Genomic DNA, 144,179 nt, shown 5'->3' on the forward strand with positions numbered 1-144,179 from the left:
GTAGAAATACTCAGAAGGGTTACATCAAAACGTGAACGGTAGCATTTTCCAGTGTTGCGACTATAAGTAATGTTTGCTTTTTAATTGGTGTCTTTCTGCACTATCTAAATATTTTACGGTTGTCTTATAATCAGAAATAAAAAAAGTATGTTCATTAAAAAAAATAAGACAACATCTTAAAAAGAAGAACATCACACCACCAATAACAAATAAACAAAAGTAAGGTAAAAACCGGTCTATGATCCTACCATCTAGGTATAACCACTTTAACGTTTTGGTGTATATATATCCCTTAAAGCTAGTTATAATAAAATATGTGATGTGTGAATATATACAGATACAAACATTACATGTAATTTTACAACGTATTTATACTTTATATATATATAAAATATATATAAATATAAATATATATAATATATATATATATATTGTGTTCCCTTTGTTTTAAGCTTACTTTATTCCTATTAACATTTCTCATGTTGTTAAAATCCTTTGAAAGCATCATTTAAAAAAATGTTGCATAATATTCTATCCTAGGAAACCCGCTCACTTACTGAATTTTTTCCACATTTTGATGTTATAAACCACATTGCGGTGAACAACATTTTATAAAGAGCTGGTATTACATCCTTGAAAAATAATTTTCAGGGCCAAAGATATTTCAAAGGTGATTCACGACATCACTTCAAATAAGTGGTAAACCAGGCAACTAAGCCCTTGAGATTGGAAGGGATATTAAGAAACTATTTAATCCCATCCCTGCTTGCATGGAAACATTGCATCCAACCAGTTTAGAGTCAAGTTTTCTTTCTGTCCTTAAACATTTCCAAATGTACATGAAGCCTTTATGAAAAAAGTCCTAAAATAGAAATTTGAACTTCTGGACATTCGAAGTGGTTGTTCAATTTACAAAAGATGTGATACACAGTTCAGTCAAGGTACCAAACATCTTTAGAATGATTGCACTTCACTTTTGGGGGATGGGGGAGGAGCACGAGTGGAACTAAAGATCCTTTGGAAAATCTTATGAAAACTATTGTTCCTCCACTTAAAAAAAATGTCCATGTGTGGGTACGCCCGTGTTTTTGCATACTTTGCTGGATGCCATGATGGTCCATCTGTGAACCTCATGTTGAGGCCCCTACTATAGCATTTGAACATGACTTAGGACTTTGGTTTACTCATGCATTTTAAGCAAAATCACCTTCTATTTATATAGTATTTTGTGAAATCTTTTCCATACAGTTTTCATTCAAGCGCCCCAATCGACTGAAATAAATAAAGGATACAATGTTCATTTCAATTTTAATAGCTAAGAAAATTAACAGTTCAGAGAGGTTAAATGACTTACTCGAGGCCCCTCTGTCACAGAGGGTTTGTACCAGGACTCAAGTCTTTTTTTTTTTTTTTTTTTTTTTTTACTTTAAATCTGATCTTTTTCTCCTTCGTTCTGCTGGACCACTCTACAGGCTTTGGACTACCTACAGTTTAGAAGAATAATATTTAGCTGGGCCTTCATGGTCTTAGATGTTGATATCACTGTAGCACAGTATTTTAGTCTCTACAGAGTAGGTAATCAATGTTGATAATATTTAAGCCTTGTTTAGCAGCAAATTCTGGTTAAATGCTTCCATTACTTTACTTAGCTACATAAAGTCAGGGGTTTGGTAATCAATTGGTTATTTTGACCAAGATAGGTACCTGGTAATTGATGTTTAATGCATTGATTTTTCTCACTAAATTATTGGACACAGTGAAATCATGGAAAATTAAGCAGCAATGAACATAAGGTGTACATTTCTGATGATAAGATTTTTAAAAATAGTTTTACTATTGAGGCTTTTTTGGGTCAAATATTTATGAAGAATGTTAAAAGCTACTGGAGAGGAAAGATGTCACAGAGAACAATTCCCCTAGAGTCTAGGAGATTCATGCTATATATAAGTTGCCTCTTATCAGAGAGTTACCAATGACACCATTTCCTCTTTCAGTAAAGTAAGTAAGTGTTTGTTTGTTTGTTTTTAATATTTGACCTGTTTGACTTACTTACTGACATCAGAGGGGGCAACCCTAATGTATTAATAAATTTCCAAAGTACATGAAGCCCTCTCTTACCAAAGGAATTGTTCCACAGAAACCCAAGGCTCGAGGGTATTCCTTTTTAATGATATTTTATTGACCATTGTGGATCAGAGATGAACTGAGTCTATACCCAGAGATTAATTTGGAGGAAGTGATGAGGGGAATGGTATACGAATGGAGTGGAGGGAGAGCAGGGAGTGTTGGGCTATAAGGGTTTGTGAGCCACTTGAGGGATGTGCGTACTGCTCTGAGGCTCCCCCTTTTTCCCAGGCTTGGTGCTAAGTTTTCTACATATATCTTCTCGTTATTCTCCTTAACAAGCCTGTGGGGTGGCAAAATTATGATCCACACTTGAAAAAATGAGGAAACTGACTCAGAGAAGTTTAAGTAAATGACCCAAGTTCTCACAGCAAGTAAATAGCACAGTCGGAATTTAAACTCAAGAATGTTTGGACCCCAAGCCTACCTACATGCTTCACCATGATGCATAGCTCCATCTAAGCAATGCCGATGTTATGTAATCTTTTCCAATTTAGTTTTTGGTTAACTGCCCATAACTTAAAAAAATACAAATGGCACATGCTCCAGTTTATTTTTATTCAAAGGTGGGAGGGAGTGATGTCACCAAGATGGCAATATAGGCCATTCCTGACTTCACTCCCCATCATAAGAAGAACAACTCACAACTATTCAGAAACAAGACACCACTGAGAGAATCCCAGAATACGAGGACAAGGCTGAAACACCACCTTGTACTTCAGAGACCAAGACGGATTGTATTAGAAGGATGAGTGAAGTGGATACAGGTTGACTGCATTTCTCAACAGGAACTTTTCAGGCCAGGATAGAATAAGATGAGTATTGAAAATAACTGTCAACCAAGAATTCTATACCTCAGGAAGCTGTCCTTCAGAAACAAAGGAGGGATAAAGATTTTCCTGAACAAACAAAAGCTGAAGGAGTTCATCTTTATAGGAGCATTATTTACAACAGCCAAAACGTGGAAGCAACCTAAGTGTTCATAGATGGATAAATGGATAAAGAAGATGTGATATATATATATGTGTGTATACACACACACACACAATGCAATATTATTTAGACATTAAAAAAGAGGAAAGCCTACCATTTGCAACAACATGTATGAACCTTGAAAGCATTACGCTAAGTGAAATAAGTCAGACAGAGAAAGACAAATATCGTATGATCTGATTTATATATGGACTCTGAAAAAACCATACACACACAACAACAAAACTCAAAACTCCTAGAAAAAGAGATCCACCTGAGGTGGAGCTTAGGGGGAGGGGGAATGGAAGGAAGGTTGTCAAAGGTACAAACTTCCAGTTATAAGATAAATAAATACTAGGAATGGAATGTACAACATGATGACTATAGCTAACGCCACTGTATGACACAGAGATATATGTCAATTATTTCTCAATAAAACTGGGGAAAAAAACTGGGAAAAAGACTATATAGACAGATGTAGGCCCTTTCATAGTTTGTCGGAGATTATTCTGCATTTAGTCATTACTTAGCTACATAAAATCAGGAATTTGGTAATCATTTGGTTATTTTGACCAAGACAGGTACCTGGTTAGTCCTGGACCACATATTTGTTGAGGGCAAGTTCACACATCTCCCCTACAGTTTGTAAGACACAGAGCCTGGCACCTAACAGACATCAGACAGGTATGTGGTGAGCAAATAGGAGGGGAGACCCGATATCCACTCCACACCTGCTCTGTGCCCAACACCATGTGAGGCCTTTAGTTACATGGTCTCAGGCTACCTGCATCACAACCCCCTGAGGTAGGATTTAATAGTCCAATTTGCAGGCAAGAATACAAATTATCATCAAATGAAGTTCAGTCAAAGACTGACTATAGGCAGGAATGTGAAAAAGTGAGAATTTATTCCCTTCTTTTGTCGTGCATCAGAATGACCTTACTAGTTGAAAATTGACTCCTTAATTCTCGTGTAGGATTGCATACATGTACTCTGTATCTCTGATTTTTCCTTTTCCTGGAGTGTGGTAATTTGCATTTTCCTCTATTTCCGTGCTTTTGGCAGAACCTGAAGCTTCAAGTATTAAACATCAGTGAATGACTGCATATGTGTATTGCGTAGGAGCAAAATAAAGTGAATCTGAGGGACAGATCCTGGTAATGGGAGGTTCTGGCTGGAGAAACTCGCAAAAGTTTGCAGATTCATAAGATGGCCCTCTGCCTATACCAGTTTACTTGGCACTATCTGGCGAAAAGCACAGGGAGAACACAATGGCAGGATCGAGTGGTTTCTTTTCTGCAGGAGAATACAATTTCACAAAATTGGGAATTTTAAGAAAAGTATCCCCACTGTCTGGTAATCATTTATTCATCAAATATTTTTCTGGTAGTGGATGCTGGAATACAATGATGAATTAGTCATTGTTCTTAAAGGGCCATAATCACAGGGCCTTAAGAATGCACCTAGGAGAGGTGCTTGGCTTTATTGAAGGGGACACAGAGAAATTGTTCCAGGGGAGGGAACATCTATTCTGAGCAGGACTGGCTATGTGATTTGCGGAGCCCAGTGCAAAACAAAAATGCAGATCAGTTTGTTCAAAAATATTAAGAATTTCAATATGGAGACAACAGGATTAAATCAAGCATAGGTACTTCCAATTGAATTTCCCTTCAGTTAGACTTCAACACCCAAAATGGGAAAATTGCAAACCATTGTTTAACAAAATGCACCCAGTCTGGGCACTCATGCCATTTGTTTCTTTTAAAGCCTCATTATTACACAACTAACATCTGTGGATCCAAGAGCATATATTTAAATCAGTTAGGTGTCGCTATCATTTTTGAAAGAATCATAGAATATTAAAACAGGTCCTGATTGTTTATTATTTATTGCATTTCCCTCAGAAAAGGACAGGAACCTTCTGGGAACTTCAGGGGCTATTTAAATACTTTTAACAGTGGCGTGCCCCTCTGAAAGAAATAATTTATGTAAATGATAAAAAGTGTCAATATGTTTATCGGAAACAAACAAAAAAATTTGTACCTGTTGATTACCAAAAGCAGAGAACATGGTATCTGTGGAATATGGCGTTATTGTTGATATTTTACTGTACCTTTTAATAGTTTATACACGTCTGTGGATAGCCATATAATTGACAGTGCTTCTCTGTGGGAGGAGTCTACCTCTGGGTCCCATTGGTATCATGCTGAGCCATGTGATTTGCTTTTGGCCAATGGAGTGAGAGAAGTCAGTATGCCACGTCTGAGCAGAAGTTTCTGGCAAACGCTGAGGGCCGTTGCAGTTCGGCATCTCTTTTCCCTCCCCTGCCACTGTCCAGCGTGTCCTGTAGAGAAGCCGCTCCTTCAGCTGGATCGCGCGTGAAGTCACGTGGAGCAGAGCCATAGCCAACATACGAAATGGGAATGAGAAAAAAATCTTTGTTGTTGAAAAGCAACTGAGATTTTGGGGTTATTAATGACCCTAATCTAGTGAAGACTGGCTAATCTGGTATCTTATTCATAATAGGGCAATGATTCACAAATAGAACATTTGCCTGCGAGATGTTCAGTGGGGAGTGACATTGCTCTAATAATGGCGTATGGAGGTTTTTCCAGAGGCGGATCCACTGGGAATTCTGCTGATGGTAGTCTGATCAGCTGGGAAATCAAGCGGAGTCCTGGAGGCAGGAGCAGGGCCTGGTGTCTGACACCCTCTGTCTTCAATTCCCCACCTGGCCTGGCTGCTTGCTGCCTACTGGACTTTGAACGCATTGCTTGGCCTCAGCTTCCCCATCTGTAAACTTGGGAGGAGGATCATTTATTTCAACAAGTTGTCAGGGAAGAGTCAGTTTCTGCTTATTTCTTTTGTATCAGTGCCTCTTTCCCATTCAGTTTTCTTATTCCATTAGCTTTTTGTCTTTTTTACTTTGTCTTTCATTTTTAATATAAAAGAAAGAGGACATTTATGGATTAATGTTGAGCTTCTCTTTGCTGCTCTCCAAGTACCTATTCCTTTACTTCTTCCCAGTGGCAAGCAGTATCTCCTATTTAGTGTATAATACATTATACACTATAATATAATATATTATTAATACAATAATTAATGTAATAATTATAATATATTATTACACATATGATATATTACATGTATAATGTACATATATACACACATCACATATACTTATTAGTATACATTATTAAATTATATATAATATTTTACATCATTTATTAGTATACACATTATAACTATATTAGTATATACTATGTTGGATACACATGTTTGTGTGTGTGTATGTGTATATATATTTGTATACACATAATATTACATACATTAAATACATACATTAAATTACATACATTAAATACATAAATTAAAACATACATATAACCGAGGCGCTTGGGTGGCTCAGTCAGTTAAGTGTCTGACTTTGGTTTTGGCTCAGGTCATGGTCTCACGGTTTGTGAGTTCGAGCCCCGCATCAGGCTCTGTGCTGACAGCCTGCTTGGCATTCTCTGTCTCTCCCTGTCTCTCTCCCCCTTCCTTGCTCATGCTGTCTCTCTTTCTCAAAATAAATAAATAAACTTAAAATGTTTTTAAAAAATATATGCATATAACCGTAGTGTTTACATAGGACACACTTAACAATAAAAGAATTAATAAAGGGGTGCCTGGGTGGTTCAGTGGGTTGGACATCAGACTCTTGATTTTGGCTCAGGTCATGATCTCACGGTTTGTGAGTTTGAGCCCCGTGTTGAGCTCTGCACTGTCGTGGAGGCTGCTTGGGTTTCTCTGTCCCCACCACCTCAAAATAAATAAATAAACTTAAAAAATGAATATTTAGTAAAATATTAGTAAAATTAGTAAAAATTAGTAAAATATTGCCTTTTCCTAAAAAAATACAATGGTGAGGAGAAGTAGTTTCATTTCTCCCTGTGAAGTTTTAAATTCTTTTATGTCATTTGCCAGTTTTTTCTGATTGTCACTATAGGTCAAGCCCTGTGCTAGGAATTGGGGATAAAAAGGAGATCAGGACAGATATGGATTTGTCCTCTTTGAGCTTACCTCTTAGTGGGAGGAGGCAGAAAATAAACAATTGAGCAAATAAGTAAACACAATGACAGGCAAGAAAAAATTTAGGGTCATTGGGAGGACACTTTAATGACCAGAGAAGAATAATGGTTGACCTATAGGTGTTTTGAGGAAAGGAAGTGATATTTATTGAGCACCTAAGTTTTAATTAATCTGTATTATTTCATTTAAATCTATAATAGCCTTGTGGGTAAGTCCCTTTTATGGATGAAGAAACTTGAAGTTTGCATCAGTCAACTAACTTTCCTCAGATTACCCCGCTGGCAAAATGAAGAGAAGACTTTCAATTCTTGCCTATGACTTCTTCCTGCCTAACAATCTCTTTTTCAGTAGGAAAAGCATATATCTTCCTGTCTTCCCTCATTCTCTCTACATCCTCAGTTATACTATTTTCTAGATGGTAAATTATTTCATCTCAGAATAAAGTTAAATTTTGTCTTTCCCGGTGCGCCTGGGTGGCTCAGTTGGTTAAGTGTCTGATTTCGGCTCAGGTCACGATCTCATGGTTCGTGAGTTCAAGCCCCCCCCATCAGGCTCTGTGCTGCCAGCTCGGAGCCTGGAGCCTGCTTCGGATTCTGTGTCTCCCTCTCTCTCTGCCCCTCTCCCATTTGTGTTCTGTCTCTGTCTCTCAAGAATAAACAATAAAAATGAAAAAAAAATTCATCTTTTCCTTCACCTTAAGGGCAGTACTCTTTTATAAACAGAGAAGCACTGGACTCAAATTCTAGAGGACAACTTTCAAACCACAGTTATGCTACTTGATAGCTGTGTAATTTCTGGCAAGCCACTTAGCCTCTCTGAGCCTCTGTGTCCTCATCTGTACAAGCAAAGAGTGCCAGCTTTAAGGTTTTATGGCCTCAAATTTTAAGTGAGTAGGATCTGGTTTAGTGAATTTTACTACACTGTTTTTTTTTAATGTTTATTTTTGAGAGAGAGAGAGAGAGAAAGAGAGCCAGCGGGGGAGGGAAAGAGAGAGATAGAGAGAGAGAGACAGAATCCGAAGCAGGCTCCAGGCTCTGAGCTGTCAGCACAGAGCCCGACTCGGGGCTTGAACCCATGAATCTTGAGATCATGACCTGAGCCGAAGTCGAACGCTCAACCGACTGAGCCACCCAGGCACCGCCCCACCTCCCCCCCCCCCTTTTTTTTTGAATTTTACTACACTTTGCACACCGATATTGCACACGGATGCAGATTCTCTCTCTGGTGATGTGCACAAGGGTTTGTATAACTCACGTCACTTCCTCAGGGTAGTGGCTCAGAGGCCTGAGAGAACTAAAAACTTGAATTCCTGAGGCTGTGGAAAACCCTCCCCTTCCTCTACATCTCATTCTCAATAATTTTTCAGGCTGGGGAAAAGTTTGCCTGTGGTACACTCTGCCCTTGAGGACAAAGGAGGCTCAGGGTGACTTTACACCTCCTCAGTGAAGGTGGAAGCACTAAGGAATGATTTCTTTTCTTTTCTTTTTTTCTTTCTTTCTTTCTTTCTTTCTTTCTTTCTTTCTTTCTTTCTTTCTTTCTTTCCTTTCTGTTGTCTGGGTAAGTGTAGCTGTAATAAAGTATGGTTCAGGAGGGCAAAAACCATTTTGGAAGAAGCTTTAAAAGTGATTTAGTTTCAAGTCACAAGATCAATTATGCAAGGTTCTAGAACAACTGATACTATTACAGCAGATGCATGGCACAGGTTCAGAAGGTGATTCAGGATGTCTCCTTCCTTGGACATTAAAGCTCATTACCTGAAAATTACTCAGCCTTGGCCCTTAGGGAAATCTTAAGTACCCAGCCCAAATGGCATAACCCTATTTGAAATACCAAGATCTCACGATAATGAACAATGTAGAAGGAGAGAGGGCACTGGTCCGGGTTAGACCTCATCAGTTTGATCATTTCCAACCAAGAGGACACATCTCTAGATAACTGTATGTCTGTCATATGAGGGATCTGTAGACTTTTAGCTGTGTGCTTAAATTATCTCAAGAAAACTAGGCAGCAGGAAGAAAGAGGGGAATAAATTCTCACTTTTTTACGTTCCTGCCTTTTTTACGTTAGACAGTCTGACTGAACTTCATTTGATGATAATTTGTATTCTTGCCTGCAAATTGGACTATTAAATCCTACCTCAGGGGGTTGTGATGCAGGTAGCCTGAGACCATGTAACTAAAGGCCTCACATGGTGTTGGGCACAGAGCAGGTGTGGAGTGGATATCGGGTCTCCCCTCCTATTTGCTCACCACATACCTGTCTGATGTCTGTTAGGTGCCAGGCTCTGTGTCTTACAAACTGTAGGGGAGATGTGTGAACTTGCCCTCAACAAATATGTGGTCCAGGAAGGAAGAGAAGATGTGTAAACAGACAACTTACTGGTGGAGTTTGAGGGAGACCAAGAAATAGCACCCCTTTTCCCGGCTGAGTTGGGAACTAGGAGTCTCAGAGAGGGACCCAGGCACTGGGTGGACTGTGGGCAATGTGGCATGGATCTGTTTGCCCAGGAGACTCACTAGGTCTTCAGTCAGGCACTGCAATGGCCCCAGTTGCAAACCGCTGGCAACCAAAAGAAGCCCAGGCCTCCCGTGGGAGAACAGAATGTGCAGGAGGCTGATCGGCACGGGTGGGCGGAGGGGCTTCAGGAAGCTGGCTCAGAGAGAGGGGACTATTGCTTCTGGCGGAGCCCTTCCACATGGGAGCCTGAGACAGGGTGGGGGGGAAGGTCTAACGAAAGAAAACCCTAATAGAGTTTGTTTTCCACTCAAGTGGGAGGACTAAGGACAACTGACATTAATACTAATACCTCATTACTGGTTGATTTATTTGGTTCCCAAATCCTGGCTCTGTCACAGTCACCTGTGCAGATTTAAAAAGTTATAAATACCTGGCTCTACCTGTGGGTATTCTAAATTAGAGGATTTGGGATGGGGCATTTAAAAACCTCTCTACAGGTCATGTGGATGGGCATCCAGGGGTTTGACCCACAGTGTCAGCAATGTTGGTTTGGTTAATCTTTCTTTTTTTTTAAGTTTATTTTTATTTATTTTGAGAGAGAGAGAGAGAGCAAGCAGGGAAAGGGCAGAGAGAGAGAGGGAGACAGAATCTCAAGCAGGCTCTGCGCTGTCAGCACAGAGCCCAATGTGGGACTCGAACTCATGAACCCTGAGATCATGACATGAGCTAAAATCAAGAGTTGGACGCTTAACCGACTGAGCCACTCAGACGCACTGGTTTGGTTAATCTTAACAACAACAACAACAACAACAACAACAACAAAACTCTTTAGAAGAGGACCAACAATGATGGCGTCATGCTTCTCTGTGAACAACTCCTTCAGATCTATCTGTCTGCCAGAACAGATAAGAGAAGCCCAAGAGAGCAGATAAATCAAAACGTTAAGTCCTTCCTCTTCATGTAGTTTTTTGTAGAAATGGCCCCGCAGATACATTTTTGATTATCTTTGTTCCATACTTTGAATGCTCAAAGCCAGCATTTCAAAAGGCGGTTTCCCCTAGAAACCTGGATGGGATCGTAGCGGATTCAGCTGCAGAGTTACCTAACCTTTAGTGAGTACCTACTCTATGCTAGCAGTGGGGCTGGGCAAACTCTTATGTGTTTCCTCCAGGAAGAGAGTCAGGCTAAAAATGTAGTGGGACTAATGAAGACACTGTGAACTGGTGAGAAGGTTTAGGGACCAGGACTTAATGGAAAGTTCGCCTCAATGCTGATGACAACACGGTGATGCTGTGGCATGAGAACATTACTGGAGGCACTGAAAGTTGGTACAACTTCTGAACACACCTTTGGTTACGTATTTGGAGAAGTAGGTAAATGTTCTTACCGTTTCGCTCATGAATCCAATTTCTGAGAATTGTATTAGGGAAAAACTTTTTAAGAAGTAACATGCTATGGGTAAGAAGAGAATAATTACCATATTTAAAAATTATGGCCACACCTACAAATTGCATAAATAATAATCATTAAGGATATAAGTAAATTATTTCATAGTGACTAAACGACTTGGTCAAATGTTATATAGACACTTAAAAGTGATCGTTATAAAGTCTCTGTAGCAATTGGTAAAATGCTTGTGGCAAAATGTCAAATGAAAAAATGAGCCAGGATATTGTATAAGAGTTATGCACTAGCACTGGAAGGGAATGTGAAGATGGATAGTGGTTTGTTTGTTGGAGGAGTAGAATTCAGAGTGGGTTTTTTTTTTTTTTCCATTGTGGTTGTGGTAGATAAATATTGTTTGGGTTACCCTGCATTCCTTTCTACCCTATATGGACTCAGGAGGAAAAAGAAACTTTCCACTCTTGGCCAGGGAACTGGGGTGATGTATGCCTGAAGTTTTGGTGGCTTTGCCCTTTTTCCTCTGCCAAATGAAGAAAACTTGCCTCCAGTAAGAGATAATTGAAAGCTAGAGAGACAGATCAGGAGTCAGAGAGATGGATGGATGGATGTACAGATAAAGGGGTGGGTAGACTGAAGGATCCACCTAATAACAGTTTATAAGTTCCTGCAACAGCCCCCTGAAATTGTCACTTATATGAACCCACTGAATTCCTTTTTTGTACTAGTGAATCTCCCCTTAGTTATTTGTAATTCAAAGAATTCTGACAATAGAATTGATTTAATCGCAAATGTTTTTATTCCGTGTTAGAATTTGCCAAGGTTGTTATGTGTTTTTAAATAAACCTTTCCTACTTTCTGAAGTCACTGGAACAAGTTGTACTCGTGTGTAAATACTGCTTTTGTGAATCATTTCCCATTAAATTACTGATTGACTTTTGGTTTCTATTGAACTGTAATTTCCTCTCCTGTCTTTCTTAGCTTTTCCTGCAACATCAACCACATTAACTGTTTCCCCACATCCTGCTTCTGACAATAGATACCCTGAGAATGCTTTCAAAAGGGTGATCTGAAACACAGTGTGAACCCAAATCTCTACAAGGCAGGGATATATGGGGAATTTTGAGATAAACCAGCAAACATTAGTTGAGCACCTACAATATGCCAGGCATTGTAACCACAACAACGAAAATAAAAATGGACAGAGCCTTACCCTTCAGGTGCTTCTACGTGCAAACGCATGTGTGTATTCACTGGAGGTACAGGGCAGGTCTGGTCTGGGAGGGAGTGCGTTTAGCACTTATTAGTTATTTGCTTTATGTCTCTGCCAGGGGCAACAGGATAATAACCAGTGTTTATTGAACTTTTACTCTGTACCACACCTATATGCAATTATTATTATGATTATGATTATTATGATTATTATTATTATTATTTTATTTCGCTTCACTGTTTCCCCTCGATCCACGGTTGACGGAGGGCTCCAAGCAGCTGAAAAACTGCCTCGCGGCCGCCCAGAGAGGCTCGGACAGAAGCCCCGGACCCAGGCGGAGGCCTGAAGGGCCCCCAAAGGCTGCCGGGCTCCTCGTCGTGCTTGGGGGGCGCCTGGGGCAGGGCCCCGCGCCCAGGCCCGCGGTCGTGCGGGCAGCGAGGAGCCGGGCGCGTGCGCGGGCGGCCCCGGGCCTGCACGAGCCGCACGAGGGCCTCCGCGGGCGCTACTCCGGGGCCGCGGGCGCTACTCCGGGGCCGCAGGCGCTCCCACGGCGTCCAGGCTTCGGGCCCTCGCGGCTCGGGGAGCAGGGGGCTTCCGCACGCCCTCCGGGTCTGCACGCTGAGAGGCCGCGGGCGCCGTCGGGTTTCTCCCGGGCCACTCGGGGGACGAGGCGCCCGCCGTCCGGAGCCCGGGCCTGGCGGCGGACGGGGTCCGCAGACAGGTGAGTAGGAGGCCGCGGTGCGCGTGCAACGGGTGGTTGTCCCGGGGAACGATTCCGGCGAGTCTGGGAGCTCAGGGGTGACCGGCAGTCCGGAGCCCGGCTGAAAACAGGGTGCTAGCTGGTCCCCGGGGCCGAGGGTGGCTGAGAACATGGTGGCGTGGGTTGTGACCGGAAAGGAGGTTGGAGGGTGGCGGGAGGCTGGATGAAGGGGCGTCCCTGGGTCCGTTCCGTCCCAATACTGTTGCAAGAGACAGATCCGGGACCCCCAGGCCACTGCTTATATGCGTTAGTTATTATTTTCCCATTTACCGGATGAGGAAGCCGAGGTGCATGAGGATATTTCATGTGCCCAAGTGGCCAAGGTGGATGACACCTGAGGTAGTCTGGCTTCTTACCACCCAACACCGCTGCTTACACAATATTGTGAGAAATGTAGTCGGAATTGCTGGATCTGAAGCTTACATCCAGTTTGGAAATTTTTTGAAAAAAAATTATTAAGTCTTGGTTGTTAGATAGCCAGATATCTGGCCAGGATGAGATGAAGGGGGAGTCTCTTCTCAACTTGTTATAGTTTGAGTCATAGAGAACAAGGATCTGAAAAAAGTGAATCCGTCCTTCCATTCATGTCTTCAGCAGATGTTTATCGACTGTCTGCTACTGAGCAAATTTTGTCGGAAGCCCTCAGTTTAGTAAGGGTAGATGAAAAATAAGCAAATCCAGAGGCGCCTGGGAGGCTCAGAAGGTTGAGCGTCTGAGTTGGGCTCAGGTAATGATCTCAGGGTTGGTGAGTTCCAGCCCCGTGTCCGGCTCTGTGCTGACAGCTCAGAGCCTGGAGCCTGCTTTGGATTCTGTGTCTCCCTCTCTCTGCCCCTCTCTTTCTTTCAAAAACAAACAAACAAACAAAAAGAAAAATAAGCAAATCTTTAAAATACGTCACAGGTGGTAAGTCCTATAATAAAAAAAAGTATGACAGAGGCATAGCGAGGGTATTGAGAGGAGGAGGGAGGGTGGTTGAGTGTAAGCTGAGCATAGAAGTACTTCTTCCTGCTAAAGTAGACGTGGGGGATGGGAGAGGAGCAGTGTGGAGGTGGTGTTGGAAGAAGGGCCTTCTAGTGGGAGGGTCTGCTTTTTTTTTTTTTTCTTCCATTTTCCTTTTTAAAGTAGGTTTTGTGCTCAGGGTAGAGCCCAAGGCAGGGCTTGAACTCGTGACGCTGAGATTAAGACCTGAGCTGGGATCAAGAGTCCTGGTGCTCAACCCACTGAGCTACACAGGGGCCCTGGGAGTGTCTGCTTTTAAGCTCACCCTTGAGAATTCCAAGTGGCTCCAAGTGCAAGACTGGAAGGAGAGGTGGAAGGACTACACACTAAAGGAAAGCATTTGGACTTAACTTTGAGGTCAGGGGCATATAGACGTTTTCAGTTGCATATACCTAATGGTAGAAACAGCTTGAGTGTGAATCTTAAAATATGTAGTTATGTAATACTTTATATGGATATTTATTTATGTAAGCACTCTCATACTAGTCTGTTGTACCTCTTACAAAATACATAGAGATAAGATTACATAGACAATATTTAACGGTAATCTTTATTTTTGCTCCCATTTAAAATATTCAAAATTAGAATGAGCATTGTGTGAACATTTGAAAACTTTGGCTTAATACTTTGTGATAGGGTAATTTAAAGGACTGCTTTTAAACTCAGTTTGTTTTGATTTCTGGGTTTAATCAAAACAAGATATTTCAAAAAGGGGTAGAATTCTGGGGTGCCTGGGTGGCTCAGTCGGTTAAGTGTCCGACTTCGGCTCAGGTCATGATCTTGTGGTTCACGAGTTCGAGCCCCGCGTCGGGCTCTGTGCTGACAGTTCGGAGCCTGGAGCCTGCTTCCAATTCTGTGTCTCCCTCTCTCTCTGACCCTCCCCCCATTCATGCTCTGTCTCTCTCTGTCTCAAAAATAAATAAACGTTAAAAAAGAAAATTAAAAAAGGGGTAGAATTCCAATCAAAGAAGTATTTATTGGCAGGATTATCTAAATCATGCTGGTATTTTTTTTTTTTTCCAAATCTCAAGCACTATGTTCAGATTTTTCTTGAAATTTAATTACTGACTTCCTGTCATCCCTGATATTGCAAGTCATTCTTGCAAAGTCTTTGGAAGGTGTTGCAGTTTGCATTTTTAGCAATTAGTTCAAACCCATGCATAGTCTTTATCTGGGAAAATTTAAATAGCCTCGGGAATTCTCTTTCTAGTTTTTACAAATATGTAGATAGGAGAGTTTTTTTGTTTTTAAAGTGAAACATATTCACATTATTTTCAGCCATTGACTCGTTAATGATGGGGAAATATTTCCCCAATTGTATGAGTTATCTCTTGCTGTATAACAGACTGTCCCCAAAATTAGTGGCTTAAGACAGCAGACCTTTATCATCATATCATTTCTCTGGGTCAGGAATCCAAGAGTGGCTTAACTATGTTCTTTTGTCCCAGGGCTATAATTGAGGCATTGGTCTGTCCTCCAGTCAAGGCTGGATTGGAGGAGAAGCTGCTTTTAAGTTCGTTTCCATGCCTATTGGCAGGCCTTAGGTCCTCACTGGCTATTGGCCAGAGATAGTATTTCCTTGCCGGGGGGGGGGGGGGGGAGTTCTCCATAAAGTGAGGATGAGAGAGGTCAAATAAGATGGAGATCAGCTTTTTTGTGACATAATCTCAAGTAACTTTTTAAATACTCCGTTTGTTAGAAGTGAGTGCCTACATCCAGCCTACACTCAAATGGATAAGAACATGGATACCAGGAGGAAAGGATGAAAGGGGGGTGGGAGTTGGGGTAGTGAGGGGATGCGGGTGAGGAGGGCATCTCAGAGATTCCCTATTACACCCATTTTCAAGATAGCAGATTTATTTAGAAAAACAGTTGCTTATTTATGATGAATATGTCATCCTTACCTTGAAGAGATATATTAAGCCTATCTGTTTTTCTGAAAATATCTGCATAATCCTGGTCGCCACTAGTCATCACAGGAAAGGTCAGACAACCTGGGAGCGAGCCTCTTCTTTTGCAAATAAAATATGGTTAAGTATTGACACAGCATGACTAGCAAACCGGTATGGGTGTAAGCTTTTTAAATCTCAATTAAAAGAATTGTTGGCTCGGTCAGTTGAGCACCCAACACTTGGCTTCGGCTCAGGTCATGATCTCATGGTTCCTGGGATCGAGCCCCGCTTTGGGCTCTACCCAAATGTATGGGGCTGTGGTCTGTTAATTATTAAATAATTAATAATAATTATTATTTATTAAATAATTAATAATTATCACAAAGCCTGCTTGGGATTCTCTCTCTCCCTCTCTCTTGCTGCCCCTCTCCCACTTGTGTACCCCCTCTCCCTCTCAAGTAAATTAAAATAACTTTAAAAGTATTGCAAAGAATCTACTTCATAAATGACTTAATTTTATAAAATTAACCATGGATGGCACCATATCATACATAGAATGCACTTCATTTCTTCCTTTTAGAGAACCTTAGGTATGTTATGAGTGATTCACTTTCAAGGAATGAAAAACAGTAACCGAAGCTCTAATCAGGTATCCACAAAACATTTAGAACCTCTGCTGTAGGTAATGGGTAGCCATTGAAAAATGGTCAGAAGGAGAACATGAACTGATTTAAAAGTTAGAATGCTGCTTGGGTAGCAAAGTGGTGGGTGGCTTGGAGAGTGTGAGCCTGGAGGCAGGGAAGGCAGTAGCTGTTAGCTCCCCAGTGAGACAAAGAGTAGCAAGGGATGGAACCGTGAAACCACTGCTGAGCGTATGTTCATAAAGGCAGTGTAGAAAGAAATCATGTCCTCCAGAGGAAATCAGAATTCTGATCTAAAGACATTTGAGGCACTCTTCCTGTTTTTAAAAAATCATCCTCTCCTTTATATTATTATTATTTTAAATGTTTGTTTACTTTATTTTATCTTTTTACGTTTATTTATTTATTTAGAGAGAGAGCACACGCAGGGGAGGGGCAGATGGAGACAGAGAGAATCTGCACTGTCAGCGTGGAGCCCAATGCAGGTCTCAACCCGAAGCCAAGAGCCTGAAGAGCCTGATACTTAACCGACTGAGCCACCAGGTGCCCCATTGTATATATATATATATATATATGTATATATATATATATTATATATATTATATGTATATACATGTGTCATCTCCGTGGCATTGTTGCCACAGTGGCTTCCCGAGGTGGTGGCTGTCGTCCTCCTGAGGTTCACGGAAGAAGGTGAGGGGGCCGCAGGAGCCCTGGGGAGTCATGTGGGGAGAGAGGAGAGGCAGTTCCCTCTCAACAAGAGCCTCTTTCAGCCTTTGCCTCAGGTTTCCCGCGGCCCAGACTTGCTAAACCGATCCAGAAACAACAATGTGAACACGCGGGCCTTTCCCTGCTGCCTGTGTAGAGGCTGTTGTTATTCCTGCGCGCCGGCCAGGGCGCCCTCCCGAGGAGCGCGGGGCCAGCGTGCCCTGGGAGCCCAGGCTGGTGTTGAAGTTGGCGGCCGCTCTCCACCCACCGGCACTTCCCACCGCAAGCAGGGCGGGGGCCGAAGGGTGGGGCAGGGGGTGCCAGCGCGAGATCCACCTTTCTGAGTGGCAGGTGTCCGCAGGACGTTGTGGATTGTTCCCTGTGAGATTACCTTGACAAGTAAGAGCTATTTTGGCTGTCAGTGGCGATGAGGTGAGCCCTCATCCTGCAATGGTTTTCGCCTTGGCTGGTGTTAGGCTTCCACAGCAGAGCTCCTGGCAGGTGGAGGAAGGTGTTTGGGAGCTGAAGAAATCTGACCTCCTGTCCAGAGCTGTGTCTTATGAAAAGAGCTCTTCCTTGGCTCAAGGGTCTGGTTTCAATCTTGTGTTGGAGCTTATGCACTGGGTGTTTCATTTAATTTTCTATTTGAAGATGATGGGTCTACAAGGACAGTGGTTTTTGTTTTTTTGTTATTTTGACATATAGGCATGAGAGGTTCTCTCCATAATCTGTCTCATTCTTGAGCAAGACCCCACAACTGCAGTGTGGAGTTAGGTAGAGCTGCACTGTAGTCTCCTTCGGTGACATTAATTGTGTGACGTAGGACCGTTGCTTCTCTTCTCTAGGCCGTTTTCTCATCTGTAATGACAGCTGCTTTATCATAGGATGGGATTCCTTAATCATCAAGGACTGGAAGGGATGAGTAAGGTACTAGAATAGTGCCTGTCATGTCAAATGCACTTGTTAAAGGAGAAATGTTATTTTACTCTGGAAATTGTCACCCATGGGGCCTGTAGGGCCTTCGTGGAGGAATGAATCAAAGTTTCTTGAAAGGGATATGTGTGTGTCTTATGACCTGGGTAAGGAGTGTGACCAGCTTAGTCAACAAGTATTTATAACAGTGTCCACTGACAACAATGTGCTGCTGTATTAGGTATCGTTGTCCAAAAAGCAAAAAACATAAACTTGTGATCTTAGGTGGCAAGACTTGTTAAGAAAAACATTTATAAAAATGTAATTTTTTTATGGGGCACCTGGGTAGCTCAGTCGGTTGAGCCTCCAATTCTTGATTTTGGCTCAGATCATGATCCTAGGGTCGTATGGATCTAGTGTTGTGTTGGGCTCCGTGCTGAGCGTGAGGCCTGCTTAAGATTCTTTCTCTCTCTCCCCCTCTGCTGCTCTCCCCCCTCGCTCTCTCTCTCCCTAAAGTAAAAATTTTAAAAATATAGTTTCTTAAAACCATACGTAGGTTTGTAGTTCTCTAGCTCTTCTTATGGTATTTAGTAGTAAAAAAAAAAAAAAAATCTGCCATTGCTCCTGGATGTCGGTACCTTTCAGTGATCTAGATGAGGCCAATAATTTACTTCTAGGGTTTTGAAGTTTGGGGTTTGGGGCATTCACATTCCCAATTATCATAAAGGTAAATAGAAAGCTGACTCATTACCTGATTAATCCAGATAAACATGTGAGGTGGCAAAGTGTGCAACATAATTGACGTCTGCCTTCTAATCTGATTCAGCTCCCGGTGCTTGTTGACTATGTGAGTGCTAAGGTATTCTGGAGAAGTTTGCAAATTCCCTCACGTTCGCCCTCAGTTACCAAGGGGTCACTTTTTCTGCTGCCCCCTACAGTCTTGGTTTACTGTCTCTTGTCAACTCTGAAGTCTGCCTATCACCGCACTGCCCTTTAGAACTCTTTTCCTTGAAGCCTTTCCAAACAGGTGCCTATCTTTATATAGCCATGACTGCCTTTGTGTCTCCATATCCGTCACTGGGTGTTTACCAGTATTTATCTGATCTCCTCCAAGAGACCTCATGAGGATAGGGATCCTGTGTTGCTTTTCATGGAATGCTCCACATTGTCATGGATTAAATGAATTACAGAAACAATAGATAAAGGGCAAGTTGGGGAAAGCTTGCAATACACTTCTTTTCTTTTTTTAGTTTAGTTCTTTTTTAGTTGTTCTCATCTTTGTCTGATATCTTCCTGTTAACTAAATACTTATTAGGCAAGGTTCTGAATTTTTCTTGCAGGAATGTGTACAAGTTTAGACTGGTGGACGATTCATAGACTGTAAGGAATTTAAATGTTATGATTTACTGAGAAAGTCAGAGACAGAGAGTTAGGAAGTCCTGCAGCAGAACCAGGACCCCCACAGGAGGCCTTGCCAGGCCCCTTGTGAGTTCCAGTGGCTCTCCCCATTGATGTGGTCCAAGTGGCAGGAGGTGAGCGCTCTGCGGCCTGGGGATGGAAGAATGGAGAAAAAGGGGCTCTGAGTACTTATTCCACTCCCAGCCTGATGTGATTGGTAGTGGTGATAATTATTACCACTTATTGAGCCCCTTACTTTGTCCGCACACTGTGCTATTTAAATACACACACACACACACACACACACACACACACACACACACACACCACTATCTTATTTAATCCCCACAAAACACCTCTGAGGAATTAACACAGAATTTTACACGAGAGGACAGAGAGAGAAGCCCAAGGTCACATAATTACTGAACAGTAAGTTCAGGCTGTGCATCTAAGTCTGTCTAATCATTAAAGACTGTGCCAAGGCTCATTGTCACCTATTTATCTGTTCATTTTTTACTTTTGAGCTCCCCCCGGGAGGGAGGGTAACCTAACATGTTTTAGCTGATGAGAACTTGCCTTATACCCAGGGCCTAGCATGCTAGGTGGGTTCTCAGGACATTCTTGCTGAGTGAATGAGGGGGTGGAAGTTGGAACTGGATAGTGCGGTGTCCGAGAAATAGCTGTGTTGAGGGGTCAGAAGGAGGCTTCTCTGACTAAGCTGTATGATCTTGGGCAAGTTGCCTAAACTCTGTGGGCTTCAGAGTATTACCTGTAAAGCATAAGGGGGCTGAGGGACAGTGTAACTTCTCCAGGTTATGGGGAGGCATATGGGGAAAAAGCTATATCCCTTTGGGCATGTGTATCCCAGTCAAAGAGGGGAGAGAGAGTTATCCATCCATGCCTAGGATTCTGCTCTCTCTTTTTGTTTCAGAACCTATATTTGTGATTTATGGTAAACTTGTCTATTTTCCTGTGTCATTTCTCTCATCTCAAAAGGAGCTATAGCAATATTTGCATATTTCCTTGCTTAATACATTTGTTACACTCCTCAAAGTTTCATAGAAGATAAACATTTAGTAATAATGTGATGAGGCTTAATGATTATAAAAAGTGCCTAACTATCATCTAGTGAAAAACCTTTCTTTTTTTTTTAAGTTTATTTATTTTTGAGAGAGAGAGAGAGAGAGAGAGAGGGAGAGGGAAAGAGTGCATGGTGCAGGGTAGGGGCAGAGAGAGGAGAGAGAGAATCCCAAGCAGGCTCCACCCTCAGCACAGAGCCCACTGCGGGGCTGGAACTCACAAACCGTGAGATCATGACCCGAGCCGAGATCAAGAGTTGGAAGCTTAACTGACTGAGTCACCCAGGCGTCCCTGGTGAAAACCTTTCTTAACTGGGAAATGCTGAACTATGATGGCATTGACCGTTGTGGTTTAACTACAGATGTTTCAATATCCTGAAAATATCAGTACTTGTATAGTGGAAGAAAGGCATCAAGAAAATCACAGATTATTCAGACACAATACACAATTACCCCAAGTCCACATTTAATTGAATTCACTGACAATTCCTAAATTGAAATAATCTTTCATTATGACATTATTCTTGCTCTATAAAGTACATTGTTTTGGTGAGAAACTAGATATCAGAGAGAGGTGAATATTAATAACATCATATAACCATATATAAAGGGCTGACTTTGTGGTCTTTTTTTCGGGGATTCTGATGATCAGAATATACATGTTCCAGAAACAAGTGTCCTTAGGGAGTGACATGAAACCATTAGCATGAATGACCAGGTACAGGAGAAAGAAAGACAGTGTGTTGAGTGCTGGATTCTAGATTGTATCAAGAGGCAGACATGAGCAGATTTGAGGAGGAAGAAGGCAGACACAGAGCGGTTGAGTTACTAACACAAGGCTACACAGATAATAAGCGGTAAAATGGAAATAAACCCCCAGATCTTTTGAGCTTCTCTTTAAGTAGTTGTTTACCACACCCTGACGTTGGTCTCTGTTTCTGTGAGAGCTGACAGCCCTTACTTGGATTTGCAAGATTTAGATAGAAGAGAACTTCATTGCTTAAACAGTTAGGAATTAATCACTTCATCTACTCATGAGAGACTGCTGGAAAGGGCCAGTGCTTTTGAGAAGTTGGGTGGGGTGAAAAGCTTTGCTGGGAGAAATCTGTTCCTGGCATTGTATCCTGGAATGTACCAGTTAACTTACAGAATGGGTGAAGGTGGGGTTTGCATGGAGGGCAAGGATGAGGAGTACTTCAAGATGGCAGAGAAGGATTTTGTCTCTTGTCTTCTCTCGAAGGTGCCTCATTTAGCAGAGGCCTGTTTCCTTCTAGAGAATTCTAGCATTAGGCGGGCTTGTGATGGATCTTGCTTCCAGGTGTTTCCTTTCGAGACCTATGTAGTCCAGGTTTTGTCCTCCCTTGTTAGTTTCATGTGTTCAGAGGTATTTTCATATGGTCTCCCCTGCATTCTTGCCGCTGGAATTTGAGCTCACTCCCTCTCCTGCTACTGTTGAACTGCTCCCCCACCCAACACTGGTTAATCCCAGGAAAGAGCTTTATTTAGACTAAGCTACCTATTGGAACACACTGTTTTGGCCTAGTGGCCTTCATAGGCCCATTTGTAAGGGGATAGGTTATCTTGGTTTCTCCCACAGTTGGTCTGGAAGACTGCTCAGCTGCCCATGTCCCTCAACTCTCAAGGGTCACTTTTGTCATCCACCAAATATTGAAACAGGTGGAACTTGCCGCCAGGAACAAGACCCACAGTGAAAGAAGATGACTCAGTCCTGGCAGCCCAATTCAGATTTGAGAGAGGTGACCGTGGGAGTCCAAATGCCTCCTGTGACTTTTGTAGCAGAGGGCCTTTGAATGGCTTCACTCTCAGAGGATGTGCCATTCCAGTGTCATAGATGTGAGCGGTTCAGAGCAACTGGGCATGCCTGTCTACGGTCTCCTCCACTGGGCCCAAGTCGGCTGCTGGAGAACTGGATCTCCCAGCTCCTGCCGGAGCAACAGGAGAGCTCAGCTTCGGGCTGACATTTAGGCACAGATAACAGAATTCAGGGCTGGAGTGGGAGTTTCAGATGAGGCCAGCGAGGAAGGGAGTGTGTTAGGAAGCACTCCTGTTTCTCGCCTTTTCTGACACAGCTTCATGTTGCCGATCTGTTCCCAGTAGTTTCCATGTGGCTCACTGACTGCCAGGCAACATGCTCAACTCTCTCTGGCTCCCGCCCTTTCTCGCCAGTCTCAGGGCCCCTGCTGGGTCAGGTTAACCCAACCTCCAACAGTCTTCTTGGAAGTTGCCCAGAGAGTCTGTCCTGCCCAGCTGTGCGCTGTGGCTGCTTAAATTTATGTAGAGGAAGAATAATCTAGTGGGATAACACCCTATTGTAAGAAAAGACATGAGTTCTCAGCCAAGTTTCATAAGGTAATAGTTATGTGACTCTGTCTCCTCCGGACAAGGCACTTCATTTCATAGTACCTCCAATTTTAATCTTGTGTGATAAAGATAAGATACCAGTCACATGCCAATGTGCAGGGATGCTATGAAAATGAATAAACAGATGCATGCCAATCTAAGAACTCCTTTGAAATAAATCCTACGTCAGGTCAGTAAATCGAGGCTATTGTCATAAATGATGTAAGTGAATGCCCGTGCTCAGCAAGTCTTAACTACATAAACACAGGGAAGTGGAAGAGATATGTTTTTTTTTTTTTTTGGTGACAAAACAATAAATGGCTACCCTCCCCCCACCTTTTATTCTTATTTTCAGGGTGTGTGTGCATTAACATTTTTTTAATTGCCTAATTCCTGCTTGTGAAGCTTTTGCTAAAACCAGTAAGTTTAGACTATCTGGTGAAAAGCCATATCCTCTTGTTATTGATGTTTTAAAACATTTAAGTATTTTGACCTAAAATGCTGAAGAACAAAGTCAATTGTTAAACTAAAAAGGCAGAATGTAAATATTTAGTGTAGGTATCTGGAGTATCTATTTTCACAATCTCAATACTTCCTTGCAAATGTTTGAGAAAGAGTTGGAATAAGACTCTTTGAAAAGCGTGGGAAATTAAGGATGAAATAAAAACCTGACCAAGACTTCCTTCCTCAATTTTGAGTGAGATCTCACTGAGGTTCTCCTATAATTGGATGTGGGTTTCATTAGCTTTTTTTAAAAAATGTTTATTTACTTTGAGAGAGAGCAAGAGCACAAGTAGGGGAGGGGGCAGAGAGAGAGGGAGAGAGAGAATCCCAAGCAGGCTCGGTGGTCTCAGCACAGAGCCTGACACAGGGCTCAAACCTATGAACCACAAGATCATGACCTGAGCCAAAATCAAGAGTCAGACTCTTAACTGACTGAGTCACCCAGGGGTCTTGGACTTCATTAGCTTTTAATGTGACTTCATACTACTTATTTTTGGAAACTATTAATTGCATTTTAATTTGGACATTGTTTACAGTGAAATATAGTTCTTGGAAAATTAAAAAAAAATGTGCCTTACATTTTATTCCCAGGTTCTGCAGATCAGTTTAAACTTCACAATTTTGTTTATTAGTCATTCCCTTTCTTGTTTGAGCTTTTGATCATTTATTCCTTTATTAGGCCATCCATTCATTTATTTATACATTTGTCATCAAAAGTATGTACCTGTCACAGATTAAGGTGCATTTATGTTTTATAAAAGCATGGATTTTTATTTAGGCAAATTTATTTTATGTTTGGCAAACCAATTTGTTTTAAAGCACATCCTGAACACTGGAGAGACATATGAATATGCCTTAGTATGGTAGTAAGTGCGTGTCTGCATATGATCTCTTAACCATGTGGGAGAAGGTGGGCCATAGGCCAGAGCAACAATGATAATAAGCTGACACCAAGAGAACCCTGCCATGGGCACTTGGCGCTTAATTGCAGGTGTTTTCCACGAATAAACTAGTTTAATCCTAACAATAACTCTTCACGTTCTCATTTTAGAGAGGAGGAAATGGAGGCAGAAAGCTTCAGTTTTAGTAATGTTCTGAAAGTTACAGAGCTTATTAAATGCTGGATTCAGAAGAAGAATATAACAAATCTCAAGTGTTTTTTGTGAAAATTAAAGTAGAAAAGTCATGTACAGTGATTACAGCTCAAAAACCATTCTAAAAAGATTACAGAATAATTGTTTTTGTAACTGCACCAAGTGACTAATTCAAGATGTGGCCTCTAGGGTGCATTTGAATCTGCCATCTATTAGCTATGTGACCTCAGGCAAATTGTTTCTCTCCTCTGTGCCTCAGTTTCTGCATCTGTAAATTGAGGAGAGGGATTATGAGGACGAAATGAAATAATAGATGTAAATAATTTATCATGTGCCTAGCACATGATAAACAATAAATATCAGCCATTTATTGTTATTATTATTTTGCTGTCACTGTATTTTCCCTCTTGCCCACCAGAGAGGCATAGGCTGGTAAAACAGCAGATAAAAATTTTTGGTTAAAGCAGTCAGCAACTTGAACGTCATGCAACTGAAACATCACGTTTTATGAAATTGATAAACTTCCTACAATATATCATGCAAATTGTTGTAGTGCCCAAATTATATAATCCCAAGCAGCAATTTATCATGAAATAATAGAATGCTTAGAGAGTAAGTGATCCTTTGCAATTCAGCTTGTATCTAGTGAGCATCTTCTGTGCATCAAGCATGGCGGTTGCATTGCAGGGGTCAGGCAGGAGGCTCACGAAAGGAAACCTGTGTATGGTTCCTCCACCTGCAAGCATACGGTTTTATGGGTATGATAAGTTGTATACAAAGCAAAGATTACATAGCAAAACCTGACGGATGGGGAAAGTGGTGTAACCATTGCTTTAGAACCAAAAGGGAGAGGCTATGGTTGCAGAGTCTTTGGGAAAGCTCCATGTAGGTAATGGGACCACTTTCAGCAGCAAAGAAGTGAGAAGTGCATCAGAAGAGGTGAGAAAAGCTATGGTAACTAAGAGTTGAGGTGATTTGGGAGACAGGTTTGACAGCAAGTCAAGAAAGTTGAAATCATTTCACTTTTTGAACATCTTTGAGCTCAGAATTTATTTTTTTAGATATACATGGCCTAGGGGAAAAAAAAGCATGCACTTTGGATTGAAAGAGAGTTCTTACGTCAGTCCTGCATTTATTAGCTGCGTGACCATATCAATATGTTTAACCTTCATGAGCCTCAGTTTCCACCTCTGTAAAATGAGAGCGTATTTCTTATTCTACCTGGGTAGCTAATTATGAGGCTCCAGGGAGATGAGGGATTGATTAGGCCTCAGGGTTAGGCCATACAGAATTCCGTAAGTGTAGGGATTTTGCAGCAGCATCTGTTTTTAAAGGTCGTACTTCTTACTAGCACTCCCCGACTTGCAAACATGTATAGCCTAAATGGTGTACAGAGTAAAATTTATTTTGTACAGCAGGGTTTTTTTTTCCCCATTAACTACTTCTGAGTTCTTGGTAATTCTTTTGTAAACCACTTCCTTTCTGTTGAAATCTTGAACTAGTCCTGATGTAGAAACTGGCAGTTGGGGCAATGGTGAATGAGCCAGTTTGTTAAAATTATTGCCTGATCTTTGGAGAACGGTGTTCTCTTCTCATTCTTTGTCATAGATGACAACTCCCTCTCAGGCCCACAGACTCGTCCTTAAGTAGTTTTAATTGACCACATCTTACTCTTCTGTAATCCTAGCCTGCAAAATAAGCCCTCCTAAATATATCATCTGATGACTACTCCGGCTTGTGATGCTTTCAGTTTCTTACATCTTGGGTTATTTGAAGATGTTTATATTTACAAAATCCCTCCAGCAGCCCCAAGGGAAAGCAGGCTGCCACCAGGCTCCATGCATGCTGTCTGCACTCATTGGCCAGAAGGGACAAGGTTCACTTCCCTTTGTTTGTCACACAGGCCACTACATTTTTGACTCAGCTACACATCCCTCCCTTTGTTATACTCTAACTTGAATCATTGCTGCTCTCGATGCCCAAATGCTGGGTTAGTTTTATTTGCCTCTGTGTTCTTTTCTTTTTTCTACTCATTGGAAAGTCTTAACACCTTGCCCCTTCTCTATCCCCCAAAAGGAGTTGAAAACTAATATAGACTGATCTTCAGGTTATAGGACTGTAGATTTAATTAGTACAATTGGTATTATTCCACATGGCTAGGGGATTGGAGGCAAGAGGAAAGAAGCTGTTATAAAATTGCAATATATGTTTAGAAACAAAGTTGTAATTTTCATCTTTTCCTTGTTCTTTGATGCAATATATCTTGTACTTCTGGGTTAAAATGTACCTTCCTCTCCTGGAATCTTGGATATAAGCCCTTGCTTCATAGTCTTTTTTTACAGGATACCTGGCAGCCAAAGGAGAGGTTGCATTGATCAGCATAGGTTGGGTACCCTTTGCTGTTGAAGGAAGATCTTGTTGGAAGTTTTGAAGCTTTAATTGTGGTGTACTGTCTGATCCGTCCTCCTTCTTTCCCTCCCTTGCCCTCCTCTTCTTCTTCCTTCCCACTTTGCTTTCAGCCCTCTTCAAACACCTTCTCCCCGACCCAGTAGGATCTAGAACTCCGAGATGGTGCCCTTCTACCTTACAATGCTCAGGGAAGTGCTCCTATCAGCCTCAGATGGCGTGGTCTGCAGCCAGAGGGTTCTCTCTAAGCAGTCAGGCCGCTGTGAGCGTGATGTTTTGGTCTGTTTGCACCCGCTTCCTGTTGCAGAATTTGGGAAGTGAATCTGGTAACCGCCTGAACTGAAATACTTCTCTGTACTCTCCACAACAAAGAGAAGCTACCTGAAATTGATGCCAACTTTTAGGAGTAAGGACAAAGCGCTGTGTTTTAAGGAGGCCACCATGAACATGGCAAGAACTTCAGCGTCAGCAGCTGGACTTGGCTACACAGCTTAATTTAGCCTGAGTTTCCTCTTATATCAGATGGACAGATACGATCTTCCTTGCATAGTTGTTATGAGAAAGCAATGATGTAGTTAAACAATGATGTAGTAAATGTGCCATGTACTTGGGAGGCCCTCAATGAGTGGTAGCCATTTCTCTTATGGAAAGTATATGCTGTTTTGTATACATGTTGTGGACTCTGCCGCCTGAAGTTGGTTTTTTGAGTTGCATTATTGTGACCCATACTTCTAGTATAGCCCCTGAGCTCTGGGTAGGGGTTGGTGTTCACCTTCACCAGTAGCATGAAAACTCCTGGAAGGAAGAAAGTCTTGGTGTGCTCCTAACTGTGTCGAAGTAGAGAAGCGTAGGGCACAGTGCCTAAAAGCTCAGGCCAGAGCTGGGCTGGCTGGGTTCCAGCGTACTCCTCAGCTACTAAGTTGTGTGATCTTGGACAAGTTACTGTGCCTCTCTGAGCTTTAGTTTCCTCATCTGTAGAATAGGGATAATAGTGTACACTACCTCATAGAGAGTTTGTAAGAATTAAAAGAAAAAAATTCACGAGTATAGGCCAGAGGCTTAGGACAGTGCCTGGCGCAGGGTTATCTGTTACTAGTCACAACAGACATCAGACTGCCCTACCACGTGGTGAGTGTTCTCCAAATGCAAGCTTGTGGATGAGAGGGCAGTAGAACTTCCCTCTGTCCCTGTGCTCTACAGGGACCCCAAATAAAAGTGAACTACACATGTTGGTAAGAGGTAAAGAGTAATGAGTAGAATTTAGGCTCCTGTCCGTGGGGGTGCATTGTTGGGAGGTGGGACATTGATTGGGACCCTGCTTGCAGAGTCTCGCTCAGCACGGTGTGCCTCAGAGCATTTACTATCCCCGTCATCAATATTTTGGCAAAGACTGTCAACCTGCAAAAGGTTGCTGCATGTAGATTTGTCAGGATGCAATCCCTTTTTTCTGGTGTCTACCTAATTTGGTAATTTGAGTGTCAAAAAAGTTACTTTAGATCAAAAGAGGAAAATGGCAACAGTGACTGATCAACAGAGACTTCTGGAGCCCAGAGACTTAGAGTTCAGATGTAGCTCAGGAAACTGAGGCTGAGAGGGGTGAATATCAGTTTGGACTTACACGTGGGCACACAGTGCTCCTGACTCCCCTTCTTTTGCCGCCAGACTGGGCATTCTGGTCTCTGTCAGAAATAGCTTATTTCTCCTGTTTTGGCCCTCCTCACACATTGTACAGCCCCTGCCCCTGCTCTTTCCTAACTTGGTGAATTCCTACTTGCCCTTCAAGTCTCAGCGCATATGGAATCTCTTCTAGGAAGCCTTTACTGGCCTTCAATGAGCTTCTGCCCGACCCTCTATTTCCCTCCCATTGGGTACCCCACGGTTCCTGGCTGTATCCATGTTGGCAGTCAGTTCTGTGGGGGCAGGACTGTTTCCAACTTGCTGTGCTATATTTGTAACTCCTGGCCTCTAGCATAATAGATTCTAAAAATATGTTTCACAAATGATACATGGAACACTAGAAAGTGCTATGGGACGTAAGCAGTTTGTAAGAGACATTATCCTTGCACTCAGTAAGGTCACCATGGCAGGGAGGCAGGAGGGGTACATGAGAACACAGTTTTAATGGGAACATATCCATACATTTACAACTGCAGAAAAAACCAAGCAGCAGGCTCATAACACCTGATTTAGAAAATAGTCCTGTTATATGGTAGTATTAACCCCAAACCTCAGTGTTCGGTTTTAGGGTAGAATTTGGGTTTAAAAATTGAATGGGAGCTTCAGTACAGATAAACCACGAATAAGGACTGATTAAATGTTGTACATTTTTTCTCAAAGCTATCTTGTAATAGCTGTTCCTTGCCTATTTATTGATGGTCCATCATCTAAAGGAAACAAACCTGGGAAGTTTATACCATCATATTTTTAGAAGTATTTAAGTGAACTCTTAACAACTCCTTGAGAGTTATGGCAACATCCATAATGTTTTGCGTCTTTGCTGGACACATGATATATTACTGCCTACCAGGCCCAATGTCTTTTAAGGAATTCTACAGATTAAGTGCCAGAACATGACGAGAGACTTATTTTAAGACAATTATCAGCCAGCTTGAAACAACAATTAAAAATGTTTCTAAGTTTGCTGAGAGTGTTGTTGTTCACAATGCCTCCTGTGTATCCTAGAGGTGTTTCCACGGAGGACACGCTCATATCATACATGACACCTGATAGGGGCACCATACCAGGTTGAATGGTCTACCTGTAAGCCTTTCTGCTTTAGCCAGAAAACTAAAGAGAAAAAAGAAAATCCTTGTTGATCTTTGACTCTGTGCTCATAATGCCTTTTATACCCCAGAGAATTTATATCTTCCAGATAAAATGTGAACTGCAGTACAAAGACATGTATATCAAGTATTAAAACATGTTTGGACTTTGGAACCATTGTGAGACCACACACAACTGTATATAGTTTTATCATGTTAACAAATTACATGGTATTTTATTCTTATAGATGAAACTTCCAACTCTTGTTTTTCTTTGTCAGTTGGAGGAAACTAGAAAGAGAAGGACTATTTTTGCTTTGGGATTGGATTGATTTTTGGCTTATTTGTTGATTTGGGGGTATGTTACAAGCCCATGTAGGGAGAGGAAGGTCCTGAAATGTGCAGGACCAGGCTTTCCATTCTGCCTCTGGCACCAGTCAGACACACACACTGGGGTGAGTCACCTGCCACCTATGGGCAGTTTCCTCACCTGAAATCAGGGACAGTGTATCTGCTTGCATGGTTGATGTCAGTGTCCAGCACATAACTGGGGAACAAGAATTTTAAAATCTGACTTTAGGTTGCTTTCTTACATACATAACTGTAGAAAGGAAATTGAACTTGAGCCATAAGCCCAGAGTTTTGGTTTTTCTACTTCTCAGGTTTGAACAGGTTAACTCAGAAATAGAAGCTTGACCCAGAAGGATTTTGGAGGATCATTCATTCCAACTCCTTTGACTTACAAATGACAAAACTGAGGTCCAAAAAGAAGATGGGCTTTGTCTAAGGCCATGCAGCAAGCTAGTGATTGGGCGTTGGTCATAAACCAGGAGTTGGGGAATGCCTGGTGCCAGGGTTTCCCAGTCATGCTGTACTGCCTTTGGTAAAGAGCTATGTAGATTTGTCAGGATACAATCCTTTTTTTCTGGTGTCTACCTAATTTGGTAATTTGAGTGTCAAAAAAGTTACTTTAGGTCAAAAGAGAGAAATGGCAACAGTGACTGATCAAGAGAGACTTCCAGAGCTGAGAGCCTTAGAGTTCAGATGTAGTTCAGGAAACTGAGGCTGAGAGGGGTGAATATCAGTTTGGACCTATACATGGGCACACAGTGCTAGAGCTCCTGACTCCCAGTCTTTTTCCTCCCTCACATCACAGCTGCCTTAGTTTGAAGGGAAATGGAAAGGCACATATACCCTGTGTTGTTGAAAACCGTCACAGTGGCTGGTACAACACTAGGACCCCATTAAGTTTCTCTAGGTCCTTCTAAATAATATAAACAGTGAAACACTGCTACCGAGAATTTTCAGTATATTGTCAAGTGGCACTTATAAACGGATTGCCCCTGTGTAATCAGCACCCTGATCCAGAAACGGAACATTATTAGCATTCCAGAAGCATCCTGTATGCCCCCCAAAGTACTACCTCTATCCTCGCTTCTGACAACCTGCATTAGTTTCCCCCCACTCTGTTTTTGTAGTGTAAGTATACATGGAATAAAGCAATACATATTCATTTGTGTCTGGCTTCTTTAAGGGAACATTTGATGTTGGCTCAGATCCACAAGAAGTAGGATTCCAAATTGGGGGGGCCCACAGTGGAGAGAGAAAGTCTTTTGTGTGCTGCAGTTTCATTTTCATGATGGAAAGCTGGTATCAACATAGCAGTTGATTAGTAAGAGCGCGTAGGTGTAATTGAGTTGAAACTTGTCCTTATTGCCAAGATTTTTGTACCTTAAATGATTCATTTTACACTAAACTGTAATTTTTAGTTAGGCCGACTGATGTAAGTAGTAAAAAATTGAGGAAAGTGAAAAATAAAACTCTTTCTCTTATGTGTTTACCTTGAATTTGTTACTTTTAAACAAATTTTTGGTTATTGTATATTCAGAAGAGAATAATGAATTTTCTAAGTAGACGGACTCTTAAGTAAGGACTCCAGATGATTCTGTCTTAGTTATCTTTGTATTCTGTCTAACTAAATGTCTGGCACACGGTAGGTATTCAATAAATGATGGCTGCTGGAATACATGAATAAGGGGATGATTAAATCAGTGAAAACAAGATAAGGAACAAAGCATCACAACTTTCTTATTCTGGAGAGTACATATCATCAAAGAGAAGAGTAGCAATAGGAGCCTTTAATATTCTTTATAAATATCGGAAGTCAGTTTTGGAAGTAGTTTTGCCTTTGGTGTCTGGAGTCAAACAGTTGTTATACCCTAGTCCCCATGGTGGCAGAGACTGATAATAATCTACGGTCCCTTTGCCTCTGATTGTCTTAGTAATGGGATTCCTGAGTATTAACAAGGCACACAGATACTCAGCTAGACGCAGTATTTCACAGCATCCTTCGTAGCTACAAAACTAAGTTCTTGCCAGCGGATGTCATCAGAGGTGATGTGGCACCTTCCACGGATATTACTTTTAAAAAACGTTTTTTCTGGCTGGGAAATGATAATAGGATAGCTAAAGGGAGCCCAGAGAGGAAAGTCACATATTGGTAGCAGTCTCCTTGCTTGCCTCTGCATGGTTAGGTGAGAAAGAAACAGACTTCTGTGTTATGAAGACACTGTATTTTAGGGGATCTTTTTAAGAGACTTTAGCATGTATCCTAATTAATATATAAATTGGTACGAAATGTTGGTGTTACCATAATAAAAATCTAAATTTTGTGGCATTGGGTAGCAACAGGCAGAAGGTGACATGGGCACAATATTTTAGCTAGGAATACTGGTAGCCCTTGTTATTCTGTGGTGTATCATTTGCCAAAATAGTTACCTACCATAATTTAGAAGATTAGGCATGTGCCTAATGACCTTTAGCTCAAGGAGAATAGCTTAGAATATAGTAGGTATATGTTGGCCAGCCCTCACTACTGTTAATAGTGTAGTATAAGAGGAAAGGGAAGTTGTGTAATTATTAGCCAGTTAGCAGAGCGATAAAGGAATATAGCTCTGAAAATAGAAGTTTTCTCACTTATGGTTTGTAATCTAATATGACTCAGAACTTAAAAGTTTGTGCCATGCATGGTTGGAAAATCTGTTTGTGTCCCCAAATAGCTGCAGGTAAATTTGATGATGGAGGTCTTTTTCATGAGCTTTCTGTTAAGTGTTCTGCTTGCCCAGACAGTGGAAGTCAGCCCAGAGCAAAGACTGAATTAAAGACATTGCCTTCCTAACTGTTTGAAATGGCTGCCACCAAAGGTAGCCAACATTAAGTTGGAGAAGAGAGGAAAAGGCTGAGCACAGAGGCCAGTAAATAAAAGAAGAGGCTTGGCTCAAGAGCTGTGACCAGAGAGATCTTTGGCTATTGTTGTTTTCACATGGAAGCCAACAGATTAGAATCCTACTTTGGGATGAGGGTGAGTGCGGTCTATCTGCAGAAAGAAGAGTGTGCCTGGTTACTGGGTAGAGTGGTAAACATGGCAGACAGAGACTGGTAAGTTACCCTTATAACCATTTTTCTTTCTTTCTTTTTCTAACACAATATCTTCACCACCACCCCACCCCAAGTATTAGCAGGGTACATGTTTGCCTACCTACTGACTATATTCCTTCAGCCTTCTTTGTGGTTGGGTATTACTTGTGACTCATTTGTAGCCAATGGCATGCGAAAGGAAGTTTTGTATGTGGTCAGAAATCACTGGGAATGTACTGTTTCTCAAACCTCCTGGTTTTCCTATTGGCTGAGAAGTAGTCAAAAACTGGAAGCTTCCCTGGGCCACAGAGAAAAGCTGAATATTGATGGCAACAGAGCCATTCACCCTGTGTGATATCGCCCACTTCTGGACTGCTAGATGGAAGAAAAGGAAATTGGTTTCATTTAAGCCACTCTATTTTGGATGGGGGGGGGGGGGCTTTGTTTTAACAGCTTCACACATAGGCTTTTGCATGTTGTCATGTTCAATACAAGAAAAGAGAAACAACTTTATTCTAAACAGGGAGGGATTTAACACAAGGGACTAGGCACTTACAAAAGCATTAGAAGGGTTGAAGAAGCAGGTTCCAGGTTGTTCCAAAGTTGTCCAGGAATGGCTACAAAACTTGACCAAACTGACCCACTGGGGGAGCTCCTACTGCTGAAGTCAGCCATGGAACTCTGCCAGGATCAAGAACTTGCTGTTGCCACTACGGTTTCTGGACACCAAGGTGCCAAGGTGGCTGTGGAATGGACCCTGCAGCATGGTGCTATGAGCCTTAGTGTCCTTGCCCATAGAAGTAGTCAAGAAGGAGAAGGAAGGGGGTGTCTGCCTCACTCTGCTTTGTGTATCTCCATGTCTTACTTGTGTGTAATCACCTTTTGGGACCCAGTTTACTCCCACAACCCTAGCTGCAAGGAGATCTTGGAAATGTAGTTTTTGTCTTCGTAAGCTCCAGTGAGAATGAATGAAAATTGAGTGAACAAATCCCCAGTCCTAGCACTTAGTCATCTCATCTGTGAAATGGAGGTGGTCTGTTACCCACTTCAGAGATCCATTAGGAGAATTAGATGAGATTTTCTCTATGTGAAGCATGCATATATGTCTGGCACATATTAAAAACTCAAAGAACCTGTAGCTATTCTATTATATTGGCTAGGGATTGATAAGGATGACTTTTCTGTATAATAACATACAAGCAGCCACCACTCTATTATTACAAAAGCTAGCTTCTTCCCGAACATATATTTTCTTTTTATTTTAAGTTTATTTATATATTTTTGAGTGACACAGGGATAGTGGGAGTGGGGAAGGGCCAGAGAGAAAGAAGGGGAGGAAGAGAATCCCAAGCAGGCTCCACGTTGCCAGCACAGAGCCCGATGCAGAGCTCACAAAACAGAGAGACCGTGACCTGAACCAAAACCAAGAGTCAGACGCTCAACTGACTGAGCCACCCAGGCACACACACCATTCCCCCCCACCCCGAACATACATTTTCTTTAGTGGGTGCTCCTGAAAGTTAGAATATTCATGCTTTGACAATAGGGTGAGGAATAAGGTTGGAGCAGGCAGTAGGGGTCCTATAATTTTTATACCATCTTCATTATCAAACATTCTATTTTAGAGCAGTGAGAATCTATCAAAGGATTTTAAGTTGGGAGAGGCATCATCAGACTCACCGTTCAGGAAGCTCTCTCTGGTGGAACAGAGAATGTATTAGAGGAGGTGAGATGGACAGTGGGCAGTTGCAGTAATGTAGGTGAATTATGGTAGCAGCTTGGGCCACTACATTGGTGCCACTGGAAAGGGAGAGGAGCAGTTTGGGAGGTGTCCTCAGCAGGACTTGGTGATTACTACCCTGGAATTCTGCCAGGGGGATTTTAGGGTAATAGAATAAATTTATACTCTTCAGTTAATATATGCAAAATGACTGTAGATGCTGTTGTGTACTTATTACCTGGTGTGATTTAAAAACCTGATTCTGATTCATATAATGAAATAAGAGGAAAGGAAGATGCTATCATCTTCTGTTGTTTACAACAATGAAGGAAGTAAGTGTTATATAAGATTTTCTATGAATTGGGTGCAAAGTTATCCAGCAGTTATTTCAAGTTTGAGTGTGAAAGATGTTCAAAGCATAATTATGCTGCACTATTACGTATTAGTGACCAAAACGCTGGTAAATTGCTTTATGTTACGTGACCAGACATTGGAATGGTTTAGACATTTTACTCAGGCTATCCTTACAAGATAGCAATGTGATACCTCAGGCAGGGAGGCCTTGCACAGATGAATGGCCTAGCTGTATATGCTGAGGATAATCTTGCTAGACTGCCATTTCAGTAATCTGTTTGGATCTTGTGTCAAAGATAACAAAACCACAGTACATTCTTACGATTTGTTTAAAAAGGAGTAGATTATAAAGTGTGGCATGCCATGTTTTTAAATCAGTGTTGTCTTGGGGCACCTGGGTGGCTCAGCTGGTTAAGTGTCAGACTCTTGATCTTGGCCTAGGTCATGATCTTACGGTTCGTGAGTTTGAGCCCCTCACTGGGCTCTATGCTGACAGCATGGAGCCTGCTTGGGGTTCTGTCTCTCCCTCTCTCTGCCTTCCTTCTTCTCATCGTTCAAAATACATAAATAAACTTAGAAAAAATAAAATCAGTGATGTCTGGTGTAATTATAGGACATTGCAAAACTGAAGGGATAGACATCAGGTCAATTGAAAAGAAGCTGTTCAATTGTCTAGCAAAGAGTTCTCGTCAGCTCTGTTCTCACATCGCTGGTGGCACATGCCCTTGTGGCTGCTATCATTCCAGGTAAAAGGTCAGTCACATTCCAGCTCCCTTGCTCTGGAGTGTTTCCTGTGCAGTCTAAAAATACAATGGGAGAAAGTGGCCTCAGTTCACGGGGAGAGAACAGTTTATTTCATTCTGAGGAGAGGGCACACTTTCTTCATTCACTATCTAAGTGTGGAATATTCAAATTGTCATTTAAACAACCTCCAAACGGATTCCATTAAAAAAGTAGCTGTAGAATTTGGTGCCTGTTAAATTGTTCTTGCTTCTTTTTCTTCTACTTCTGATCATGTTAGTTAGTTTCCATCTTCCTGATCCTTCTTGAATCCAGTGAAAAAATGTAATTCAGAATTACTATAGATTTCTAGTATCTTTGAACTATAGCACTTTTTACAAGTTCAGTTTCTAAAGATGTCAGACATCTGGGTGTTTGGTCAATAATTTTACCAATTTGATTCGTTTACTGAATACTTACTGAATGCCTGTTACATGTTGGGCTCTCTTGAACAGTTGAAGTTTTTCAAGTATATACTCTACTCAGGACAAGTTTTCCTGAACCTTGACAGTCCCCACGTTATACATATGGAAACTCTTGCCCAGCTAGGAGAAAAGAGTTCCCTGTGGTGACAGAGAGGGTCATCAGACTGGCATTCCATGGATGAGCCAGATGAATTGTTTACCAACCCACCAATCTTCCTTGGGTTATTTTCATGTCATGCTTACATGACTTAGAATAATGGAAAGTTGCTACAAGACCTAAAATATTATTTTATTGAAAAAATTTTTTTAACATCTATTTTTGAGACAGAGAGAGACAGAGCATGAACAGGGGAGGGTCAGAGAGAGAGGGAGACACAGAATCTGAAACAGGTTCCAGGCTCTGAGCTGTCAGCACCGAGCCCGATGCGGGGCTTGAACCCATGGACCGTGAGATCATGACCTGAGCTGAAGTCGGACGCTTAACCGACTGAGCCACCCAGGTGCCCCTAAAATATTATTTTAAATAAGTATTCTTAAAAACCATGGTAGCCTTATGTTTTATAGTCTCTTAAAAAGATGCAAGCTTATGATTGATTGATTGATTAAAGACTTTCTTTGTAAGTAGTCTCTGTACTGAGCGTGGGGCTTGAACTTATAACCTCGTGATGAAGAGTAGCATGCTCCACCAACTGAGCCAGCCAGGCCACCCCTAAGGATGCAGGTTTAGATTAGATTGTTTAAAAGAATGCAGCAGGAAACAGGAAATACGATGGAAACAAAAATGAGACAAGCTATTTACAAAACTTTTCAGTTTTTTATTAATAATTAAGTTTACTAAAATTCTTAAGGAATCTATTTCCAGCTTTAAAATCATGCAAAGAAGATAAAATGGGAAGACAAGGAGGAAAATTCAGGAGTCACAGTGTTCCTTAAACAATGTGCCAAAAAAGAGGCAACTTTTTTTTCCTGTAGCCTTGCTATTCACAACAGACGTAAAGGAATAAATGTCCCTTGTCATAATACAAAATCTCATAAATTATATAGACCAGGAAACACCAGATTATGCCCCCACTACTCATGCACACCTCTTTCCACCAGTTCCACCTGGGAACTAACTGCTGTTCATAGTTTGGTGAGTATCTTTCTCTGAATTTATAAGTAATTCTATTTCTAAAATACTGTTGCATTCTGAGAAGAGAATACGGTATATTTTCATCCTGTTTTAGTGAGAAAGACCCTGCAAATGAATGAAAGAATAGAAAGTAAAAGTAAATTTATATTGGATTCCATGAAATCTGTTCTGAGATTAGCTTTAGAGTTTTCTCTTAGTTTATTACGGACTGAATTGTATTTCTCTGCCCCCCCCCCCCCCCCCCCCCGTCACATCCCTCACCCCCTGCCTAATTCATATGCTGAAGCCCTAACTCCTAAGGTTACTGTATTTGGAGAAGGGCCTATAAAGAGGTAATTAAGATTAAACGAAGTCATATAGGCCCTGATATGATAGGATTAGGGTCCTTGTGGGAAGAGACACCAGAGTGCTCTGCCTCTCTCTGCACAAGCACACAGAATAGATCATGTGGGCAGCTGCTGATAAGCCAGGAAGAGAGGAACTCACCAGGAACTGACCTTGCTGGTGCCCTGATCTTGGTCTGTTGTTTAAGCCACCCAGTCTATTGTTTAAGTCTGTGCTTTTTTATAGTAGCCTGAGCTGACTAATGCATAGCCCAGTGTTGTTTCTGCCCAATGACAATGCTTTAGGACAGAGCCTCCACCAGCAGGTAGTGTAGGAAAGTGATACACAGGAGCTGAGTAGACGAGATCAAACAGTGTGTGAAAGGAGGAAGAGGATTGGTCCTAAGGGGGTACACCAAGATTGAGAGGCATGTCAGGAGAAACAGACGCTGTTCGGAAAGAGGCATCTGATGATTTCCACCAAAGAGACTTCCCTCTCTCTGAAGGACTGTTGACAAGGTGATCAGAATTCTCCTTCTTCTTGACTTGTCATGGCAAAGATAGTGGATTATTCTAGAACGAAACGACCCCACTCATCTCTAATAATAAATGTTAAGAACAAAAAATACCCGTACTCAAGCCCTCTGCTTACTCAATCCCCAGAGTCTTGGTCTCCACTGGAAAAGGACTTGAACATCTTCTAAGTCACTCACTTTCTGTGGAGCCTCTACCCAGCCATGATGCAGGGAGCGAGTGGGGTGAGGTACATCTACACAGCATAATTGAAATGGGTTATCAGAAGAATGGGACTGCCTTATATTTTAAGTTAGTCTTTTGATATTTTTCCATTTAAAAATTAAAGAAAATATTTCTATGGACAATTAAAATTCCATTTCTCAGTTTAAAAAGTGCTATGAAGCAAAAATGACAACACATAATGATAATCTTGTTCAGGCATGAAGGAACTCCAATTAATTTCCAAAAGAAATAAGTTTCTTCCTATGTTCTTTTTAAGATGAAAAATTATCATCTGAATGAAGTTTGTAAGTAAATTAACATGCTTACTTTTGATGTTCACTTTTATTAAAAAATCTATTATATTCGCTTGTCATATTATATGTAAGCTCATCTTTTGTTTATTAATTTGCAAAATGTTTTTGTATTTTTAACTTATTAAAAAGCTAAGTTTTAGTTGTTCTAGAATTTTAATGTTTTCCAATGTGTTTATTTCCATTTCTATTAATGTTTTTTCATTTTTCTTTTCCTTTGGATGATTCTTTTGTTATTTCCCTTAAATGAAATTTTAATGGATGTTTAATTTAATTCTTGTCTCACTTTCATTCCTAATAACAAAGAAACCATATTTTTTTGAAAAAAAAACTAACAGAAATAAAATGTCTCATTAGGGTAATGTTTTAACTCTTCTAAATGCCTTCCTGTCTGTCTTCTCATTTGATCCTCAGATCAACCCCTGAAGTTGGAGTTTATAATTATTATTTATCTCCACATGTCAGCTGAAGAAACCAAGAAGCCAATAAGTTAATGAAATGACTTATTTAAGGTAGAATAGCTAATTAGTGACAGAGTAAATCTCAAATTTCAAAATGAAAATACTGTAATAATAATGTAAAAAGTCTACCTTGGGAAGGCTAGCCAAAATTATGATGATATATTTTTCCAATCTAGAGGTGTTCTCATCCAGTTGCAAGCCTTCACTATCCAAATGCTGACAATTCCTGCATTTCTATTTCTGCCCTTGACATCCATGCTCATATATCCAAATGCTCACTGAAGCTCCTCTTGGGTGCCTCATAGACATCACAATAGGAACAGTACCAAACTGTGAGTCCCATCCACACCCCCAATGTGTTCTTCCTGCAGAATTACCCATGATAGTAGATGGCCGCTTGGCTTTTCCAATTGCTTAAGATATAAATCTTGGTGTTATTGTCTCCCCTCTTTCTCACATACCCTACATCACATCCATCAGCACATTTTGTTGGTTCTACCTTCAAGACATGTCCAGAATATGACCAGTTCTGTTATACATTGGGATCCTGGGAAGCTGATGCATAAAACCACTAGCATGCAGGAAGTTATTAGGGAGTGCCCACAGGGTTGCCCGTCTGTGGATGGGAGGGGAAGGGAGCAGGATTGGATAGAGGAGAAGTTCTGCAACTCAGGGAAGGTCTCGGTCAACTCCAAAGGAAGGTCTGAGACTGGGATGAGTTTCAGAGACGCCCTTATTGTGGAGAATGGTTCTCCTTTCTACTGTTGCATAGACCAATTGGTGGATACAGACTGACCACAGGAAGGGGGTATAACCTTGCTGAAGCTGCTGTCTCCAGCTAAGGATGGTCAAAAGAATGGCCATTATGGGGGAAATGATCAGAGTGATGTGATAGTTTGGGATTGGGAGGCTACTTTAGAAAGAATGGTTAAGAGATGCTCTTTTAAGGATGCTGACATTGACTTGAGACCTGGAAAAGTGAATGACGGGCTGGATCCAGCTCCTCCAAGAGCTGGGCAAAAGAGAAGAGGGTGCAAATGAGCTTGGTGGGTAGAAGGGTCGATTGAAAACCCAAGTGGCTGGAAGGTACTAGGCCAGGGAAGGTGATAGAAGATGGAGTTGGAGATCTAGACATGGGCATGATTGTGAAGGGCTGGATAAGGGAGTCTGGATTTTATCTAAAGTGTGAAGGAAAACCATGGAAGCTTTGAGGTACTGAATGTCTCTCTCTCTGGCTGCTATTGGAGAACGGCTTTGAGGAGGATAGGAAAGAAAGCAGAGAAACACATATTGGCAGCTTTTGCAGCAGTCCAGGAGAGAGGTGATTTTTGGCTCAGGCTAGAGTGGTGCGCAGGGAACTGGGGAGAGATAGAAAGATATAGAGTATGTTTTGTGTTAGGGCTAATGGTGGATTGGGTGTGGGATTGAGGGAAAGCCAGGAACCTAAGAGACTAAGTTTTGGGTTTGAGCAACAGGATGAAGGGAGATCTGATGGAAGGGTTAGAGACTGTGCATGTAAATGTATGTTAATAGTATATTATAGATAATATTTATTTTAATAAAAATAAGAATTAGTATATATTTGTTGTAGTTCCAGATATTGACATCTCTTATGGAATTTAAAGAGTTGGTGGACATTAGTTTACATTAGATCTATCTTTCCAGACATGGAGGCCATTGAAAATAGAATCTAGCTGGCTGTTTATGTTTAGATTTCACATCTAGTAACTGCTTGACTTCCTTGCTTCACCTCAGATCAAGTTCACACTTCTACGTTAACTGAGCTACTCTGTGGAAATTTTGTCTAAACAATGTGGATAAGCCATGTTAAACATTTCAGACATATTTACATTCCAAGATTTACACTTCTCCTTAAGCTCTCCCCCTCCTAAGGGAGTGGGGAGCTAATATACCAATTTACATTGGGTTCTGAGAATGTATGTGGTGCATTGTACACCTGGGAAAAAGGAATGAACTGTTTGCTCTTTTATATGAAGAATCTTAAGAACAGAGGCAGAAATTGACATAAGCCATTGGAGGAACCTCAAAAGGGTGGTGGGAGAGTCCTCTTCCTGTGGCATCTCCTTCTGACTTTGCTCATTTCCTGCTTGTACATGGTCACCACGGCTTGTAGATATAGGAAGTTCTTAGTATGGAAGTGGGCCTCTGACAGGCCTTGGATTATGTGCCAGGTTGCTCAGAGATCTGACTCATTAGTGCCACGGTGATTAATGTTTATTGCAAGGTTTGCTTGAGCGCCCTGAAGACCAAAGTCTTTCTGTGAGAGCTATTCAAGCATGCACAACAGCATTGCAAGTGTCCTCAAAAACAGGTCAATGTTTGGGTTCTGTGTCGATTTTTTGGGATTTGAGGTCATGTCATGAGCCATACTCTTTTGATCTTTGGCTCTTTCGCTGAATTCTTAATTAAATTTGTAACAGACGTTAACAGCACAGAAGAGTGATCTGACTAGGAGAGTTATGAAATGTGGGTTTGTGTTTCCAAGGCAGGCAGCACAGTCTAGTTCCCTGATGGTTTTGGCACAGTCCCTCCTGGCACTTCAGAGATGGGAAATGCAATGTCATGTCCACTCTTGTGCCTGTTATACATCAGGGTGGTTTGGGTAGACACAAAGTAAAACATGGAGAGGGACCACCACTGCAGTGTGGGGAACATGGGGTGGCAAATCATATCTCAACTGCTTATCCATAGAAATTTGTCAAAGGAAGTGTTTTGGTCCTAAGCAAACTAATTGGATTTCAGTCTCATGAAGATTTCCATCCATCAGTAAAATATTTATTAATTTCTTGCCAAATGGAAACATTTAACAAAATATAATCAAACAAAATTGAATGTAAAAAAACTTTTATGAGATTTCACATGGTATTTATTTGGATTTGGGTACGCTATTTTGAAGGATTCTATTTACCTATTTTGAAGGGAGCCATTAGCCTTCTTTTTGTATACACAGCGTCCAGATTCAGAGTCTCTTTTGCCTGTGAGTTGAGGGAGGTAGACTCATGGGAGACTGGGTTCTGGCTTTCTGACTCCTTTGCAGCCTTCATTCATCTCTGGCATTCTTAGGCTCATCTATTCAGCAAAGACAACGACTCACGAAGAGTCACAAAACAATCAGAGCAAAGACTAAAATTTTTCCCTTTGCAAAGCCAGTTAGTCAACAAACATATCAAGTGCCTGCCAAGCACTGAGGTAGGCGCTGTTGTGATGGCACAGAATCAAGCTATTTACAAGGTTATTCAGGTGGTGGCAGGGGAGACAGAGTGAGAGGAGACAGAGAATTTTCATATAATTGATGTTTCCCATTGGGTTAAGAAAGATACATTTGAGAGCTGGGATTCAGCATCCCAATGTAGACTGCGGCGGTGACCAGGAGGACTATGTCTGCTTTCAGATCACTGGTAGAGTGTTCACACAGGGTCCTGTGGGAGGAAGGTGACCGCTTTGGGCAGATAGGGATGGACAGCAGAAAGGGAAGGCGCACAAAATGGGAGAAAAAGACGACAATGTCCCCAAAGCATTATACGATTGCAATTTTGCATTTTTATGAGATTATCTATATACACAGGGAAGGTATGTTTACAAAAAGATTAATGATTGTTAGAGCCGGAAATGACTTCATTTAGAGATTCTCTAACTTTGGTGTGTATCAGAAGAATCTCTTGGGGGATTTCGTGTAAAAAGAAAAAAAGACAGATGCAGAGACCATATTCCAGTGGCCAAGATCCCTGCTGCCCAGGTGATTCCCAAATACACCGTGGCTTGAGAAGCACTTATGGGTCTAGGTTTCTTATTTTATAGAGGAGGCAACTGGCATCCTGAGGGGTGAACGTGCTTGCCCAAGGTCCGTATCAGTTCCCTCCCTAGTTTAATCTTTCTTGGCTCCATGCCCAGGCAAGAAAACAATTCATCCACTTTAGGAAGTATCCAGAGATAATTTTTTCTTCTGTTTTATGTTAGAAAAGAATAGAAATGCATAAGCAAATTAGGAAAAAATTACTACATATGTATTTGTGGATATAGTTGAACAGATATCTTTTACGCTGTAAAGTTTTGTGATAAGTAAAACTGTATTTTCACTTTCTAATTTTTGCCTATAATTTAAAAAGGTATTTGTTTTATGAGCTATTCCTACCAGAGTTTATATGGTATTAGGCATAGTAGACTGAATTTCACCACAGCCCTAATGTAGGTAGATAAGGCTTTTCTTTTTTTAGATGAGATAACAGAGAAAAGTGTCATACCTCTGTAGCACAGTAAGATACATTATTAGAATTATAATGGAAATGGAAAATTCCCAACACTCACATGTGCTGGGGGCTGGGTTCATAGCCTCATTGTTCATAAGACGTAGAGTCCGAGGTTTGGCAAAATAAGTTTGGATATAAGTTCAGATTATCTGTATTCTGCCCTTGCCTTTCTGGCAATGATTAACACTAGTGTTTAATGCATGGTCTGAGGTATGTTCTTTAAATTCTCTCACCAAACAAAAGTTCAATTTTTTTTTTTTTTTTTTTTTTTTTTGTAATGAGCTAGCTCTCCAGATGTTTGTAGCACTGGTAATAGCTTCTCCAGTGGTGGAGATACGGAGCCCAGCTGCCAGGGGAAACAGCCACTTCCTAATATAACTGCTCAGAAATGCTGGAGGAGAAAATGTAAGAAAAGAAATTGCTTCCCCGTTTTATTAAAAGTCAATTGTGTTTTACAACAGTGTACCAGGGCTCCAAATCATTTATCAACTTGAGTAACTGTGGTTGCATTTCACTGTTAGGTTTACTTGGGAATCACATTAATCTTTCTCTCTACATAATGTGCCAGATTTCTTTGATGACAAGCATTCCACAAAGGGGCCTAAGTACAGTCGTGGGAACGAGGTTTTAATCAGACTAAAAGTTAACTCAGAGGCCATTTTGGCTTTTCCTGGAGTGGAGCCAGAAGAAATGCTCCTCCAGATTGACTCAGGACAAGGTGGTGATTTTTTTCTTTGATTGTTTTAATTTTTGTGATTATATCAACATAAATTAGTAAAAAATTAACCTTCAGTTAAGATTGGAATTCAGCCAGGGCACCTGGGTGCCTCAGTTGGTTGAGTGTCTGACTTGGTTCATGAGTTCAAGCCCCGCATCAGACTTGCTGCTGTCAGCACGGAGCCTACTGTGGATTCTCTGTCTCCCTTTCTCTCTGTCCCTCCTCTGCTCACTCTCTCTCAAAATTAAATAAATCTTTAAAAAAAAACAAGAAGAAGATTGGAATTAAGCCAGAGTCATGTAACGGTGGCTAGCAAGGAAGCTTCCTTGGCTTATACGTCAGCTACTTGAATTGTTCTCTTCTGCTCACCAGTGAGGCTACTGACCACTGCAAATGCATGTTTTCTGTGTCCACAAGAATGTTAAGCTGTAATGTTCAGGCAGGATTCCTATGTGGAGAAGAACTTCAGGGTTCCCTATTTGGGGATCTATTCTTTCAGAGATGTCAGCTGATCCCTGATCAGACTTCCTGTAGTTTTATGGAGTGTTAAGTGTGCTTTAGGTTTATACAGGTTGGTGGTATCCTTGTAAGTTTGCTGGACATTGGTTAGCATGTATTAAAGATTCAAAATGTCCACATAAAGTATGTTGAATACAGTATCTCCTTCCTTCTCTTATTTTCCAGCCATCTAATTCCCAATAATTATTACCGTTTCTCATATATTTCTAGAAGTCTGTTACATGTTTATAAACATATACATACATTTGTACATATGCATTTTTTCATACAGATATAAATATATGTGTATATATGTTTTTCATACAGAGAGTAGCATACTCTATACAGTGTTCTGAACCATATCATTTTCCTCTTTTTTTTTAATTAAAAAAAGTTTTAATGTTTATTTTTGAGAGAGGGAAAGAGAGACAGAGCATGAGTGGGGGCGGGGTGGTGCAGAGAGAGAGGAAGACACAGAATCCGAAGCAGCGTCCAGGCTCTGAGCTGTCAGCGCAGAGCCCAACGCAGGGCTCGAACCCAAGAAACCATGAGATCATGACCTGAACTGAAGTCAGACACCCCAACTGACTGAGCCACCCAGGCACCCCAATTTTCCTCTTAATTATATCTTGGCAAGCTATCCATCTCAGTATATGACAATTCAATCAATTGAGGCTGATTATCTCAATCTTTTGTGGAAGGGCATTTAAGTTGTTTCCAGTCTTTTGTTATTACATAAAAAAGTGAATTTTCACTTGTAGGAACATATTTATGGGTAAATATCCATGAGCCAACTGCTAGTTTGAACAGTATGTGTACTTTCAATTTTAATGATTATTGTCAAATTGCCTTCCAAGAGGTTATGATAATTTATATTTCCACCAGCAATGCAGGAATGTGCATGTTTCTATAAATTATTGCCAACATAGTATTCTCAAATATTTTAATCTTTGCCAGTCTGATTGTTGAACGCTGGTCTCTGTTTGTAGCTTAAGTTTATATCTCTTTTATTTTGAATGGTATTGTGCATTTAAAAAGTTTTCTTCCAGTTGATTTGTAAGAGCTCTTTATTCTTTGACAAAATTTGTTCTTAGTCTGTGATACAAAGTAAAACTTCTTTTGATCTTGATCATGGTATTTTGAGATATACAGAAATTTTGAGATATACAGATTGAATCCATCAATCATTACTTTTGTGGCTTCTTGGTTTTATGGCAAAATTTAAAAAGTCTTTATTCACTTTGAAGTTATTAAAATCTTCTCCAGCCTTTCTCCGCCTCATTCTTTTATGGTTTCCTTTTTCATATCAATCTTGATCTATCTGGAATTTTTTTGTGGGTATGTGGTGTGAGGTAGGGATTCAACCTTCCCTTCAAGAGAGTCATGGGTTCCTTTTGCATACTTACTGACCTTCATGTTTTGGGCATCCCTGAGCCAGGCAGGGTATGGCTGCCGTGTGGGAGAAGATGTGACCCCACCTTGTAGAAGACCAAGTAGGGCATAAGGTAGTGTGCCATCCCATTGTCAGTGTGTTTGCAGTAAAGACATGGTAGGACTCTGGAGGGAGTGTTAAGAGTCTTATGGGAAGAGGAAAATATTGACTTATTGTGGGAGAAGGAGCTGGAGTAAGAGGCTATGAGGGTGGTGGTGTAAGTGGAGCAGATAAACATCGGAGATAAAGAGAAACATCATGGGCTGTTTTTGCCATTAGGAATGAAATTCCTTTTAATATTTTGTATTCCTATTATATCACTACATTGTGATGGAGGAAGCTTTAAAAATTTGATTTAGGACAACTCTGAACAGGTTTTTGAAGATGTGAAATAATAGAAAAAAAATATATTGGTCTCTGCCCCCATTCCTGGTAGAGAGCTCCTAAAACCTTCGTAATTTCCTAAGTGTTAAGAGCAGTAGGAGCATTTCTTGTTCTAATATTTAGTCTTTGACCCTGTCCCTGACAAGACTGCTAAAGCCCTTGTAAATTCCTAAGTGATAAGAGCACTATGAGCATCTTTTGTTCTAATGAGGTGACTCTGAGTGGGTCCTGGATGGGAGCTGGTCACCAGAAAGACGAAACCATGGTTGGAGCTTGGAGTTTAAGGCCTGCTCCCCATCCTCCTGAGGGGGGAAAGGAGCGGGAAATAGAGTTAACAATTGATCATGCCTACTCGAGGCCTCCATAAAACCCAATTGTATGGGATTTGGATGGCTTCCAGATTAAACAGGTGGAGGTGCAGGGAGAGTGGTGTGCCCGGAGAGAAATGGCCTCTCAGTGCCTTTCCCACATACCTTGCCTTATGCATCTCTTTCATTTGGATGTTTGTCTGTATCCTTCATCATGCCCTTTTACAATAAACAGGAAACCTAAGTAAACAGCTTTCCTGAGTTCTGTGAGCCACTCTAGCAAATTAATTGAACCTGAAGAGGGGGCTGTGAGAGCCTCAGATTTATAGCCAGTCGGCCAGAAGCACATGTGACCTGGACTTGCGATCGGCATCTGAAGTGGGGGACAGTTTGTGGGGGACTGTGTCCTTACCCCTTGGGATCTGATGCTATCTCCATGTAGATAGTATCAGAATTGAGTTAATCGTAGGACGCCAGCTGGTGATGAATAGCTTGGTGTGGGTAAAACCTCCTACACATTTGGTGACCAGAAGGAACGTGTGCTGTGTGAGTAGTAACGAAGACAGGAAAGAAACACACAGGAGAGGAGAACTGGGTTTTTTTCCTACTCAGGAGCTAGACTGAACTGAATTTTTGTAATATGAAGAGGTTATGTTTATCTAACTTCCAATAAAATTTGTAATAGTAGCATCATCCTAAGCACCTATAAGTGCAAGATTGATAACCTGTAGTGAATGCATATGGTATTCTTATTTGGATACAAAAAAGGTACGACTTTTGTTTGGATTTTTCTGTGCTTGAGGGTCTTATATGTCCCACAAATGACTACATTTATTATATTTTTCTTCTGCTCTTGGCTGGATGTTTGTTTCTTTCAGCTTTTAGTGTTCACAGGAGGGATGAGGTAAGGTTCTTATTGCTAAAGATCTGATATATTAAAACAGCTCAGTTAGATTAAGAGATTGTCCAGGCATTTCCAAGAAGTTTGCTGACTGGTGTCACTAAAAGTTCACAGGCTCCAGCTTCCATTGGGTCCCTCCATGCTGCCCCACAGTCCTGCCTTCTGGGTCAGCTCCGTCTTTCATTTTCACCCGATTGGAGTGTACTTCCATCAACATTTTGTATTTCCACTCGTCATTGTGCTGTGATGGAGGGAAGTTTTGGCTTTCTGATTTAGGAGAACTGTGAACAGGGTTTTGAGGGTTTGTGCACATCTGAATGTTGATAAAGCCTTGTTGCTTATTTAAAAAAAATACCTTTCCCACACCTTTTCCACTCTCCATTCGTAGCACAAGGCCTCTCCTTCTGCTTCCCAGAGAAAGAAAAGACCATTGGAGAGGAGCTCCTGTAATGTCCTGCGTCCAGTTGGTCTCATTCTGCATTTCCTTTTCCTTCCCTCTTCCTTGTCAAACAGGAGGGGCTTTCTCTCCATCTCTCACCTGGATTCCATCACCTCCTATATGCTCAGGAACTTTGTTCCTTTCATCACCCCTTCTCTTTATATCAGCCTCTCTGTTCACATCAATATGTAATTGTGCTCAGAAGATCCTATTTTGAGAATAAATAAATAAGCAGAAACTGCTTTGACTATACCTTATTTCCTTCCATTCACAGTTGAAGTTTCTGGAGGTTGTATATATTCACCTCCCATTTGCCCTTTCAGCCTTGAGTGGTAGGTTCTGAACCTGTTGCTTCACTGAAATTACGATTGCCAAAGTTTTTGACAACCTCTTCAATGCTAAATTTCTGAAATTTCCAGTCTTTTTTCCCCCTGATTGTCCCCTGAAGTTTGACCACTGGGTGTCATTGACCACTCCTTCCTTTCAGATATCTCTTCTTCCTTCTTGAGGCTCCCTCTGGCTGCTCACTTATCTTCGAGCCTCTTCCTCCCTTGCCCATTTCCCAGTGCCAGATTTTCTCTTGGTTCTCTCCATGTTCCTCGTGTCATCCCACATTAGGAGAGTCAGCCACGTCCAGCACTTTAAGAGCAATGCATCCATACATACAGTCATAATATCTTGAGTCCACGAGAGCCAGATTTGGCTCTTAATTCCAACCCTTTTAAGTTTGGTCATCTGGACAGGTCACTTAACTCTCATAACCATAGTTTCTCCATCTTTAAAATAAGCATAATAGGGGTGCCTGGGTGGCTCAGTCGGTTAAGTGTCCAACTCTTGATCTCAGCTCAGGTCATGGTCTCACAGTGGGTTTGAGCCCTGTGTTGGTCTCTGCACTGACAGCACGGAGCCTGCTTAGGATTCTCCTCCCCACCCCCCACCCCCTGCCCCCCACTAGCATGTGTGCGAACTCTCTCCCTCTCAAAATAAATAAACAAACTTAAAAAAATAAGCGTTATAATTCCTACCTCACAGGGGTATAGTTGGGAGTAAATTAAATAGGATAAACTCTATAAAACATTTCATTTATTTATTGACTCAACAAAGCTTTTGAGCCCATAGTATATTACAGGTACCATGTATAAGTTTTTTTTTTTTAAACTGTGATACACAATAAGAAATACAATTTATAATGCCACCTAGGATGTACATACATATAAACAAATTTTCCTAAGGAATTCTTATTCTAATGTGATATGTTTTGTTAGTTTCTATTTCACTAACACTTATACTGGTTACAGTCTCTGAATCTATCAATCCATGAGTGAAACATGGCCTATGGTTTGAAAAATGTTCTTCTAGGTTCTACATGAATTTTTTTTTTTTATACAGCTGAGCTGTCCATTAGACTTTTCTACAGTGATGGAAATTTTCTGTCTGTGTTGTCTAATATGTTAGCCACTAGCCACACATGGTTCTTAAGCCTGTGCAAATGTGACTAGTGCAACTGAGGAACTGAATTTTAAAATCTTATGTAATTCAAAAATTTAAGTTTACAAAGCCACATGTGTCTAGTGGCTATGGAACTGGACAACATAGTTCTTTTTAAAAATTTTTTTGAGAGAGAGAGAGAGAGAAGGCACATGTGCAAATGGGGGAGGGGCCAAAGGGGGGAGAGAGAGAGACACAGAGAGAGAGAGAGAGAGAGAGAGAGAGAGAATGAATGAATCCCAAACAGACTCCACACTCAGCATGGACTTTGACATGGGACTCTATCTCACAACCATGAGATGATGACCTGAGCTTAAGTCGAGAGTTGGACACTCAACTGAATGAGCCACCCAGGTGCCCCTGGGCAACACAGTTCTAGAGTGTGGGTGACAAACAAGAAAAAAACAAATGAATAAAAGAACAAGATAATTTCTCATAGTGATAAGAGCAGTGAAGATGCTATATAGAATAGGGTGGGTCATAGTGACTTTGCTTAAGTCACAGTTGTCCTGACCTGAGCCACTGTCCTGTACTTATAAAGCTGATTTCCATTGGTGGGGCCTAAAATAAAGATTAAGACTAGGAGATTTTCTTTAGTTTGGTTGCCTATATCTCAAAAAGGTCTTCTGAAAGTAAGCCCTCTAGGGGGTGCTGACCAAATGCTCCACCAGTGGGCTCCTGTGTACTGGAGGAGCATCAATTGGTGGTGTCCACGGGGAGTCAGAAGCCAGGAGCTGGGATCTGAAGTGTTGATTGTGTTCTGGCCAAGGCATTTGCATTCTCTTTGTGATCATTAATCCATTTGGGGAGTAGCCTTGTTTTTCATATTTCAGAAACTATCACAGAGTCATCCTGGGGTTTACATTAACACCATAGCTTGGTGGAAATTTTGATAGACTATTGTTTCAGTGCCACTTGGGGATTTATAGCCCAGTGATTTGATGTGACTTTGGTGATTTTCATTATGCCGTTTTGGCCTATGTCTGTCATCTTTATGGTGGGTTGAACAGATAAGTAGAGTGTCTTCCTTTTATAAAACTCCAGGCACTCATCAGATTTCATCTTGTTTATTCTTTGCTACTTCCTTCTTCCGCAAGAGAGTGGCAATTGTTGGCTTTATTATAGTAAGAAGGACAATGGGGGCCAGAGAGGTTAATTGGCTTACCTCAGGGAAACATCTAGGTTAGAGTAGTGCAATAGCACGGAATTATGTTTCTGAGTCAGTGTTCCATCTTACTGGAACTACATGCTTTATATTTAAGGATCCACATACTTCCACATATATTCATTCATTCCACAAATATTTGGAGGGATGCACTGGGAATATAGTGGGGAATAGGACCGACATGTTGCCAAGAAACTGACATTCTAATTGAAGAGGGAGAACAGACAAAAAATGTAAACATATGCATGAAATTTTCATTTAAAAGTTTCTAGAAACTGACTATAACTCTTACACTGTGCTTTCCTTCATTAACATGCCTCAAATCTCTTGTGTCACTTCATCCATTTAAACTCTTATCTGGTTAATTTCCATGCCTATGTTGTTGCATTGGTTCAAGCCAATTCAACTATTCCCATAGCTTCCTTTTAGTTCCCTTATTCCAGCCAATCTCTACCCTCTCTAGGTTACATTCATCCAGCCTCTCAGTTTAGTTCTTATGCTGATCCTGGGTTACGTTATCCCTGTTCTCAAAAATTATTCCATGGTCCCCATTGTCTCCAGGATCAGGTTCGTTTTTAGTGTGGTGATTGGTTTACCAGTATTGAGGTGTTCATTTCTTGCTCAGCACATTGCTTGTTATTATAGCACGGGGCTTATTTGTTTTTGTAGCTGATGACTCTTACCACATATAACCAGTCATGTGAAGAAGATTGGGAACAGGCAGTCCGGCCGATTCAATTGAACTGTTTAGAAGTCCAGCATGAGCCATGCTAACTACCAATGGGTGAGACATTGCAATGAAGGGCCAATAAGGTGTTTCCATAGCCTCCTGGTAGAGCTTGTTGACCCAAAGCTCTGGGAAGTCTGTCAGCTGGATACATTTTTGTTGGATTCAATTGCATGGAAGGGACATAAGGAGAGGCTTGAGCTCTAAGGCGCATAAAGTCCAAATTAGCCACAGACTACCTTAACCTCTTACTGGCATGCCAGAGGGAAAAGGCAGTCAATACTTACGAATAGGAAGGAATCACTTAATGAAAAAGTAAATGGAAATTTCTGGACAGAAGGAAACACACCATTTAGTGTGAGACTTACTCTAACCCTATATTCAGTGTTGTTTACGGGCAACAGGTCCCTGTGTGGTGAAACACTGAATAAACAGAAGGCTAAGAAACGGAGGAACTATATGGTTATTTTTGGAGTTGAATTACACCTGTAATTCAGTAATTCAAATCTAGCTGTCAATACCCAGCCACCATTCTGTAAGCAATTATAATCATGAGGCAAATACATGCTGAAGCATTTTCTGACCTCGGCCTACTAAGGATTCCTCAAATGTATGGTAGTTTTTCCAGAGCAGTTTTCTTAATTTTTCTTTTTAAGTAAACTCTGCACCCAACCTGGGGCTTGAACTCGGTACCTTGAGATCAAGAATCATATGCTTTACTGACTGAGCCAGCCAGGCACTCCTATGGAGAGGTTTTCTGGTCTGCTAGATAATAGAAAATTTAAGAAAAAATCATTTCGTCTGTCATTCCTCATTGAAGAAAATAAAATTTTGAAGCTGTTGTCAGTGATGTCAAAGGAGATAGATAAAATTCATTTTTGCCAATTTTAAGAACTATGCTAGAAGTTGTTCTCTGTTTTATTGCAAAATAAGTAATAGTTTTTAAAGATAAGGTAGCGTAGGTCCATATTTTCCATGTTCAGTTTTAGGGTAGAATATAATTTTTAGTGTCTGTACTAGTGAATTATGATTTTCTACAATATTTTAAGCAAAATATATGTTTAGCTGACAACCCTGTATTGTACAAACAATACTATTACGACAATAATAGAAATCAAGCAGGAAGAAAAGAGAGAAAAACATCTCTCTAATCTTGCCATTCTAAAAACCAGCTGTTTTAATGTTGCCTTCCAGTTACTGTCAATATGTTAGCTCATTTTCATATAGTTACTATCTTAGCATAGACACGACTTTACAATCAGTTTTTTGCTTCTAATGTTACATAAGCCTTTTTTCGCAGCCACTTTGCATGTTGAAATGTTAATGTGCTTTTATAATAGAATTGCAAAGCAATAATGGATTTCTCCAAAAAGGTTCACTAAGTTCTGGAATCGAAAGGTTTTCAATGCTATTTTCCACATTACCATATTGTGGTTAATCGTACTTATACTGTTTCAACTAAGACAACAGTCTGCCAGGAGCCAAACGGAGCTCTTCAGATAAACAATCCTAGGAGACCAAGGGACATGTCACACTCTGTGAGTGCTAAGAAGACTTGAGTTCTCCCTTCTTGTTCTATTAAGAGCACAAAACTCTTAGATTTTTACCCTTAAGGCATTGAAACTACTGCTCAGTTTGATGGAAGGGAAGGCACGTAGGGACTTGCGTTTTGCTACCTTTACTAGGTACTCAATAAAAGAAAGGCCATTGATAATAGTTATAAGTTCTAGTGCCAATACAGAATCTATTGTTCACTCAGTCATTCCAAAACTCCCAAGCTGTTCTGCAAGGGAAAGAACATTTTGTTACTAGAAGCAAAGGGAGGACATAAAGGGTTTGCAAGCTGTAGGAAAGGCAATCTATGAGCAGTTAGGGGAATCTTTCATCTGCTTTTCTCATATTTGTGCAGGATTGTGTAGGAGTTTCCCAGGGATTTAGTATTTGCCCATTAGCAGACACCAAAGGTATTATTCAGAAAGCAAGCCCTAGAATAAAGTGTGAGCCAAGTTAACAGTCCTCCTTGGAAAAGACCTGGAGGAAAGGTGCCATGGTGGGAAGGGGTGATGCAGAACCATGTGTCCTGCCTCATGAACCCAAGTGTCACAACTGGTGGTCAGAAGACAGGACAGTGTCACACCTAGGTGAGGGATCCAGCTGGACATCTGTTTATGTATCTACAACATAGAAAATTAAGATGGGCTAAAAGAAGCAAGGGAGCTGGCTCTCTGTCTCTGTGTTTCTCATTTGGCACATGACATGACCTTCAAGAGCTACTGTTCTGTACTTTCTATGTATGAGCCCGATGTGTTCTGGTGCTTAATGTGCTAGTATTCATAAGCCTTGTTAATTATTACAAGATTATCATTGCTGTTGTCATTGTCTTCATCAGCTTCGACCATGGATTACCAAATGTCCTTGGTCAATGAGGGCTGCATGAATATGAATTTTATCCCAGACTCATCTGATTTCTAAAAAACAAATATTGCTAATAATTTACTGGTATTCATTGAGAGATGACATGGTGCTAACCTGGCTCCACTCAAGCAGGGATGGATTGGCTAAATGGCAAAATACTGGGTTGTCGCATAAAAGGCAAGCTGGATGTGCTAACCCTCGCATACTCCAACAACAGCAGGGCTGCTCCTGTTTGCTCATTCATTCATTCATTCATTGGACAAATATTGGTTGAGTGTCTGCTCTGTGCAGGCATTGTGCCAGGGACTGGGCTGTGTCTGTGAGCAAGGAGGCAAAGTCCTGCTCTGAAGGGGCCTTCAATCTGGTGGAGAAGACAGACATAATCTAAAAATTTTACAACAAATGCAAAATTAAATCTGTGATGGATACAAGGAGGCTCAGAGTGCAGACGATGGGTGGTGATCTGGTCAGGGAAGGCTTATCTGGGAAGTGATGATTGATCGAGGTGAGAAAGAAGAAGAATGAAAAATAATGGACATCTGCCAAGTGGCTATTATGTGCCAGGTCCAGATTTTAGTGCTTTATGTGAATTTTCTGTGAGGTATGGACTCATTAACGTAGGTCAGAAAACTTAGGTGTGGAAACGTTAAGTTTCCCCTACTACTTACTGTTGTAAGTAGTACAACTTGAGGATAACCCCTACTGGTGAGCAGAGGAGTGTGATGGCGAAGCTGGAGTCCTGACCACTCTGCTATACTGTCTCCCATCCTGCTGCAAGGACAAGTTAACCAGGTGAAAAGAATTGTGGGAGGGGGGTACTAGGCAGGTGGAACAGCACAGTCAGAGCACAGAGGTGGAAGAGAAGTGAGGAAGTGAAGGGAGGGCAGGGTGGTTGGCTTTGTGGATACAGGGAGAGTGTGAGGTGAGGGGGGAAGTGGGGTAGGGTCTGGACAGTCACGTCAGACTCTGGCCCTGCCCAAAAGGAAGCCACCTGAGGTGTAGGTCAGACTTGGGTTTGAAAAGGTAAGTCTAGATGTAGGATGGAGCTTCGAAGGGGTCAGAGTCAGATTTTGGGAGAGGAATTGAAACTTTGGAGTGTGAGGGTTTGAGAGGAATAGAAGTGCTGAGGTAAGTCCTAATTTTCTCACTTAGGCGATTCAGTGGATAATGATACTATTTCTTGAGAGGGAACAGTGGGAGGTGACCTTGTTTGGAGGAAAAGGTCATGACTTTGATGTGGGCAGGTTGACTTTGAGGTGCCTTTCTGACACTCAGGTGGATTTGTCTAGGAGATTGTTTTATATATAGATTAAGAGCTCGGGAAGAGGTTAGGCCAGGAAGTAGAAATCTGTGAGTTGTGGTAGAGGTGGTAATCGTGTCCATAAGCATGGGCTAGATAGTCTAGGGAGAGAGCCTTTGTATTCTTACCATCCCCTCTCATGCTTTCTTCTCTTGAACTTGCTTCACAGGTGTATGCACCCTTCTCCTTGCCGTGTTAACCCTCTCTGCAAACCTGAGTCCTTCGTCCCTTTCTCCGTCAGTCCTTCCCTCTTCATTTACATCTTCATTTTTTTTTTTTTTTTAAGAGAGAGAGAACCTGAGCCGGGAGAGGAGCAGGGGAAGAGAGGGAGAGACTCTTAAGTAGGATTCACACTCAGCGCAGAGCCGGATGCAGGGCTTGATCCCACGACCCTGAGATCATGACCTGGGCTGAAATCGAGAGTCAGATGCTTAACCAGCTGAGCCACCCAGGTGCCCCTACATCTTCAGTTTATATCCCTCCATCACACTTCCTAAAGTCTACTTCCTTGCTGTCCACCGCTCAGCCTTTACTGTCTTGAGTGCTGACTTTTCTGTTCTTGGCCCCACTAAAGTTTCTTTCTCAAAGGCAGCCAGTGACCTCCTAAGTAGCAGATCCAATGATTCATCTCATCTCCTGGTTTCTCCTTAGCGTCTGACTGTTGATACCTCCTCTTTTGCACATCCCCCTTCTCTGGGTTCCCTGGCACTGTGCTATCATGACTTTCAACTTTTTTCTCATCTCCCCTGTCTTCTTCACAGGCTTCTCTTTCTGCTTCTACCCTATGAATATAAATATTCTCCAGGAATGTGTTAGTCTTCCTCCTCTTATATCTACACTTGCTACCTCAGCTATCTTGTTCAATTCCATGGCCTTAGCAGCCACTTCCTTGTGAATAGCGCCCAAAATGTATCTTGTTTGCTAGCACCTGATTACCCTACCCATGAATGTCCAACTGCTTTCTAAACACCTCCCCTCCACGTCCTGCCAGCATCCCAATCTCAGCATGGCCCATAGAAAACATTTTGTTTTCAAACAAGTCAGTGTCCTACACTGTATATTTGGGTTGAGTCCCTCTTCTTTTCATTCTCTTTAATCCTCTGCCCTGCTGCCATATTCAGAGCACTGTTACCTGTAGCCTGGGACTTTTGCTGTTGCCTCTGAACCAGTCTTTCTTCCTCACTTCTTTCTCTGAATGAATCTTATGCATTTGCTCTAAGTGAATCATGTATTTAACCCATCAGTATCACCCCTCAGCCCCAAATCTTTAATAATCCTCTATTGCCACAGAAATTAAGTACTGACCCTTAGCTTTGTTTTAAGGACCCTCCTGACATGGTCCCGGCGTAGCCATTTTTATCTCCTACTACCTCCTGACATGTAACTTCTGAGCCAAGTATGCCAGCCTCTCCTCCAGGCCGTGTGGCACTTGAAGACAGACATTTGTGCCTCAGAATCTGTATCCCCTATACTTCACACCTGAAGCATCGTAAGGGCTCAACTGAAGTTTTGTTGTGTGCACGAAAGAAGACTTTTGCCCGTTCCTACAAATGTCTGGTACTCCCCAGTCTTTGCCTTTGCTTGTGGTATGCTTTCTATCTGGCAGGACTCCTTTTTGTCTTAAGCAATAACATGATTTATGTAACAGTGCCATTGAAAGTGGTGCATTATATATTTTTGTTATTATTTTACCCATTTATTAAAAGTCTACCTAGCCTTCAGGACTCATTTCCAATGCCACTTCCTTCATGAAACCATTCCTTAGCCCTTTGATTTAAGAACCATCCCTTTGGGGTGTCTGGGTGGCTCAGTCAGTTAAGTGTCCAACTCTTGACTCTTGACTTCGGCTCAGGTCCTGATCTCACAGCTCATGGAATCGAGCCCTGCATCGGGCTCTGCACTGACAGTGTGGAGCCTGCTTGGGACTCTCTCTTTCTCTCCCTCTGTCGCCCTCCCACTCCCACCCCCGCTCTCAAAATATATAAATAATAATTTTAAAACCTTAAAAAAATTAAGAGCCATCCCTTTTTGGAATTTCAAAATACCTCTTTTTTCCTTCCTTCAAAAAAAGAAATTTAAGTACCCCAGTGGGATGCAGGGAGATTTCAAGGGAGATATGGTTCCTAGTTGTTTGGGATCATTAGGTGCATTTTTGTTGTAAACCTTTGATTCTAAACAATAACTCCTAGGCTGGTCATCTCTTGCTGCCCCCTCTTCCCAGTCCCTTCCCAGAAATCACTCCCGGGATTTAACTTTTTGGGAAATAAGGCTGTGTCTTGTTCAGATTTAAAGTGTCTTCTCTGGGGCACCTGGGTGGCTCAGTTGGTTAAGCTTCTGACTTCAGCTCAGGTCATGATCTTGTGGTGGTCCATGAGTCTGAGCCCCACGTTGGGCTCTGTGCTGACGGCTCAGAGCCTGGAGCCTGCTTCAGATTCTGTGTCTCCCTCTCTCTCTGCACCCCACCCCCCTCATGCTCTGTCTCTATCAAAAATAAGTAAACATTAAAATTTTTTTTTAAAAAATAAAATGTCTCCTGCAGCACCTAAAGTGATTCCTTGCCCACAGCATGTTCTCAATGTTTGTGGACCTGACTTAGGTGAAATGATGTGTATGGCTGCCAGTTATCTTCCATCATAAATGAGAAATGAGTCAAAGATTTAGAGCTGTGTTTATTTTGCTTGAATAGCCAGAGGGAAAGCAATAATGCTTCTCCCATAGAACCATCAAAAGAAGCAATGTAACCCTATGTACCACAATGAGTATCTGTCTCTGCCACTCAGTTTGGGAATAAATAAAATTAAGCCATTATGAAGGTAGAAACATGAATATTATGCAAACATAGGCATGTTTCTTGTGGAGCTAATCTCTGTGTGATCTTTCTTTCCCAACCCACTGGCTCTGCTGGATTCCAGTTGCCAACCAAGCCCAGGGCAAGTACATCAAACATATCACAGCCTTATTTCTACCACAGGGGCTGCGAAGTGAGCTACATAAAATTGCACTTTGTTTTCAGAATCCTGTATTTGTGATTTGACACTGGTCCATTCCTCAGTTAGTTAATGGAGAGGGGTATAATTTTGAAATCCTCTTAATTATCCCATTGATTTAAGATGTTTAGGACGTGGTAGGATCTTTCTCTGTAGCACACAATCTACCTCCTTCCCCTTTTGAAAAATAAACTGAGAGATGGCCAAAATTGTAGGATGAGAAAATAGCCCTGATGAAAGTGTTCTGAACAGCTCTCCCAAAGCAGCCACTGAATTACTGGAAAAACATTTATGGGGAGAAACCACAGGGCATGGGCAGCAGGGTCTAATTCACTGATCACTAAGTCCATTGTTTCTATCTGGGAATTTTGTTTTTCCATGGAAATCCTTGGAAAGGGCTAAAGCATTCAGAGAACCACTTCAGTTCCATAGAGGGCCGCAGACAATGATTTGGGGCAGTGAATGAGAGGAGAGCATTTTGTTCTTGAAGGGGGCGGAGCGAGGCATTGGGAGGGGCTGGTGGACTACAGGCCTGTGTCCAACCATGAGGAGGTTCCTTCTGGACTGAATTGGGGTTCCTTTGTGAGTCAGGAGATCCAAGTGTGAGGACTGTCAACTGTTAGTGGGAAGCAAATTATTTTATTTCTTTGCTCCCAGGATTTTCATTTGTAAAACGGGCACAATAATTCCTGGGCCCCGCCTACTTCACAAAGATGTTACATTGATCCAAGTCAAAAATGAGGAAAAAAAAAAAAGCTAAAGCTGTTATCGAGGCATTTTGAGATGCTGAGAATGTTCTAGAAATAACACATGCTCCTAGGCTTTCATTTCATTTTGAAAGAAGCAATACCATTTTCTGCTTATTAAGTGCCCCCCCCCCCAAATTAATGAGACATTCAAATGCTCTGAGCCCCTGGGGCAAAACGCGTGTGAACACGTGAACTGACAGCCTGGCTTCTGTAAATTGCGAATGGGGGTGAAAATAGGCCCAATTCCAAGATGTTCTTCTTGGGTTTGAAGTCTTTGCCTAAACTTATGCAATGTTTTGAGAGTCAGTTCCAAGATCTCTTGAATTGCTTATGAGACATTTTGTTTATTAAGTAATTTTTTTTTTGAAATCTACCAGGTTTTAGTGACTCATGGATTCATGCGAACATATATATGACATTCAGAATTATAGACTTAAAGGGGGAGAGATCATCTAATTTACCCTTTGTTTTACAGGAAAGGAAACTGGGTGCCAGCAAGTTTAAATGACTTGCCTGGAGCTGTAGGGTGTGTCCATGGGAAAGCTGGGGTTAAAACCCAAACCTTCAAGCTTCCCAGCTTAGTGTTTTCTCTTTTGAATATATTTTCTGTGCATATTCTTGTGACAATGCTAAATCCTTGAAAGAAAGTAAGAATGATTTTTTCCTATGATTTCAAAAGACAAACATTTTATAATACATCATGCTTTTTAGGATATACAATTCTGTATGAAATTTATAAGTCATAAAGTGCTTTTTAAAAAATGTTTGTTTATTTGTGAGAGAGAGAGAGAGAGAGAGGCTCAGAGTGTGAATGGGAGAGGGCCAGAGAGAGGGGGAGACACAGAATCTGAAGCAGGCTCCAGGCTGTAAGGTATCAGCACAGAGCCTGATGTGGGGCTTGAACTCACGAACGGTGAGATCAGACCTGAGCCGAAGTCGAAAGCTCAACCGAATGAGTCACTCAGGCTCCCCAGTCATAAAGTGCTTTTTAAAAACATTTAATCTTTACAACAATTCAGGTGAAGATTGTTATTACACCAGATAGGGAAACCACCAAGTAGGAGGAATGAGCTTGGTCAAGGTTTCTAAAAATCAAAACTGGGACTCAGGAAAGCTTGAGTTTTTCATTCCATTCCTGGAGTTCTTTTTTACGCTACACAAAAGTTGCTATCTAAGTGTTTTTAAATATGAGTGACTATTAGTCATGGAGATGAGATTCTTCCTGCCCCCCTCCCCCCTCCACCGGCCTTTGTTTGGAAATGAGCCAAAGCCAGGCTCCACTCCAGTGTCTCCCAAAATGTTGACTGTAACAGGCCAATCCACGGTGGATTGAGTTTCCCACTTCAGTAACAAAACCTTATTTCCTTGAGAAAGGCCTGGCTGAATTATCAATAATAGTGGTAATAACAATAATAAAAAAGTAAAAGCAGTTGACACATATCAAATACTTATTGTTTCCAGGTTCTGTTCTAGGTAGTTTACAAATATTACATGATTTGATTTTTCCCAGTAAGTCTAGGAAGTAGGCACCATTATTATCTCAATTTTACAGATGATGAAACCGAGGCACAGAGAGGTTAAGTAACTTGCTCTGGGTGAGACAGCTAGCAAATGGCCAATATGTAAAATTCACATTTTTCACATTTTTTCTTATTAAAAATGTTCACAATTTTTTAATCTTTTTTTTCTTTTTATTTAAATGGGCTGTACACCCAACATGGGGCTTGAACTCATGACCCTGAGATTAAGAGTTACACGCTCTTCTGACTGAGCCAGCCAGGTGCCCCCAGAATGTGCACAATTTTCATATAATAATAACCCCCACTGTTTGATTCTTTGTCTTTGGGCAAAGATTCCCCCATCTTTGAGCCTCAGTTTCTGTGCTCTGAAACAAATGGGTTGAACCAGATGATCTTGAGAGTTTAGCCCTAGTTCTACACAACTAATGGCCCACCACTCCCTTTCACATCATACCGTAAGTTCTGTGGACCTGGGCTGTCCTGTCAGACCTTATTCTACCCTTTCCTGTTCCACCTTAGCCTACCTCTGGGGATAAACAAAAGCCACATATCATTATCATTTTCATTTGTAAATAAACATCAGGTGCGCTAATCCTTCAAAACATTTTAACTTGGGAAAAACAGGGAAAAGAAATAACCCCTCCTTCCCTCCTCTCTCCTACTTATTTCTGAAAATATTCTTTTTTGAATGCTTTTCTCAGAGGTAATACAAAATCCTTTACAAAGAAATATAAATTCTAAAATCCCACAGTTTTTTCCCCTGCCCCAACATGTTTATACAAACAAAATTAGGTGGAAATGAATAGGAGGACAACCTGAAATGGGGAAATAGCAAGGTGACGTCACCAATAAGCATCAGGGCTTGTGTACAAGCCTTTGCAGAAGAGATAAGGCTCACCACTTACGTGATGCTGTTGGAGTGTGTTCTGAGTGCACGGTATTATTTGACATTAAGGTCTTTTTCAGCATCAGCTGCTGCAAGGCCGCCCTCCTTCCTACCCCTGAAGTATGAAGTCCCAGAAATGCTCTCCATCTGTCCTTTGAGGTGCCCAGCTGTGAGTTCAATGCTACACCATGGTGCAGCTCAAAACTGAATCATCACAAATGATAACTTTCTTGACTCAGAATCAATGAGTTTTCACAAACATTTATAGATGTTGAAATTTACACCTTTTTACATGTAAAGGTTTTATGAGATGTAAAGGTTTGATGTAAACCCAGGTATGGGGGCAAAAGAAACGTTCAAACCATCTAGAGTAGATTGACGCTCAAAGGCATAGACATAATTGTTTACATGGCTATTTGATGTTCCAGCCAGAAGGGGTTAAATCCCTGCTCGAGTTGATACATTTTCTTCCTTATGAATTAAGCACTGAAGTATGTCCACTACATCATTTTCCTCACACACCTAACTCTTCCTTTATTATGCCTTGTCTCTACTTGCCTACAGACAGATCTCTCCATATTTTGCTTCTGACTCTAAATAGCCGTGATCACTCATGATGAGAGAGCATTGGTCAATGAGATGGCTGTGAGATGTTGAGAAAGGTCCATTTTGCTTATAAAGACAGGACTGTCTCTTTTATAATGTAACTTTTTTGACAGAGAGCATGGATCCCACATCTTTGCTCAGTGTTTGCTCAGTGTTTTCACTCAGTGTTTTTTTTTTTTTTTTTTCTCAGTGGTTGATGGTTATTGTTCAAGGATGTAATTCTTCACTCATGGAGAACTGGGCTGAACGTGAGGACATGGGGCTCGGAGGACAGGTGGACGTTTCTCTCTGCTACTCTTTAAGTGTCTCCCACAACCCTTTTCCACAGCAAGGTGGTAAACTATCTCCTGGAGGAGAGAAAGATCTGTCCTTCTGGCATATAATTAACCCACGGTTGTGGTAAATGCACAAGGCTGATATACACCTTGTTTTCTTCCTTCTTTTCATATGGGATTTTTGTGACTCAGAACTGGTTTCTGTCAAGTAGGAAGGTGTGTGTGTGTGTGTGTGTTGAGTTTGGCATAGGCCTCTTCCTCTAGCAACAGAAGGGCCTCTTAAGCGAGGGTCATGATGACCTTAACCTAGGTTCTAGTTCAATCAATACGCCAGAGGCAAAAGGAATTACTCGATGTATAATCACCACTTGAATTTTGCTCCACTGTATTTACAGTTAGAGGAGAGCAAATCCCGCAATATGTACACGCATTCTATCAAGGATGCAGCGCAAATGTAAACAAGGTGTCCTTTTAAGTCAATATTTTCTAGGAAAAGCACAGTGTGTTCTTGGTATTATTATGTTACAGAAGGTTTCATAAGTTAATAAAAACATTGAATTTGGTACGTATTTATACACAAAGTACTATGAAGCTTAACAGGAGCAAAGCAGGTATATATTTTCATAAAATCAAATTCATACATGCTCTGATGGCAAAAAGTTTTGTACTTACATAGATCATGGATGGAGTTTTCTGCCCAGTTTCTTGTGGGGAAAAAGCATCTTTGAATATTTCATTGGAAAGAAAATTGTGTCTTTATTGGATTTCCTTCAGATGAAGCTGAATAGATGAATAATATATATGTCTTATGCCAATAAAAGTCCTGTGATTTGTACAGCTGTGACTGAGAGGAGCCAATTGACACTTGAAGGCAAAGAAGTTGGAAGATGAAAGAATAAATGAGTGGAAAATTCCACAACTCAAAACCCCAACACTCCCTCAAGGACAGGATTGTTACTTGAGAAGGCTCTGTTGAATTTTTGGCATTCTTGCATTATCTCACTTTGAAGATGGAATGTAAATCATGGTTTTCAGCCAGTATCACTGTTCTCTAAGGAGACTCAGATCTGCTGGGACTTTTTGGTAACACCAATTTCCCTAGATTTAAGTGAATAGTTCACGTTTCAAAGGTTTTGGGCATTAACGATCTCTCGTAGTGGAAAGAGCAGTCTCATTTTAGGGAAGTCTATGGCAAATTTCCTTTCCTTGGATTCCTACAGTTAACCCAGAAAAAAAACCCATTCTTACCTACAAAGACTTTGATGAACTTTGGCCACTTGTAGATTCTACTGAAATTCCCATAGAATATTGTTAAAAATTCATTTGCTATAAGAGTCATGAGGGCTGCCACCGGGTGGGCTTGGTGGAGGCTGCACAGGTGCTGGGGACTGGTGGTAAAGATGTTCCTTGGGTCCTTTGCTGTGTGCAGAATAGTTTCACTGGTAAGGTGGGCACCACCTGCTAATGGGCAAAACCTTTGAGTTTAAAGTTAACTTTCATTATTACTGCTGCCCAGTAACATTTGATGATTTTCTAAGAGTTTGAAGCATTTTTTAAAATGTTTATTTATCAGTGAGAGAGCACAAGCAGGGGAGGGGCAGAGAGAGAAGGAGACGCAGAATCCAAAGCAGGCTCCAGGCTCTGAGCTGTCAGCACAGAGACTGACGTGGGGCTCAGACTCATGAACCATGAGATCGTGACCAGCGTCAAAGTTGGATGCTTAATTGACTGAGCCGCCTAAGGTGCCCTGAAGAATTTTTAAATAAATGTTTATTTTTGAGAGAGAGAGAGAGAGAGAGCAGGGGAGGGGCAGAGAGAGATGGAGACAGAGGATCTGAAGCACGCTCCCCACTGACAGCAGACAGCATTAAAGTTGAGCCGTCAGAGTGTAAGTCTCCTTTAAAAATGGTAGAGGGGTGCCTGGATGGCTCAGTCTGTTGAGCATCGGGCTCTTGATTTCAGCTGGGCTCATGATCCTAGGGTTGTGGAATGAGCCCTTCATAGGGCTCCATGCTGAGTGTGGAACCTGCTTGAGATTTTGTCTGTCTGTCTCTCTCTGTCTCTCTGAACCTCTGCCCCTTTTTCCTACTCATGCTCTCACTCTCTCTTTCTAAAATAAATACATAAATGGAGAAAGATTTTCTTTTTTTATAAACTGTTTTTTAAAATTTTTTGTTTTTAAGTTTATTTTTGAGAGAGAGAGAGATAGAGAGAGAGAGAGAGAGAGAGAGAGAGAGAGAGAGATTGAGAGCAAGCATGAGCAGGGGAGGGGCAGAGAGAGAGGGAGACACAGAATCTGAAGCAGGCTCCAGGCTCTGAGCTGTCAACACAGAGACTGATGAAGGGCTCGAACTCATGAACCATGAGATCATCACCTAGGCTGAAGTCAGAAGTTTAACTGACTGAGCCACCCAGGTGCCCCAAGAAAGATTTTCTTCTTGAAATTTAGGCTTCTCACAAGATGCTTTCAAATTATTTCCCTTTTATCCAATAAAGCATTCTATAGCTCATGGAATTAAGTGTCCTTAATAATAGAGAATGTAGCCATTGAGAAATCTGTACCAGTGAAGAAAATATAGTACTGAAAGTTTTTAGTAACACTGCTGCTGCATGAGTTAGAAATGTTCCTTTTGTGAGAAGTCAGAGACAGTGAAGATTTATTTAAATGATTCTGAAGACTGTCACAGTCTGTAATGTAGAGTTGAATAGGTAGGCTAGGCCTTGGTGATTGAAGGTGGGGTACCATAGAAATTTAGAGATCATGTTAAGCGGACTCAGTTCTAGGGACATTAGATTAGCACCAGATTCCTAATTCTTGAAAGATGGCGTCTTATTGGGCCAGTGTGGGTCAGTCCACCTTGGATCTAAGAGCTTGGGTGAAAGGGGTAGGATCAGAACACAGACCTGACTAAGGGGCCACCATGGCTAGGGCCCCCAGAGGGAGCATGCATGTGACTTACTGCACCATGAGAGGGATTGAATTTAGAATTACAGCTTCTAAGTTTTACACACACACACACACACACACACACACACACACACACACACACAGAGGTTTCTTACATGCTCTGTAGCTATAGTTAACACAGTTGTAGGAGAAATTATTGCAATGACAGGTAATTAGTTTTAAGGAACATTATCTTCATAGCTCAACCCTCTTGTCATATGCTTACCTCAAGGTCATTGAAGTAGAAATGTGATGATTGGGAAATAGTATATAACACATATTTAGTGAATAAACATGCAAGGTAAAATGCAGGAAAAAAATAGGAAATTGAAGGAATGTGGAGTTGGGAGAAAAAATATAAGGCAATGAAGGAATATTTCAGCCAGAATGTGCAAAATCCCTGGGGCAATGGAGGGCATTTTCCACTTACTGAGAGGCAATTAGAACCATATTTATCGTGGCAAATAAATGGGGAGTTATCATCACGTGAAGCTAGAGAGATCCGCAGAGGTCAGATAATGAAAGGTATGGTGAGTTACATTAAGGACTTTATTTTGATGATAACGAGGTCTTAGTAAGGTGTTTGAAAAGGAGAATACATGATCATGTTTTTGAATGATAAAAGCTACCATGATAATTGGACCAGAGCTGTAGTGGGGATACTAGTTAGGAGAATAACAGGAATCTGAGAGAGAGAGTGCGGTGGACTGAACCAAGGATGTGCTGGTGGCAATGGAAAGAAGTGGATGAAGACAGGTGATCAGTAGGATGTGTTTGGCAGGAAATGGGATAGGAGTGAGTAAGTGGAGGTGAGGACGGAACCAGGCTTCTGGCTTTGGCAACCCAGTGGACAACAGGCTGGTCACTGAGATGGGGAAGGGCAGGCTGAGGTAGAAAAGTAAGTTCTGTTTATGGCATAGTGCACTGTAAATGCTTATGTTACAGCCAGCTACAAGTGTCCAATAGTCCTTACAGGTCTGGTGATCAGGAAAAGGACCTGGGGGGAGATATACATCCAGGAGTCAGGGAGAGTGGATAGGAGTGCATTGAGACAGGTGTTAAAGAGAACGATTATTTCTCTCAGTCCTGATGGGGCCTCTAAATGGTGACACTACAAAGACACAGGGTTTTCCTACCGTTTTTAGGGGAAGGGTGTTGAGAGCTTCTGATATTGGCACCTTTGAGAACAATCAGTGGTGAGACTAAAGCACACCTAAACCAGCCAGGGAAATGGTTCTTTTGCAAGGCACATTTCTGGTGCTGCAAATGCAAGAAAGAGATTTCTCTTTCCTTACATAGTACCGCGTGTACTCAAATGAATTATACTTCTGGTGCATGTTTTCCCTCTGTGTGCATGGGAACTTAGTTAATTATCTGGACATACTGCTTCTCCTCACTGAGCTGGATCAGGCAGAGCTGGGATGCTGATCAGGTAGCTAATATAGGTTAGTGTCCTGTCCTACCTCACAGACTCCCGGATGTCAGGGATTATATTTTATTTTCATCTCTGTAGGTTCGGTTCCTTGACTAGGGCCTACCAAGTGGCAAGTGCTCAGTAAATATTCATTTGACAGAACACCCTCATATTCTAGGAATTCCTTTTTGTGCTGTCCAGTCACTTCTTATTTCTCTGAGTGAAGCAAGGATGGCCAGTAGGGTGGATTGGAGATAAAGTCTGAATCTCCTTGCAGCTTATATTTCTTTGGTATGGAGTGTTTGGAATTCTCTGGCACTTGAGACCCCAGAATTATGGAAATGACCTCTGAAATTCTATCCAATTAACCTTCAACTTTTGTTTCATATCTTCTTTATGGTAAACTAATTAAAAAAATTTAATGTTTATTTATTTTTGAGAGAGAGAGAGAGAGAGGCTAGTAGGGGAGGGATATAGAAGGGGAGGGATGTATACAGAGAGGGAGACAGAGAGTCCTGAGCAGGCGCCAGGCTCTGAGCTGTGAGCACAGAGCCTGACGTGGGGCTCAAACTCAGGAACCGCGAGATCATGACCTGAGCTGAAGTCAGACACTTAACTGATTGAGCCACCCAGGTACCCCTATGGTAAACTAATTTTAAAACTTGTTAGTTAAAGGTTACATCCAAGGGAGGACCTAGCACTGATAGCTATATCAGTTACAACTCTTCTAGTTGCAAGTAATAGAATATTTAACCTAAACTAGCTTAGGCAAAGCAAAAATGTGGCCACAGGCATGGCTTTAAATAGGGGCCAAGATATGGCCGTGGAGAGTTGGTCATGCCCATTTTGGTACTACTTTCTTTAGACTGATTCCTTTCTCAGGCAGTGGGTTTTGGTTCTACTTCCTCAGGTTGATTCCACTCTTCTTTCATGTTTGCAAGATAGCTACTAGGAAATACAAAATCTTTCCAAGCTGAAATCCTGCAGAAAAAAATTCACTGTTGTGGCATCCCCTGCTGAAGTCTCATTAGCTCTGGTCAGATCATTTGACCATCTATAAACCTATCATTATGATCCAGAGAATAGGCAATACTGATTAGCTTAGACCTGGTCTTATGCTCTACTCTGAGCCTGAAGCATATGGGCTAGCTTGGAAACATGGGTTGTTTATTCAGGGGAAATCTGGGTTCAGTTATTCAGAGAAGAGTGAATGAATGTCCAGTAGTAAATAAAATTGAGGGTATGTGATCTACCCTTTTTTCTTTCAGCATCCATGGCAGATGATCATCGATCATGGTACGTTTTTTCAACTGTGGTGGACATAGTTTTGGCAACCTCGTCAATGCACTGCTCTAGTCAGCCATTAACAGTCCCTCAGAGCTGACAAGGAAGATGAATACTGGATTTGATGCAGAAAGTACTTGGTAATTCTTCAAGAAAGGCATGCTTTTCTTTATCAGTAAATTGAGGAAGAAGCAGAGTAAATACATTCTACAGTAAGATTGAAATTGATCGTTAATGAGCATTTTTAGTCGTCTCCCTCCTTTTTGTTTTTCTCTGTATGTATTCATTTATTAAGAAGAAATATTTTGTTTATAGGTTCTGAGAAACTCTCTGGAATTGTGGAATAGTAATAAATTTGTTCTTTTCAGGGGGGACATTAAAAGCATTGGAAAACATTCTGTGATTTCAGTGGGCACAACATGGCCAAAATAAGTACGTATTTTCCTACAAGAAAAATGCAAAACATAAACAAATGAAATCAGGCTCAAACAGATGGGTTTCCTTCTGGGACCCAGTGGTCAGGATTTCAGGAATTGTGAGTCTGAACCCTGACTCTGCGCCACCATCACCCAGAACCAGCATGTAAGTGACCACTCGTGTAACCACAGGAGTCCCAGGAGGCCCCTGCCTTCCTGTGCCATCATCCCAAATGCTTCTAGCACTGGCTCACTTAGGCCAGAAATTCCAGAACTGAACATTTATTTGGGGGAATTTTAAAGCTTTTCTTTCTTTGCTTCCTCTTGAGATGCCCTAAGAAGGGCCCACGAAGAACAGACCACTGTGTTCTGCTGGCTGTTTACAACTCTTATAGCAAGAGTGTTGGATTGTCCTTTGAAAAAAAATTTTTTTAACATTTATTCATTTTTTGATAAAGACAGAGGATGAGTGGGGGAGGGGCAGAGAGAGAGGGAGACACAATCTGAAGCAGACTCCAGGATCCGAACTGACAGCACAGAGCCTGACATGGGGCTCGAACTCACGGACCGTGAGATCATGACCTGAACTGAAGGCGGATGCCCAACCGACTGAGACACCCAGGAAGGCGCCCCTTGGATTGTCCTTTGAAAGCAGGTTTTATTATATGGGAAGTGGGAAGAGCGTTGGGGGTGGGGTGTGGCAGGTGCTAACAACGGATGAAAGTATCTATGAAGAGGAGGTTGGGAAAACCACAGACAAATGTTACTTCTCACTTTATTATGGAGTCTTAGCTGTAGCCTTGAGGATGCAATTTGATAGCCTCTAAATTTCAGTGTGCATTCTGTCCATCTATCCCACTTCAATATAACAGACATTTATTGAGTACTATGTCCAAGGCACTGAAAGGAATACAAAGATGTAATTTCTGACTAAGGAATCTTAATTACCTAATTGTATAAGGTGGAAAAATGGTAATGTTGCGTTGTCTGGCATAGTGTTTCAAAAGTTTTCAAGGTCATGATCCTAAAGTTACTCTATGATTGTTTGTACTCTCTAGTCTAGAAAAGTATGTTATTTTCTCAATCACAAAATGTACTTTCCCAAAAATTCTTTGGCAGTTTAGCAAGAGAGCCAACATGATAATGCAGAGACCTTTCACTTTGTCTATGGTGTATTTATACCATTGTCCTTACTAATCTCTACCTCTCTTTCCTCTCTCTTCTGCCCATCTCTCTCCAATCCCTTCTCCTCTTTTGTCTCTGCTCTCCTCTCTGTTACCTTCTTTTCTTTCTTCTTTCAACCCTCCCTCTACCTCCCCTTTTATATATAACCTCTTCTCTTTTTCATTCTCTCCCTCTTGATCCTACTTCCTTCTCTGTTCCTCCTCCTCTTCCTCCTTCTTCCTCTTCTCTCTCTGTCTCTCTGTCTCTCTCTCTCTCTCTCCTGCCATCCTGTCTCTCCCTCTCCTTCTCTCTCTTTGCCTCTCTTGTCCTTTCTGGCTCCCTCAGCTTTGCTTCCTTTGTAATTTGATCTTATTTCTCCACACTGCACTCAGACCTCCCGTGGTGGGGTAAAGGAGGAGTTTGGTTTTAGGGAGCTCTGTGTTTATACCAGCTCAGGCCTTGACCCCACAGAGGAAGAAGGTATCTCTGCTCTTGTAGTATTCTTCTTTAAATTTCTTTAATTTGCCCAGCTTGGGTTGTGTCTACATTCCTGGGTCTGTCTCCCAGGCCAGGGGATGAATACCATGATGTATGTAGCCCATCTGGGCCGTGGCCTCACTCTGAGGCCAGGGCCGTAGTTACTGGGATTGGCAGTTCCAGCAAGGCAAAGTAGAGGCAGGCAGAGTGGTTCCCCAACAAAGTGGGAATGTTATTATCAGAAGAAATTGGGGAAGGGATACTGAGTAGGAAAAAGCAACACAAAACCAAACCAGAGTAAATGGCAATATCTACCATGTCTAGAAGACAATTATTTTTAAGGGTATACAGCATAAGAAATACCTTTGGATCTTAAGCAACTTTTTCAGGGTAAATTCACTAAAGATAAGCTGAAGTCCATGAATATTTATTTTCATGAAGCTCTACTAAACTGACACGGAATTCGCCATTATCTCCTGGTGAAGGGAGTAGCTAACATGTTATTTAACAGCTAGGGGTTAAGTCATTCACTCTGATACAAAGAACAGGATGTGACAGTATCATAAAAAATCAGTTTGTGAAAGCTGTCACAAAGCATTTGGAGATCAAGAGAAAAAATAATTAAAGGATCAATTCAATTCAATTCCACAAGTATTTATTGAGTATATATTTCATGCCAGGATCACCAAATTATAATTTAAATATCCCAGGAAGAAAACAATAAAATGAATAGCTGATATACATTTGGAGAAGTAGGGGTATGCTAAATATCTTCAGCATAAGTGGAGTTCAGATAAGCTAAAAATATGTTCAGACTTGAAGTGGTGCTGGGGCATGGGGGAGCTGACCCCACCAGGTACACTGTGGCCACCATTATACATGCTTCCTCCTAACCTTTCAGAAGTGACATGGTAATCACGCCATTATTTTTTCCTAGGGCCATTCAGCTAACAAAATGCTTTCCCTGTCTTACTTGATTCTGTGTAACTTCTCTGTTGTATTGGCTGGGAGAATCTGCATCATCCCCAGCGAACAGGGGAGTTCTAGGGAAGTGAAGGGATCCATACAGTGTCACTCAGGTAATCAAACAGATAGCTAGGACTCAAGTTGAGTTTTTCTGAAACTGAGGGACATTTCTACACCGCATCACTGCACTGGTCTCCTCAGCGGAGGGGCAGTGGAGGGCTGCCTCCTGGGTACCCTTCTGCCTTGTCCTACACTGGATTGGTCTGCCCACATCTCTCCTTCACAAGTTCCTGATCTTCCCTGGCTTTCCAAATGCAGGTATCTTTCAAGGCAGTGGAGCCCAAAGTTCATTAATCATCACAATTCCCTTGGGGAACTTTAATATCCCTTCTAACACCTCCACACACACACACACACACACACACACACACACACACACACAGTCCCGGTTCCAACCCCCTTCTTGATTTCTGTTAACATTTTGCTATGGTTGCAGGTTAGGTTATGTGTCTGACACATAGGTAGAATTGCAAAAGTTTATTGAGGAGTGGTCTCTGTGAAAGGAAAAGGAGGGGAGGTGCGATCAAGCACAGGGAGCCATCACACTGCACGCCAACCTGACAAAGTGTCTACCAGCCCAGTGGAGAGTCCTGGGGCAAAGATGGCCTGCTAGAGTGGTCCTCATTGGGTGGAAATGCGTAGGCCTTGTACCACTGCATTGCTCAGTTGTCTAGGGGCCTCCTAAGAGGAGCGTGAGCTTGGTTTGAAAGCTGAGGCAGCTACAGCTGGAGTCCTAGTCCGTTCCCCACAATCCTTGCAGATGGGTGGTGAGTCCTTTCTGGAGGGGGTTCCTGAGCTGCACATCCCTATCTGTGCCAACAGCACCTTTTGTATGCTGATTTGTCTTGGTCACTTAATTGTTTTTTTCTTTAGGTCTTACCTCACTGAGTATAACCTTATTAAAAGTCAAGGCCTTAGTACAACAACAAAATTCCAAAGTAATATATGGTAAAAACAAGGGGGGAAAAAAGAGGGCCATTTTATGAATTTCTTAACCCCCTATGTAAAGCCACATATTAGCTTTCCTCTTAGGTCACCAATTGAATCAGGGAACAAGATAACTGGATGTCTCTGGACATAAAAATATGATAAAAAATATGATAGTCTTAGAAACATCCATAGGAGAAAGATAAATATTGCCTCTCTTAGAGAAGCTTGACAAGTTGGAACTAATAAAAAATGATAAACATGAGCTTTGTTTACATTTAATTAAGTTTTAAACTTGTTGGTGTGTTAGATTGGAAATATTTAATGTACTAGTGGAAGCAAACTCTTATACTTGGTAAGACGAATACATCCAGGCCAGTGACAACTCCTGGGTTTAGATCTGATTCACTAAGGGGTACAGTCTTACAAAAGTATCTGGCTTTCTGTTCTCGGGTAGCAGGCTGATCTTGATATAGGTGACTAGCCCACACTCAGCGGCCTCTAAATACTCGTGCAGTGTGCTTAGCTCAGGGAATGAGCTTAGGGACTGATGGGTGCCATCAGGAATACCTCTTTGCAGGAAATGGGAATTGGAATATTTGTCCCTATCGTCCCTGCACGGCTTTTCTGCATTTTAAAAGGTTCCTGTCATTATCTAGGACTAACACCTAGAGTAATCATTCCTACGGACTTAATTTTGACAGTACAAAAGCTTTAAGGTATGTTTCTCCAGTGGCAAAATACACTTGATAAACAGAACTGTCCTTTAAAAAAAATCAGTTTTTAGAGCACAAACAGCTGTCTTCCATTTTTGGCATAGAAAAGGAACACTAAAATGACTAATCTCACTAAGAATTACAATAAAAGTGCTGATGAAACCTTAGCCATATCCTTCATGTCTTTAGTAGCCCTATAATTACAGATCTAGTTTAAAAAACCGAACTTCTAGGACACATTTAATTACTATCTGCCTTTATGATTGCCTTCCTTCCCATAGGAGTGTTCTACTTACGCACTGCCTCCCTGTATCGGTCATTTATCTGCCCTGAAACGCTAAATGTGTGTGTTTTTTTTAAAGTTTATTTATTTATTTTGAGAGAGATAGCATGAGTGGGGGAGGGGCAGAGAGAGAGGGAGAGAGAGAATTCCAAGCAGGCTCCATGCTCAGCTCTGAGCCTGATGTGGGACTTGATCCCATGGCCCTGAGATCATGACCTGAACCAAAATCAAGAGTCAAATGCTTAATTGACTGAGCCACCCAGGCACTCTGGTAAATGTGTTTTGAATAAAACATTTTTATCTAATACAATTTCCATTATCCTAGAAGATAGTCTATGGAATAATCAATAGTGGTTAATCAGAAGTGGAGCTTGAGGGGCACCTGGGTGGCTTGGTTGGTTAAGCATCCCTGACTCTTGATTTTGGCTCAGGTCATGATCTCACAGTTCATGGGATCAAGCCCCATCTTTGGCTTTGCGCTGACAGTGCAGAGCCTGCTTGGGATTCTCTCTCTCCTTTTCTCTCTGTCCCTCCCCTACTGGCACACACACACCCTTTCAAAATAAATAAAAAAAAAATACTAAAAAAAAAAAAGTGGGGCTTGAACATGTTAGTGAATATCATGCTGCTATCAATATTCATTAAAGTGTCAACATGAATTTATTTTTACCTTTTCTATACAAATGAATAATTTTCATGGGTTTTAGATCATCAAAACAGAAGCCTAACGATGAACATCATCCCCAGGAAATTATTTTAGAAAATGGTAATTTTAAACAATGTTTACCCCTTAAACAAGGCGTAAATTGAGGGAGGATTTTTAACAATCAAATGGATCTATTATTCAGTATATTTGAAATTATTCCTCCAAAGGTCATCACTGCTATAGCTATTTTGGCAGGTGTTGCCATCTTTCCTAACATGGCTTTAATTCCACATTTCCTTTCAAGAGCCTGTGGTGAGCAGGGGGTGGGGCCTGTACGTGTTTGATGTCCTTTGGGACCCACCCGTGGGACACTAGGAGTTGTGAGCAGTATCTGTGGTTGTTTCCATAATTCTCAGTCCCACCTTGGGCATCCCTATTGGTTTGTAGTTCTGTGGCCATTCTCAGGAGAGCTTCTGGAGGCCTGTAACCACTGCAGGTGGCAGTGACACAGCTTCCTCCTGCCTTGTTAGATTATGTACATAGGAGACAAATCCTGGGGATGGATAGTACAGACTTGGAATCATACTAACTAGACTTACATGTTGGGTCTGCCACTTGGAAAGTACATGACCTTGGGCGATTTACTTCTCAAGGCATCCGTTTTCTTACATGTAAAACAGAGATAATACTGTTACATCATAGGGCTGTTATGAGAAGTGAAATAATCAGTGTGACGCTCTTAGCACACTGCCTGGCACAAAAGAAAGTGCTCAGGATGTGATGGCTGTGTTTTTTACCGTTACAGACAAACTTACAGGAGACTCAGACTACAATGCAGCATGTCTGGAGGAACTGTTTTAGACATAGGCATCGATTTTGGGGAAAACTATGTGTTTCAGTCAAAATTCTTTTGGTTGCAAAGAAACAAAGCCTTGTTTGAGCCAGCTCCAGTCAGAAGGGGAGTGGGTGGAAGTTTGTAGTAGAATCTCACAGGACAGAAGATGAAATGTCAGGTCAGGCTCACAGGTTTTGCTGGAGTAGCTCTCTTTTCCTGTCTCTACATTGCCTTCCTGTCTGTGCTTCCATCCACACCTCACCCTCTCCCTCTATCTTGGCCAGATTCCTTTGCTTACTCGTCTTGCATGTGGCTCCAGTGGCCTCCCAGCCACCATTGATTGCACCAGTGATTGCGTGTGTTTCAACACACAGTTTGCGAGAGAGATCGGACTGGCCCACTTCATCTGTCTGAGCCAGGCCCCATGAGTCACAGCCCACTGCCCAGCCAGTGGATTGGCTCCTTTTTGGTCAGCTGTTAACCTGTGATCCAATCAGCCGAGGCCTATGCAGACCTTTCCCATGGGGGGTTAGAGCTGCCTCCTTCGGGCAGTGGGCAGAACAGGTTTTCTAGAAAAGAGTAAGAATCTCCAGGAAAGTCTGCCTCAGAGTTGCCAAGTGTACCACTAGCAGCTTTGCTAATTGAGGCGCAGTCATGAGAGCTCAGCCACAGAGAAATTGGAAAGACCTGAAAACTGGTGGTCCCTCCACCTCCCTCCCCAAATGTGGCTGGTGTCAACGTAGCTGCTCAGGGAAAACCTATCTCTCCACCTGTGCCTTCCAGGGAAGTAGGTCAGATCGGGAAGGACTATGTGAGCTTTCTCCATGCACAGGGAAGGGTAAGTAAAGGCCTAAGAGTAGTGGTAGGAGGCAGGTTATGGTGGGCCAGGGGGCTGAGTCAGTGTGGGCTGTCTTGTTGAGGAGCTGTGACCCTTCAGAGAGGGCAGAGGAAAGCAGGTGTGTGTGGGGCAGGGGGCAGTCCTTAGGGCTCAGGGAAATGGCTGACCCAGCAGAGAGAAGGCTTTCTAAACTCCTCTGGTGCAGAGTCCCAGGAGCCTGGTCTTTCTGTCAGTGCTGGCAAGGGAGGTGGCTGTTTATCTGAGGAGCTGCTTACTGCAGGCTCAGCTGTGCTGGATCCTCCCCTGGGGCACTGAGGTCTCTAGAGAGTTGGACCAGAGCGGCAGGTTAGTAAGGGTGCGGTTCCTCAATGTAGCAAATTCTGGGCCAAATGAGTCCTCCACATGCTGTCTAGGGTGGGATGGTCTGGAGCCAGCGGCTACAGTTAAAATGCGAGAGAAGGAAGTCTCTTGCTGTGGAGATATCTGGAATGGGGACTGGCCCGAGAAACAGCTGAATAAAGCACGTGGAGTCCTCACTCCCAATTGTGGCAAAAGTCTCCACATTTTCACTTTGGTCCCAGTCTCATTAGTTGTAATTAAAAATAATGTGACAAGAGGATGGATCAAGAGGATGGGAAGAAGGGAAGCTCTTTTTAGTAACCAAATACCCTTGACCAAAAGAAACAGTAATTTGGGTATGGACCAGTGCCCTGACGCCCCTCACAGAGAAGGGAGAGGACTGTGATCAGAACATGGTTGGGGACAAGTCCAAGAAGAGGGAAAGTGATAATAATTAAAGTAACAACAATAATAGTAGTTTCCATCTCGTTAGTACCAATTAAGTATCAGGCACTTTGTATACATTTATTTCTCCCCAAGCCCTCCGAAAGTATCTAGTGAAACATCAGTTGTACAGATGAGGGAACCAAAGCCCAAGTGCATACCACAGCTAAGTTGGAGTCTGAGCCCAGGTCTGTCTGATACTTCTCTTTGTTGAGACAGGAGGTCAGGGAGGACTGGTGGGAATTTTGCCGTAAAAATAACAAAGAGGGTACAAACAATAAACGAAGAAAGGAGTTTTACTTTGAGATCTAGATGGAGAGAAAGAAGAGAGGCAAGAAACCAAGTTGGCTAGAAGATAAGAGGAAGACAGAGAGTGGGTGGCCACGGTCAAGGGTTGGACATAATAGTTTCACCAAATGGAAAGTTCGGATCATCTGGGTTGGCAGGGTAGAAGGTGTCAAAGAGGAGGTTGAGGACTCCTCTGCTGGGGAAAAAAAAAAAAAGCTTGGCTGGAGGGTGTAGAGAAGAAGGGAAAAATTCCTTCTACTTTTTCCAAGATTGCCTGAATTCCACAAGAGTTGAAATTAGCATTCTGTAAGAGTCCAAAAGGAAGATGACAGTATTGCTCGGGCATTTTTGCCAAAGCTAAGGAGCAACGTACTTCTCTTCACCAATGTTCAAGTGACTAGATGTATTCTGGGCGGGACTACATTTCTTCAAAAAGCTCTGGGTAGGCACACAGGTGCAGTGCCACAAGCAACAGTTGACAGCACTCCCCCGACCCCCTGCCCTGCTCTCCTTCTTCCTGGAGCAGCAAGGCTAACGACTGATCTACAAAGACAAGCAGGCCAAGAACTAATCCACATGTGCATTGCTGAAAAATCTGTTCTTCTTTTTTGGACACTTAACATTTTCATGGCAAAATTTAGGTATCGTGTTAAAAAAGTTTCTAGAGACATTTCTGTGTTTTGCTGATAAAGTGGGAAAAGCCCCAACTTTCCTATTTGTGTATCTTCTCTGTGATGGTTTTCACAGCAGGGAAGTCTCCTCATTAGGGATACAGTAGGTGAGAAGAGCTTGAGAATGGAAGTTTTCATCATAGTGATGTCTTATTTCAAAGATGGCAACAAAATCCTAAATGCTTTTAAGTATTTGTAACAACAAAATAGTATCTATATATGACCACAGCCCCGCCCACCAGTTGTATGAATTGTTACACAATGAGCCGGTTCTCTTTGTGATTCCAGGGATGAGATTATTGAGACATGGGGCACAGTGTGGGATGGTGAGATGCATCATTTCCTAGACCCCGTTCCAGAGAAATTATTTACAAGGGAATTTCCTTAAAAGGAGGGTATCACAGTTAAATAAGTTTGGGTACTGCTGCATACAAAAGATCATCTTTTGGAGGTTCATTATGCACGTTAGTTTAGTAAAGAAAATCTGTTTCAATTTGTTTAACCCAGCATTTGCCAGTCTGATTAGACTAGGAACATATCTTGTCACAGTGCTGGTGTTCCACTTGGCACTGGACCTGTGTCCCTACCTATGGCTTTGCAAAGAAACTCTGGGAGACACTGTACAAAATTATATAGTACAATGTATATAGATGATGTATAATTGTATACATGTATATATACATGTGTAGTGTGTAGTTTGTATACATATTGTATTCAACATATATATACTATATATTTCTGTTCCTTTTAAAAAATGTATTAATGTATCCTATATATGTTGTCCCATTCTGGCTGCATGGAATATTTCCTATAGAAAAGGCTTTGCTAATTTGATAGACAAAACATTAATATCTCATGATTTTAGTGTGTATATTTTTTGTTTAATAGAGAAAATATGAGTATATATGATGATTGTTTGCTCATTTTTTTCCTGCTCCTTCTTAATTTTGAGAGATTTTGGCTTAAGAAAAATGTCACATCTCTAATTTTGACAATGATCGGTTTTGGGGATTACATCTTTATCCCTCATTCTGGATGCAACCCTTTTGTTTATACTTGTGTAATACATGCCTCAGCATTGCTCCTGTAATTATATCATAGAGATGGAGCGGGGCAAGTTGTCCCAACTTATTAGAAAGAAAAAAAATGCATTTTCCAAAGTGTCAAAAATACATGAAATCAGTCCCATAATTTGTGAAAAATAAGTCATAGGGCTATGTGTTCTGGGCAACATAAAAAAAATCAATTTCATGAAGACCTACTGCTAACATGTCATATAACCTAAATATTTCAGTTGCATTTTTATGATTGCTGAATACTTTGAGGGCTCACTCAGTTTGAAAGTCTTTCTACCACTCTTAAAATCACTAGAGTACTTTATGATTGTGTTGTGTAGATTACATAAGAAAAAAAACCTACTGGGTGCAGTTATGGCACATAGGTAGATATGTGCCTTTTCCTTTTGCTACCGGTCCTATAGTTCTTCAGTTCTCATAGGCGGCATAGTATAAAGCTGACTAGTTAGTGTAGCCCAAGTAAATTGGGCGGGGGGAGTGTAGTCACATGGCACAAAGTCAATACAAATTCAATCCTTTTTGAAATGTTTAAGAAATATAAAATGTATAGAGGATGAAATAATAAGCATCCAGTACATACCATTCAGCTCAAGAAATAAAACTTTACAAATATGGTGGAAGCCTCTCACTGAAGATCTTCCCAATCTCATTTCAGTTTTAATGACTTGCCTGATATCACGACCACTCCAGGAACCACCATCTTGAATATGGTGTTTATGTTCTCCTTCATGACTTTATGCTTCTAATTTACATTTTTATATACCTATGGAAAACATATAGTGCTATTTTGAGTGCTTCAAACTTTAGAAATGGTGTTACCTTTGTATATTTCCTTCTAAAACTTGCTGTCTCCTTTAACGTTATATTTGTAATGAGTTAATGTAGCTCTAGTTCATTTTCAATTTTGCATAGTCTTCCATTGTAGGACTATATCAAAATTAATTAAATTATCCGTTTCCCTGTTGATGGGTATTTAAGTTCTTTCTTCTCTTTTTCTTTCTCTTTTTTCTTTTCTTTCTTCTTCATTCCTTCCCTCTCTCTCTCTGTTTTCTTCCATGCTTTTTCTCTCTCTTTTCTTTTTTTTTTGCTGTTACAGTGTAGCACTGAACATTCTCATAATTGTCACCTTGGGAACATGTGGGAGACTTTTTCTGAGCTAGCATTTCTTAGGCATTTTGGTTTCAGGGTCCCTTCACCCTCCTAAAAGTTAAGGACCCCAAAGATCTTTCTTTAGGTGAGTTATGTCTATTAGTATTTATCGTGTTGTAAATTAGACCTGATAAGTTTAAACATATTTATTAGTTCAGTTAAAATAATGTAATACACCCAGTATATGCCAGTTAACATAAATAACAATTATCTTAAAAACTATAAAATAGTATAAGGTATTCTATAGAAGGACTATATTTTACAAAAGTAAAACAAAATTAGTGTGAAGAGTGGCATTGCTTTAGATTTTTATAAATTTCTTTAATAGAAGGTAGCTGAATTCTCCTATCTGCCTCTACATTTATCCTGTTGTGATATTACAGATTGGGTAGTGTCTGGAAAATTCCACTGTATACTTGTGAGTGTCAAAAGGGCAAATAACACTGTAGTATTGTTATAAAAACAGTTTGGACTTTATGGATTTACTGAAAGAGTCTTAGGGACCCTCAGGAGTTTCTGGACTAAACTTTGAGAACTGCTATTCTAAGCCAGTGGCTTTCAAACATTTTTGACTATGACTCCCAGTAAGAAATAGATTTTGTATATTGTGCCCAGAATACCCATACATGTATAAGTACCTGAATATTTATAACTCAAACAAAAGTTTCACAAAACTAAACATTTACTGTTTGCATCACACTATGACATATTGTAGTCTTTTTACTTTGCCTTATTTCATTTAAAAATAGTTGACTTACTAACTTGACTTCACATGGATTGAGACCCACTATTTGAAAGTCACTGCTTTAGGGAGCTTATATTTAAAGTGTAATTTTCGTGTCTATGGTACACTTTCCAAAGTGGCTATGCCAATTTATGCTCCTTCTCGACAGACTATGAGAGTCATCTTTCCACACATCATTGGCAATACTTGGAATTGTCAGACTTCTAAACTTTTTCTAATATGTACAATGTCAGGTTTTAATTTGCATTTCCTTCATGGCTGGTTCATATATTTCTTGATCTTTTAAAGTTGCCTACTCATACCCCTTGTCCATTTTTAAGTTTAGTTTTTTATCTTTTATTTTTTCTTGATTTATAGAAGTACTTTTTAAGGATACAAATCAAATGCTAACTTTATGCTTTGTAAATATCTTCTCCCATTTATTTATTTATTTTACTGTGTATGGTATCCTTTTATGTTTAGAACTTTTCTGTTTTAATGCAATCATACTATCAATCTTTTACTTTATGGTTTATGCTTTTGTGTCTTGGCACACAGAGAGCCAAGCAAAATGAAGAAGTAGAGAAATATATTCTAAATGAAAAAAACAAGATAAAAGCTCAGAAAAACCTTTACTAGGTGGAGAAAGGTAAAATATCTGATAAAGAGTTTAAGTAATGGTTGTAACGATACTGAACTGGGGAGAAGAGTGGATGAACACAGAACTTCAACAAAGAGGTGGAAAACATAAGAAAATACCAATTAGAAGTCACAGAGCTGAAGAATATAGTAACTAAACTGAAAAATACACTATGGCCTTCAACAGCAGACTTGATGAAGGAGAAAAAAAATCAGTCAGCTTGAAGACAAGGCAGTGGGACTCACCCAATTAAAGTAACAGAAAGAAACAAGAATTTAAAAAAAATGAAGATAGTGTAAGGGAATTATGGGAGAATGTCAAATAGATAAGCATTTGCATTTTGGGGCTCCCAGATGGAGAAGAGAGAAAGCAGCAGAAATTCTATTTGAAGAAATAATGGCTAAAAACTCCTAACTTGGGGAAGAAAACAGACATTCAGATCCAGTAAGCCTAGAAAGTACCAGATAAAATTAACCCAAATATACCCACACCAAGACACATTAAAATGTCAAAAGTTAAGGACAAGAATATTAAAAGCAGCAAGAGAAAAACAACTTGTTTTGTTACATACATGAGGACTCCCATAAGACTCTCAGCAGATTTTTCAGCACACACTTTGCAGGCCAGAAGGCAGTGGCACAGTATATTCAAAGTACTGAAAGAAAAAACTTTCAACCAAGAATATTCTACCTAGCAAAGTTATCATTCAGAATTGAAGGAGAGAGAAAAAGTTTTCCAGATGAGCAAAAGCTAAAGGAGTTCATCACCACTAAGCCATTCTTACAAGAAATATTAAAAGGACTTCTTTATGCTGAAAAGAAAGGGCACTAATTATTAACATGAATATATATGAAAGAATAAATCTCACTGGAAAAGTAAAGGTGTTAATAAAGGTTGTGGATTAATGACTTTTAAAATTAGTGTGGAAGTAAAAAGACAAAAATAGTAATAATAAATATGACTTCAATTACTAATTAAGGGATATACAAGATAAAACATGTAAAATGTGACATCAAAAATGTAAAACAGAGTAAAAATGTTGAGCTTTAGAATGGGATCAAACTTAAGTTGTTTTCAACTTAAAATAGACTGTTATAGATACAAATTGTTATGTGGAAGCCTCATGGTAACCACAAAGCAAGAATCTATAGTAAATATACAAAAGATAAGAGGAACAGAATATGAGAATACCACTAATGAAAATCATCAAACCACAAAGGAAGAGAGAGCAAGAAAAGAGAAAAGAAACAGAGAGGAACTACAAAAACATATAGAAAACAATTAGATAGATGGCAATAAGCACATACCTATTAATGATTATTAAAGTGTAAACGGACTAAATTCTCCAATCAAAAGATACAGAGTGGCTGAATAGATAAAAACAGTGCCCATCCATCTGTTCCTTATAAGAGACATACTTTAGAGGTAAGGACATACACAGACTGAAAGTAATAGGAAAAGATATTTCATGCAGACAGAAACCAAAAGAAAGCTGGAAAAGCTATATTTATACCAGACAAATGAGACTTTAAAACAAAAACTGTAATAAGAGACAAGGAATAGCATTAGATAGTGATAAAGGGGTCAATCCAACAAGAGGATGTAACATTTGTAAATATTTATGCACCCAACATAGAAGCACCTAAATATATAAAGCAAATATTAACAGACCTAAAGGGAGAAATAAATATGAATACAGTAATAACAGGGTACTTTAATACCTCACTCACATCAATGGATAGATTATTATCTAGACAGAAGGTCAATAAGAAAATATCGACCTTGGGGCACCTAGGTGGCTCAGTTGGTCGAGTGTCCAACCAGCTTCGGCATAGGTCATGATCTCACAATCCATGAGTTTGAGCCCCACATCGGGCTCTGTGCTGACAGCTCAGAGCCTGGAGCCTGCTTCAGATTCTGTGTCTCCCTCTGTCTCTGGCCCTTCCCCTCTTGTGCTCTGTCTCTGTCTCAAAAATAAACAAACATTAAAAATTTTTTTTCAAAGAAAATATTGACCTTAAAGAGCATGTTAGACCAGATGGACTTAGATATTTATAGAATATTCTATCCTATAGCAACACAATACACAGTCTTCTCAGGTGCACCTGGAACATTTTCCAAGATAGATCATATGTTAATCCACAAAACAAGTCTTAATAAATTTAAGAGGGGTAAAATCATATCAAGCATCTTTATCAGCCACAATGATATGAAACTAGAAATTAATTACATAAAGAAATCTGGAAAATTAAAAAAAATGCATTGAGACAAACAAAAATGGAAATATACCAAAATTTATGTGACACAGCAAAAGCAGTTATAAGAGAGAAGTTCATAGTCATAAATGCCTGTCTCAAGAAACAAGAACAGTTTCAAATAAACACCTAACTTTACACCTTAGGGAACTAGAAAAAGAACAAATGAAGCCCAAAGTCAGTAGAAGGAAGGATATAATATAGATTAGAACAGAAAACAAATGAAACAACAAAGATAACAGAAAAGATCAATGAAAGAAAGAGCTGGTCCTTTGAAAAGATAGAAGACTTGACAAACCTTCAGCTAGAATTACCAAGAAAAGAGAGAAGACTCAAATAAATAAAATCATAAATGAAAGAGGAGATGTTATAACCGATACCACAGAAATACAAAAGATCCTAAGAGACTACTGTGAACAATTATATGCAAACAAATTAGACAACCTAGAGGTGGATAAATTCCTAGAAACATGCAACCTACCAAGCCCAAATCATGATGAAATAGAAAATCTGAACAGGGGTGCCTGGGTGGCTCCGTTGGTTAATCGTCCAACTTCAGCTCAGGTCATGATCTCGTGGTTTGTGGGTTTGTGCCCCATGTTTGGCTTTGTGCTGACAGCTTGGAGCCTGGAACCTGCTTTGGATTCTGTGTCTCCCTCTTCTGACTCTCCCCTGTTTGCTCTCTCTCTCTCTGTCTCTCTCTAAAAATTAAACATTAAAAAAAATTAAAAAAAATCTGAACAGACCAATTATTAGCAAGGAGGATGAATCAGTTACCAAAGCATCCAATAAAAAGTCCAGGACCAAATGGCTTAACTGGTGAATTCTACCAAACATTCAAAGAATTAACACCAAAGTTTCTCAAATTCTTCCAAACAAATTAGGAAAGAGGGGGGAACACTTCCAAATACATTTTACAAGGTCAGCATTACTCTGGCATCAAAACCAGACAAAGATCACACACACACACACACACACACACACACACACACACACACACACACACAGAAAATTCCAGGCTAATATTACTAATGAACATAGATGCAAAAATCCTCAATAAAATATTAGCAACCCAAATTCAGTAATACATTAAAAGAATCATTTACTATGATCAAATGGGATTTATTCCAGGGTTGTAAGGATGGTTCAACATTCACAAATTAGTCAATGTGATACACCACATTAATAAAATGAAGGATTAAAAGCAACCCAAGTGTCCATCAATAGATGGTTGCATAAATAAGATGTTGCACACACACACACTAGAATATTACCCGGCCTAATAAAGATGAGATCTTACCATTCACTACATGGATGGACCTAGAAAGTACAATGCTAAATGAGTTTATGTCAGAAAAAGGGCAAGCACCATATGATTTCACTCATATGTGGAATTTAAGAAACAAAACAAATGAACAAAGAAAAAGATACAAAAAACCCCAGACTCTTAAATACAGAGGACAAATTGATGGTTACCAGAGGAGGTGGGGAGGTGCTGAAATAGATAAAGGGGATTAAGAGGTACAAACTTCCAGTTACAAAATAATGAAGTCATGGAAATGAAAAGTGCAGCATAGGGAATATAGTCAGTAAGATTGTAATGACATTGTTTGGTGACAGATGGTGACCACACTTATCATACTGAGGATCAAATAATGTATCAGATTTTTGAATCATTATGTTGTATACCTGAAACTGATGTAACACTGTGTTAATTATACTTTAATAAAAATTAAAAAAAAATGATCATCTCAAAAGATGCAGAAAAAGCATTTGACAAAATTTAGTATTCATTTATGATAAAAACTCCCACCAAAGCTGGCATAGAGGGAACTTACCTCAACAAATAAAGACCACATATGACAGGCCCATAGATACATCATACTCAATGGCTAAAAGCTGAAAGCTTTTCTTCCAGCATCAGGAACAAGACAAGGATGTTCATCACTTTTATTCAACATGGTGTTGGATGTCCTAGCCAGTGCAATTAGCAAGAAAAAAAAGGAATACAAATTGGAAAGGAAGAAGTAAAACTGTCACAATTTTCAGATGAAATGATATTATACTTCGAAAACCCCAACAATTCCATTAAAAGACTGGTTAGAACTAAGAAATGAATTCAATAAAGTTGTGGAATGCAAAAACAATACACCAAAACCTGTTATGTTTATACTAATAACAGACTATCAGAAAGAGAAATTAAGAAAATCCGATTTACAATGAAAACCACAAGACATTAATGAAAGAAATTGAGGAAGACACAAATAAGTGAAAAGATATTCCATGCTCACAGAGTGGAAGAATTAATATTGTTAGAATGTCCATAGTGCCCAAATAAATATAGATTCAGTGCAATATCTATCAAAATTCTAATAGTATTTTTCACAGAAATTGTGCAATCCTAAAATTTGTATGAAACCACAAAAGACCCCAAATAGCCAAAGTAATCTTGAGAAAGAACAAAGCTGGAGGCACCATGCTCCATGCTGGTTTCACCATGCTGATTTCAAATCATATTACAAAGCTATAGTAATTAATTAAAACAGTATAGTATTGGTATAAAAACCAACACATAGATCAATGGAACCTAATAGCTCAGAAATAAACCCATGCATATATGGTCAATTAATTTATGACAAAGGAGCTAAGAGCATACAATGAGAGAAAGAACAATATCCTCAATAAATGGTGTTGGGAAAATCGGACAGCTACATTTAGGAATGACTCTCTCTTACCCCATTCACAAAAAAATCACCCAAAATAGATCAAAGACTTGAACATAAGACCTGAAATCATAAAACTCCTAGAAGAAACCATAGGCAGTAAACTCCTGACATTGGTGTTGGCAATGATTTTTTAGATCTGACATCAAAAGCAAAGCAACAAAAGCAAAAATAAATAGGTGAGACCACATCAAACTAAAAGATGTTTCCTTCTGCACAGCAAAGGAAATGATCAACAAGATGAAAAGAAAACTTAATGGGAGAAAATAATTGCAAATCATGTATTTGATAAGGGGCTAATATCCAAAATACTAACTCATACAACTAAAAAGCAAAAAGTGAATATGGGAAAGAAGATCTATATAGACATTTTCCCAAAGAAGACATACTTATAGCCAGCAGGTACATGAAAAGATGCTCAACATCATTAATCATCAGTGAAATGCAAATTGAGACCACAATGATATATCATTATGCACCCATTAGAATGGCTGTTATCAAAAGGAGAAAACAAAAAAAGACGAGAAATAACATGTGTTGGCAAAAATGTGAGGAAAAGGAACCCTTGTGCACCATTTGTGGGAATGTAAATTAGTACAACCACTGTGGGAAGCAGTATGGAAGTTTCTCAAAAAATTAAAAATAGAACTACCATATGATCCAGCAATTCTACTTCTGGTTATTTAGCCAAATAAAATGAAAGCACTAATTCAAAAAGATATATGGACCCTCATGTTCATTGCAGCATTATTTACAATAGCCAAGATATGGAAAATAACCTGTGTCCACAAATAAATGAGTGGATTAGGAAGATGTGGTGTGCATTTACCATGAAATATTACTCAGCCATAAAACTGAGTGAAATCTTGCCATTTGTGACAACATGGGTGGACCTTGAGAACATTATGCTAAATGAAATAAGTCAGACAGACTATCCTATGATATCTCTTATATGTAGAACCTAAAAACACAAACAGACAAACAAACAAACCAAAAAACCAAGCTGATAAATACAGGGAACAAATTGTTGGTTGCAACAGGCAGAGAGTGGAGGGTGGGAGAAGTGGGCGAGCTGTTTTTGTTTTTGTTTAAATAAAATTCTGAAAAAGGAAAACAAGAAAGAAAAAAGCTAAGAAAGAAAAAGGAAGGAAAAGAAAGAATGAGAGGAGGAGAAAGTAAGAAAGAAAGAAAAAAAGGGAAGAAAGGGAAGGAAGGGAAGGGAGGGAAGGAAGGAAGGAAGGGAGAGAAAGAAAGAAAGAAAGAGAGAAAGAAAGAAAAAAGAAAAGGCAGTGAAAGCTTTCAGTCCACTGAGTCAGAACTGAGAATAAGTCTCTGTATTTTATCTTCCCTCCCTAAATCCACTGGATGGTGACACAGCCCTGTACTCAGGTGTTTAACTCAGACAGATACAAGAGGCTATTCTAGAAGTTCTTGTCTTCCAGACCTATAACATAATGATACAGTATTGAGGACTAGATATCAAATGAGATCATGGGTGAAGAGATGCATTTAAAACCCGAAGATGCTTTATAAATATAAGGTGGTGGTGGAATATTGTGACCAGTGACATTATGCCACTTGACTGGTAGAGTTGATGGCTAAGTTGTCAAACATAGGACCCACACTGATGGCCAAGTCATTACAAGTCACCTTTTCCCTGCCCAATTTAAATAGGCTGTGATCTAAGAAAGCAATGCTATTTTTGATGTCAGATGCTTTGGTCACCACAAAAACCCATTTAAAACATCTGATTATAATATATGTTACACTAGATTACATATTGGTTTAGAATAGAAAACAGCTCTGACTTTTCATCTTGGGCTCCCAGAAGGTTGTCTACCCATCCCATTTAGTGAGGGTAAGATTTCTTCACTTCCTGACTTTCCTCCCCCTCTCCCCTAGTGGAACTGTGGTCTATCTGCGGGGACATATCCCCTGGAATCATGTAAGCCTGGAAAAGAGATGTGGAATTATTTAGTCTAACCCTTTGATGGGTGTAGTGGAGATTATAAGAGTTTACGCATGTAGAGCCTGTAGCACAATAACTAGCATGTACTAAGCCTTCAATAAAAGTTGCTATTAATAGTACTAATAGTAACATCTTGGAGCTTTTTAGTGGCAGGGCTGGGGCTAGAACTCATCTCTACTCTCAATCCGGGAGACTTTGAAAAACTGTTTTAGAAGAGCTGATTATTTCTATGTAATTCATTGTGAATTCCACCATTTATATGTTCAGATAGTGCAGTTTAAGAATATCAATGCATAAAGTTTGATTTACTTTAGATTTTCAAATTATTTTTCCCATTTCCTTTCATAAAAGTAGCCCAGACATAAAAAGCAAATGTGGTGAAGAAAATCCCTGAATGATTACTTTCATTAAAATTGTATTTGCTTGAAAATTAGATAATATACCTTTATATCTCAGGGCTCCAGCTGTATAATTTAACAATAAGCAGCACCTACAGACATATTTTAGCAAATATACTCCCACAGGATGCTCCAGGCTATACAAAATGCCATGGCTGCAGGAGAACAGCTAGGAACCATGACTTCCTGAGCTTTATCCAAAAACAAAACAAAACATGAAAATTATTCCAGCCCTCAGTGAAACAGTAAAATATCCCCCTCCCCCTGAAAGTAATGCAGGGCATATCCAACTTAGTTAATTTTACTTTACTTTGTGAACAAATAAGTTGAATGATTTGATTCTACCAGACCACAAAAATAAATGTGGCCCCATAACCTCTGTGCCTAAATAACATGATTATGACTTGAAATGAATCAAACACTGGGCATTTAAATTTAAGTAATGATAATAACAATGATAAAGATAATGGCAGGATCACATGGTAGGATTTTACAAAAACAGAGTATAGCCAAGGGACTATCCCTTCCTACCCAAAGACACAGAGAACTCATTCTTTGGAGAAAATGAACCAGAGAACCTGGTAGATGTGATTGTCCAGCCTGGTAGAGGTCAGGAGAGAAGTCGGAGGTGATATAAGAGGCAAAAAATGGGGGTTTAATGAAAGTCTGTAAGTGAAAAGATGAGATCCTCCCAGAACACTGGCTGCTAGGCTACTATAAACAAGGCAACAAAATGGAAAGTCTTAGAGAGGAACAGAACGAAACAAACCCAGATGCTTAGAAAGCCTCAGGTACCGTAATTGTGGGTTGACTGACAGAAAAGCTAACTCTCAGCCCTTTCATCCTACAACGATGTCACGCACTTAGTTCCCAATCAACTTTGTAATGCCTCACTCTTGAATGGAGAGACACAACTTCAGACATAGGAGGAACACTTCCAATAAATATGAAAGACACATAGACATTAAAAGCTACAATTTAATGGAACTCAAGACATTTTAGAAAAGAGGATAAAACACAAAACCAAAACATAAGACATATACATAAGAGAAGATATTAAACCATGAAATAAACAGAATCTGGGGCTGGGAGATAGAGGACAGGAGGAAAAACACCTCAGAGAATCCAAAAAATATCACGGAAATTTAAAAATACTACAGCAGAAAAAAGCCCATAAGAAGTTTGGAGTATAATGAAGATATTTCCCAGAAAGCAGAATAAAAAGACAAAAAACATGAGCCATTGAAAGAAAAGGACACAAAATTAGAAGGATAAACTAAGAAGTAAAAAATCTAACTAGTATGGTTGACAAAAAAGAGAGAAAACAGGAGAAAGAATGTGTGTGAGAGAAAAATAATTACATTTTTAGGTATATAGTTTTTAAAAATAGACTATTTTTAGAACAGTTTTGGGTTACAGCAAAATTAAGCAGAAAACACAGAGTTCCCATATACTGTCTGCACCCACATGCACAGCCTCTTTTCCTTCCATCATTATCTCCCAAGGCTCATTGTTTACATTAGGGTTCCCTCTTGGTGTTACACATTGGATGGCTTACAACAAATGTATGATAACATGTACCCACTGTTACAGTATCATACAGAGTGGTGCCACTGCATTAAGAAATCCTCTATGCTCTACTATTCATCCTTTCATCTTCCCTACCCACTGGCAACCACTGATCCTTTTACTGTCTCCATAGTTTTGCTGAGGCTTCTTTTACTTAGTAATATACATCTAAGTTTACTCCATGTCTTTTCATGACTTGATAGTTTATTTCTTTTTAGTGTTGAATATTCCATTGTCTGGGTGTACCATAGTTTGTTTATCCATTCACCTACTGAAGGAAATCTTGATTGTTTCAAAGTTTGGCAATTATACATAAAGCTCCTATAAATATCTGTGTGTAGGTGTTTGTGTGGACACAAGTTTTCAGCTCCTTGGGGTAAATCCCAAGGAGTGCATTTGCTGTACCGTATGGTAAAAGTATGTTTAATTTTGTTAGAAATTGCCAAACCATCTTCCAAAGTGGAGTTGCCATTTTGCATTCCTACCACAATGAAAGAGTTCTTCTTGTTCCATATCCTTGTCAGCATTTAGTGTTGTCAGTACTTTGAACTTAGGCCCTTCCAATAGATGTGTACTGGTATTTTTAATTTGTACTGGTTGTTTTAATTTGTAATTCCCTAATGGCATATGATGTCAAACATGTTCTCATATGTTTATTTGCGATCTGTATATTTTCTTTGGTGAGGTGCTTATTCAGGTCTTCTGCCCATTTTTTGTTGGGTTGTTTGTCTTAGTGTTGAGGTGTTAGAGTTCTTTGTATACTTTGGATAACAGTTCTTTATCAGTTAAGTCTTTTGCAAATATTTTCTCCCAGTGTGTGGCTTGTCTTCTTATTTTCTTGACAGTGTTTTTCCCAGAGCAAAACTTCTTAATGTTAATTGAACTTAGGTGTATATTACTAAGTAAAAGAAGCCTTAGCAAAACTATGGAGGTAGTAAAAGGATCAGGGGTTGCCAGCAGGTAGGGAAGATGAAAGGATGAATAGTAGAACATAGAAGATTTCTTAAGGAAGTGGCACCACTCTGTATGATAACCATAACAGTGGGTACTTGTTATCATATATTTGTTATGATGGTGTCCAGCTTATCAATTATTTCTTTCATGGATTGCACCTTTGGTGTTTTATCTAAAAAGCCATCACCTTGATCAAGGTCATCTGGATTTTTTTCTGTGTTATATTCTAGAAGTTTTATAGTGTTGTGTTTTACATTTCACTCAGTAACCCATTTTGAGTTAATTTTTTTGAAGAGACTAAGATGTAGGTCCAAATGATGATGATGAGGAGGAGGAGGAGCAGGATGATGATTTTGCATGTGGCTGTCCAGTTGTTCCAGCACCATTTGTTGAAAAGACTGTTTTTCCTTCATTGTATTGTCTTTGCTCCTTTGTCAAAGATCACTTGACTATATTCATGTGGGTCTATTTCTGGGCTTTCTATTCTGTTCTATTGATTTATCTTTTTTTTTTTTTTGTCAATACTACACTGATTTGTCATAGTTTCATATTAAGTCTTGAAGTCAAGTAGTGTCATTCCTCCAATTTTGGGCTTCTTCACTATTGTTTTAGCTATTCTGGTCTTTTGCTTCTCTATATAAATTTTAGAATCAGTTTGTTGATATCCATGAAATAAACTTGCCTGGAATTTGATTGAGATTGTGTTAAATCTATAGATCAAGTTGGGAAGAACTGACATCTTGACAGTATCAAGTCCTTCTATCCAGGGGCATGAAATATCTATTTTTTTTAGATATTTCTTTGATTTCTTTATGAGAGTTTTGTAGTTTTCTTCACATTGACTACATATTTTGTTAAATTTGTACCTAAGTATTCCATTCTTTTGGGTGCTAATATCACTGGCATTGTGTTTTTAAATTCAAGTTCCACTTGTTCATTTCTGGTATATTGGAAAGAGATCAACTTTTACATATTAACCTTGAATCCTGCATCTTTTGTATATTAACTTTTTATCCTTATAACTTCTATCGTCAGTTAGCAGTTCCAGGAGTTTTTTGACTGATTCTTTTGGATTTTCCATGTAGACAATCATGTCATCTGCAAGCAATGACAGGTTTATTTCTTTATTTCTAATTAGTGTACCTTTTATTTCCTTTTCTTGTCTTGTTATGTTATCTGGGGCTTCCAGAAAGATGTTGAAAAGCAGTGGTGAGAGGGGACATACTTGCCTTGATCCTGAACTTAGTGGGAAAGCTTCTAGGGGCTCACTATTAACAGTGATGTTAGTTATATATATATATATATATATATATATATATATATATATATATATATATATATATATATTTGGTAGATGTTCTTTATCAAGTTCTTTATGAATATCCCCTCTATTCAAGTTTGCTGAGAGTTTTTATCATGAATGGGTGTTGGATTTTGTCAAATGCTTTTTCTGCCTCTATTGATATGATCATGTGATTTTTTTCTTCTTTAACCTGTTTATGTGATAGATTGCATTAATTGGTTTTCAAATGTTGAGCCAGCCTTGCATATTTGAGATAAATCCCACTTGGTCTTAGTGTATAATTCCTTTTATACATTGTTGAATTGGAGTTGTAAATTTTTGTTGAAAATTTTTGCAACTATGTTCATGAATGATATTGGTCTGTAATTTTCTTCTCTTGTGATGTTTGGTTTTGTTGTTAAGGTAATGCTGGCTTCATAGGATAAGTTATGAAGTATTCCTTCTACTTCTATCTTTGGAAGAGATTGTAGAGAATTTGTGTAATTTCTTCCTTAAATGTTTGGTAGAATTAACCAGTGAACCCATCTGGGCCTCATACTTTCTATTTTGAAAAGTTGTTGATTATTGATTCAATGTCTTTAGTAGATATAGGCCTATTCAAATGGTTTCTTCTTGTGTGAGTTTTGATAGATTGAGTCTTTCAAGGAATTGGTCCATTTCATCTAGGTTATCAAATTTGTGGAAATAGAGTTGTTCATAGTATTCCTTTATTGTTCTTGTAATGTTCATGGGATCATTAATGATATCCCTTCTTTCATTACTGATATTAATAATTTGTGTCTTTTTTTCATAGTTAACTTGTCTAGAGGCTTATTGATTTTATTGATCTTTCAAAGAATCACCTTTTCATTTCATTGACTTTCTTTTTATTTTCTCTTCAATTTCATTGGTTTCTGTTCTACTATTTATTATTTCTTTTCTTCTGCTTATTTTGGACTTAATTTGCTCCTCTTTTTCTAGTTTTCTATGGTGGAAACTAAGATTATTGATTTTAGAACTTTCTTATTTTCAAATATATGCATCCAGTACTATAAGTTCCCCTCTATGCATTGTTTTCACTACATCTTCAAAATTTTGATAAGTTGTACATTCATTTTCATTTAGCTCAAAATATTTTTGAATTTCTCTTGAAATTTCTCCTTTGATGCACAGGTTATTGAGAAGTGTCTTGTTTAATCTCCAAGTATTTGGGGATTTTCCAGATACCTTTCTGTCACTGGTTTCTAGTTTGATTACATTGTGGTCTGAGAGCAGACACTGTATGATTTCTATTATTTTGAATTTGTGAAGGTATGTGTTATGGCCCAGAATGTGGTCTGTCTTGGTGAATGTTCTATGTGAACTTGAGAAGAATGTATATTTTGCTTTTGTTTGATGAGATAGTCTATAAATGTCAATTATATACAGTTGATTAGTGATACTGTTCAGTTCAACTATGTACTTACTGATTTTCTGTCTTCTGTATCTGTCCATTTCTGATAAAGGGGTGTTCAAGTCTCCAACTACGATAGTGGATTCATCTGTTTCTCCTTACAATTTTATCAGTTTTTGCCCACATATTTTGACACTTGATTGTTAGGCATATATACATTAAGGATTATTATGTAAATCAAAACCTTCCTCCAGAGAACTAAGTCAAAGTCTACATTTTCTGTATCAATAATTGCTTTCTGTCAAAAATATATATGAAATATTCCAATTTTCATATATCTTAAATCACACAGAACTATCAGTAATCCTTAACCCTTGCATTTTTCTTATTTTTTTTCTAAACTCTATTAGCTATCCTAATGCTTATCTTATAAACAGCCTGAGAGTCTCAAACTAAAATGTAGACATCTATACCTTCAGTAATATTTAATTTTTAATATTTCAGGCAACAGGGCTTTTTAACCTGTCAGTATTTGATATCTGAAATGATTTTAAGAATCCATGAGTCGAGTCTAAAATGATGACACTGGAAGTCAGGATTTTTTGATAGATTTTGTAACTCAGAACCCAAATTTTATTCTTCAAACTGTGTAGATATAATTTTCAGGTCAAATAGGTCTCCTAGCAGCAAAGATCATATCACAGTTATACTGAGTCAAGACCCAGACCTCAAGAAAGTCCATTCTCCTAATCAGTGCCAAACTGTCTCACTTTTAAGGTGTTTTTTTTTTTTTTTTTTTTTTTTTTTTAGTAAGCTCTATGCCCAACATGGGGCTTAAACTCATAACCCTGAGACCAAGAATTGAACATTCCACCAACTGAGCCATCCAGGTGCCCCCACCCCAAACTTTCTCACTTTTAAGGTATCTGTGAATGAGACAGAGGGAGAGAGTTTTAATACAGGGTTGAGTACTTTTTTATGCCAAGCTAAGCACTCTAAATGCATTAGTTCATTCCTTAAATAACCCTTTTAGATAAATTCTGTTACTCTTCCTAGTTTACAGAGGAGGGAACTGAAGTTTAAAGAGGTTATATATGCTGTCTTAGGACACATGCCTTAAAAGTGGCCAAGCAAAGATTTGAACCTGTATCTGACTCCAGCAGAGCTCAGCTATGTTCGATCAAGTACTGCTTTGCTCAGCAGCAATCCTGGATATACAGGAATGCAGGATAATAGACAGCCTGGATCAATAGTTGCAAATTAAGAGTGGAATCCCTATGCTTTTGCTGTTAAATATGACTCTACCAAGGTGCAGGCATATTATTTGAAATTAACATGACAATTGTTCTACAACCCAACCCACAGGTGTCCCTTACTATTTGTAAAGAAAAGCAGTGTTCTTATACTTTGCATTCTTACCAACACTGCTTGCTGGATCATCTGCTTTTGCTACTAAGCCCAGCTCTTTCTGCACCCTTTGAGCACCCACATGTATTTTGTTATCTAGCCCATCATCAGAACCAAACTGCTTTTACAAATTCAGTTGGCTCCTCCACTCAAGACTTCCTGCCTTTGGACAAAGAGACTGACACTCTCTTTCAGAGCTTTCAGAGCTCTCCCAGTATCCTTGCTAAGCCACAGAGCAGACCCTGATTTTGTCCTCATCCCAGTTTTAAATGCTGCTAAACTTAAGAGGAAAAGGATGGTAAATAGGTCCCCCCACCCTTGTTTTCTTTTTGAGAGAGAGCATGCATGCACACAAGCAGGGGAGGGGTAGAGGGAAAGGGAGAGAGAGAAAATCCCAAGCAGGCTGCATGCCCAGCACAGAGCCTGATTCGTGACTCGATCTCACAGTTGTGAGATCATGACTTGAACCGAAATCAAGAGTCAGATGCATAATTGACTGAGCCACCCTGGTGCCCCAGGTTTCCCTTTTTACTAAAGCCAATCATTAGTACGCCCTACTGGCCCACCATATTGAGAGGATTCTAAGACTGTCTAGGCTCACTGGAAAAGAGAATGATGTTTGGCTAGCCATCTGTGGTGGGGTCAGAGAGAAGCAGCACATGTTAACAGGAACTTGCAGTCCCTTAAGGGATTGCTCAAGCACTCCAATTATTGCCTCATGAATTCTCATGGTTCATGAGGAACATGTTAGCAAAGTAAAGTAAAAGGAGCCTGGGTACCATATGTCACTATCTTCTTTTAAACTTTCACTTTTATTCCCAAGGCAATTAATTTAAAAATTCATCAAAAACCCTCTTCCCAGGGTGACTAAAAAGATTTTTTCCAGAGGTTGAAGGTCATTGCCACACTAAAAGAAGACATAGGACTGACTGCCCTTGACCGCAGGATGACAACAGCTCCCTGAGTCAACCACAGAGCATGTTACAAGTGAAGGAGGGCAATCAGCCAGCATTTTAGGATGTGGTTATGACACTAAGCAGAGTGAGCTCCAGAGCCCTGCCACATGTATAATCAATTCTACAAAGTTCAGCAGAAGGAAGGAGAAGTGGTGTGGACAGCTGACAGACCTGGATTCTCATCCATGCTGTTTCACTGACTGAACTACCTGTTACACATTCATAAAGGAGAAGACTCGATATTGTGAAAATGTGAATTTTCTCCAAATTCATCTATAAATTCCAGATGAGAACCCCAAGAGCATTTTGATGAGCCGACTCTAAAACACATTTGGAGGAGCCAAGGACAAAAGTTTTGAGGAAAGTTAGGATGCAGAGTTGGGGCAAAAGGAGCAGGGAGATTTCCTAACCAGATATGAAGAGTTTTTGTATCAAAGCTGTAACAAGGCAGTGGTATATTTGTGCGGGATAAATAATTAGAATGATGGAATAAGAGCTGAGTAACAAACACACATGGGTATGGGAGGCTGATATACTTATGTGTACCCATTTATTCATTTTATGTGGATAGAACACCTACCATATGTCAGGTACTGCTCTGGGAGAAGGAGCTAAGCAGTAAAAAATGAGGCAAAAACAGATATAAATCTCTGATTTCATAAAAATTTTGTTGGAATGTGGGAGAAATCAAAATAATATGAAAATATTTTGCATGTTAAATAGCAATGTCTTAGGGAAAAGCGAGGAAGTATTAAGGAGAGGTTGAGACTTTATTTGGGGTTGCCAAGGAAGGCCTCCCTAGGAAAGGGACATTTTTATTTATTAAAAAAACTTTTTTTTAATGTTTATTTATTTTTGAGAGAGAGGGAGAGACAGAGTGTGAGCCAAGAAGGGGCAGAGAGAGAGAGGGAGACACAGAATCTGAAGCAGGCTCCAGGTTCTGAGCTGTCAGCACAGAGCCCAATGCGGGGCTCGAACCCACGAACCGTGAAGTCATGACCTGAGCCAAAGTCTGGTGCTTAACCCACCGAACCACCCAGGCACCACAGAGAGGGACATTTTTAAAGGATACCTAAGGAAATAAGGAAACAACTGGCTCCCCCAGGCTTGAAAGAGTGGAACCTTTCCATCTAGCCCCAGCTTTTGGTTCTCAAACTCCTGTGATTGTGTAAGCAGCTGAATATATTTTCAGTGGTTAAGGATGTGCCAAGACCTGTCAGTGTCCCAAAGGGGAGGCTCTAAGCATCTAGATTTAGGCTGACCAGATGCCAGATCCTCAGGCGGCAGCTTATAAAAGTATACAAATATATACAGTTCTGAGGGGCCACAGGCAGAAGCCCTGCTGCCCCCCAGAACCAGGTGATAAAGAGGCATCTCCTGGCAACACAAAAATTGGGATTCCAGACAGGGGAATGGGCTCCTCCCTGGGGTGACACTTTTTATTCCAGTGCCATGTGACAGGAACACAGGCTCCCCTAGCCTCAAAAGCCATGTGATCAAGAGGCAAGCATCCACTGGGCAGCAGCTGCAAAAATCAGGGCCCTAGATGCATGTAAAGGGTCCCTCTTGGGAGACACGGTTGCTCTGGAGCACAGCAAAGGGAGCACAAAGATGGCACCTGCCAGTGTCCGTCCCTGGAGAACATTCCAGTGGTTTCCTGAATGCGTATGCTCAATCAGACACCAGTTTCTCAGGCAGTGTCTTTAATAGAAGCAGGTGAGCCTCCCTCACTTTGTCTGGGAGCCACGGCCACCTCAGGGCCTGGTGGGGATGTGGGCCCTTTTTAAGAGCCCTTTCTCAGATCACTACTGTTTTGTGGGTCTTGGGACATGAGCCCCTCTGATTTTCAAAATTAGATTTTTTTTTTTGGAGGTTCATCTCTCAAGTGTGTGTCTTCAAAGCTGGGATTCATGATGTGGGGTTTGAGCCCTTTGCTCCTCAGGGAGAAGCTCTGGGTTTTGAGTTCCCATCCAAGTGTGGGTCCCAGTGCCAGGGACAGGATTTATGGTGAGACTGTGTCTCAGCCTCTCTCACCCAGTTTTCTTCTCATTTACCCAATGTATAATCATCACTCAGCCAGCCTTGAGGGATTTTTAAGAGGAGACTGTTCCATATGTAGCTGTAGACTCAGTCTGTGGAGGAGGTGACTTCAGGATCTATGTTGCCAGATGATTTGTAATTGGCTTCTCTGCATCAGTAGGATGGCCTTGGTCCAAGGGGCCATTCTGGCAAGGGAACAGTGTGACAGACAGAATCCTATTTATAGTGCAAGTGTCCCAATGTACAATTAGGGAGTGTGGGTCACTTCCATCTAGATTATGCCTTCTTTTGATGTACAGGCATGATAGAACTCACCATCCATCCATTACGATCCTAAAAGGTCTCTCACAAAACAGAGGGTGCTTTCAGAATTCCTAGGAAAGTGAGCTGGATGTATATTGAACTCTGGTATTCTTCTGAGCTCATCTTACCCTTTAACTTGTTATATCTACTCAGAGACAATTGGGAAAGTTTTTCCTCTGCTCAGCTCTCACTGGGGTTTTAGTGATTCTATTTCCCTGTCCCCATTAGGCAATAACTATGTCTTAAATAGCTGGCCAAAGAAGAAGATGAAATGAATTAGAGTTTAAATAAGATCTTCTGAGTTTAATTTTTTTTAGTAGGTAAAACCTTCCTTATATTTTACATGAGAGGGGACTTATTAAAAAACCTGAAAACTCTATTTTTTCTTTTTAAAAAAAATTTTTTTTAATGTTTATTTATTTTTGAGACAGAGAGAGACAGCACATGAATGGGGGAGGGTCAGAGAGAGGGAGACACAGAATCTGAAACAGGCTCCAGGCTCTGAGCTGTCAGCACAGAGCCTGATGCGGGGCTCAAACTCACGGACCGCGAGATCATGACCTGAGTCGAAGTCAGCTGCTTAACCGACTGAGCCACCCAAGCGCCCCAAAACTCTGTTTTTTCAAGTAGTCTCAATAATTTGATAGGTCTAGGAGAATGGCTGGGCCATTCAGTTTGAAGCAGGCTGATTTTCTAGGGTCCAGATCACATAGCCAAGAGTTTATAGAGATTCCGGCACCTCTAACAATCATGAAAAGGCGACTTCTACACAAAATGCCATGGCGTGGGTGCAGGGACAGCCTCCGACCAGGCTAAAATCCTACAATTAGAGATTCATTACTTTGGCTGAAGATTTTTAACACTCAGCAAATAAAAAAACAAAACAAAACACATGTCAGAGTTGGCATGGTCAATGTGATGAATTTATCAAAACCTTTAATGAGAGCAGGTCTTGATATTGATGGATGGAACAAAACAGACAGCTAGGCACTGAGAGAAGGGATTGACAATGGCAGGGAAGTCAGGGCAGGGGAAGGGGAGCTTGGAAGGAAGGCTGAGAAAGGGCAGCTGGGGATGGGGAAGGGTGCAAGAATATGAAAGATCAATTTCACCTGTTTTGTTCATTTGTTTATTCAACAAAGATTAGCTAAGAATCTACTTTGTTGATTGAGAAGCACTGGGGCTGGGGAAGAAATAATCATGCTCATAGGGGGTGCAGGTGTAGGGGAGAGGCAGCCATATCAGCTGGTATGGAAAGCACAATGTACAAACTCATAAAATGGGGCAGAGAGGGTGGTGTGATCCCAGAAGAAGTATGTGGGGGATGGAGTGACAGAGAGCCATCTCAGAGACACTGATGTTTGCATTTGGTTTTAGGACAAATCGAAAGGTTTACCTGGAGGGCTATAGACAGGAGCAGCCTCTGTAAGCTGAGGGGTAGTCTGGGCAAAGGGCATAGAGATGAACAAGAGTTTATGTAGGAGGTTAAGATGAGCCATTCCACGAGGCTGGAAATCGTGAGGTGCGTGGGGCGGCTGGGGAAGCCGGTGAAACCCAGGCCAAAACACTGTGGCAGCCCTTCATCCTTCTTACAGTGCTTGAACTTGATTCTGTAATTGATAGGGAGCTTCTGACTGAGCAAGGGGCTGGCCAGATTTGCATTATTGAGAAATGGCTTCTGGCACATTCTACAGCTTGAGGCTACGCTGAAAAGAGGAATAGGACTGCCTAAAAGCTGTGTCTATAGGCAGATATACACAAGCCTCAAGCAGTTGTACAGTTGTGTCTAAGTTGCTAGTGTGTGACTTTTAAGCTCTACAATTCAAAGCCTCACAAAACCAGGAAGAGATAATAGAACAAAATAATGCAATGATTTAAATCTTGAATGAGTTATACAGGTTTATGCACAAGTGTTATTATCTGTATATTCATACTGACCATTTTCAGGTTGTTATTATCACGTTTGAATAGTCCATCAACACGAGACACAAGAAATAACAATAAAGTGAAAGTTTGTTAAGCCCACTCAAAAGTAAATGTAATCCTAAGACTGAACACTTCAAGTGTGCCAAATAAAAGACTCTAATGTTTAGTGAAAACTTGTTTTTTTAAAATTTTTTTAATGTTTATTTTTGAGAGAGAGAGAGAGAGCACAAGTAGGGGAGGGGCAGAGAGAGAGGGAGACACAGAATCTGAAACAGGCTTGAGGCTCTGAGCTGTCAGCACAGAGTCCAACACAGGGCTCGAACCCACAAGCCATGAGATCATGGACCTGAGCTGAAGTCAGATGCTTAACCGACTGAGCCACCCAGGTGCCCCAGTAAAAACTTGGTTTTAATACAAAACATGATTTTTAGGTGCAGTTTCACAAAATGATATGATTTCCCAATCCAAAAGACACAGTCTGATTTGAGGTTGCGTTGTCCCTGCTGGAGCCAGGAGCTTTCTGTCATTTCTCACCCTCATCTGGAATGTTTCCATGGCTCAGACTCAGTGAGGTATGAGCTCGTGGACCAAGGCTCCTGTGACAGTCATACTACGCCAAGGGTAAGAGGCAGATCATGGGAAAAGAAATGTTTAAAAGGGAACAATGTTGCAAACAGAGAGAGAGAGAGAGACAGAGAGAGAGACAGAGAGGGAGAGGCAAGCCAGATCCTCTTACTCTGATTACGAGATAAAGTCACAGCAGGTGCTGGGACTTAGGTCAAAATTATAAATAGAATGGAAATTCTAATGAGACTAGCAAAGGATGCTGAAGTTGAGAGCTAAGACCAGCTTATGGAGGCCTCGTGATCTCAGATAGCATTTTTTCATGATAGCACTTTCCTCATTTCCCAGCTCTACTTTCCTCTCCTCCTGCCTTTATACTTCATTTCAACAATTATTTACCCTCCTATGCACATTGTTTGATTTAGGCTGACTATTCCAATGAGTCTACCAAGGTGTTTATTTATCCCTTCTTTTGTCCAAAACAAGATTTAAGTTGGAGCTACGTGGTAAGTCCCTTTAGGACAGGGGAGGTATGGTACTTATCTTGGTTTCCTGATAGTTCACGACCTACTGTGCATTAGGCGCTTTGTACAGAATGGCTGAAGATAACTTGGCTTCTGAGAGGTTTGATTTCCTGCTCTGCCACTCACAGCATGTGACCTGAGGCAAGGAGTTTAACCCCACTAAACCTCAGCTATCTCACTGTGTTCTTCTAATACATGAAATAATATATTTTTAAAAGATCCCCAGTACCTAGCACATAGTATGAGCTTAATAATTGGGTAATATTATTATAATTGTGTATAGTTTTAAAATTACAATAAACAGTAAAACAATTTTATTCCGTTATACCACTCCTACAAGTAGATCATGTTATTTTTACAAAATGAGACCAAAATACTCTACCTAAGAGAATTAACAACACACTAATTTTAGTGGGTATTCAAGTGAATAAAAAAGTCATGGTCATACTACCCAAAGAAGTGACAGAAGAAGGAATTGATTTTTAGATAACCTGAGAAGTTCCCTGGAGTTACAGAGGGCCCCCACCCAGACTGTTAGTAATGAAAACAATCCTGCCCATTTGCACTTTTCAAAGGACTTTCCCCCCTTCACAAAGCCTCATTATTTGCTGGCTGACAAGATCTGAATTCTCTAGGAAATATCTATAATGTCGTTGGCATACAGGCAATTTTCTCAGTGTCCTTGATTACTGGAAACAAGGGCATTGTGTTTGGGCCTCAGGGTCCCTGTGCACCTTCAGATAGAATCTACTTTTCTCCTATCAGTCCCAATCCTTCTTCGGAAAGTAAGAACCATGGAATGACTAAGAATATGGGCTTTGAAGTGATTTTGGGTCACCCTGGGGGATCCTACCAGGCTCTGGGACGAAAAGCTTGTATTCAGCTTTTAATTTGGACTTCACACAACCTTGTGAAGTAGATACGTATTATTGCTCCCTCTTTCCAAGAGCGGAAATTCAGGTGCAAAGAGGAAATAGTTTCTGTAAGACCACACAGCTCATATGTGGAAAGGCTGGGGTTTGAACCCAGGTTGGTCTCCAAAAGCTAGCTCATAACCGCTAGGCAAAGCTGCCTTCCCTAATACCTGGGTGTGCCAGCCACCAGCTGGTTGACACTGGACGAGGCATTAAATCTCCCAGAGCTTTCTTATTTGCACAACTTAGGTAATATCTTATAAGGCTTTTGTGAGAATAAATTTAGGTGGCATTTATGGATGAGTGTGTGTATCTACTAATGGGCAGCTCTTGAGGTTTGAGTGGGAGTTTTGAAGAGAGAACATCTTAGGTAGTCAAATCCTGCTCACACTTCCCCATGGCACCAAGGATCACAAAACCACAGGGGACCGTGTGGTGATGGAGAGCAAGCATGTGTCTAGCACCTACCTCAGTGCTTGGCCCAGACTGGGTGCCCATTAAATGTCTGCTGGATGAATTGATTCAGCATCCGTGTTACTTGCGATTCAGATGCAGCAGGAGAAATAGTTTCTCACCTCCAGAAACTGAGTCCTAAACACAAGGAGACAAGGCAACAGAAAATAAAATAGTTTAATATGTGAGCGAGAGTCAGGAAGGCAGTTGGAAAAGGACTCTGGGCACTGAATCTTGGAGGATACCTGGGAGTCCATTATGTGAAGACAGGAACATGTATAGAGATCAGTATGTTCAAAGGCACTTGGACATGAGGCCATTGTAAGAAGTACAAATTGTTCTGTGAGGACAGAACATGTGGTGAGTAGTGAGGGGTGGTGAGGTGTGGTCCTAGCTCTGAATGCTGCCCTGAGGAATTGGGATTGCATCCTGAGGGTAATGTGTGGAGCCTGGACCTTAATACAGGCAATGTCAAGAGCACATTTCCATTTTGGAAAATTTAGTGTGCAGTATGGTTGGATTAGGAAGAGGTTGAATATACAAGTTAAAGGGTTATGATAGTAGAAAAGACATTTAGCTATTGCAGCAGGGATGGGGAGGTGGAAATGGATTTTAACTGTATTTAGGAGGTGGAGTTAATTGGACATAAAGTCAGGTTACAAAGAAAAGGAGGAATGCTGTCTAAGGTACCCACTTCATTTGAGCAATTACATATATGGTGGTTCCATTTATAATACTAGCTACCATTTATGGAGTGCTTTATTATATACCTGGCATACTGCTTTGCATGCATTATTCCATTTCATCCTCATATCAGTCTGCAAAGTAGTGATCATCTCCATTTTATGGATGAAAAAGGTGGGGTTCAGAGCAATTAGGAAGCTTGCCAATATTTCATATGGAGCAAATGGAGTTGGGATTTGAACTCGGTATTTGTCTCCCAAGCCCATGCCATCAGTCACTGTGGCAGGTACAGACACTTCCTGTGCTGAGGGACCAGGAAGAGAAGGTTTGGAGAGGGGACGGGAGAAGATGGTGATCACATGGCATAAGTATGTTCCCACATAAACCTAACCTGGCAAGTTCTGTGCTGGGTTTTGCTTGCATGGAAGCAGCATTTCTCTTATCTGGGGGTATTGGTGAGTGGGGGGGGGGGGGGGGTAGGAGGTGCCAGGAAGGTGCTCCCTATCAGCATCCTGCTGACATCATGGTGCTCTCCTGCCTCCTCCAGAGTAGCTGTTGATAAAAGAGAGATTAAGGAGAAGAATTCTTCAGGTCAGTGTTTCCAGCTTTAGTGGAAACGCCAACAGAAAAAGAGGCCCAGCATCTGAAGCTATAGGCAAGGGAGCCCAGGGCTCCAGGGAGGTAGACACAGCCAACATTTCTTGGTTAAGGACATTACCCCCATAGTCTCCTTTAACTGCTGAAATCAGAGCAAATAAACATGCTGCCACAGCAACCAATAAATACATATTGGTGGAACGGATGTCAGTGAAACGTAAGCAATGAGCTGATAGTTGGTTCTTTTGGCATTTGGCCAATTCAAGAGCCAATTCGGAGCCAATTCAAGAATGTGTGTGAATCCTTGGGTGAGGCAGGCATAATTTCAGAGGCTCCAAGCAGACCTTTCCCCTGTCCCTGTCCTTTTAGCTGCAGAGACCTGCAGCTCTTTATTCTAAACAAGGGCGCACTTACAGCCTCATTAGTCATTTTGTGTCTTTAGGCTCCTTTCTTGTGAACACTTTTTGAGGGGAGGGTGGGAGAGAATACAGTGCCTGTCAGCAGGGAGAGGAAGGAAGCCTGACTTGGGAAATGCACGCTAACTGCTCAGGGTTTAACCATTATGCTGTTTTTATGCAGTTCAGTACGGGTTGCTCAGTAAATGACGGGCTGATAGAAATTTATTTCACGTATTTATTTATCTTTCTTTGCCATAACTTAGGCTAACTAGAGGAAAAAAACATATCTGGAACCATGACTTCTCAGTGTCCCTCCATGTACTTGAACTTCAGCACTGTTAGGAGGGTCATTTATGACTCTACCATCGAAACTCCAACATCTTTGAAGGTATACTGTTGTTATGTGGACACGTTAGTACTTTTGCTTTCTCACCCTATGGCATGTGTTTGTGTACATGGAGGGGTATTGGGCAGGATGGAGAGTGTCAAGAATTAATGGGCATTGCCCAAGAAAATGAATCAGTTGACTATTTAGTGAGCACGATCTACCTGGAAGTAAAAATAACTGTGGAGCAGAAAATCTTATTATCACACATATCATAATTACTATCTGGGACACGAAATGACAAGAATGTGTGCCGTGTCCATTTGGCTACTGGTTTTTCTATTCCCTGCCCCCAGGCAACCTAGGAGGAGTCTCATTCTTTCCCCTTGCAAAAGTGCCAAGGATTTCTGCTTCAGCAGTGATTGGGGGCTCCCCCACCTTGGTGTTTTACTAACCACACCACCCACAGCAAGCCACGAATCTGAGGAGATGGGCAAAGAGTCCGAATCTTCTGGTGGTATTCCCAGGAGCTAGGACACAGGGAATGAACCAATCAGATTATCAACATCAGGCCACATTTGTCCCTCTCCCCCAATCCTTTTTAATTGGGCAAAGTATTTATCTTAAAATATAGCATGTATGGGGTGCCTGAATGGCTCCATTGGTTAAGCGTCTGACTCTTGATTTTAGCTCAGGTCATGATCTCACGGGTAGTGAGTTTGAGCCCCGCATTGGGCTCTGCTCTAACGGCACAGAGCCTGCTTGGGATTCTCCCTCTCCTTCTCTCTCTCTGCCCCTCCCATGCTCTCTCTCTCTCTCTCTCTCAATAAATAAATAAAATAAAAAAAAAATCTAGCAAGTATGATACAAATCAGACACCTAACAATAATATCTATAAAAAAATCATCAAAGAAATCAGTATTTCTGTCCAGCGTTAACAGAGGATTAACATAGCTCCTTTTCCTAAGAGTTTTTCTTTAAACTAGGCAGCAGTAACCAAGGATAAAACAACCATGACCACAACAGTGGTGTTAAAGGTTAAACAACCTTCTACTGCCCTTGTTTATGTTTTATCATCAGGTGACCCTTCCTTCCCTTCAAAGGCCTGTACAAATGGCTGGCGACTTTCAATCATCAAATCAAAGCCCTTTGTCACAATCATTTCTTTGGTGTAATGCAAGATATGCTGTGGGTAATTTGATCGGCTCCGTCATTTCCATAATTAGAACAAGAGCAGTCTTCGTGAAGTATGTGCTCATACCATGGTGTGAAGTCACACAGAAGTGAGCGCACAAAGCCCTTAAGTTGTATGGACCTAACATAGCAGCTATTTTTAGAAATAAATTTATTTATTTACTTACTTGTCTCTAGCAGTTTGTCCACCACCCAGCTAGACATCTTTACCTTTCTACTCTCCATTTGGCGTATCTCTTGATGACCAATGAAATGCAAGTCAGAGCGTTTCACTTTAAACACATTATTTCACTGTGTTTAGATAACACACTGTTATCTATGGGCAGTGAGTGATGATAGAGACAGAATAGGATATGTAGCCAACCTGTATATAACCTTGGGCAAGGCCAATAAATCCTGTGAGTCTCTGTTTGTTCATCTGTGAAATGGGGGATAAAATATATGTAAAGTGCCTGGCAGTTGATAGACATTGGCTGTGATTTATTATCCATTTGGAGCTATATGAGCTTGCGTTTATCGTTTGTTACTTTGAAAATCTTCATGGCTGTGTCATGGGCAGTTCCCAGACAATTGTTAAGTTCCTCTAAAGACAACTTTCATTTATTTTGCATCACTTCCTAGGTCTTTTGTTAATAGACAGAGGTCTGGCTCACTGGATTCTTCATCATACAATGCTATGGTTGACTGCATTTCAGTCTAAATAATTTTCTTCTTTAGACTGAAACCTAGTTACTAGGTTTCTATGTTTGAAGACCCCTAAGCTTAGTTACAGGAGGCCGAAACAGAAAAAGCAGCTCTGGGAGATCCCTTTATTTCCTACATCATTCCTATCCCCTTCTAGCTGAGAAAGCGGAGTTTAACCATTCCTTCCTGTTGTTCCCACCTCCGTATCTTAGCTCTAAGATCTAGGCCATCTTGGGCAAGCGGACAAAGCTTAGTTTTTGTCTGAAAGGGGGGTGTCCCTTGCTGGGTGTATCTTGCTCAGAGCATTCTAATTTATTTATGGGACTAAAGAGTTGGGTGAAGGGGGTGGAGGGTAGTCTGAAGGCACGTATTTTTAATGTGATTCTGGGGCCGAGTAGCGGAGAGCTTCCTGCCCCCAACCGGCCTTTATCCTCCTCATTTACATATTGCTTCCTGGCAGCCAATCACCAATTATTTAGCTTGATTCCCTCCCATTCCTGAGAAAGACGCACCTGCTTAAAGCTAACATTTTCATGACAGGTTTAGGAGATTCAAGTTGGAGTTCTGTTAAGGGATGACTGTGTACCCACATATTCTGGTATAGTCTTTTTTCTTAAAGTATTAACTTGTCATTTTAGAGCTAAACTCTTCCTCCCAACTCCCATTTACAAAATAAGGAATAATCACAGCACTCGATGTATTTCATGGACCCAGCAGGTAATATCTGCTGAGAGGAAAAGTGCTTTTATAAATTCTAGTGTTATTTTTGTTTTAGCTGTTTACATATAACAGCTATACACAATTTTTATGTTCTCGATGTTCTGTGCGGTAGTAAAACTCCTGTTCCCAACACATCTTGATGGCAGTTGCCCAGAAGATTCCTGTTTTGTCTTGTAAGCAGTATCAAGCTTAACAATGGTGAGTTGTTTATAGTAATTCTTTATTTCAATATGGGCTTCTGATGTTTTAAGTTCAGAAAATAGTCTCTGTGCTAATTCTCTAGTCATATGAGGAGTCAAATGAGGAGGCTCATTTCTGATGATTGCTTAATCTTCATCCCCCGGAGAATCTTTGCACCAGAAGAAAAAGTCAAAAGGCATTCCACACCAACTTGTCAGAGCACGTCTCCTTTGCTTTGCTCTTTTTTGCTTTTGCTCTTGAAGTCTTCTGGCATGACTGAAGCCTGGGAAGCAGCATGATTTGAGATGAAAATGCTGTAGTTGTCAGCATTAAATGCTGTAGATGCATTTCTAGCCTCAAAATTATATGGAGATAGAACCTGGTCAGTTCAGGGGTGGCTTGTCCACCTTATCGTAGAGTCTCAAGTTTAGATAAACGGCACCATTTCACACTGTATTGTATGAGATTTTAGGAGAAACATTTCCTTCAGGGTAGAACTTGCTATCAAACCTATAAACAGCTCACTGTGCAATAATAATGGGAGAAGACATTTTGCTAAAACACGAGCAACTGAGCCTCGTGTTTTCAAAAAGTAATTAGAAAATCCTCTCCTTTTTCTTTTTATCCTAGTAGATCAAATTTCTGACTGAAAGGAATTGAAAGTTTTGTTTTGCTTTGTTTTACATGCAACTCCCACCGGGAGTTACCAAGTGGAATTTATTCTTTATGTGAGAAGGATAAAGTCACAAGACGAACAGTGAGGGGTCAGAGAGAGGTTTTGAACATATTAGAATATTGAATCCCAAAAACTCAGTTTTTAACATGTTTCAGCAGACCGACTATATGAACAAGAGGTGGTACAACATGGTGGTTAAGAGCACAGACTAGGTTTGTAGTTTGACCCACTTACTGGCTGTGTGACAGCAGGTAAGGTATTTAATCCCTCTGTGCCTCAGTTTCTTTACCTGTAGAATGAGGATAACAGTACCGCCACTACCAATACCTACCTCAGAGGGCTGTTGCAGTGATTAATGACTTAATATTTATAAAGTGCTTAGAATTGTACCTTGGCACATAGGATGTGTAGGCTGCCACTATCACCACAGACGTAGGACTCTTTATTATAAAGACTGAAAGATGGCTTTTCTGTAATTATGCTGGAAGTTCCTTTAGGTCCCGGCTTCCTATCTTATGGTTTTAAATTTATACCAGCATTTCTTCTGTTTTAGTGAATGAAGGCCCAATTCCACCTGAAAACCTCAATTCTAACCATTACCTAAAAGCCTGAATTGGTAAGTTACGCACTGTATCAGGAAAGTATTTTCCAAGACTCACTTGATGATTAAAGTTAACTGATAAACAAATTGGAGAACAAACAGGTATATTCAATCGTTAAAATACAGTATTTTTTGGATCATGGTAAGAGTGTGTTGTAATTATATACATGCCAGCTTGTGATTCTCAGTGTGTGTGATTATTTGATCAGTCCGTGTCTTCCGAATTAGACTTTAAACTCCACGAGGAAAGGTACTGTGTTTTGCTTACCATTAAATTTTAGCAACCAGTGTCTGATGTATAGTAGGCATTCAAAAGTAGCTGTATGAATGAATGAATGAATGCATGGCTTGGTAATTACCAAATGATACTTTGAAAGCCATTGTGTTTATATAATAGACTCCTAAGAAATTCACATGTAGTTACTAGGGTTATTCATACTGTTAGTGTTTCTAATAAGAAAATAGAAGGCTGACAGAGAAAGTAAAGTACAGAGAAATTCATTAATTCAGCAAAGAGGTGGACTTGAGGATGAGCTTCCAGTCTTCTGAGTCCCAGTGTGGGTATTTTTCCACTAAGATGAAAAGGAGAATCAAGAAATGCCACCTTCTTTCCCTCTTCAATCTTTTTCTTACTTCTCCCCTATAATCATTCCATGACTTGCGTTCTATAGATGCGGAAGGAAGAAAGGAGAAAACCTTGAGACGTTTGGTTAGTACTCTCCTTCTGGAAGGAAAGTAGACATCAAAGTACAGAATTGCTACATACCTATGACGCACAGCCCTGTCTCTTAGGGCCCAAGTCCTTGTGACAGTTTCTGACATTCTGATAAAGTTAGAGTATGCTGCTGGCCCCCAGGCAGGTGGCTCCAACATCAAAGGGTTGGTATCAGCAGTGACAATTTAAAATGAATGTGCCATTTTCCTAAAAAATTACCATGTAGGCAAATGTATAACTTTTTATTTAGCTCCTGAAAATACTGTACATAGAAAGACATTCTTAACCATCTGGAAACTATTTTGAGGAAATTAAAGTTTAGGATCTCAACTATATCAGTGATTCCCTCTTGCCTTTATTATTATTATTATTATTTCCCTGTTGCCTTGCCCTTAAATCAGGTCTTAAAACTTGTTTCCTATAAAATAGCTTCCAACAAATTTGTAAGTCAAACTCTTTGCCCTTTCTCCTCTTTGACTTTCAGACATTCTTCTGGTTTTGTTCCAAGTTACGTGTATGTATCATAGACATAAATGTTCTTTCTTTTTTCTTTTCTTTTCTTTTTTTTTTTTTTTTTTTGTACTCTTAGCACATGTGGAGATGATTTAGTTTCTGAAAGAAAATTCTTTGGACACCTACTTTTTACAAAATCCAAATCCTGTGGAATCAGAGTGAGGTTTTTCTGTCTCAAAGTGTAAACCAGAAGCATAATCAAACAAAATTTTTAAAACATCAAATTAGGCCATTAGAGCAATGTTCTCTATCACTAAGATGAGAATTTAATGTTAGACAACTTACAGTCATTACTATTACTCCATGCACAACTCTACCCAGTTTGGTTATGTCACATGGAGATGTGATTATCTGTTGGACCTGTTGGCTCTCTGGTTTCAGTTCAGCCTCTGTGCTGGATTAAGTTTCCATGAAACCATGATTAACTAAAATGCTTCAGGAATGATGACTTGTGTTTCACTTAATTTTTTTGGTTAGCTGAAGTTTAACCAGAAAATGTTTGGCTTTAATCCTTGCTTAAAAACGTTCTAAAATCATTTCATTTTCTTGCACCAAAAGGATAGCACAGTGGAAGAGTCTGTCATTGGTAGTTAAAAATATTACAAGTCCCATGGGGTCATTTTCTGATTATTAGAAAATGTTCCAGATGGAGGGAGACCTGAGAGGTTGAAGTGAACATGGAAATTAGTTAAAAACTAGACCCCTGGGGTCAAATAGCTGGTTACCTCTATTTTTAAAGAATGGACAATAAACTACTATTTGTTGAGCACCTTCTATTTATTTGCCAGGCCGTAGACTCTCCACTTCAGGAGCCCAGTTATGGTGGAGGAGAAAGGAATATACTTACCAATAATGACTGCACAATGTGATAAGTGCTTAAGAAAGTATGCAGCAAGTGCTGTTGTAGCACAGAGCAGGGAACTACTGATGGCCCGAGGAAGTCAAAGACCTCATTATGGGGCAGATGACGGTCTGGGTCTTGACACATGCTTAGGAGTTAAGTGAAGAAGAGGTGGGGCATCCTTGGCCGAGGGAGCAGACTTTGAAATAGACAGAGATGTAAATGAGAAATATCTGTCTAGGGACTGGTGTGTATGCCTGTGTGTCAGGGCAGGGAGATGAGTCTGCAAAGCAGGCTGGGGGAGACTATAAAGGGCCATTTATAGAATTCAAGTGCTATTTTATAAGTAACATATAATAGTGGAGTTAAACAATCTGATTTGTGTTTTAGAAAGTTACCCTGGCAATGGTGGGAAAGAGCATTAGAAGGAGGAAGAGACTATTTTGATGAACTCGTTACTATTTCTAAAAAATCTTTTACTGTTTTACTGTTTTACTGACCTGAATTATAGTTTGAAACATTATTTTACCTTTAAGTAGGAAAACATTTCTCTTTTCTTCTCTCATTTAGGTTCTCATAATATTCTCTCATAATATTATTCTCTCATAATATTATTATGATCTTCCCTTTGAATATTGAGAAACTGAGGCACGATGGCCATGTCACTTCCTCAAGGTTCTGAATGGAATCCATTGAGAAATTGACTCAAAGCCAGGTCTCAAAGTTTTTTCCAGCAATTGCTAGACCACACTCCCCACTATTACAGCATATTTATGATATAATTAACTTTCGGAAAGCCATATGGCTTTTGTTACAAAGACTAAAGGAATGTGCTTTTCATAACGAATGGCATATGGCCTCCGATAGCTCTTTGCTTGCATGTTTTAACAAAATGAACATGTACATAAATTAGATGCCTCAGGTCAGTTAGCAAACTGAGGTTGATTTTCTTCTGCTCTCCCTAATTACAATTGCATTTCTAACAAATATGAAGGAGTTTTTTTGGCAGCCTGTGGGTGTAAACATGCATAGTGTGGCTCAGATAATCCTTTTCTCTGATGGCATTGCCCCTTTAAAGAGTCAGCATTTGTCTCTTAGTCACGGTGGAGTGTGCAGAAATAGGCGCATTTCTGATGAAGCTGCATGCTTTTAGAAGAGTGGGAAAACTAGTTGACTTGAATGATACAGTAGGCAGAAGGAACAGCCGAATGAGAACCACTGAGCTGAAAGTTGATATTTCCCTTTCGCCATTTTAAGTGACGCAGGGTTGATAGATACATGATAGATGCTCACGTGCCGAACTAATTTAATAGCAGTTAATCGCGAGTGCTCACACTTAATCTCCCCGATATTTAGAAGCCTTTCTATTTTAAGTAACATGCCTTAAAGTTCTGCCCTCTTAGTTCACACTGTGTCTCATCCTATTGTTGATTTAGCAGGTTTTCTGGTAGAGTCTGAGAATGAGCTCCTTGCAACTTTCACATTATCGTATTACAGTATTCACCACTGATTATTTGTACTCAAGGTCAATGACATTATCTCATTGGAATTCCCTGGACTCTGAATTCATAAGATAGTCCAAAATGCTCTTGTCTGTAATGGAAAAATACAGCACAATTACTGTAAGTCAGTCGGTTCATAAAGGATCTGCGTTTTAAATGTAGCTACTAATCCTGTTGGCAAATCGCTTATTTTTTTTTTTTTTTAGTGCTTGTGTTTATATTATAGTAATAATTCAATTTTTTGTTAATTAAGTGGAAGTATATCAGCAATAAAAGGAAATTTAAAATAAAAACATTTCTTAAGGAACTAAAGTAAATAAGTAAAAATACATTTTAATTAATGTTAAAATATTTAAACCCTTTTATTCAAAACCTTAATTTCCTAAGAGCAAAACCCACATAATTTAAGATAATTTATTCATGAAGAATAAAACAAATATGTTAAATAATAAATTAAACTTTAGGTCTGTCTTTTTCCCATCTAAAATGACTCCCTCAAATCTTGTTCATACAAAAGGAAAGCGCTTTTAACTTGTGTTCTAATTCCTCTTATATTTACTATAATATGTATTCCTTTTTTGGGCAAGTTATAGCTTCTCCTTTCATAAAATAATATCTTCCATTATGTTATAATTACAAACTGTGGACTCATAGGATCAATGAATCATAGGGCTGGATAGAATGAGCCTTCAGCAATCATCCCTGCCCCCAGGACATCTCTAAACCATGAATTGAATAAAAAGGTGAGTAAGAGACACCTCTAGCCAGAAATATGGCTTTAGCTAGATGAAGAAAAAAGGTAAACCGGGGAACTCTTTTCCTCTTTAGCAAAAATACTTCTTCCTTCCTTTTTTTTTTCCCAAAGTGTACTCACCCCGAGTGATATTATTAGGCTAATAATCCCACGAAAAAACTTGTTGTGTGTGAGAGTGTGGAATCATTTAGACTTACTTCTTATTTGAGAATTGAATACTAGGATCTGTAAGACTCCAGACAGTGATGTTTGAGAATGAACGATTCTGCCCCTATCTGTTTAACCATCATTTATTACATGACTGCAAAATACAAACAACAGTATGAGGGTACAAGATTTGTAAACAAATTATTGCTGCATAATCTATAGAAAGCTGAAAAAAACAATTTGGAAGAGAAACATAACACAAGTCAGTTGGAGGTTGGAAGAAAATGTTCTTTTCTTAACTGCCACGATTCACTCCTGTTAAGGCCACGCCCATCTTGCTTAGAGGCTCGGTAGCAGGTGGAGATAGTTGTATTAGAGAACATGCTTCCAGACACTGAGCAGTATGGCTGTCCGTGTAGAGAAGTTTAGGACCGACCAAACTGGACACAAAACAAGAGACCTGGTGTCTCTTTTGCTCAGGCCCATGGTGCTGGAAGGAGGGGCAAGTGTCACAGTCTTCCTACTGCCAAGAAGCTCCGTAGCCTCCAATGCGACCAGAAGTGGCATGATCAACAGTACAAGAAAGCCCATTTGGGCCTAGCCCTGAAGGCCAGCCATTTTGGAGGTGCTCCCCATGCAAAGGGAATTGTGCTGCAAGAAGTGGGGGTTGAAACCAAACACCAAATACTGCCATCAGGAAGTATGTCAGGGTCCAGCTGATCAAGAATGGCAAAAACACAATCACAGCCTTTCTACCCTATGGTGGTTGTTTGAATTTTATTGAGGAAAGCAATGAAGTTCTGGTTGCTAGATTTGGTCACAAAGGTCGTGCTGTCGGTGACATTCCTGGAGTTTGCTTTAAGGTTGTCAAAGTAGCCAGTGTGCCTCTTTTGGCTTTATACAAAGGCAAGAAGTAAAGACTAAGATTGTAAGTTTTGATGGTGAATATATGACTGTAATAAATTATCACATGCCAAAAAAAAAAAAAAAAAAAAAAAGAGAGAGACCTGGCTCACTAGAATTATTTTGAATACTTGGGTTAATTTGAATTTTATAGTCTAAAAAGGGTATGATTTGCAAAGACATAAACAACTTGTTTCTCCAGATTTTCAAATCCTGTGCCAAATTACTTAAACAAATATGGTTGTAACATAGATAGGGGAAATGGCAAGACCAATCACGGCTGGCTTCAAAGGAAAATGGATCTTGTCCCTTGAAGACTTCTTTTGTTCCGTTGAGTACCGTATTGGGTCTGGATATATTAAGGTGGCCTTAGTATGAATTTTTTGAATGTTAGACGTGCAGAGAGCTGAGCTCAAGTTGGGAAGAGAGAGGAAAAGAGGGGGAGGGGAGGAAAGTAGCTAAGGAAGCAGTTGTGATGCTGGGTAACTACAGAGGGTGAGGGCAGCGAGGGAGAATTCCCAGGTATCGGGGTGACTGAAGAATCCTTAGGAGCAAGAATGTTTTATATGTGATGAGAATGTTTGCGTTTCTGCAGTTGTAAATGATTCCAACTCCTCAGCCTTTAGTAAAGTCTGTCATAAGTGTTTGTGCTTTGTGGGCTTCTTTTTGTTTTCAGATTGAAAATTATGGGAAAGGCCTCATTCCACGTGGTGTGGGATAGGGTGAGCACAAGCAGGAAGAGCCATCACATGAACAAATTAAGCAGAAGCGGGCATTCAGAGGCAAGGAAGCCCTGAAAACATACCAACAACAGCTTCCTCCTCCCCGCCCCCATCCCCCCCCCCCCCCCCCCGCCCCCAAATGTGTAGAACTTTTGGAGAGGACTTTGGTCTTCTACAACCCATGGGATGTTTGAATCAAGGAGGAAGTAGATTCCAGCTGATATTTGGGTTACATCAATATGGCCTGAAATGATTATAATTAACTAAGGGAGGAAGTAGAGGTGAAAAAATTTGATTTCTTGGGCTTCACTTTCTATTGTAGTCTTAATTATCGGTAGCACGTGATGCTGTTGGCATTTTCGTCTACAAACGTACCAGTCTTTAGCATTTATTTTGATTTTTCAAGTCAAGTTCAAGCTAGTCAGTTATGCATCTGGTAAACCAAAAGATATTGCTGAAATCTGTGGCAACCGTTTTGAAACTATTTTGTGCATTTGCATTTATTGGAAGTGTAATTATAGGCTGTCTTGCTTTGTAGCATTCCAAATGGCGTGCAGGGGAATTTGTTTGTATGTGGAAATATTCATACGAAGTAGTGCTGTATGTGGCTTGAAGACTGGCATCTACATGTTTGAAGATGCCCACATTTTTTTGGCTTATCATCACTAGTAAATAATGGCCATGGGCCATAGTGAAAAAGTATCAATGACCCATTGCTTGAACTTCCTTTGAAAAGGGCAAATTTCTGTTTTCTCCAACAGAGATCCATGGGGGATGGGAAGGGGGGGGGAAGTTACAGAGAGGGAGGGAGGCAAACCATAAGAGACTTAAATACTGAGAACAAAATGAGGGTTGATGGGAGGTGGGGGAGACAGGAAAGTGGGTGATGGGCTTTGATGGGAAAGTGGGTGATAGGTGATGGGCTTTGAGGAGGGCACCTGTTGGGGAGAGCACTGGGTGTTGTATGGAAACCAATCTGACAATAAATTAACTGTCTAAAATGAAGATGAATCTAAAGCTTAACTTGTTTATGTTAAGTTAAAGTTGTTGTTTATGTACTTCCATTATGCTACATTGTTAGAAAAATTGCACATAATTGGAAGAGAGAGAGAAAAAAAGATGGGCAAAGAAAAGCAGAGATGTTGTAAGATAATGGCATGGATAACATGCTTAATTCTTTGTTGGGGAAGTCTCTCATACCCTATTTTTAACAGATATGCCTTGCTCTGCCATATCTTGATATTCTACTAGGGTCTTAAGGGAAAATTTATTTGATTGAGCAACTCCTATAAGGTATATCTCACCATTTGAGAACCTTCCAGAAAAAATTGAAGTGTATAAGCAGAACAAGTGCCGTGACTGCTTATCTACATTTAGCCATAACTATGCTATTCTAATGGTTATGGGAAAGGATAAGGGCCAAGTTCTTGTCTGACTTTGAATCTAGTCGAGTCCTTACATGCTATGAAGCTTCAGGGCAAAGCTTAATTTTCCCAAGACTCATAGAACCTACTGTTTAGTGATACAAAATTATATTTCTGCTTAAAAAAAAAACACAGTTGAACTGATTTCATAAAAATCTAAAATTGAAGCCAAATATTAGGTGATTTTAATCCAAACAAATATAACTCATAAAAACTTAAGAATTGTTGTATTAAATTTGGAAACTATATCTTTTGTTACTTTTCAAGGTGAGTCTGGGAACTGTTTAGACCACATAAAGTCACCTTGTTCCAGGCTTTGGAGACCACCTCACTGTGTTGCTTACAAGATCCTAAGTATGTTCTCAAAAATCTGTTCTCATCTCATGTTATCCAACCTTTATTATTAGAAGGGTGCGTGCGTGCGTGTGTGTGTGTGTAGAAAACTATTTTATACTTCCCCTTATTGAACTTCATCTTCCTAAATTGGGCCTCTTTCCTGTAAGCATTTGGGGGCATTCTCATTTCTTCCAACTTATTATTTAATTCTTCCCAGACTGTTGACATTCACAGAATAGCAAGAATACCATGTACAAATGTAATCATTGATGAAATGGTGATGTGGGTAGGATAAGTAAATCCTATAGCATGGCACTGGTGCCCTCCCTCTAGGGCAATATGGGTTGGTTAATCATCACTCTATGGGCACAGTTGTTCAGCCAGTTTAAAAATTATTTATTCAAGAAATATTTATTGAGTGCTCCCTGTGAGCCAGGTTTTATGCTCGGTGTTGGAAACGATGAATGATACTGTTCCTGACCTTCAAGCACCTCAACAGCACAAAAGGCACGGGAATGAAGAGTTGGTATGAAGTGTGATAGTGTCAGAGGTATACATTAGGTATACATAAGAGACTAAGACCCTGCCTAGTATTGTCTGAAAGAATAAACTAAAGAGTAAACTGGTGCAGCCACTGTGGAAAACAGTATGGAGTTTCCTTGAACAATTAAAAATAGAAATACCATGTGATCCAATAATCCAACTACTAAGTATTTACCCAAAGAAAATGAAAATACTAATTTGAAAAGATATATGCACCTCTATGTTTATTGCAGTATTATTTACAATAGTCAAGATATGGAAGTAACCTAAGGGTTCATTGATAGATGAATGAATAAAGAAGTTGTGATACACACACACACACTAAAATGAAATATTATACAATGGAATAATATATATTATTGCAATGAAATATATATAAAGTGTATATATATAAACAGTGATGTCGATCAAACATCACTGTTTATATATATACACTTCATATATATTTCATTGCAATAATATATTATATGTATACAATGTATATTATATATATATATATATATATATGAATATTACACTGCCATAAAGAAGGATGGGGTCTTGCCATTTGTGACAGCATGGATGGATCTAAGGGGTATTATACTAAGTGAAATAAGTCAGAATGAGAAGGACAGATACCATATGATTTCACTCATATGTGGAATATAAAAAACAAAACAAATGAATAAACAAACAAAAACAGAATTAGACCTATAAATATAGAGAAAAAACTGATGGTTGCTAGAGGGAAGGGGGAGGACGGGTGAAATGGTTGAAGGGGAGTGGGAGATACAGCCTTCTAGGTATGGAGTGAATAAATCATGGAAATAAAAGGTACAGCATAGAGAAATTAGTCAGTGGTATTGCGTTAGTGTTGTATGGTGACAGATGGTAGCTACACTCGTGGTGGGCTCAACATAACATATAGAAATGTTGTATCACTATGTTGTACATCTGAATGTAACATTGTGTATCCACTATATACCACAAGAAATTAAAAAAAGAATAAACTGGGGAGAGTAAGAACTTTCTGTATTTGTTCAAAATGTATTCCACTTATTGTATAAATTTTAGAAACACTTAATCACATTACCAAGGAAATCCTATCAGAATGTTGACTGTAATTGCATTGAACCTTTAATTTTATAAATTCAATATTCTTACCTAGAACTATGATATAGCTCTCACTTAATTCCCATGTATTTTAAAATGATGAGTTTTAGGTATATTGTTTTTTGTTGGTCCTGAGAATAGAACTTTTTTCATACTTTATAAATGCTTTTTTTGTGTTTCCAAGAAATCTGTGGGTCTTGACTACTTTATACCCGTTTTTCAGTTGGATTCTATGAAGACTGATTTCTAAATCAAAGTCTTTAAGTGCGGATAATGATAATTTAATCCTTTTTAAAGAATGTCCTAGTTGTGTATTTCATCACACTCCAGATCTTTTAAAATATTGTAATATAAACACTTGCCATTAGTCACATTCGCTTGCATTTCAAACACCTACGTACGGTCCAGCTTCCCAGGATACTTAAGCAGACTTAAATTTCAGCAGGAAGTAGAGATAGGCAGTTTTGTACCTCACATCCCATGGAAATGCAGCTTTCTCCTTTTCCAAGATGTGCTTACTGCTTAGTGATATCACAGATGTTATTGACATTTTACTTTTTTTTTTTAAATATAAGACACATAATTGGAAAATTTAAAAATTATTGAAACTAAGAATAGATATAAGAGTGAGAAAATATGGAGTGTAAAAATATGGAGAAACTCTTTCATGAGACCAGTTTATGATGGAGGTGATGTAATTCACAAATGCTTCATCAGGGATACATATGGATGTTAGCAGAGTTATGTAATCTTGATCAACAGATATGACACGTGGTTCTGTCCTATCATACGTTCTTTTCCATCTATGCCCCTATTTCCTGAAATAGGACTCACTGTAATGGCAGTAGCAGGCATCCTTATTTTAGTTTTTCAAACATGGAGGGCATATGTACATATTTACATTTTAGAAAGGTCACACTGATGGCATGGTGAAGGATGAATAGAGGTAGACAAAACTGACAAGAGTCTGTCTGGTTAGGGACTGAAGTAATATTGTAAAATAAGAAGTAGAGCAGATCTCTGAGGTGTGAGGAGGTAGAATCAGTTTTTCTGACTGGGTGACTAAGAGGCCTGTGATGCTAATATTGGGACCAGAAGAAGAGAAGCAGGTATGGGAGAGGAGATAGTGGGTTCAGCTGTGCACCCTTTGGGTTTGAGATGCCTGTGTGATACCAAGTAGCGATGGTAGCAAACTGAAACTTTGTAACCATTAAACAGTACGACACCCCCCCCCCCATTTTCCCTTACCCCGAACCCCTGGCAACCACCATTTTATTTTCTGTCTCCATGAATTTGACTACTCTAAGCACCTCATATAAGTGAATCATACAATATTTGGCACTTTCTGTCTGGCTTATCGCAATAGGCATAATGTCTTCAAGGCTTATCCATGCTCTAGCATATTAAAGAATTCCCTTCCTTTTAAAGGTTGAATAATATTCTGTTGTATGTATTTGCCACATTTGGTTATCCATTCATCCGTCAGTGGCCACTTGGATTGCTTCCACCTTTTGGCTATTGTGAATAATGCTACTGTAAACATTGGTGTACAAATATCTGTTCTGGATCTTTGCTTTCAATTCTGCTGGGTCTATACCCAGAAGCAGAAGTGTTGGATTATATAACAATTCTATGTTTAATTTCTTGAGGAACTGCCATGCTGTTTTCCACAAGAACTGTACCATTTTACTTTCCACCAGCAATGCGTAAGTATTCCAATTTCTTCACATTCTCAGTGACACTTGTTGTTTTCTGTTATTTATTTATTTATTTATTTATTTATTTATTTAATAGCCATCCTAAGGGGTGTGAAGTGGTACCTCATTATGATTTTGATTTGCATTTCCCTAATGATTAGTGATGTTGAGCATCTTGCCATGTGTCTGTTGGCCACTTGTATATCTTCTTTGGAGAAATGTCTATCTGAGTCCTTTGCCCATTTTTAAAACATGGTTATTTATTTTGAGAGCGAGAGAGAGCGAGAGAGAGAGAGAGAGCGCACACGGGAGAGGGGCAGAGAGAGAGAATCCCAAGCGGGTTCCACGCTACCAGCACAGAGTCTGATGTGGGGGCTTGATCCCATGGACCATGAGATCACGACGTAAGCTGAAATTGAGTGTGATGACTGAGTCACCCAGGTACCCCTGCCCATTTTTTAATAAGGTTGTTTTTGTTGTTGTTGTTGTTGTTACTGAGTAGTAAAGAAGATTTACGGTCCCTAAGGAGAGGGATCAAATTCTGGTCATTCACAGAATTTTGATTTCCATTATTTGCAACAAACAACCTTATTCCTTTAGAAAACAGCATATGAAAAGTTGAATTAAAATATGATTAAGTGGAACTCATTTTAGGTACATTTGGCAAAGATCTAATATTTCTAGCTATCTTTGCCTAGCCAGATGCTTGAGATAATTTTTCCACAAAATGAATCAATGCGTATATCTGTTTTGTCCACATTCATAACTATTTCTGAACTCACTCAGAAGTTGTAAGAACTACTGCAGACTCTCGTCTTGTCTACAAAAATACCAGATAAATATATACAAATGACAGTGTTTTTCCATTTTCAGGATATATTTGGCATTAAATTCAAGACAAAAGAAGACACAGACTTTAGCTTGTGGTTTGAGTCCCCCAACCCTCATGAAGGTGTTTGTTGCCATTGCTCTATGCACATCTGAATCTGTTTATAATTTGAGAATAGAGGTGAGAAAGAATGTTGTTTTTCTATTTTGTGACATTTTTGTGGTGGTATAGATATTTTTATTAAATCCAGCCATAAAATTTCCTTTTTCTGAAGAGATAACACATGAAGTATTTTAAGAGTAAACTATTTAACTAACTATGCTTATTTGCGCTAAATAAATCTGCACTCAATTGTTTGTAATTGGTTTAGCTGGCTGATTTGTGGGCAATAAATTTTAATAGATTTCTATGATATTCAGCTATTTCTACATCAACAAAAGGAACCATATTATTTTAAGATGCCCCAGAGTATAAAGTAGTGTTTATAGAGGCACTCAGTAAAATGCTGCTTTGTAAATGTCCTAAAATCATTTTCATATGTTATCATTTATTTATTCCCAAGCAGATTGTAAGCAACTCAAAGGAGCTGTTTTTAATCCCATTTTATTGCATAATATAATGGTCTTTGTACAGTGATAGCTAAATAAATGTTGCTGACTGATTGATCTGGCACTAACTGAAACTCTTTTATTGGCTATTCAAAAGTTGTTTTAAATTTGGGGTGGAAAGAAAAGAGACTTTAAAATGTATAGTATTTCTGTTAGATAACTAATGCTTTAATGCTTTCTGAGGATTTCAAATATAATGGGTGAGTAGACCCATGGGTTCTATGTTGTAAGCATTCCGAATTGCTCTTTGGCCATATCCTATCCAGTTTTATTTACCATAACATTAATGAAATCAACATTCATCAGCCTGTGGCAGACAATTCTATTTTTAAAATTCACTTGCTCTTCTTATGCTATACTCTGAGTTTTTCTTAGTGGTATCTGCAGTTTTGTCCCTGCCACGGCACTTGGTTAGAGCTGGGAAAATCTTCAGTCTAATAAGGTTGGGAGATCACTTTTCTCACCTCTTATAACTTGGAGAGAACCAGGTGTTTCTGTACCAACAAAGTGAGATATGTATTTTTTATTCTCTGGAAACTACACTTTCCAATATGGTAGCCACATGTTACAGCTTAGTACTCAAAATGTGGCTAATCCAAATTGAGATATGCTATAAGTGTAACATACACAATGGATTTAAAGACAGCGCCGAAAGGGAAAACATCTTCATTTTTAAGATACTTATTCCAGGTTGAAATGACATTATTTTGCATATATTGGGTTAAATAAAATATATTATTAATCTCTCACTTCTTTCCCCTTTGTTTTAATGTAGCTGTTAGAAAATTTAAAGTTACGTATGTGGCTCAGATTAAATTTCTGTTGGACAGGACTGCTCTAAAGCAGGATTTCTCAACTCCACCGGTGTTGATGATATGGGTCAAGTAACTTTGTTGTAAGGAGCTGTTCTTTGCATTGTAGGATGTTTAGCAGCATGTCTGGCCTCTACTCACTAAATGCAAGTAAACTCCACCCTCTTCAGCTATGACAACCAAAAGCGTTTCCAGACATTTTTCCAAATATCCCCTGGGGGGCAAGGTCGACACAGGTTGAGAACCATCCTTGAGCATGTAAAATAGCAATTGTAGTGGCATTCCCTAGAATGTTGCTTTGTACACGTTCTAAGATTCTTTAGTAGGTTTAAAGATTATTTTATCCACTACATCACACACAATTTATGGGACCTATTTTGAACCTCACTTTGATGCATAATATATAGTGTTCTGTGCACAGGGGGAAGTCAATAATTGAACTTGATTTTTTCAACTTTTTCAGTCCTAATTTTCACCACCCCCAACTTTTCTAGGCAGTTAGTTCACAAAGTAGAAGGGGCTGTTGGTCATACATTAGTCCTTTCAAATCTTGGCATTTAGTGACTGCTGTCAACAGTGCTGTTTTCAGATCCATGAGCAGTGCTATGAGTCAATCAATCAGACCAGACTTATCGCAGGGACAAAGCCTGCATCACCATCGGTATACAAACTGTCTGGGGAAGTGTTGAAGACCAGCCGGGACCCCTGAAAGAGCCCAAAGATACTATAATAGAAGCTCGCTAATTTTAGAAGAAATGATATTCATTTTGGTCACAGCTGTTGGCATTCCAAGTGGTTCTTGTTCTGTCTGTTGAAATGAGGAGGCTGCGTTAGAGGTTTGCTTCAGTCTGAGGATTTGGTGACATCATTTAGAGAATCATTTAGGCTGTCAGTGAATATGTTTTATGTATAGTGAATAACTATTTAAAACTGGTTTATGAGGAAAGGGATGGGATTCCAAAAGCTGACTGGGGGTTGGTTCTAGAAAAAAGTGCCTCATTTATGAGAGGATTTTCTTAAATTGAAGTGGGGACATTGTTTTGCTGAAGAGCATCCAATGTCACTGGCCACTTGTGTATAGAAATCTGGGGGCCATGGCAAGATTTGCTGGCCACATAGCTTTATCTCTGACTCTTTCCTTTCTTCCTCATATTTCAAGCGTTTGAGTGACTTGCTACCAATTTATATGGTCACAGTGATGGCATTGTCTTTTGAATACCATAGTTGTGATATATTTGTAACTTAAGAAAGCCCCTCCATCCAGTGCCACAAACTTTGTAAATCTCATGTGGCTTTTTGCAGGGGGCCCTAGCAATTCTGTCTCACATTGGTTAGTGGGTCAGTTTCTGGCTCATATTGTGGCTTATTTCCTGATATGCTGAGAAGCCACTCTGAATGTGATCATGGCCTATTTATCACAGTCAAATCTATGGGTAACTCTGGTTGAACTCAGTTAAATTTAGCCCATATTTTACAAAAGAGAAATTTTCAGGGTGCCTAGATGGTTCAGTCGGTTATGCGTCTGACTTTTGGTTTTGGCTCAGGTCATAATCTCATGGTCGAGCCTCACATCGGTGTGCTGACAGCACAGAGCCTGCTTGGGATTTTCTCCCTCTCCCTCTCTCTCTGCCCCCCTCCCCACTGCTTGTTCTCTCTCTCAAAATAAATAAGTAAATTAAAAAAATTTTTTTTAAAAAAGAGAAATTTTCTATTCCCTGAAAGGCCTAGATTCCTTGGCTCCTTGATCTTTCTTCTAAACTATGTGCTAATTTCCTTAAGGCCAATATTTATTACCAGGGCTTTAAGCATAGCTAATTCACTATTGACCCCTGACGTATATACTTTGTTACCGAGTGGAGAAAAGTGTTCAGGAAAAACTCTACCCAGAATACAGCCTTTTTCACTTAGAATTTAAAAGTTGGAGAGCTTCAAATCAGGCTGCACGTAACAGTTAGTTGTTCTTTTGATTATGACCTTAAATTATTAGTGTACTTATTTCTGCCAATAGACCCAGAGTGCAGTAAGTGAAGGAACCATGTCTTCACTCAAAAATGTTTGCAGTAAGCACTTTAATGTATCAGAAGGCAGTAAGTTTTTCACGGTATTGGAAAAGCAAGGAAGCCAGATACAACATGGCTTCACATGATTTCACTTTCTGGACTTGTTGACGATAAACCATGTTGCTATCACGCAGACCTGGCTTTTGACAAATATGAAACACAAAAGAGCAAGCCGTGTCCACTTGCCCTGCTAGAAGTAATCTAATTAGGGTACTTGAATTTACCTCCTGACTTGGTAGGTCTTCTTCTTTTTTAAAAATAAATCTTGAAATGATGTTTTTAACTTTAGAACAATAAAAAAATCCCACTCATCCCCTGTCCCCTCACCCCAAAACACTGTCATTATTGCTTTTTGAGCTACATGAGGAAAAGACTAATTTAGAAATCATCATTGGGAAACAGTGAGACTGGGAAATTTAATCAAGTAAATTTAGTGTCAGGCATTCTGCAAATGGGCTATGGTCTAAACTTGGACATAAATCAAACGCATTTGGAAGTCACTTATACTTGGCTGCATAAAATACAATTTTGTGTAATTTGAATACTTTGGCCAATATTAATCTGTAACTGGCAATAGGATTTTTTAAATAGTAGGGTTTCATCAAAGTCTCAGGGGCCACAAAGTGCTATTTTACTCTGAATTTTAGTAAATTATAGAGTATCCTTTTTTGAGCAAGCAAATAAGCAATAATAGAAATAACCCACCCTATCTGGACCACCCTATTTTGTTTCTACCATTTTACTCAGTCCTCAAATTCCAGAAAATTGTTTATTAAAAACTTCACTTGCTCAAAGAGAGATTTATCAAATGTGCCTGCTAAGTACAAGTACATTCAAGTTTTTTGTTTTTTTGTTTTGTTTTGTTTTGTTTTGTTTTGTTTTGTTTTTTGAGAGAGAGAGAGAGAGAGAGCGAGCGGGGGGCGGGGGGCGGGGGAAGAGAGCACAAGCTGGGCAGAGGGAGAGTGAGAGAGAGAATCTTAAGCAGTTCCACACCCAGTGGAGAGCCCAGTGTGGGGCTCAAACTCAATACCATGAGATCATGACCTGAGTTGAAGTCAAGTGTCAGATGCTTAACCGACTGAGCTACCCAGGCACCCCTATTCAAGTTTTTTGAACTCTGATTACCTGAGCCACTTGTTTTGTCTCAAATCCTGTTTTGCATTGTTTTGCTTTATGTTGCAATGAGCCACTTCATAGGTGTATGTTTTATTTTCATTCCACCTCCATGGCTAACCAAGATTATAAAGCACCTGAAGATCAATGCCCAGTAGCTTTGATATAGTTTGTATTCCCTATGGCACTGAGGAGATCATTGTAAGCACATAGCAGACCGAATAATATTGAATCGCCAATATTAATTTCGTCAAGAAAGGGCTTTTCATTGGTTTTGTTCCTTATTATATCTTTGATGCTTATAACAGTCCCTGACATAGTATAAGTAGCCAGCAAATAGTTTTTGAATGAATGAATGAATTGACCCCAGTGATAATTTATACTAATTAGGTCTTTCTTAAAAATGCAGAGGATAGTTCATACTGGCACTATTGACAAGTGTTACTAGAGTTTTGAGTATTATTCACTGCTTTTTCTCACTGATTTAGTGGACTTTTTAGATCAATACTATATAAATTACTTGATAGATACCCCCCCCCCCCCCGCATTTTAATTTTGCGTTAGTCTGAACCTGGCCTTAGAATCTTCATTCCAAAGAAATTTGCAATCAAAGAAAACAGGGAAACATCCCCCTGCCCCTAGGACCGTGAGCACTCTCTCAGGCAGAGCTGGGGAAAGGACAACAGGCACCAGCTCAAAGTAAAAGTAATCCCATTTTTCTTGATGTGAGAGTGGGAGATAATTCCCTCTTTAAGCTCCATTGGGTAAAAGAAAGTTGGTTTAACTTTTTTCCTTATCTGTTGTTTATCTCTGTATCTACCTACCTACCTACCTACCTACCTACCTACCTACCTACCATCTATCATCAATCAAGAGAGGGCCAAGGGTTGCACTTGCTCACTGTTTGCAGGGACAGCTATTCAAACCACCTAATATGTATTCAACTTTGTGCATGTCACTCATTATATAATCATAGCAAAATTTATTAAATTCTTACTAAGTATGCTAGCCATTTTGACTTACATGGAAAAAAAAATCTCATGCAACCCTTAAAACAATTCCTGAAGTTGATACTATTTTGTATCACCTCTAGTTTGAAGGTAAGGGAACTGAGGCTCCGAGCAGTCAAAGTACAAGATTCAGAGGCTAATAACACATGAGCATCCTCTCTCTGCCCGCAAAAGCAGCTCCTTACCCTTCGCGGCTTCTCGCTCCCCAAATTCACCTCTCCGTGCCTTGTGCCTGCTGAATTCTGCTGAATTCAGGTTGTGCAAATTGTTGTGTTAATCCTCCAATCAGTTTTCTAGGTGTGTAGGATGGTTTAGTCTTTGTCTGGCTGTATTTCATTGATGCGAGACACGCAAAAAACTTACATGCTGTTCTGCCATCTTGGCTCCTCTCTAATAACACATGACCAAAGTGAGATTTCAAACTGGGAGATATGATTCCAGAGTGTGGACTTTTAATACTAGGATAAAATGCTTTAGTGGCACTTATATTATTGTTTTTGCTTTTCTTACTTGATTGTGAGATTCTTTAGGGCATGAAAGGAATCTTGTTCATCTTTGTATTCCTCACAATACCTTTCGCATACCAACACCTTGAACATAGTGGATGCCTAGGAAATGTATGAGATGGAAGACAGTGCTTTTAGAGTTGAAACATGGAGACCTATGTGCCATAGCAATTAACAAATGACCCTGTGTTTTCTCTGAATCTCACTGACTTGGATGCATTTACCCATATATTTTTAATTTTTAGCAAGTTAAAAAAATATAGAAGTAAGAAGAAAGCTCAAAAATACTATGACTCACTTTTGAGTCATCTTAATTTACCACTTACTTTTTATCTTCTTTTCTTCATAGCAGGTAGTGTGAAAACCAGCTTGGGAATACTGGTAGTTAAGAATGTGGGATTTGTTTGCTTTTGCCTTGGAAAATAGAATCTGCTGCACATGATTGAGTGAGCTTTGACCTGGGGGTACTCAAAGAGAAGGTAAATTGTGGCTGTTGTTACAGAGGTGGTGAAAATATTCTATGAAAACATTTGGATGAGTTGGACTTGAGAATATTTTTTCCTTCGCTTTGGAGTCAGACAGATGGGAACTGGCCAAGAAGGGTTGTGTAAAGTGGCCTTCTCTAATCTGGGTGTCTGCCAGTGAGGTCCTGGGGCAGTTAAGTTTTTATATTGATTTCAGATTTCCCATATCTTGTATCATAGTTACATTATATGGCTATGAGCATCGGTAGCAGCATCTCTGCAAGATGATAATGATCATCATTGTCTGAGGAGCCACTAATGTGATTGGTTATAGTCCAAGAGGTTGACTAAGCCGTGTTCACTGGAAGGCTTACTGCATTAAAAGGCAATGCATATTTATGCATATACTCTTCTATTCTGCCCCTGCTATTATATCCTTGGGTGAGGGAGCGAAGCCAAGGTCTTTTGTAAAGATTCAACCTCTTTCTCCATCTGACTTTGCTGGTTCTCAGATTGTCATTTGTGATAGGAAATAGGATATCCTGTTCAGGCCTGCTAAGGTAGTCCCCCAAATCTAAGACTGGAAGCTATTTTTTGGTATTTAAGGTCTTTGATCAACTCTTAGTAGCTTGGAGCTCATTGAGTATATGCTTCCTCATTAGTGTGCAGGGAAGAAGGAAGTTTGGTAGAACAGGATTTGGATATTTTTGGATTTCTGGTTATCATACTATCTAAACTGTATCAGTTTTATCTTCTATAAATATTGTCAAAGTTTATGACATTATTTTGGATGCTTCAGGGTTAATAAAATATAGATAATTTCTATCTTAACGCATATTGATAAAGAATAGTGGGAGTAACATAATTACATGATGGTGGTTTGGCAAGTACAGACTCAAAATAAGTAGGTTTTTGGTGGATGGGTTTATAGTAACAGGATTAATTTGTTGTATAGCCCAAGGTTATTGTTCTTTCATTCCTGAAGTTCTCGCTAGTGGAAATAGATAGAGAAGTTCCCTGTATAAGATGCATTTTACATCAGAATTCTGTGTTGATTATGGAATGTTGGTGAGGTAGAAAGAGAACAGGTCTGAGGGTCAAGAAACCTGGGTTTCTCTCATCAACTCATTTTTTTTTTTTTTTTGGATTGGGACAAGGGACAATGTTTTTGTGTCCCCATCTGCAAAGTAGAATAACTGACTCTGGTTTCTATGTTGCTTTTCCCCTTCCAGTGCTCTGTGCTTGATGTGTCCCTGTTTGAAGGCAAGCCCATCTTAGACTGAAATGCACTTGCTGGAGAAAAGATTGGATTTCAGAAGTGGAAAATTTGTATTGCTCCTAATATTCCCTTGTCCCTCCTTCTTTCTCCCTTTTGGTGAAATGTGGATGGCATAGTAAGGAAACTGTGATTCAATAGATTAATGTCCTTAGCTTTGTGGAAATCATTTCTCTTCTTCTTCTTCCCCTGGTCAGCTAAAGGTCAGTGCCATTAGCTTGTTTATCACACTCTCCTTTTCCATTCCTCAGCCTCTCCCTTAATTAAGATCCCAGTGATAGGCTAGTTGATTGTCAAAAAGTTCCAGAAATGGCTTGGTGTTAGTTGTAACACCATACATGGGTGACAGTGGGAGCTTCAGGGGTCTATTATGAGGGTCAACCAGCCACGATGGACAGAATGTATTCCTGGAATGAGGCCCAATGCAACATAACATGGACAAAAAAATGTTAAGTGTATGTTCCATTTGAGGCATAGGACTCTCTCCAGAAATAAATGCATGTGGCTGGCATGTGCTTCTGAGGTTTGTGGGAGCACCAAGGTGGAAATGCTGGACACTTAAAGAGTCAGAGCCCATATATACTGACTCCTTCGTTTCTCACTCTGTGAGTAAAAATAGCCTTAAGACCTGGTGATGATCTCAGTCAGTCCTTGCTTGTCCTTCTCTTCTTCTATGAGCTATTGTTTATTCTGTAGAATTTTTACGAAGTCTCTTATAAGCAGGGTACCTAATGAAGTTTTATTTTAAAACTACCACACAAACTTTACAGGAATTTGTCTCCACATTTAAATCTGGTCCAAGATAGACTCCCCCTCCACCTATTTATATTAGTTAGAGAAGAGTACTCCTGTGTACTTTTTGGCAATGCAGTGTGCAAGTACAGTTAACACCTCCAATTTTGGTCAAGCTGGATCTTCTGATATATTTCTCAATTAGAAACAAGCTAACAGGGGCGCCTGGGTGGCTTATTCAGTTGAGCGTCCAACTCTTGATTTCTTCTCAGGTCATGATCCCAGGTTTCATGAGTTCGAGCCCTGAATCAGGCTTTGCTTGGGATTCTCTCTCTCTCTCTCTCTCTCTCTCTCCCCCCCCCTCTGTCTCTTCTCCGCTCACACTCATGCTCTCTCTCAAAATAAATACATAAAAACTTCAAAAGAAACAAACTAAGAAATCAAAACACACAGATTTTTTTTTCCTCATGAGGAGTGAGTGTTGAAATGAGAGGTTTTTTGTTTTGTTTTGTTTTTTCTTTTCAGAACCTTACAGGATAAATAGACTGTTCCATCTCCATTAGATTTTAAATCCTATGGAGGAATCATTCATGCTTTCCTGTTTGTTGAGTGGGTTGTCCATGGTCACATGATGACTCCAGTTCAAGGATGATGTTCCATGTGGTGCTACCACTTCCTTCAACAGTCACAGGCACATCTGGCTTTAGCCTAAGGCACACAAATCTTCTGGAGGTTTGAGGGAACAGCAAGACCACAGCTGAAAGCACATAAAAGTGAGAAAGCTCTTGAGATTCTCTAGACAGCCAAATATTTACCGTGTGTCTTTCTGAATACGGTGTTGGGCTTGTTGCAAAGTAAACACTTCAAGGCCAGGCTTGCATCAACCTGAAAGAGTGGAACATTTTCCTAGTGATTCAGTTCTTTTCAACAAGGATTTATTGAGCTACCCAACACTGTTTGCAATGGAAAATACAAAAGAAGTCCAGCAATTGAGGGCATGATCACAGCTCTTGAGCAAATTTTGATCTGCCTGAGAAAACAAAATTTAACGATAAAAAGTATAATGCAGTATTTAATTGATTTTGAAGGGCAGATACCTTCCAACTTCCTAACATTTTTCACGCCATGGTGCACACAGAAAAAAAAAAATACTTAAATAGTATATGGATAAATTTGGAAGTAATTGAGGGTTACATATATGGGATTTGAGTGAAAACAAAAACAAAAACAAAAACATTTTTATACTGTGCAATTGTGGTAAGAAAAATGTAATGCAAAAATATTAGAGGATATATCAAATATTGAATTTGTGGAAACTTTCCAAAAAATTTTTTTTCAAATATTTTAAGGAGACTTGAAATTGCTTTTATGAACATAATCATTTTTTTTAACATTTATGTTTGAAATGGCTGCATATAATTCCTGATCAAGACATTCTAATGATGCTAACTTCAGAGTTTTGAGAACCACCATTAGTGAGAAAATTGGTTCAAACACATATGTGAAACAAAGTTTAAAACGAATTTTAACACAATTGAAAAGTTGATATTAGCTGAAATTATATTTAAAGACTGTAACAGCTCTTCCTTTGCTTTTACTGGCAAATGAAGTTAATTTTCCAGGTTTTTCAAACAATAGTGAAACATTCATTTGTAGAATTCTTGTGAAGTTTTTTATCGAGATGAAATTCATAGAACACAGGATTAGCCATGTTATTTTATTGTATCTTAGTTTTTAATGTTTACTTAGTTTTGAGAGAGAGACATGGAGTGTGAATTGGGGAGGGGCAGAGAGAGAACTGAAACATTATACCTGTTGAACAGCAATTCTTCATTTTCCCCTTCCTCGTTCTACTTTTTGTTTCAATGAATTTGACTATTTTAGATACTTCATATAAATGAAACTATGCAGTATTTGTCTTTCTGTGACTGTTTTTTTTTTCAGTTAACATAATGTCTTCAAGATTCATTCATGTTGTCACATATGGCAGAACTTCCTTTTTTTTTTTTAAGGCTGAATGATATTCCATTGTGTGACTATATCACATTTTAAAAATCTTTTCATCTATTGGTGGATACTTAGGTTGTTTCCACATGTTGGCTATTGTGAATAATACAGCAATAAGCATGGGAGTGCATGTATCTCATTGAGATCCTGATTTTAGTTCTTTGGAAAAATAGTCAAAAGTGGGATTGCTGGATCATATGTATGGTAATTATATTTTAATTTTTTATACTGCTTCTCATAGTGGCTGCACTATTTTGCATTCTCACCATCAGAATAGAAGAGTTCCATTTTTTTCCATATCTTTGCCAACACTTATCTTATGGTTTTTTGATAATGGATGACCTAAAAGGTGTGAGATGGTATCTTGTGATTTTGATTTGTATTTCCTTGATAATTAGGAATGTTGAGAATCTTTTCATATACCTGTTGGCCATTTAAATGGCTTTTTTGGAGAAAAGTCTATTCAAGTCCTTTGCTCATTTTAAACCAGGTTATTTGGTTTTTTGCTGTTGAGTTGTAGGGGTTCCTTCCTTATATATTTGAATATTAACCCCTTATCAGATATATAATTTGTATTTTCTTCCATTCCAAGGTTGCCTTTCACTCTGTTAATTTTTTTTTTTCTCTGTAGAGGCTTTTAAATTTAATGTAATCCCACTTGTCTATTTTTGCTTTTGTTACCTGTGCTTTTGGTATCATATTCAAGAAATCATTACAAGACCAATATCATGAAACTTACCCCTATATTTTCTTCTAGGAGGTTTACAGTTTCTGGCCTTACATTTAAGTCTTTTTTGGGTTGATTTTTGTGTATGGTGCAAGATTGAGGGCCTCAATTTCATTCTTTTATGTGGATATTGTTTTCCCAGAATCATTTGTTGAAGAGATTATTCTTTGTCCACTGAGTATTCCTGGCACCCTGTTGAAGATCAGTTGTCCATATTTGCATGGATTTATTTCTGGGCTCTCTATTTTGTTCCATAGGTCTCTATGTGTATCCTTATGCTAGTACCACACTGCCTTTTGATTACTTTAGCTTTGTAGTAAGTTTTGAAATCAGGAAATGTGCATGTTCCAACTTTGTTTTTACTTTTCAATATTGTATTGGCTATTCTGGCCCCTTGCAATTCCATATGAATTTGAGGATTGAATTTGCATTTCTACAAAAAAGAACTTTGGAATTTTGATAGGGATTGCATTGAATCTGTAGATAGTTTTGAAAAGTATTGCCATCTTTATACTGTTTTCTTCTAATCCATGAATATGGGATGTCTTTCCATTTATTTAGGTCTTCTTTAATATCTTTCAGCAGTGTTTTATAGTTTTTCAGTGTACAAGTCTATCATCTCTGTGATTAACTTTATTTCAAGGTAGTTTATTCTTTTGGATGTTATTACAAATGGAATTTTTTGGATCTTGTGCCCTGAAAATTTGCTGAGTTTCTTACATCTAGTAGGGTTTTTTTTTGGTGGAGGGGGGAGGGGTAGATCACCTTTCAGATTTTCTCTCTGTACAATCATGTCATCTACAATAGAGATAGTTTTACTTCTTTCTTTCTAATTTGGACTCTTTTATTTCTTTTTTCTTGCCTAATTGTTCCGTCTAGGGTCCCAATACAATGTTGAATAGCAGTGGTGAAAGCAGGCATCCTTTTCTTGTTCCTGATCTTTGGAGGAAAGCTTTCAGTCTTTCATTATTAAGTACCATATTAGTTGTTGATTTTTCATAAATGTTGAAGTCTACATTATGTTGAGGAAATTCCTTCCTATTCGTAGTTTACTGAGTGTATTTTATTGTAAAAGGATATTGAATTTTGTCAAATGCTTTTTCTGTGTCTAATGAGGTAGTCATGTGTTTTTTTAGCTTTATTAATGTGGTATATTACATTTATTGTTTTTCTTATGTTGAATTGCCTTAGCAATCCTGGGTTAAATCTCACTTGATGGTGATATATAATCCTTTTAATGTGCTGATAGATTTTTTGATAGTATTTTGTAGAGGATTTTCACATTTATGTTCATAAGGGATATTGGTTTATAGTTTTCTTTTCTTGTGGTTTCTAGCTTTGGTAACAGTGTAATGCTGATTTCATTGAATGTGTTAGGAAGTATCCCCTCCTTTTCTATATTTTGTGGAAGAGTTGAGCAGAACTGGTGTTAAGTCTTCTTTAAATATTTGGTAGAATTCATCATTGAAGCTATTTTGTCCTAGAATCTACTTTTTTGGGAGGCTTTTGATTACTGACTCAATGTTTTTTACTTATTGTAGGTCTATTGAGATTTTCTATTTCTTCCTGAGTCAATTTTGGTAATTTCAGGTTTGTAGGAATTTGTCCCTTTCATTTAGATTATCTAATTTGTTGGTGTACAGTTGTTCATAGTGTTCTCTTGTAGTCCTTTCCATTTCTATAAGGTTTAAAGTAATTTCTCCACTTTCGTTTCTGATTTTAGTTATTTGCATTTTTTCCTCTTTTTTTTCTGTAGCTAAAAATTTGTCAATTTTGTTGATCTTATCAAAGAACCCACCTTTGATATTGTTGTTTTTCTATTCTCTATTTTGCTTATCTCCATTTTAATCTTTCTTATTAATTTCCTTATGCTAGCTTTGGGTTGACTTTGCTCTTATTTTCTAGTTTTTAAGATACAGATTCTTCCCTCCCTGTCCCCGCCACCACCCTGCCCCACAGGATTGTTTAAGGGTTGCAGTTACCATTGGTTTAGACACTTTCCCAAACCATTTTTGTCCAGAAATAATATTCCTTGTTATGTGTGGTCACTAGATTCTCTATTCCATTATCTCTGTGGACAGCCAGTGATCTGGCAGAAATTTCCTTAAATTCCTTGATTCAGTAAGAAAAGAAGAAAGTAAAAGGGTGCCTGGGTGGCTCAGTTGGTTAAGCATCCGACTTCAGCTCAGGTCCTGATTTTGTGGTTCGTGAGTTTGAGCCCTGTGTCAGGCTCTGTGCTGACAGCTTAGAGCCTGGAGCCTGCTGCAGACTCTGTGTGTGTGTCTCTCTCTCTACCCTTCACCCACTTGTGCTCTCTCTGTCTCTCTCTAAAATAAATAAACATTAAAAAACTTAAAAAAAAGAAGAAGAAAAAAAAGCTGTTTGACTCTATAAATCCTTTGACAGATTCCATCAGGGAAGCTAGCTTCAGCCTAGAGGATTATAAAATAATGGCCACCCTCTGTGGTTGTCCCTTGGTGATCTACCAGAGAGATCAAAATGTACAAGCCACTGATGTTTGGGGTATAAAATCTTTATATCCCACCTGGGTACCAGCAAGCCAGATTTGGAAATTAGGTCATTGTAGTCATAGCTGCCTGTTGCAAAGCTGTAGTAGGAGATAGTATTTGCTAAGCGAAATGTCAGTATTCACTGGAATTTATTAGCCTCTTCTTAAAAATTTTGTCCTTATTTTTTTATTTTTCCCAAGTTTTAATTTGAATTTGAGTTAGTTAACATACAGCGTAATTAGCCCCCTTCTTAATTGCACACCCCCGCCTTGGATGCTACTGTAGGTGTGGAACTAGACCCCAGAGTTCCCAAATAGTTGATTCTGATGGTTCTTGCCAAGGATTGTTTTGGAAGAGGTACTGATTCCTGGAGCTTCCTATTCTGATATTTTCTGTAGTGTCACTCTTCACATGATGTCTTTTAAATAAATATCCTGCAACTGGGTTGTATAATATTAAAAAGTTAAGGTCAACCTTAAGTGGACAAAGTATCCAAAAGAGGTGAAGACAGAAATTTGGGTCTGCTGCTTAGATATAAGCCTTCCAGGAGTTCCTGTCCCATCTAATTTCCCATCTCTGACCCCACCACTAGCCCAGTCTTGGACTACCCTTTGCAACTGTTTCATCCATTATGGATGATGGCTAGTCCAAAGCTGGCTACTGACACAGATGACCTGGCAGTAGAGGACCCTCCTCATTGTGCTGTGCATGCCGGGTGGAGCAGCACATGCTAGAAACAACTAGTCATGATGCTTCTTATGGGAACCAAGGGGATTGTAGCTGCTCATGGCCAGAAGTGGTAAGCCTGGAACACTCCAGTTACTTGAGGTCACCCCAGTTACCTCAAGCTGTCTCTGGATGCCCCAAGTGGTGAAGAGACTGATTATGACCAGTGTAATCCATTCTTAGGCCATAAATGTGTTTGGCATACTGTTTGGGAAGCCCTGGGTAGGCAATAATGCTAAAAAGATTTGGTTTTGTTTTTAAGCTAAACACGATATGAATATGATCTTACTTCATGGATAAGTAACACTCATAAGCCTGTATACTTGGTAAAGAGAAGATTTGGGGTTCAGACCTGTAGCTGTCTTACTAAAACCCTCATTTGTCTCCTCTGTGCTGTGCTGCCTTTGTCTTGGCGAGTGTAGGGATGTTGAAGACCAGAGTGATCAAAGAGGGCTTCCTGGAGTATTGTAGTTACTACTTACCATTGTGCTTACTACTCCAAGTAGGCCAAGTAGATCTTGGGGCAGCAGAGAGCAGGAGAGGGTGCATTTTACGTGAAGAGAGCTGCAGACATTTCCAAAGGTATTAGAATAGCGTTTACAAATAAATTTGGGGAAGAGAAGTGAGGGTAGTGCCTCATCATGTATAATTCTCTTCAATCTAAGTGGGATGTTTTCAGCTTTATGGTGTCTTATAACATTTCGTTCCTCACTAAACTGATGTATCTGTTCTTTAAAGCATGAAGTTCAAATGGTGGAGGGGAAAGTGCCCCGAGTAGAAGTCAGAGAACCTAGTTCTTGACAATGATGGGCAAGTCATTCTTCTCTATTCTGATATCCCTTCAACACTCTCAAATTTGCTTCATCTGCTTCTCAGAGTGATTGACCCAAAGCAGGCCTCAAAGTTCTTTTGTGGATTCACTGCTGGGAATATTAATTTATTGATTTTAGTACTTTAGCCCGTGGATGTGTAAAATAAATTAAGCCAATAGCCAATCAAGGCTACAAATGAGAGCAATAGACCTTTCCAAAGTGTATTGCATTGTTTCAAAATCTGTACAAATAATCTTCCTCTGTTGATAATCCATTGATTATCAAAAATAATGTTGGTGTGGTTGTCTACAAGTAATACCATTATTGTTTATTTTAAAAGAACAATTCTTAATCATTGGTGTGTGACCTTTAAGTAATCTCTTGGAGGGCTTATCAGGAGTAGAGGGTTTTCAGTATGCGGCAGTGAGCAACATGACTGCTCTGAGAATCCATCCTTTTTGTCTGTTGTTTTTGCCCTTTGTCTCCAAAAGTTGTGGCTTCAAAGGAACAAGAGGCCTTATTAGCAGTGGTAAAGGCACTAGAGTGAACGGCATGTCATTGTTGGCAGGCCTAAGCTTTGGGAAAGTTCCTGGCCACAGAAGGAAGCGCTGCTCCCTTTATTGCTTGTTTTAGGCGAATTATTATGTTCAGTGCAATGAATAGTTATGGTTGGAGTAGGAAGCTGGGAAGTGTGTTTAAATTAGAATCAGATGACTAAGGGCAAGTGAGTACACATATTTCACACGCTTTCTCCAGTGAGGTGGAGCAGATTATACATATGGGTTTAGAGACAAGAAAATAATTTCTAGAAATTGATCAAAGCTCAATATTTTAATACCATAGCATGAAGGAATTCATACTTAGGGAACAAGAATGTAGCTTGATCCTTGGTTCCTTCAGAAGTGAGTAGCTGCCGTTATGGCTCCTGTGGATTGTCCCTGCCAGTGGATTCTTCCTGCCATCCCCCTTGTGCTGGCTTTTAGGTCCTTCACTTGCTTATTACCTCCTCTAATGAAGAGGATTGGAAGCCAGCACTGGGAACAGGGCAGGAAGAGCAACCCCTGGTTGGAAATTCAGTTTCTCATTTTTAGTTATGAGACAGGGTTTGCAGTGGAGGAAACTGATGCTCGTAACATAATGTGTGGTTTGGGAGGCAATCAATAGGTAATTTACCCATGCTGCCCTTCTTTCTCTCCTGCCATGCCCCGCATGATCGGGACCTGACTGTATAGCATTCTCTTATGCTCTGGAAGATGCCCTTTGAGGGTATATGGAAGGGGGAAGAGGAAGCTTTCCTCAGTCTTTCTTGATATGGATCCCACTCTTTAAAGTGTATAGTGTTCTCTTGGCTGGGCTGTCATTATCAGACCCGTGGCTTTCGTCTTTTATAATTATGATGGAAATGGGTGCAGAGAAAACAGATTGCAATTTGGAGAGTTGTTACCGAGTTTCTTTGCGAAGTGGTAGCTGTTTTAGGAGATGAAAATGCTAGTTTCCAGTACTGGCCTGCTGCTGACCTTTGGCTCCTAGTTAAGAGTTATGATTTTGCCCTGGTCTGGAGTTATCTGTTCTCATTTCTGTCCATGGGAACTACTTTTAAAATATTTTAACTGACATACATCTTCCTGTCTATTGTTATCGACAGGTACATTCTGGTGACTTGGGTCTTTGTGGGCAGATTGGTCAGTGAGTCACAACTTTGTAGATTCTGTCTTCAAATATCATGATAATGGTGATGGCAGTAATGAAGATGATAAAGATAAATGAAACCTGCAGCCCAAACTAACCTGTTCTTGAAGTCTGGACATTCACTGGACGTTATGGAGACTGAGGGGAGCGGAGCATTACTGGGGTTAGATAGACTGAGTGGGCCACTTCCCTCTCTGTGACCTTGGGCAAGTTATTTAACCCTGTGAGGCCAAAGGCTCCTGATCTGAAAAATAGGGATTCTAATAGGGGAGATATGTAGAGTGGTCGTTTGTCATTCTTCTTGGTTGTCCAGCATGTGGACTCTCCTTCCTGTGTTTAAGGCATGCTTTCACCATATAACATCAGCTACTTGCTCTCTCAGCCTCCCTTGCATCTAGGATGCAGGTCAGAAGGAACCTGTCACAGGGATGATGGCAGGAGGACTGAGTTCCGAGTTCCCAAGGCAGCCGTGGCAGCAGGGACGGCAGTGCCAGTGGTGGCATTCAGGAGCCAGGGTTAGGACCGTCCACAGTACAGCCTGCACTAGCCACTTCCCGGAGCAGCGGTGGCCGCCTCATCAAACCAGTGTAGTGGGCTGATTTTAGGTGGTGTTCCTGTCTGTAGAACCCCCAAAGTGGTTCTCTTGCCCTTCTGGAAATCCTGTGAGCTGCCTGGTATCCTTAAATTAGCCAAAATTGGTTGTTATAGCTTGCACTACAAGTTGTGCTTGGCATACTGTCTCAGAGAGGTGAATATTAAATGAGATAATACAAGCGCTTGGCACGTGGCAAGATCCCTGGTGGGTACTCAATGAATACTATGTTAATAATAGAAACACTAGTAGTAGTAGTAGCAGTAAGTAAGTAGTGAGTGACCAGAAATTAGATCTGAAAACAGACCTAAGGTGGTACTTTTTAGGGAAAGATTTTCAAGGTAATTGCTGGAAGGAATATATAAATACAAACTTAATTTTTATAGAATTAACTGGAAGGGACTGGCTGGATTTAGTCCAGCTTTCTCATTTGCAGGTAAAGAAGGCTCAAGGATGTTGAGTGAATTACTCACTACCACCACCAGCGAGTAAGTGGCAGAACTGAGCTGGAACCAGAGTTTTATAACTTTGGAGTTTTTTGTTCTTTACCCCACACACTGCTTGCAGCTATTTCAGTTTAAGGATTTAATAAACATACGTGTCTGGTGTGGGTTAGGTCCTCTGAGGGACTGTAAAAGAGCTATGGGTGCTACTTGGCCTTGTTCAGTGTTGTTTCTCTTTATCATAGTTGAACCTGGCGGGGCAAAACGTACACATAAGGAGAGCAAATGGAGACCGGAGTAGAAGGGCACAGCACAAGCTGATCCCTGTGGCTGTGGGGCTAAAGCCAGGGAAGGTCTCATGGAGAGGATAAGAATTTGAAGTGGGTGTGCGGGGGTGACATTTATTTTATTTTAAAGTGTAACGCCAAAGTAAGACATTTGCTTGTGGGTTCATTTGTTTGTTCTTGAGAGAGCATCAGGGCGGAACTTTTAAAAATACCATGGAAATTATAGGATATGGATTATGATGCCTAAATAAAACAAGGTTTTAAAATCTCTGTTGTAAATTCTTAGAGGGACATTCTATGGATTGTTTGTCTTAACCATTTTTGGAAATTTAAGTCATATTCATCACGAATTGAAAACATTAATGCAACTCTCTTCATGGCATTTTTATGTCGTTTGGTGCTTTTAAGGAACATTCGTGTGTGTGGCCTTTGGTCACTATGACAGCAGTGAAACATAGGTAGGCTAGACATCTTTTTAAATTTGAAGATGAGGAAACTGAAGCTCGGTGTGGTGAAATGGCCTGCCTGCACCATGAAGCAAGTTGGTTTATTTAAGAAAATGAAGTTCTAGTCTAAAAGTCTATCTGCTGAGAATCTCCAAAAAATTCCTATGTCAAAAAGCAACTTTAGGAAAATTGTATACCGTGGTAATAGCCTCTATTTTCATTTCTTGGATATGCCCCTCTCCCTGTTTCAAAGCTGGTTTACCCCTGAGAATGGAAGAATTTCTATACACATCTCCAGTTGTCAGTTGCCTAAATGATGGTTATGAAATCAGTGCATCCAGTTACGGACTGCTAACTGTCTTAGGCGCTTCAGGCTATAGAGATGTCATGAACTGGATCTTATGGGGACTGAAGATGCTCGCTGAGCCTGATATTTCCTTCTGGAGTATGTTGATGTAAGTGGTGATAGGTTGTAGTTTTTTTCTTTTTGAGCTAGACAATCTCACATCTAGAACTCTTCTCAAGAGACAGCACTGACATAATTCTGTCAAAAGGTGAAGAAAGTCATTTTCCGCTTGCTAGCCAAAGAAGATAATGAGAAGAAGAATCTGAAACTTGGAATCTCTAATCCATAGGTAGAGAGTGCCAAGAATCAGTCATGCCTCTCTCTCTCTCTTTTTTGTCTTAAGAACATGTCCCCTTTTCTCTCCCCCTCTCTTTCTCCCTCCTTTCTTACCTTCCTCCCTCCCCCGTTTTCTCTCCTCCTCTCTCTTTCACTAATAAGATTTTCCTTCGCTGGAAACTATATCCTATTATAACATTGTTGTCCAATCTAGTTCTTATTTTGACTTTTCAGCAGCATTTAACACTGTAGATCACTCTGCCCTCAGCTTGAAACATTCTCCTGGTTTCCTTTCTCTACTGGCTCTCCGACTTTCTCTCCATTCTTCCTTAATTCCCTTTTAGGCTCTTGTTCTTCTGTGTAGCCATTAAAAGTTGGAATTCCTGAAGGCTCAGTCCTGGGCCCCGCTTGTTCTTTTCTGGCTCTTCTTTTTCCTTTGACAAGCTCTCTGATCAAGGTTGAATTCTTGTCTACGTGGCTGTGGCTTGAAAATTTATTTCTCCAGTTTAGGTCTCTCCTTTGAATGCTAGCACACATGTATCTTTACGTATCCACTTGATGGTCTCAAAAACACCTTAAATTCAACACGAATAAGACAAATGAACCATGTTGCAATTGCAGTGACCTGGCATTCATTATGCTCTCTCAAACCCCATATCTAGTCCATCAGCCACTGTGACATTCTCCACAGGCATCCACTTCTCTCCGTTTCTGTTGCTACCACTGGTCGAGACTTAAGTTGCCTCTCACCTGGAAGAATGCAGGAACCTCCCAGCAGTCTGCTGGCATCTTTTCAGCCTTCTTAAGTTATTACAGGTAAACCATCCGGTCTAGGTTGTGACAATATTGACATAAAGAGCCTTAAATATATTCACGTCCAGGCACCCAATAAGCACATGGTAAATACTTGTTAGCTATTGTGTTTCCCCTGTGATGTAGGATTCCTGTAGTAGGGAGAGGTCATCATGCTAGCATTACTTCTAACCTCAGTTTCCATCTTCTCCTTCAAACTTCAGAGCACAGGCCAGAGAAATTTTGTTTTTGCAACTATATCAGGGACAAAATAAAGTGCGAACTGGTTGAAATAATCAGTGATTCATAGTTTCTGTCCTAGCTCAAAAGATACAGGGAGAAGAGCAAGAGCAATTATAGCTTTCATCTAAGTTTACATACAGATGAGATAAACTAATACGTAATTGTAGGTATGTTGTGCACACCAAGAACACACACACACACACACACACACCCCTCATACCCAGTGCCTAATTCAGGCCTGGTACATAGTAAATACTTGTTGAATAATGAATGAAACAAAGCCAGCTCCTTATCAAGTTTGTATGAATTATTAGCTGCTTGTATAACCCATTTGTAGATCAGCAGACAATGAAATCAAAACAAAGCAAATTTTTTAGTTAAGATGCATTCTTAAAGAATAGTTTTTAAAAATTATTTTAGGAATACACTTATCCCTCACAAATTCTTAGAATCAAATAGGACTCTATTTCTTAAATTCTTTTCTACTCTGTCCCTCCAGTTGCAATCTTCAGAGGGAAGTATCCTTCTTTTCCACTTTATAGATTAGGAAACTGAGACATATCCAAGTTGAGTTTAGACTTGAATCTAAAATTTATAAAACCAAATTGAGAAAAAGGCAAATAATTACACAACAGGAAATTTCCTTTGTGATATTTCATACGGGTAATCCCACAAGGTCAATGATGGTATGAAAAATACACAGCCAAGATGCAATATTTTTAAGTGTTCAGTTTTCCCTAGATTGAGCTATAGATTCAATGCATTCCCAGTCAAAATCTCAGGAGCTTATTTTGGTAGAAATTGAGAAAATGATTTTAAAGTGTATATAAAAATGAAAAGAACCTAGTTTGACCAAAATTGTGTACTTATATGGGGCAATTGTATATTTGCAAGGAGAAAGTAAACCTTGGTTCTTACCTCAAACCCTATACAAAATGGTTCTTAAACCTAAGAACAGAAATGATAAAAATTCTAGAAGAGGGGCGCCTGGGTGGTGCAGTCGGTTAAGCGTCCGACTTCAGCCAGGTCACAATCTCGCGGTCCATGAGTTCGAGCCCCACGTCAGGCTCTGGGCTGATGGCTCAGAGCCTGGAGCCTGTTTCCGATTCTGTGTCTCCCTCTCTCTCTGCCCCTCCCCCGTTCATGCTCTGTCTCTCTGTGTCCCAAATAAATAAATAAACGTTGAAAAAAAAATTAAAAAAAAATTCTAGAAGAAAATAGGAAAAAAACCTTTGTGTCCTTGGGGTAGGTTCTTGGATTGACACAAAAATCTTGAATATTAAAGAAAAAAAATTCGACTATTAAATTAAAAGCCATTGCTCTCAGGGGCACCTGGGTGGCTAAGTCAATTAAGCATCTGATCCTTGATTTTGGCTCAGGTCATAATCTCACAGTTTGTGAGGTCGAGCCCCACACTGGGCTCTGTGCTGACAATGTGGAGCCTGCTTGGGATTCACTCTGCCTCTCCCCCACTCACATGCAAATACACTCTTTCTCTCTCTCTCTTTCAAAATAAATAAATAAATCAAACTTAAAAAAAAAAAAGCCTTGCTCTTCAAGTGACACCCTTAGCAAAATGAAAAGATAAGCCATAGAATGGGAGAACATTTTGCCATGTATATATGTTAGTTATCTATTGCCACACAACCAGTCAGCCCCAAACTTAGCAACTTGAAACAATAAACATTTATTATCTCACATTTTTCCAAGGGCTAAGAATCTGGGACATTGCAGGTAAGCTGGTGGTTGGGGTTGTAGTCATGTGAAGGCTTGACTGGGGGAAGATTCACTTCCAAGCCCACTTATGTGGCTGTTGGCAGAATATCCACCAGCATATCTCAGTTCCTAGTCATGTGATTTTCTCCATAGGTTGCCTGCCTGTTTTCAGGGTATGGCAGCTGAGTTTTCCTTAACTGAGTAGCTCAGGAGAGAGCATGAGAGAACACACTGGAAACAGCAGCTGCAGTCTTTTTATGCCCTACTCTCCAAAGAGGTATCTCATAACTGTCATATTCTATTCACTAGAAGTGAGACCGTGAATCCAGCCCACATTCAAGGGGAGTTTAACTAAGTTTCACCTCTTGAAGGAAGGAATATCCAAGAATTTGTGGACCAACCTTGAAAGCAACAATAACAGATAGCCTACAAAGAATTTGTGTATAGAATATACAGAGGACACTTAAATGCTTTGATAGGCAAACAACTCTATAAAAAATGAATAAAAGAATTGAACAGGAACTTCACAAAAGAAGATATTATCATATCTAATAAGCACATGAAAGGATGTTCGACATCATTGGTCACTGGGGAAATGCAAATGAAAACCATTATATATCTACCAGAAATGGCTAAAATTAAAAACATTGAATATTTTGACTAAATGTTGGCAAGGATGTGGAGAAATTGGAACACAACATTGCTGGTGGGAATGTGAAATAGTGTAACTACTTTGGAAGACTGTCAGTTTCTTAAAAAGTTAAGCATATACCTAATGTATGGCCAACCCACACCACTGTGGGGTGTACCACAAGATAGGTACCCAAGAAAAATGAAAACAGATGATAGCATAAAGGTTTGTACACATATGTTCACAGCAACTTTATTCATGATAGCTAAGAGAACTGGAAATCACCCAACTGTCCATCGACAGGTAATGGAGAAACTCAATGTGGTACATCCATGCAATGGAGTACTTACTACCCAACAATACAAAGGAACAAATTACTATTACACAAAACAACATGGATGAATCTCAAAATCATTATGCTAAGGGAAAGAATTCAGACACAAAAGACAACATACTTTGTGAATCCAAATATATAAAAATCTAGGAAGTGGAAATTGATCAAAAGTGACCAAAGCAGGGGTACCTGGGTGGCTCTGTCGGTTAAGCGTCCAACTTCAGCTCAGGTCATGATCTCACAGTCCGTGAGTCCCCGCATCAGACTCTGTGCTGACAGCTGAGAGCCTGGAGCCTGCTTCAGATTCTGTGTCTCCCTCTCTCTCTGTCCCTCCCCTGCTCTCACCTGTCTCTGTCTCTCTCAAAAATAAATAAAGATTAAAAAAAATTTTTTTTTAAAGTGACCAAAGCAGATCAGTTTTTGCTTTGGGCTGTGGGTACAGGGAAGAGGAGAAGAACACAAGGAATCTTTGGGGATGGGTGGAACTATTTTGTATCTTGATTGTCAGTGTGGTTTCAGGAGCATATAC

The 144,179-nt window shown here is 40.0% G+C and overlaps 1 long non-coding RNA gene and 1 pseudogene across 1 annotated transcript; one reads left to right on the forward strand and one right to left on the reverse strand.

Moving 5' to 3' along the window:
* Window positions 1–3,214: 3,214 nt before the first annotated feature.
* On the reverse strand, window positions 3,215–63,366 carry LOC128316388 (uncharacterized). The gene is made up of 3 exons (XR_008300217.1): window positions 63,154–63,366; window positions 55,587–55,755; window positions 3,215–5,463 (listed from the first exon to the last, which is right to left on the reverse strand). It is a non-coding gene; the product is annotated as an uncharacterized LOC128316388 (long non-coding RNA).
* A 41,023-nt stretch (window positions 63,367–104,389) lies between these two features.
* LOC106969366 (40S ribosomal protein S23-like) lies at window positions 104,390–113,863 on the forward strand (annotated as a pseudogene).
* The last annotated feature ends 30,316 nt before the right edge of the window (window positions 113,864–144,179 follow it).

The sequence above is a fragment of the Acinonyx jubatus genome, chromosome B4 (assembly GCF_027475565.1).
Source record: "Acinonyx jubatus isolate Ajub_Pintada_27869175 chromosome B4, VMU_Ajub_asm_v1.0, whole genome shotgun sequence".
In the NCBI taxonomy this organism is placed as follows: domain Eukaryota; kingdom Metazoa; phylum Chordata; class Mammalia; order Carnivora; family Felidae; genus Acinonyx; species Acinonyx jubatus.